General features: G+C 41.8%; 1 protein-coding gene and 1 non-coding gene across 4 annotated transcripts; both read left to right on the top strand.

Annotated features, from left to right (window-relative positions):
- Positions 1–43,670: 43,670 nt before the first annotated feature.
- On the top strand, positions 43,671–143,629 carry LOC110532232 (forkhead box protein J3). 3 transcript variants are annotated; one of them, XM_021615948.2, is made up of 13 exons: positions 43,672–44,002; positions 91,210–91,319; positions 91,687–92,133; positions 105,548–105,622; positions 115,898–115,981; positions 121,187–121,288; positions 124,538–124,660; positions 133,149–133,347; positions 137,061–137,393; positions 138,376–138,477; positions 140,195–140,398; positions 142,089–142,190; positions 142,451–143,629. In XM_021615948.2, exons 3-13 carry the CDS (start codon positions 91,783–91,785, stop codon positions 142,561–142,563), a joined length of 1,788 nt encoding a protein of 595 aa, XP_021471623.2. In that variant the 5' UTR covers positions 43,672–44,002; positions 91,210–91,319; positions 91,687–91,782; the 3' UTR covers positions 142,564–143,629. The 3 variants fall into 3 exon arrangements, with proteins under 3 accessions (XP_036844057.1, XP_021471623.2, XP_036844056.1); XM_036988161.1 differs by lacking the exon at positions 43,672–44,002 and adding an exon at positions 90,653–91,107; XM_036988162.1 differs by lacking the exon at positions 121,187–121,288 and having other exon boundaries at positions 43,671–44,002.
- On the top strand, positions 77,887–77,957 carry trnaa-ugc. The gene has a single exon. It is a non-coding gene; the product is annotated as a tRNA-Ala (tRNA).
- Positions 143,630–144,179: the final 550 nt, after the last annotated feature.

The raw sequence follows: 144,179 nt of genomic DNA, 5'->3' as shown, positions 1-144,179 counted from the left end.
AGGCGCAACAACGGCTGAGCCGTGAAGTGGTAGGTCACACAAGTTCACAGAACAGGACCACCGAGTGCTGAAGCGAGTAGCACGTAAAAAAATAAAAATAAATTGCAACACTCACTAGCGAGTTCCAAACTGCCTGTGGAAGCAACGTCTGCACGTTCAGGAGCTTAATGAAATGAGTTTCCATGGCCAGGCAGCAGCACACAAGCCTAAGGTCAACATGCGCAATGCCAAGCGTCGGCTGGAGTGGTGTAAAGCTCGCTGTCATTGAACTCTGGAGCAGTGGAAACGCATTCTCTGGAGTGATGAATTATGCTTCACCATCTGGCAGTCGACGGACAAATCTGGATTTGGCGGATGCCAGGTGAACGCTGCCCGAATGCATAGTGCCAACAGTAAAGTTTGGTGGAGGAGGAATAATGGTCTGGGGCTGTTTTTCATGGTTCGGGCTAAGCCCCTTAGTTCCAGTGAAGGGAAATATTAACGCTACAGCATGCAATGACATTCTAGACAATTCTGTGCTTCCAACTTTTTTGGCAACAGTTTGGGGAAGTCCCTTTCCTGTTTCAGCATGACAATGCCCCTGTGCCAAAGCGAGGTCCACACAGAAATGGTTTGTCGAGATTGTTGTGGAAGAACTTGACTGGTCTGCGCAGAGCTATGAACTCAACCCCATCAAACACCTTTGGGATGAATTGGAACGCCGACTGCGAGCAGGGCCTAATCGCCCGTCTCACTAATGCTCTTGTGGCTGAATGGGAGTAAGTCCCCGCAGCAATGTTCTAACATCTAGCGGAAAGCCTTCCCAGAAGAGTGGAGGCTGTTATAGCAGCAAAGGAGGGACCAACTCTAGGTTAATGCCCATGATTTTAGAATGAGATGTTTGACGAGCAGGTGTCCACATACTTTTGGTCATGTTGTGTATGTCTTCTGTTAGCGGTGGGTCAAGTTATGAAGCCGGGATTCAATCTGATCAGCGGTAGATATTGCGTTATTGCGCTCTTGACATTTAAAGGTATCTTCTGGTTGAGCCAACCTAAGCCACATGGACTGTTCGCCATATTCCAGTCCAACAGGTGGTACCGGTGCATCAAGGCTCAGACCAACAGACTCTTAAACAGCTTCTATCCCCTGGTCATAAGCCTGTTAAATGGCTAACAACTACTGCTCTCCCTCTCCCACAGACTATCCACACGGACTCTATGCCCATCCACGGGTCTCTACCCACTCACAATCACAGCATTTTTTGGGGAAAGAGCTCTCAATGTAAGAATTTCACTGTGCTGTTTTACACCTGTTGTATCTTGTGCATGTGGCGAATAAACGTTGAAACTTGAAATTACATGCAGCCTTTCCGTGAACGCGGTCTCTGCGAACGTGGGAGCATTGCCTTTAAAAAGTAGGCCTCAATAGTCGACAAAGCACGATCAGATTGAATCCCGGCCTAAATCAAAAGTGCCTTTTAACTAGTCTGAACCATAGATGACCGTGATGATGATATCTGATCTATAAAAGACTGTAGATATCATGCCTTGGTTCATAGCAATATTACAAAATGGTGTGGTAGGCTAATTTCTCCAGTGTCTCTAAATGTAGGCTACATCTAATCAAACAGGGTATTATAGTAACAGGCAGGAACAAAACCTTGCATAAGCAACGGACCTTCAAGGTAGAATGAACAACTGTTTCTAGGAAGGCGACTTAGTAGGTGAACGTTTTATTTGAATCCTCTCTTTTCGCCCCCGTCACCTCAGAAACACCTCTGTGGAAATGTGGGCTCCGGTGTCGATAAGGGTGCTGGGGCGGACCTTTAGGAGAGCCCTGGGGAACCCTGTCATCACTGTCATATCGGGGATACCCATGCCCCCTCACACCCACTCCCAGCCTGTGACTCATTGTCTCCATTGCATTACTGCACCCAGACACCCACCATGGAGGGGTTCCCCTAAACTCCAACTGACATGGCAACATCTCGGCCTCCAGCAGTTCTCTGAAGAGGGTTGGCTGTTATTGGGCGTATGATTTCGTTATTGTTCGACCACCACCACCACCCTCTTGTTCTTTCTCTTTCATCCTATATCCACATGTGGACATAATTAAAACGTCACCTTTGATAGCATGTGCTACTAGGACACCCTCTTTTTTTCACAGAAAAAAAATGGGATTCAATTATATTTTTGTTCAAATAGAAACTACAATCAAATTCTGTGTTTTCTCAATCAAATATTCAGCGAATGGCGTTTTGTTTATTCACTCCACGTCGGCCATACAGATCCCCCCTAATGACGCCCTTGCCTCTGCGTGGTTGTTGGCAGCGGCCCCAGAGCCGCTGAGCTGCCGGCGGGGGAGAGAGGCAATAAATAACCCGGGGAGAGGAGCGGAGACCCCCGGGCGGTGCACAGCCTGACCTGACAAATACTCACTGGAAAACCATCACAGAGTGAGAGCCCACCCCTAGTGCTTAGAGCCAGCCTTTCAGACATGAGCTGCAATATAGGCCTACCCCTATTGGAAAAAGCAGCGTCTCTCCCTCCATCTCTCTCCCCAATCGATAGCCAGACACTGTCTGAGACACGGCGTCAGTAATTAACTATTTAGAGAACTGTTTAGAATTTCTTGCTTGCACAATTTTATAAGCCTCTTATCTTATTGCCCCCACCAAATAAATGTGGCCCCAGACTTTAGCACCAATTTGAGCTTGATAGGTTCTTGTCCTGGTTCAAATAGGAAAGGTCATAAGTGTTCCCACAAGGTAAACTATTAGTACAAAAATAGGTAGAATGTTTTCTGTGTGTGTTTCCTGGTTGTCCTTATAAAACATACATTTTTACCGCCTTCGCCTGAAAGCTCACTGATTCGCTCTTCCAAAGACATCCAAAATGTGGTTTCAGATTAAACTGACAGTGGCACCAAGAGAGCTCTTTGACTTCCAATATTTCAGCACAGCGAGGGGACGCTGTAACAGGACCCGCAGAGGCTCATAGAGTTTTTGCTGTCGTGCCGGCGCCTTTCGTCTCTCTCGCAGGATCTAAAGGGTCAGGATGCTGTCTGTGTGATCCCACACGGCTGCTCTTCCAAATGGATTTATTTCCTTTCTGGACGGCCAGGCAGGCAAGCAGCCCAGGAGGATACTCATTTTAGACCAGCGACTGTAGCTGTCAACGCAAACAGAGGCAAGGACACCCAACCTTTTTCCCCGTGGAACCCCCCTTCCTCCTGCAAGAACACACACTCAAGCGTGCCTGTATGAACACACATACACATACACCAACCACAAACACAAATCAAATTCAATTTTAATTGTCACATGCTTCATACACGACAGGTGTAGACTAACAGTGAAATGCTTACTTACAGTCCTTCCCAACAATGCAGAGAGAAAGAAAATAGAGAAATAATAGAAAAGTAATAGCACATAACAATACAAATAAGAATAAATACACAATGAGGAAAAAAGGGGGTACCAGTACCAAGAAATGTACATATAACTAGGAATAAAGTGATGAGGCAACAGGATATATAATAAACAGTAGCAGCAGCGTATGTGATGAGTCAATAAAAGGTTAGTGCAAAAAGGGTCAATGTATATAGTCCAGGTATATATTTTGTAACTATTTAACAAACTGTTTAGTAGTCTTATGGCTTGGAGTTAGAAGCTGTTCAGGATCCTGTTGGTTCCAGACTTGGTGCATCAGTACCACTTCCTGTGCGGTAGCAGAGAAAACATTCTATGACTTGGGTGGCTGGCATCTTTGACCATTTTTAGGGCCTTCCTCTGACACGGACTGGTATAGAGGTTCTGGATGGCAAGGAGCTCAGCACCCAGTGATGGACTGGGCCGTACGCACTACCCTCTGTAGCGCCTTGCGGTTGGATGGCAAGCAGTTGCCATACCAAGCGGCGATGCAGCCAGTCAAGATGCTCTCAATGGTGCAACTGTATAACCTTTTGAGGAACTGATGGCCCATGCCAAATATTTTCAGCCTCCTGAGGGGGAAGACGCGTTGTCGTGCCCTCTTCAAGACTGTGTTGACGTGTGTGGAGTGGACCATAATAGATCCCCAGTGATGTGGACACCGAGGAACTCGAAGCTCCCCACCCGCTCCACTACAGCCCTGTCGATGTTAATGGGGGCGTCTGCCCTCCGTTGCGTGTAATCCACAATCAGCTCCTTTGTCCTGCCAACATTGAGAGGTTGTCCTCCTTGCACCATACTGTCTGACCTCCTCCCCATAGGCTCTCTCATTGTCGTCGGTGACCAGGCCTACTACACTCATGTCATCAGCAAACTTAATGATGGTGTTGGAGTCGTGAGCAGCCATGCAGTCGTGGGTGAATAGGGAGAACAGGAGGGGACGAATAAAGTACGACCGAGGGGCCCCCATGTTGAGGGTCAAGGTGGAGGATGTGTTGTTCCCTACCCTCACCACCTGGGGGTGACCTCTCAGTAAATCCAGGATCCAGTTGCAGGTGTTCAGTCCCAGGGTCCTTAGCTTGTGAGCCATGACCAGCCTTTCAAGGCATTTTATGTAAGTGCTATGGGGCGATAGTCACTTAGACAGGTTACTGTGGTGTTCTTGGGCACAGGGACTACGGAAAGGGCGATACCTAGTCAGTTGACCAACTGAAATGTATTTCCCGCATTTAACCCAACCCCTCTGAATCAGAGAGGTGGGGCTGCCTTAATCGACATCCACATCTTCGGCACCCGGGGAACAGTGGGTGAACTGTCTCGCTCAGGGGCAGAACGACAGATTTTGACCTTTATCAGCTCGAAGGATTCGATCCAGCAACCTTCCAGTTACTTGCCCAACGCTCTAACCACTAGGCTAACTGCCCCCCCATGGTCTGCTTGAAATATGTAGGTATTACAGACTGGGTCAGGGAGAGGTTGAAAATGTCAGATAGCATATGATAGCAAAATGTGTCCAATTGCAGGAAATTAGCTTTAAAACTGCAACATTCTCTCTCAGCCTCATGACAAAATGTTTAGAATTGCAGGAAATTCGCTCTAAAAGTGCACATTTTTCTCTTCGCCTTTGACAAAATGTGATGAAATATTATTATAAAACTACACGTTACTCTCTGCACCATGGCAAAATCAGTTTCCCTCCCCCCAAATTGTTTGTTGTTGTTGCAGTTTTATAGCTAATTTCCTGCAATTCTAAACAATTTGCCATGACGGGGCCCCCTGGAGTATGGTGCCGTGGGGCCCCAAATACGGTAGTCTGGCCCTGCGCACGCACACACACTCAAGCATGCCTGCAAGAACACACATTCTGTACACACTCACTCAAAAGCATGCAAGAACACACACACCAAATGTATCGTATGAAAACAACCATAGAATTAAACAAGGGAGCTTAGAGGAAAACAAACATGTAAGGAGGTTAAGTGAAATATTTGTAGATATTCTAATCAATGGTCAAAATGTCAATAGTTTGTCCTATGATTTGAAGATTTGACCTTTCCAGTCTTTATCATGCACAAATCACCATGGCCCCATGTGTCCTCCAACCAGCCCCTATTGGTATAAAACACAATGTGTTCCCTTTTCATCTCAATGGAAGCTCTGTTAATAATTTGTGCAATAAAATATAGCTTGCCTCTCTAAGTTTCTGGGAGTTATTGGCACAATATTCCCCACACAGGAGGTTGGTGGCACCTTAATTAGGGAGGACTGGCTCGTGGTAACGGCTGGAGCGGAATTAGTGGAATGGTATCAAATACAACTATGTGTTTGATGCCATTCCATTCGCTTCTTTCCGGTCATTTTTATGAGCCGTCCTCCCCTCAGCAGCCTCCTGTTATTCCCCTCCATATTTGTGCAAGGCAGTGATAGGAACATAAATTATTTCTTATCTCTTCCGCAATCCATTTTTCAAAGGGTTCACCATATTTGAAAGGTAGCAGCGCCATCAGCCAACCCCAGATAATACTAGGCTAGCATTCAAGAGATTCCATTTACAGATTTGAAATTAAATGACATTATAACCCTCATTAAAATGGTCAGTCCTTAGGTCTATTCAACAACCAATAAAACCAAAATAAGGTTATGACAAGCAAACATGCATTGTCTCACTTGTTTCAAATAGCATGTGAATGGTTGCCAAGATAGCCAATCAACAAGGAAATAGACATCCTTGGGCTTCTTCTAGCAAATACGTGTGGAAAGTATTAGTCTTTAAAGTCAGTGTTGGTTGGCCCCCAACCAAGAATCAACAGAATGTTAGGCATTTTCTTGCCTTACTAAAATGTTATAGGCTAGCCCTGGCTGTAAACAAACAACAGCTTCAAAATATGTTAGAATTTTTTTTAATGGACTGTCAGTCTTGTCCTCCATTTGGATATAAGATTGAAACAGGAATTAAAGATATAGTTCAGAAATACAGTACCAGTCAAGTTTGGACACACCTACTCATTCAAGTGTTTTTCTTTATTTGTACTATTTTCTACATTGTAGAATAATAGTGAAGACATCAAAACTATGAAATAACACATATGAAATCATGTAGTCACCAAAAAAGTGTTAAACAGATCAAAATATATATTACATTTGAGATTCTTCAAAGTAGCCACCCTTTGCCTTGATGACAGCCTTGCACAGTCTTGGCATTCTCTCAACCAGCTTCATGAGGTGGTCACCTGGAATGCATTTCAATTAACAGGTGTGCCTTGTTAAAAGTAAATTTGTGGAATTTTTTTCCTTCTTAATGCGTTTGAGCCAATCAGTTGTGTTGTGACAAGGTAAGGGTGGTATACAGAAGATAGCCCTATTTGGTAAAATACCAATTCCATATTATGGCAGGAACAGCTCAAATAAGCAAAGAGAAACGACAATCAATCATTGCTTTAAGAGATGAAGGTCAGTCAATCTGGAAAGTACTTTGAAAGTTTCTTCAAGTGCAGTCGCAAAAACCATCCAACGCTATGATGAAACTGGCTCTCATGAGGACCGCCACAGGAAAGGAAGACCCAGAGTTATCGCTGCTGCAGAGGATAAGTTCATTAGAGTTACCAGCCTCTGAAAGCGGCAATTAACTGCACCTCAGATTGCAGCCCAAATGCTTCACAGAGTTCAAGTAACAGACACATCTCAACATCAACTGTTCAGAGGAGACTGCATGAATCAGGCCTTCATGGTCGAATTGCTGCAAATAAACCACTACTAAAGGACACCAATAATAAGAAGAGACTTTGCTTGGGCCAAGAAACATGAGCAATGGACATTAGACTGGTGGAGTCCAAATTTGAGATTTTTGGTTCCAACCGCTGTGTCTAGGTGAACGGATTATCTCCGCATGTGTGGTTCCCACAATGAAGCATTGATGAGGAGTGATGGTGTGGGTGTGCGTTTGTCAATTTCCTGACCTCAACCCAAATTCAATCAATCAATCAATCAAATTTATTTTATATAGCCCTTCGTACATCAGCTGATATCTCAAAGTGCTGTACAGAAACCCAGCCTAAAACCCCAAACAGCAAGCAATGCAGGTGAAGAAGCACGGTGGCTAGGAAAAACTCCCTAGAAAGGCCAAAACCTAGGAAGAAACCTAGAGAGGAACCAGGCTATGTGGGGTGGCCAGTCCTCTTCTGGCTGTGCCGGGTGGAGATTATAACAAAACATGGTCAAGATGTTCAAATGTTCATAAATGACCAGCATGGTCGAATAATAATAAGGCAGAATAGTTGAAACTGGAGCAGCAGCACAGTCAGGTGGACTGGGGACAGCAAGGAGTCATCATGTCAGGTATTCCTGGGGCATGGTCCTAGGGCTCAGGTCCTCCGAGAGAGAGAAAGAAAGAGAGAATTAGAGAGAGCATATGTGGGATGGCCAGTCCTCTTCTGGCTGTGCCGGGTGGAGATCATAACAGAACATGGCCAAGATGTTCAAATGTTCATAAATGATCAGCATGGTCGAATAATAATAAGGCAGAACAGTTGAAACTGGAGCAGCAGCACAGCCAGGTGGACTGGGGACAGCAAGGAGTCATCATGTCAGGTAGTCCTGGGGCATGGTCCTAGGGCTCAGGTCCTCCGAGAGAGAGAAAGAGAGAAGGAGAGAATTAGAGAACGCACACTTAGATTCGAATAGGACAGGAGAAGTACTCCAGATATAACAAACTGACCCTAGCCCCCCGACACATAAACTACTGCAGCATAAATACTGGAGGCTGAGACAGGAGGGGTCAGGATTAGATGGTTTGGGACGAGTTGGACTGCAGAGTGAAGGAAAAGCAGCCAACAGCTCAGCATATGTGGGAACTCCTTCGAGACTGTTGGAAAATCATTCCAGGTGACTACCTCATGAAGCTCATGAAGCTCGACCCTACACCCGCTAAACATGTGTATGTGACCAATAATATATGATTTGATTTGAGAGAATGCCAAGAGCATGCAAAGCAGCCATTAAGACAAAGTGTGGCAACTTTGAAGAATCTCAAATTTAAAATACATTTGGATTTTTTTAACACTTATTTGGTTACTACATGATTCCATATGTATTATTTCATAGTTTTGATGTCTTCACTATTATTCTACAATGTAGAAAAGAGTAAAAAATAAAGAAAAACCCTTGAATGAGTAGGTGTGTCCAATCTTTTGACTGGTACTGTACATATCTAAATACGTAAAATAATTTAACTATCCCTTTAACAAGTGTGTCTTTAAATAAGACAACACCTTTAATGTTGTTCAATGCATATGCTGCTAGTGTCACAAAGTTGGTCTTGAAGTGTTGAAGAAAGACCAATGAAATGTACTGTTCACACCTGAGTCCCTCCAACCTACAACAAACATCAAATCGGCTTTGTAAAGAGGTAATATCTGCTTGCAAAGAATACATTTCCTGATCTCCCGGCCGATATAGAGTTTTGTTCCGTGCGATTTGAAACCAGCAATCAGCATTGCGGTTTGAAATAGCCCTGAAACCGGAGCCAAGACGTCGATGAGTCGCCGACACGTTTCAATTAGAGAGCCGCCCTGGCCGATCTATCCCCCGGGGCGTCACAGCTCAGTGGTCACGCCCCACACCGACTCCACACGAAAAGCAGTTTAGGGGCTCAAGGAGTTTGGAAAGCATTGGTAAAATAATACCTTCTGTTTTTGTAATAATGGTTTTAATTACACATCATAACTGTTGTTTTCATCACGATGCTAGATGATTAGAGATGGAGGCATAGTTGTTTGTTTTGTAATGCTTGGAATCGTTTTTATTCCACAGCAAGTAATAAAAGCCTTTGAATATTCCTGTAGGCATTAAAACGAAAACACGGTTGGTTTCAATGTGAAAACTACATATTTTTTATGACATGAGTAGTCTGCTGAATTTGTGCAAACAACATTCAATCCCTTGAGAGAGTTCTATGAAAAACACATTTTTCCATATTTTTGGGCTGAATTTGGCCTCCATAAACCATAACATTGCACAAATTACTTCTGATATGCCCAATGCTGTATGTAAAAGTACATTTAGCATGGTCACTGTCATAATGGTCAGTTTAAGGAGGAAGTTCAGTATTTTACAACTTAATATTCGATGATTACCCTGAAAGTAATTCTGTAGAGAAACCGTAGTCCATGGTTCGGTTTTCTTGAAACAGACACTACAAACTTTAGCTAACTTTAGTCACTGCTAGTTAATGCCATATTGGCGTTTTGAGCTGTATAATTTCCAGACCATTGAAGCAACATGTGTGGTATGAGAAATTCATCATTCTAAAACCTTTAATGTATGCTATCTAATGATAATTTCAGCTCTAGCCAGCTACTTAATTTGGTGCTGGGATCAAAGGTTTTTAAATTAGACTAACGAGTAGCAGACAAGTTCAAAGCCCAGCCCATCCCCTTCTGAAAAGTCTAGTATACAATCAGCCCAGTCATACCATACCACCACCTCATCCAAATCATGACTTGCCAAAATAATCAGTGACACCAATCCACCACATATATTTTTCTCCCATTTATGAAATGTGCATATGAGAATGGAATTTTATTCAAATTTGTATTTGTAGAATTGTCGCTGTAGTATAGATCTTAACGTTTTGGTGCATTAATTCAATGATTCAATCCATTTTTTATAGAGGAAAATTACTGCATAATTGTGTGTGCACTGTGTCGAGATGTGTGTGTGTGTGTGTATGTGTGTGTGTATCCTATGTGTGTGTGTATATGCGGTGTGCAATATGGATGCGAGGCAGCCTTGGGGTCAGCACTATCCCTGCCCCTGAGCCATGATGCACGGCTCTGACAGTCCTCATCAACAACAGTAGACTGCACATTGTGGAGTAGCAACGGGGGCTGGGGGGTTACGGGTGAGCCACGGGGGCTCAGCGACAGCTCACTACCCCCATACCCCCCACTGCCCGCATCCCCCCCTCCGCCTCCTTGGCTGGATTGCAGCCCTGCATCAGGCTCACTGCAGGCGCTGCTCGCCTTCCCCACAACCCCCATACCCTCCCCGTCCCCCGACTGCCCAATCGATATGGCTCTTCGCCTTTCATCTGACCAGAGCTTTGGAGGAGCCACACTTCCTGGAGAAAACCCAATACAGCACTCACTCTCGGGGTAGCTTACTGTTTATGTGTGTGTGTGTGTGTGTGTGAGTGTGTGTGCGCGTGTGTGCGCGTGTGTGCGTGCATGTGTGTGTGTTGTCTGCGCACGAGCGCGTGTGTGTACTGTGTCTGTGTTCGTGTGTGTGTGTGCACGCAAGCATGTGTGTGTGTGTGTGTTCGAGAGTTATAAATCAATTAACACACAAAATCAATTAATACAACACGTTCAGATTCATAACTTTTATTACTGTTAATACTATTTTCTCTTTAAACAAAGGAACGAATGATGGAGTGCCTGATTTAAAGGGATTTTAAGACATGAAGTTCTCAGGACCAATCTAGAATCAGAACTACCACCTGGCATTATATGGTTAACATTCATCAGGATGTGTGTTATGAAAACGCCTAATGGCTATTAGAGTGACATGCTAACATGTACAATATCCTCATGTTGACGATTGGTGTCCTGATTCTGATCACACAGTACGTCTACCAGTTGTTGAGGTTTGCTTGTTGACGAGAAGTGGCTTAAGATAGGTGAGGTGTAGTGTGGTAGCTTACTAAACTAAGCTCTCAAGATGAGTCACCTTGCCTTAAAGCTATAATTCACTCCTAATCTCAGCGCGCTAACGCAGTCTTTAGTCAGACCATCACACATGTATGGTATCACTGTTAATGGTCATCATTATTGTTTTTTATTATGCAATTTAATTTGATATTGTATTTTGTACTCTCTTACTGTTTCATGTTTATGTTCTGTACTCAGTTCTCATTCGAAAAAGAGATCACAGATCTCAATAGGATCTCCTGAATAAAAAATGATTTAAAATGATACTGGAACACCCAGAAATGTATTATGACTGGTTTCATAAAGGTGTTATGATTGTCTAATGTGTACCCTGTATAGTAAAGTGTTACCTAAAAACATACTGTTTACACACAGATGTTCCTCTGAGGTACCTTGGGTAGCTTCATACTATACTGTGTATAATAGTGTTACTTCCCGAGAGGGAAATTCACCGTCAAAGATCCTCCTCATAAATACTCCAAAAGCTGGAGAGACAGCATAATCCATCTCTCTTCCCTGCCTCTGCAGACAGTTTCCTGATTCTTGTTTGGGAATTCCTAGCTCTGCCTTCCTGTATTAAAAGACACAGGCAGTGTGTCCCAAGTGGCACCCTATTCCCTATTTAGTGAACTTCTTTTGACCAGGGACCACAGGGTTCTAGTCAAAGGTAGTGCACTATGAAGGGAAAAGTGTGCCATTTGGTACGCAGACACAGACTGATCCTCCTCACTCCACAGCAAAGTGCTAAACAGGGGGAACTGGATTGGTCAGGTCACACAGAAGCCAGATATAAACCAACCAAGGCACGTTCTTCTGGAGAAGACAGAAAAAGTACACTTCTGCAGGCCTGCAGAACAAAACACTTGGATCCCAAATGACACCTTATGGGTCCTGGTCAAAAGTAGTGCACTATATAGGGAATAGGGTGCCATTTAAGACTTACACTTAGAAAGTCTATTGCTCCGATGCAATAGATTCATTACAGTAATTAGCTAAGCTGCCTTCATCAGCGTTTAACATAAAACCAAGGAGCAACCACAGGGAACTAGGGTGAAGCACAATTGAAAGGGTTATATAAAATATAACTAAAATCCCATGGTGTTGAATTAACATGGTGGTCATGTATCCTGCTCTTTGTGTAGAATGAGTAGATATTCTGGGAGTCCAGGTATTATTTTATTATAAATTACCTCTATGTGGTTCATCCCTCTTCAGGTCCTGTGTGTCTCAATTGGTAGAGCATGGTGCTTGTAACTCGAAGGGTTGTGGGTTCAGTTCCTGCTGGGACCATTTATACAAAAATATATGCATGCACTTCTGTGAGTGGCGTTGGATAAAAGCCTCATCTAAATGACATATATCTTCACTTCCTGTTAAGCTGATTCTGGATGGGGTAGGATATAAACACACACGCAGCACCTCAAGGAGAAACTACAGTCAAGACGCTGTCCAAACAGATGTTTAGTCTGCCCAAAGTGGAGCGGCCCACTGCCTTTTTATTTGCCGCCCTGAATCATCGCCTTTCGTGTAACCATAGAGGCTCTGTCGCGGGGGTCAGCTCTTTCAACCCCACATGGCAGCACAGAGATGTGGCGGCAGCATCGAGACAGGGAGGAGGAGGAGGAGGAGGAAGGGGAGGAGGGCCACAGCTGCCAGACTCATGGGGACCGACCGAGCCCTGGCCGGCCCTATAAACATGACGCAGTGTGGCCATCAGGGACTTGTTTTTAAAAACGTCCCTCTGGAAAAAGTCTGCAGCAGAGTGACTCACCGTCCGAAGAGGAGGAGGAGAGAGAACATGAGGGGGAACTGTCCCAAACATTTCCAGACAATCGAAAACAGGCACAGTTTGTCCCTGACTGATGGTAACCAAATGTTGAATTAAGGGTAACGTTTTGCTGTTGTGTTGCCATGACAGAATAGAAAACCAAAGCTTCTTTATAAGCTCACGTGACCAGGGATAATGAATACGTGATGAACATTTTTATTCAGCATTTACGTACCATGGGAGTTGGTCAAGTGAAGGGATGGGATTTCATTGCAGTGTGTGTGTGTTCCCTGTGGTCAAGAAGTGGTTTGTGTGAACCACTTCTTGATCCAGATTGAATAGAACTCAAATCCTATTGAACACTATCCCCACTTTAAAAATATATATAAATCCCAACTCACTGTTATTAAAACACATGAGGTCCCAAATTTCACTGAAGAGTTTCTCCAAACAGTATTGACAACCGGCTTCCGTTCCTAACATCCAAATTAGTACCAATAGCCTACTAATGGGGATAGAAACACATGGCTGTACGCTGCTAAACTGTTACACACAACCAGACATTAGCCCTGCTAATTCCCAGTCGGTATACAATATGTCTGGTGTGAGTTAAGGAAGCTGGTGCTCCCTGTGGTCAAGGGGGAGAGGTCGGGGAAGCACTACAGAAACGCTCGGTGAGGCCGCTGCCTTGGCAGGTAGATGAAGTGTGGATCACACGGGGCGGCGTAGGGGTGATTCATGCTCAAGGGAATGCACTGTAAAGAAAACAACGCCATAAATCAGCCCGCCCAGCTGCCATGCTAATTGTAATTGAAATGAATTTGTCTCCCGCCCAGTGCCGGGAATTGCAATTGGTATTGACCAAAAAAAGTCCACAGATGGTTGTTGGGAAATGAAACAGTGATTTGTCTCAAATGGCACCCTATTTCCTATATAGTGCACTACCTTTGACCAGAGCCCTATGGACACTGGTTAAAAGTAGTGTACAACATTGGTTTTGTGCAAAATGGGAGGGCTATTCCTTAAGGAGCACGCTAAGAGCGATGTGGGGCCTAGCATTTGTGACGTCAATAAAAGGAGGGAAGGAGAAAAGAGGGGGGAACATGTAACAGGTGAGTTACGGTTGTGCCTTGTTTGTGATAATGTGTTCAGTCAAAGTGTGATGTCTTTCTTTTCGAGGGATATCAGAGGTTGTGCCATGGCATAAAACGTAACATGTCTTATTGAATCTCACTTAGGCCGAGGACAGGTTGCATACTGAACATACACTATGCCTCATAACAAAGAGGTCCACTGTTACTATGTGCTTTTGGTTTAGTTTGAGATTGACCTAATACCTTGATTTTCACATGGTAGAAGCCAAATGTGGTCTATGAATTATGATTTAACACGCATCTGTTTACAAATAATTACAAAAAATATTGATTATTAAATTATGAATATTCAAATTGCATTGGCTGTTTACCTGGCAATAATTTCACCTGATAGTATCTGATTAAGTCAAGTACAGGTCCTATGTGCATAATTTTTCTCCCCACTTCAAAAAACTAGTGCAAACAACCCCACCGTCCCCATGCCCCCTATTGGCCGGTTCAGCCCTATGGGCTCTTGTCAAAAGTGGTGCACTACCTAGGGCAAGGATGGCTGTTCAATTCCAGTCCGGGCCGAAACACTTCTGTTTTTTGCCTGGCACACGAAGTGTCCCAGGCATGAATTAGTCCCTGAATTCGGATGAACAGCCCTGACCCAAGGAATGGGGTGCTGTTTGGGATGTAAAAATTATGACTTTTTTATGCCAATATATTGAGATTTGTCTGGTTCTGGCTCACACCACACATAGCCAGGTACTTATTCATTAAATCAATCTCTCGATAGCTAATTGGAATGTGAACAGACCTGTGTGTGGACTGGAAATCAGCTAGAAGAGAAGAGTGAAAGGAAACATATCCTAAATAGGATAGACAAATATTTAATTGGATATTTTGGGACAAGGTTTACAAATTTGTGGAGGAAGACAAGCCACAGATATCCAGAGACATACATTTCACTACCAAATGCATAGGACCTAGAATCAACAATTCAACAGTGTACTGTTATAGTGTTGAGAAATTGACTATGTTTCCAGGCAGTATTTTCAGTTTTTACTTCTGTATTCAGCAGATGGGACCAACAGTATAATAAAATAGTGCATTGTTTATATGACAGATTTTTGGACAGTTCAGATTTTTGGACATTCTCTCTGTTGCAATGACTATGGATGTGATAGATAAACCAGTTGTGAAAGCTACCATGCCTCAAAATGACACAACGCTTCCAACGTGAAGCCCAGAGGACTCCACACAGTCGGAGGAGAAGACCACAGGCTTCTCTGCTCCACCGCACCCCCTCCCTCTCCGGCAGGCAATCTATATTTCATAAGCGGGCTGTGGAGCTCCAGTGCCCAATTATCAGCAGATAAGGCACAGGAAGCCCTGCAGCGGTGGCAGAGCTATTTAGACAGGGGGGAAAGGAGGGAAGGCAGGCAGGGACTCAAACCCCCAGGGGCACTTCACCCTCCCTCCCTCCCTCCCTCCCTCCCTCCCTCCCTCCCTCCCTCCCTCCCTCCCTCCCTCCCTCCCTCCCTCCCTCCCTCCCTCCCTCCCTCCCTCCCTCCCTCCCTCCCTCCCTTCCTTCCTTCTCTGACAGCCTCCTCCCTTACCTTACTGCAAGGGTTCAATTAGCTGCGGCGGCGGCTACACTAGCACCCCAAGCCCTCAGCCAGGGAGCAGGGAGGGAGCCATTATATCACCGCTATCACCACCACGCAACACTGAACTCAACCTCTACCCAGCAACCTCAGAGTAGGCTCTGGGTTGATCTCCCACACACACTCTTACAGGAAAGCTTTGGCTTCCTCAGCCTGGAAAACAATAAGGTCATTCGTACACACGTGAACTTAGCACTGAGGAGAATGTGTAAAAAATCAACAAAAGACGAGGATGGCTTATCTTTATGATTCCTAAATCTTTATTTTGCAGTCGACAGCAAAAACAACACTGTGACCTCATAGTGACTGACTCTGGAGTCAAATTGTATCCCATTTTCTGAGGCTTTGACCTGTATACCTCACATTGAGTAATTCCTGTCTCTGACAAAGTGCTTCCTGTGAACTCGTTTCCTAAATATTACAGCGTCATCGGCTAAGCAGCCTCGGCTATCAGAAGCACTTCAATGTCAGGGTTTTTCACCCAGAGTTGATTAGTTTGAGGTAAAGCTCTATGCCATGTTGGCGTCACACTTTATTTTGCCTCTGTCTGCTCAGAAGATGAGCTCCAGGAACTAGTGCTGCGCAAGGTCGGACAAAGATCAGGCACGACTCATGGATACGAGACAGATATCGATTTGGAGGGACAAGCGACACACACACTCCGCAGGGCAGGGCAGCCCATAGATCAGCCAGGGACAGGATGCAGGCTGGGTCAGAGAGGAGGGTGTGTGTGTGTGTGTGTGTGTGTGTGTGTGTGTGTGTGTGTGTGTGTGTGTGTGTGTGTGTGTGTGTATGAACACACTCACATGTATGTGTTTGCACGTGTGTCAGTGCGCACTCACATACAGTACCAGTCATAAGTTTGGACGCACCTACTCATTCAGGGGTTTTTCTTTATTTTTACTATTTTCTACATTGCAGAATAATAGTGAAGACATCAAAACTATGAAATAACACATTTAGAATCATGTAGTAACCAAAAAACTGTTAAACAAATCACAAATTTACAAGGCACACCTGTTAATTTAAATAAGTTGGTTGAGAGAATGCCACGAGTGTGCAAAAATGTAATCAAGGCAAAGGGTAGGACAAGGACAAATGCCATGCGCGTGATAACCCCAACCTTTAATAATTTCAAATATAAAATATATATATTTTGGTTACTACATAATTTCATATGTGTTATTTCACAGTTTTGATGTCTTCACTATTATTCTACAATGTAGAAAATAGTAAAAATTAAGAAAAACCCTTGAACGAGTTGGTGTGTCCAAACGTTTGACTGGTACTGTACATGTGTGCGCACTGACACACACGTGCATACACATGCATGTGAGTGCGTTCATACACATGTGAGTGCATTCATACACACACACATATGAACGTGTGTGTGTGTGTGTGTGTGTGTGTGTGTGTGTGTGTGTGTGTGTGTGTGTGTGTGTGTGTGTGTGTGTGTGTGTGTGTGTGTGTGTGTGTGTGTGTGTGTGTGTGTGTGCGTGTGTGTGCTTGTGTGTGTGTGAGAGAGAGAGAGAGAGGGAGAGAAAGCGAGAGGCCAAAGTGAAAGAGGCCAAGCAATGCTCACGGGCATGGAAAAGCAGGCCAACTCCACCCCCCACTACAGAGACACTCCAGACTCCCTGCTGAACGGTCATGTAGAGGTACCAGGGAGTAGAGGTATCTTTCGCTCTCTCTCTCTCTCTCTCTCTCTCTCTCTCTCTCTCCCTCTCTCTCTCTCTCTCTCTCTCTCTCTCTCTCTCTCTCTCTCTCACTTTCTCACTCTTTCTCTCTCTCTCTCGCTCTCTCTACCTACCTTACCTTCAAACTTTCTTCCCACATGAAAAAATACTATAGTATTCTATGGTATAAATACTACAGTATTCACAGTAGTGTTTTTGCGGATTGTAGTATACTGTACAATTTACTGTTGTGTTTTTGCAGACCATAGTATAGTGTAGTATTTACTGTAGTGTTTTTTGTTTTGTTATATTTGACATAGAAGTGGACACCTACTGGTAAAATACTAAAAGAACAGATTTTCCACAACCACTAGGTAGGTAGGACTGGGGTCTGAAAGGATATTTCAGGGTATATTCAAATCAAATACTGTAGTTTTTTCAGACATTACTGTTGTATTTACTACAGTGTTTTTTATATATACACTAACTGGACAGTTTCTTAGGTACACCACCCTGTTCATGAAAATTGACAGTGAGTCACATGGCCGTGGCAGACAGGCATCGAGGCATTCCGTTACTGTTCGATTGAACGTTAGAATGGGCAAAACAAGTGACCTAAGCAACTTTGAGCGTGGTATGATCCTCGGTGCCAGGCGCGCTGGAAACGAACGCCCTTTTGGGGTTTTAATGCATGACACTGTCTAGAGTTTACCGAGAATGCTCCGACAAATCAAAAACATCCAGTCATCGGCAGTCGTGTGGGTGAAAACAGTTTGTCGATGAGAGAGGTTGAAGGAGAATGGCAAGAATCAGGCAAGTAAACAGGTGGGTCACAAATAGACAAATAACGGCACAGTACAACAGTGATGTGCAGAACGGCGTCTCGGAACGCACAACTCCTCGATCCTTACCATGGATGGGCTATTGCAGCAAACCGGGTTCCACTCCTATCAGCTAAAAACAAGAGGAAACGTCTCCAGTGGGCACGCAGTCACCAACACTGGACAACTGAGGAGTGGAAAAACATCGCCTGGAACATGACAGTTAGTTCGGTTTACTTGAAAAGCCTGGTCAGTCCCCAGACCTCAACCCTATAGAGCATCTTCGGGATGAGATGAATGGGCTGTTGGCAGCGAGAACGTACCACTGTCCAATCTGCAGCAACTGCGTGATGCCAATGCGTCAGCATGGACCAATATCCCTGTGGAACGTTTCCGACAACTACTAGAATGCCTTGAAGTGGGGTCCGACCCGGTACTAGATGGTGGTAACTAATAAACTGGCCGGTGAATGTGTATAGTAAAATAAAACATTTTATAGCAAGTACTACACATGATCTTGGGATACTACGATGTGTAATATAATTCTGCAGTATACTACAGTTTACTGCAAAATTCTATAGTAAGGACTGTAGTATTCTATAGTAAATTGTAGTATTGTTTCATGTGGGTTTAGCTCTCTTTCTCAACAGATTGTCTGCAATCTCTTAACTGCCTAGTGCTCAAGCTGTAGCCTTTCACAGAGAGAGAGACTGCAAAAGAGCAAGACAGAAAGAAAGAGAGCAAGAGAGAGAAGTTTCCCTTTTTTGAAGTGCATGTTCCATTGCGAGAATACCCCGGCAGCGGCAGCCCCAGACATCTGGTTAGAGTTAACACCGTGACGTGTTTCCTGTGCCAAACCGGGCCCCGGTTCACAAATAGCTATTTATAAACCCTCCGACATAAGCTGAGGTCTTTGGCTTTGGAGACCACTTTAACACTTTCAAAACACTGTTCCAAAGTACGAGTAAAACCCGTGATAACGCCATCACAGGAAACGTATCTGGAAGTACAACTAGAGATAACAGGACATGCATCATACAGTGTCATTCTGCACTTTGAGTATGATCTTGATCAACCACTGAGAAACTGAACACATTATCAGTGTCATACAATTCCAGTCACTCTATTCCCGGTAACGATGATACTGATAAGTCATACTACATAGAACAGTACTAATGTCATGAAGCATGACTCTCCATAGGCTTTTTTTTAGTCCAGGACTAGGCTTAATCTGTGTCTGTGAAACCAGACCCAAATAATCAGTTTGCAGATCAGTGTTAAGCAGATAGGTCCTGCATCATAGTCTTTATGTGAGATGGAGGAGTGGAAAAGTGTGAACCCAGAGAGTAGTGGTGGAATGTGTAACGGAGGTGAGGGTTGAACCCACACACAGCCATGCTCTACAGGGAAACCCTGTGTACTGTGTGGGCCACGCCGGGGCTTGTGGGTAACGGAAGCGAGAAATGAGGGGGAGAGACCCAGGTCTGAGAACTGAAAAAGCAAAGAAGCGGAGGTGGAGAGAGGGTATAGGCCTTAGAAGGGATTTCCTGCGTTGGAGGGACACCATTTAGACAGATTTTCTTTTCTAAATAACACGAATTTCAGTAACCGCAAAAGTAAGGGCACTGTTGTAGGCTACTTCTCAAAAGAGAGGATGTTCTTGAATTCATTTAGAAAGTTCATACTCCATACACTGAAAAGACAAACGTAAACAGAAACGTATCAGTGTCATATTGCCTACCGAAATCCTTGTGTCATAAACTTGTGTCATAAATTCTCATTCTAATGTAGTGTAGCCTCTGAACTTGACTCCTGAAACATCGCTTGGTTGGTAAAGGGTCAGTGCAGTCAAAAATGTGATTTCTGTGTTTTATATCTATTTCCACACTATGAGGTTGGAATAATTACTGTGACATTTTGAAAATCATGATAGTGCTCTTTTCGTGTAAGAGCTGTTTGAAAAGGCCATCTGAAACTTCAGCTTGTTTTACAAGGAATTGAGTTTTGGTCTGTCTGGCAACATCACCAGGTGGAATAAGTTAGTAGACCAATAACGAAGAGCGTTTCAAACATTTCTGCCAATAACTAGTTTCCAGGTTACATATCACTCCCGTTACTCTCCAATTAGGCTCCTGCAATTGTGCCCCTCACTCAGACCATTACCAGACAGTCCTAGCCACATTCTTGCTTGAGAAAATGCTTTTTGCTAAGAAGCTATTTTTGTTTCTTTTTGACCATATTAATTGAAAACAATCAAAATAAGGGTACCCCAAAATAGTTTGATATTGAGATAAAAACGTCTGCGTTGGACCGGTCGTACCCATATACGGGTTGAAAATGGAAGATTGAGACATTGATACGTGCCTAAATTGGAACACAGTGGCTATACATGACGTCAGAGCTCAGGGTCTCCGCTTCACAGCTCTGTATGGGTTTTGACTGACAGCCGTTCTGAACTTCAGCACCGCGCACGACAAGGAGTTGCCCCCGGATCCCTCCTGCTAATTGGCCAACTTTTGCACATTTTCTGCTGTCTGAGTGAGAGGAAGGCTGTAAATGACGAGGACTCTATGTATTTTGAAAGATGAGACACTGGGGATCACAACAAATACCGCTTGATGTCAAACAAGCAAGCCAGACACCTGGGAGTCCAAACGTGCACTTCACATTGCCATACCATAAAACGCATGTAATATACATTGTCAACGTTTATGATCACTACGTTTGATGTACATTTACAAGATGACATGGCGTTGTACCCTGGGTTGTCCTGAACAGAATGAGCCTGTTTGTAGTATTGTGAAGAAAATGTTCTGCAGGCCGCACTTCTGAATGCACTCCTGCCTCCATTTTATGCGCACCAAAATGACCTTCTGCTTATCTGAATTGCCTTGTGACACTTCATACTGTAAGATCACATTCTATCATTTATCTAGTCATGGATCAAGCTTTCAAATTATGCCCACCTGACCCAAATTGCGATTTATAAATGGGCTATTTTTGGATTGCATGAACAACAACAGGGATTGTGTGATGGCTGGGATGCAGGGCTATGTTCAAAACAACTGCAGGTGTGCTTGCTCTAATTCCTCAACGGCACAAAAGAAAAACACCTTATAGTTGAAAACTCTTGTTTGACTCATAAAAGTGGATTGATATTACGTAGGAACTGTGCAAACTTTGGAGAGGTGTGTGGCCACTTGGAAACACCAGTTAGACCTCTCACTCAAACACTTGTCATATTTTTTGTCTCATGTTGCACCTATCCAAATGTTCCAATAATAGTATTGTCATGTTACTGAATGTATCCAAAGAATTTTCAGATTTCGTTATCAACAAATGCAGCGAAGGTACAGTAAATGTAAAATGCACATACAATCAACAGTTTAATGTTTGGATTCAGTCATGTGTCAGGTGAACTGTTGTGTCCTCACCTTTAGTCTAATAATTTTTCCCATAATCTCCAAACTGATCCCTTTTAATTGCTGCCATAGTTATGCATATGCTTTCCATATTTCTTCTGTAAGAAACATTTCAATTTAGCCCTATCCATATAGGCCAATTCCCACAAGCGTAAGAGGTTAAGGATTCAATCATCCCACTCAAATTCCAATATTCCAATAATTGCCTAGAGATTTAAAGGATATTGAGTGGGGTAAATGGTTCTAACCAATCCAATCTGAGCTGAAAATACATGTTTAGGTTTGCAATTGAATCAGAAGACGACAAACGAGGACAAACGAGGACAAATGAAGGTTTAAGGAGAGTGTATTGATCTGTGTGAGGGTCACGGTGAGGTCAGTGCTATCTTATGATAAATGAAAGGGTCCTCGGTGTGGACAATCACCTCCTGACCCACTCTCCCTTTACCAGGGGGAATGACTCACAGCTGCACCTGCCCGCCGCACAGGATGCATGTGGGTGACTAAGACATGTGACTAAGACGATGGAGCTAGCTGACGCTTTATCGCTGGAGCTAACTGATGGCACTTTTTAATCCTATATGCACTCTTGTTTGTCTCTCTCTCTCTCTCTCTCTCTCTCTCTCTCTCTCTTTCCATCCTGGTCTCTTCTTCCCACTTGAATTATCCCTCTCTCTGTCTAATTTTTTAAAACATTCCTACCATTTCTCCCTCTCCACTCTTTCCATGCCCCATCTACTCCCTTCCACCCTCTCTCCCTCCATCCCTCTCTCCCAGGCAGGCGGCAGTAACCGCCCTCCAGCATAATATCCTGCAGGTGCCCTCAGGTTCTAACCTGTCAATAACCCAGCGTTTTAGTATTTGTGGCACAAATCCATTTCAAGTCATGGTACCGATATTAGCATTTTTCGGGCCATTTGTGACAAAACAAGGGACCTCCCGTCCCTCAGCCAACCCGTAGCGCCGATTAAGGCCTGTTCTCAGTTTACTGCTGAGTTAGATACATGGTATGACGGTCAGGTCTTGTATGGAACAGTCATAGGAATTACAGAACTGGAAATGGACCTGCAGGAATAGAGTGAAAGCTTTTGGTTGAAGTTTGAGTGAAAGCCAATTGGATCTGCAACCACGAAATGTTTATCTATATACATGTCCAGTGAGATACACAATCTGTGTTGTTTATTTGATTTGGGAGTAAAAATAAACAGGAAGAATGACTGCCCCCTCTCATTGAAGCCACGGAGGTTCAAGACCGACCACCATACTGCAGGCATTGTTTGCAGAAAACAGGATCCCCATTATAATGACTGGGAAAATGGCAATCTTCATGGTCAGTCTTCATGTAAAAACAATTATAAGAAGACAGACAAGGTACCAATAATTGCTTCTCATATACCACAATATAATCTTGAACAGATTATTTTAAAATCGCACACAGAAGAAGTTCAAAGGATAGTTTAGTTGCTAATGGCAGCCTGCTGCACCCCGATCGGCCTTCAACTGGAGTTACTCAATGAGAGGGGGCAGCATTGAGATAGCCTGCAACGTCACTTCCTGGAGTAGCTCATACTGCGCATGTTACAGTATGTCTCCATGACATGCCATCTTACCCAACTTCATTTGTTTCAATGTGCTTTTGTTAATTTGTGGAATTTCTTTCCTTCCTGCATTTGAGCCAATCAGTTGTGTTGTGACAAGGTAGGGGTGGTATACAGAAGATATCCCTATTTGGTAAAAGAACAATTCCATATTATGGCAAGAACAGCTCCAATAAGCAAAGAGAAACGACAGTCCATCATTACTTTAAGACATGAAGGTCAATCAATGCAGAAAAGTTCAAGTACTTTGAACATTTCTTCAAGTGCAGTCGCAAAAACCATCAAGCGCTATAATGAAACCGGCTCTCATGAGGACCGCCACAGGAAAGGAAGACCCAGAGTTACCTCTGCTGCAGAGGATAAGTTCATTAGAGTTAACTGCACCTCAAATTGCAGCCCAAATAAATGGTTCACGGATTTCAAGTAACAGACACATCTCAACATCAACTGTTCAGAGGAGACTGCATGAATCAGGCCTTCATGGTCGAATTGCCGCAAAGAAACCACTACTAAAGGAACCACTAAATGTTAGTGGTTCTTACACCAATAAGAAGAAGAGACTTGCTTGGGCCAAGAAACACGAGCAATGGACATTAGACTGGTGGAAATCTGTCCTTTGGTCTGATGAGTCCAAATTTGAGATTTTTGGTTCCAACTGCCGTGTCTTTGTGAGACACAGAGTAGGTGAACAGATGATCTCTGCATATTTGGTTCCCACAATGAAGCATTGAGGAGGAGTGATGGTGTGTGGGTGCTTTGCTGGTGACCCTGTCGGTGAATTATTTCGAAAACTGCAAGGCCCACTTAACCAGCATGACTACCCCAGCATTCTGCAGCGATACGCCATACCATCTGGTTGGTGCTTAGTGGGACTATCATTTGTTTTTCAACAGGACAATGACCCAAAACACACATCCAGGCTGTTTAAGAGATATCTGACCAAGAAGGAGAGTGATGGAGTGCTGCATCAGGTGACCTGACCTCCACAATCACCAGACCTCAACCCAATTGAGATGGTTTGGGACAAGTTGGACCGCAGAGTGAAGGAAAAGTACCCATCAAGTGCTCAGCATATTTGGGAACTCCTTCAAGACTGTTGGAAAAGCATTTTAGCACCTCATGAAGCTGGTTGAGAGAATGCCAAGAGTGTGCAAAGCTGTTATCAAGGCAAAGGGTGGCTACTTTGAATAATCTAAAATCTAAAAGATATTTTGATTTGTTTAACCGTTTTTTGGTTACTAGACGATTATACTTTTGTTTCAAAGTAGATTTGTTTTGAACCCTTATCGTATATAGTATTTAGTATTTATTAGGATCCCCAATTAGTTGTTGCCGAGGCAGTGGTTACTCTTCCTGGGGTCCAAACAGGAATCAAAACACAACAAATAAAATACATAAAATGCATAATATACATAGCTCTACATTTACATCACAATTTAGCCATTCAGCAGGTGCTCCCATCCCAGAGTGACCCACAGCTAATACATTCATCCCAAGATAGCCACTTGAGACAAACCCATATCAAAGTTGTATCACAATTATACATATCACTACATATCGCTACATAATACAATACATAACACAATGCAAAATACAATACAAAATACATAAAAATGTACTGTGTCTATTCACAGTCCCTGTCGTGCCGTAATGTGTTCTTTCTGTCTGTTTCTTGAATCTGGTTTTATTGCTAGTTTGAGTTACCCTGGGTGGCAGAGAGTTCCATGCAGTCAATCTCTCCTCAACTAGCCAGGAGATATTGACATGCATGTTACTTACATTATCCCTCTGTGTACATCTACTTGAAATACGTGCTGCTCCCTTTTGGACCGACTGCAACTTACCTCTGTCCTTCTTTGCTGCACATGACCACACAACTGGGCATTAGTCCATGTGTGACAAAACTAGGGCCTGTAGGACCTGTCTGGTCGACTGAGATGTCAAGAAAGCAGACCAACAGCTTACCATGGGCAGACCTCTTCCAATTTTAGAGACCATTGAGTGCATACAGTTTTGACCATGACAGCTTGCTATCTAGGGTTTACACGCAGCAGTTTAGTCTCCTCAACTTGCTCAGTTGCCACATTATTCAATAATAGATCTAGATGAGGTTTAGGGTTGAGCGAGGGATTTGTCCCAAAAAACGCAACTTTTTATTTAGCACCAGCCTATTGCTAGTTACCTATTCTAAAACTGACTGTGTTAAGGGTGTTAGTTTGTTATTTTACTGCCGTAGCCGATGTGTGCACCGTTGTCGTCGGCGTACACCGCAGAATGGTGAACTTACTAAACGACTGAGAGTTTGACTGTGTGATATTAGATTGCTTCTTGTGTAAATATTTTCTGTCTGGATTTTAATGATTTATTCAAGACTATACTCAAGGTCAGTGGAAGGTCATTAGTAAAAAAAAAAGTAAACAGTAACGGCTCAGAGCATCTACAGAGGGACTATCTGGACAATCCAAATAATGTGTGACCCAAACTGTACACACAGAGGACACACAAATGACGCATGGCACTAACAGTCTTGTGAGGGCCTCTCTCCAGTATGGGATGAGGGTCCTCCCTAGGCCACACAGTACTGTAGGTGTGCGAGGAGTTCATGTCATCTTGATCCCAGCCGTAGCATGTGGCAGCATGAATACCATCCTCTCATAACTGGGGTGCAGCGCGTATTTCTCCTGTGATCTGTTACTGCGGTCAGCGGCACAGACCTCATGAAAATCGTCCCCTCTCTACTGTCGGGTTGCCATTTTGCGAGCGGTGGGGCAGCTTGGCAGCGGCTTGATCTACAGCGTCTGCCTGCGTCATCCCCCAGGCAGCAGCATTCAGAGTAGCACTACACCATGCCATCCACTCCAGGTACAGGTATGATTTAAGCACCCGAGCACCCTCCCTCTCAATCACTATACACTCAATGTAAAGGGTTTACTGTGAATTTGACAGTAGCTTATAAACAGCTCGGTGGCAAGTAAAATTCTGTATTTCATATTACAGTACACCTACTGTATCAAAGAAAGTACAGTGTAATGACACACAGTAAAACTGACTGTATTATACTGTAAAAATGTAAATGCTACCGTAATCGGAAACAAATGAATGAATGAAGGGGAGGGGTTTGTACTTCACAGTATTTTACTGTAATTACAAGAGATTGGTGCAAGCAGGTTGGCTGTTAGGTAAAGTGTTTACACATTACAGTATATTAATGAATATTTGGTGTTTTATGTCACTTGCACCTCCAGAGGCCTTAATAAAGGCTTGCAAACAGGAAGCCACTACAGAGCAAAACAGAGCAAAACAACACAGCAAAATGCTCAAGAGTTTAAGGTTTTAGACTTGCTGCCACTCCAATCTGTCACCTATGTAAATTGACGAGGCACTATGACCACATAAGAGTTAAATTAGTACAGCATTCTCACTCACAGGTGCAACAAATACAGCCTCTTACAAGGCACGCCTCAAAATATGTTAAATGAGCCAGAAACAGTAATACCATTCAACCACTGTGGTCGAAAGTTTTTTTGGCGCTCCAAAGATACGATAAGGTACTGTATTCTGTGGGGTGGAATTACAGTACCATTCAAAATACAGCAATTCTTACCCTACCCACAACATTTTCCCACAATGCACCATTGTTTACAGTATGCTGCAGTAAAACGTTTCAGAGTATTTTACTGTTGATAATACCCCATATTTCTGTATAATTTACAGTTTTCCATTACAGTGCTCTCACACTCTCTTAGGTTTTGCGATTTACTTGAGATCTGTATTGAGTGAACCTGCTTCTTGCTTTACTTGCCTGAAAATGAATTAGGGCAGTTGATGGCTGTAATTAGTGGTGTTTCCATGATTCTGTTTCAATTGCATTGTTATGTAATGTTTTATAAGCTGCTGCTCTCCTTATTTTTGCCACACTTACAGACTGGTCTGCCCAATATACCACACATCTGTGCCACAATGTGTTCCCCAAACCTGCTCAGTGGGTCATCACTCATTGTGTCATGGCCGCTTCTATGGAACAGATCATCCTGGAGAAGCATGGGGGGAGGTTGTTGTTGGGTCGTCCCATTGAGGTGAGGTGCACTCGAGGGTCAGCAAAGAGGGGACCCTCTAACCGCGGTGAGGGTGCGATGGCTCTCCCGCTCAGCGTGGAATGGAATGGCACTCATGAATGATGCATGGGGGACATCTGCCACCACTGAATTATAGATCTGTGGAGCCCAAGCATATGGGAACAGCCTAGCATGTGTTCATAGATGTGGCATGTGGCAGATATCATGTCAAACACATACAGTACATATCCACGGTGAATGGAAATAACCAAGACACCCCACATTGTAGTCTACTGTAGTATTTACTGTCGTGCTTTTGCGAATTGTAGTATTTACTGTATTGTTTTTGCGGACTGTACTGTACTGTATTATTTACTGTAGTGTTTTTGCAGACACTAGTATACTGTAGTATTTAATGCAGTGTTTTTGCAGACATTACTTGAGTGTTTACTGCAGTGTTTTTGTTTTACAATCTTTGACATAGAAGTGTAGGATTTCTCTTTCAGGAAACACACTGGAGAAATACTAAAAGAGCAACCAGTAGGTAAGTAGGAAGGTAGGACTGGGGTCTGAATGGATTCTTACATATGGTCTATACTGTTATGTGGGTTTCTCTCTGATGCGTGGCATAACTTGCGATTTGGGGGAGGGGAATGGGCAGGGTATATGCAAATTAAATACTGTATTATTCACTATTGTTTAAAAAGTGTAGTGTTTTTGGGGACTGTGGTGCTTTTGTGGACATTACTGTAGTATTTACTACAGTGTTTTTTTTGTGGATTCTACAGTATCCTACAACATAATATAGTAAGTAGTACAAATAATCTCGGGAATACTACAGTACAGTATGTAGCATAGTATTCTACTGTATACTGCAGTTTACTATAGAATTGTTTCATGTAGGAGTGAAGAAGATTCTACTGTATAAACCAGGTCCAATGGACAGAGCAGTGGTGCAGTGGAGGGTAAACACACTTCAACACACATAAACAAAGTAATTGCCGTGTGCGCACCTTATTTACGGGAAAATGGGACCATTATTTTCTTCACAGTGAAAGGCGGTCAGTGTAAACCCACATATATTTTTACCACTACGTCACTGGGCAGAAACATTTACAAAATATTGGATGTGCCAATGTAAAATGTGAAAGTGGTGATGATGCATTGCGTTTGGTTTGACATTTGCTCAAAATCATTGACCCAATCTAAGGGATATGACTCAGTGAATACCAGGGATGGACTCAATTCCATTTCAAATTAGGAACTAAACAGAAATTACAATTACTATTTCAAATTTTCTTTCACAGAGCGTTGAGAAAATTGGAAGTTGGAATTTCTCTTTGGTTCCTACAATCGGCTGAAGTCCAATGGAATTGACCCCAACTTCAAAAAACGACCTCCAATTTCCTCATGCTGGTAGTTTGTAAAGGTTAAAATGATGGAGCTAGTCTTCTAGGCATCCCTCTCACTCCTTAACTCAGGCCTGCTTGAATAGTCTATACTCTCTGCTTACAAATCCGCCGGTCTTTTAAAGAGGGAAGATTTTCTTTAAACATTTCAACTCTCTATCTGAGATGGTACAGGTGTCTTCTTTTCTTAAGCCCATAACTATTTGTGTGAGATGTATACTTTTGTTTCAAAGCAGATTTTTTTTTAAACTACCAAGAAATACCTTGTCTGACCCTGATTTAGCCCACTGTAGTAAAAGGTTAATTAACCAGCACCACCGCCCACATCTCACTCAGGCGTCTTTTAGCTCAGCTCTACCAGAGTAAAAGACGAGTGATCAGAAAAGGGCAAAGTTGACATCGGTGTAGTAGATGAACTGAAAATTGCATCATACGGAACCCCCTCGCCCTCACACATATATACACCACAGGTTTCAAAGGGAAACCCTCTCGCCCACCACTGTTCCATGGCGACTCACTCTGCGTGTGCGTGCGCGTGCCTGCGTGCTCGCGTGTGCGCATGCGCATGTGTGTGAAACTGTGCTGCCACTCACTCACTCACCAACTATTTTCATGGCCATTGATGCCTTCTGATACCTGACAGTGGAAACAGGCGTAGGGTGTAGGGCGTAGGGTGTAGATGGGAGATTGGTGATAGGAAACACAAAGAATTCCTCTGAAGTTCAGAGCACGCAGAACAGAAACATTTAATAAAACTAAATACTGATGAACTTGTCTTTCTTGCACTCACACTTGTCTTTTCTTAAAGGGAGAGTCCACTCAAACACTTTTGGGGTATTTTTTTCATTAGTCCACTGTTGATACAGTCCCAAAATGTTTTCCATGTCAGCAGTCAAGCTTTTTTGACAATACATTTGGCATTTTAGTAACCTAGTAGACACTCTCATCCAGTCAGTGCATTCAACTAAAACAACCACATATTACAGTCATTGCAATAAAAGGTCAAATTCACCCCAAAATACTGTCATTTAGATTTTCTTTCATTTCAGCAGTCAATTTTTCTATATATTGGACTTTCAAGAAGCAGTATCACTGGCCAAATCATCATGATGATACAAAAAAAAGGTGTTCTCAGAGTCAGAGATGGCCCAATAGTTTTGTACACACCTACAGCGGGCTAATTATCTGGCTAATAGAATCAGCGAGCATGGGGTCAGCTGAAGGCGAGTGTGAGCGCGCTGACTGCTGCAGATGAAAAAGATGGAGTGGAGAGAGGGAGGGAGGGAGGGAATGGGCGGTGCCCTGCCCTGGCGATTGCCAAATGGCGGGGCTGGGGGGTGTGGGGTAGGCCAGAGCATTTATACATTAGCAGGCCCCAGCACACTAATTGCTTCTCACTTAGACAAATCTCCCGCAAATCTCCCGCAAATCACAGCTGCACCAGCAGCGCTGCTGGGACCCCCTGGGACTGGAGACGGCAGGCAGGCAGAGGAGGAGAAGAGGAGGGAGGAGTGTAGGAGGAGGAGGGGATGGGGGGTGGTTGCCGAGTGGAGCGTGTGCACCAGAGGCGCCTCAGAGCAGGAGGAGAGGAGGAGGGAGGAGTGGAGGGAGGAGGGTTGCTCCCCTGAGAGAGTGGAGAGAGAAAAAAAGCTCCAACACTTCAAGAGCTCTCTCTTCTTCTCTCTCTCTTCTTCTCTCACTCTCTGCTCATGAACAGTCCAGGCTGCACGCGCCCCACACCCCTCAACCCCTAACCTCCCCTATCCTCAGAAACCCCACCACTTCTCCATTCCCCAACCACCCCTTCCACAAGCTCTCAGATCTCTGCCCTACCTCCATGCTCAGCCATCCTCTCTCTCTCTCTCTCTCTCTCTCTCTCTCTCTCTCTCTCCATCACTCCTCTGAAAAGAGCGGAGAGTGGAGGAAAGACGAAACTCTACAAAGAGGGAGAGAAAAAAAAAATCAATAACACAGATGGATAGCCGGATAACAGGGTCCGGCATGCTCCGGCAGTGAGGCAATCCAGAGGGTGCCCACACAACTTCCACACAGGCGGAGAGACGAGGAGACGAGAGGAAAACAACGTGCTGTGAAGAAGGTGGTGGTGATCTGCTGAGGCCTATATAACACACACACAAACCTAAACAGACACACACATACACACACAAGCACATAGACACACACACGCGTGCGAACACACACACACTGCTTTAGTACCCATTCAACCTAATCAGTGAAAATTATATACAGTACATTAGAGTTAACTGGTCAAATGAATGGCTACCTTATAAAATGCCAGTGAAAGAAAGAAACCATTTGGCCTGCCAACTGACTCTGGAGGTAATCTGAAATACTGAACGGCTGGTGGCAATAGCTTTCTTATCATCTGTAGTATACTGTACATTGTACACATACAGTGTACTCGCTGAGCAGTACCTATTATGACAGCGCCCACACTCATCAAACTCATTTCTGCTTTTCTGATATAATTTATATTTGTCACATTTGAAACATGCATGGCAAGCTAACTATACAAGGAAATGTATATACTGATGTGACGTCTTGTTATAATACAGTTCAAATCTTAGACCTATAACTGAAGGTAATATACTGGGAAGGGACATTTGTATGTGAACAAGTGGGAGATTAGTCTGAATGAAGCAGGGTTTCCCAAACTGGGTCCATAACTTTGAGGATGCTGCCCTCTTGTGGAAATACAAGATACCCAAAGAAAGCAGAATGTATTTATCATGTCAAGGAAGGAAAGTGCAGTCATCACCTTAAGAAAGAAGATTAAGAATGAATTTCATATGGCGCTAAGAATACGACTTTCTTTAGCCTCTTTCACAAAAACACTGCTAGGGCCTAAGAATATCTTAGCATATGAGGCTGTATGGACATGTACATTTGCCTACATGTACACACTAAGAAAAGATGGTTCCTCAAGGGTTATTTAGGAAGGGTGATGGTAGAATAGTAGAATATACAAAGTGCAATTTCGAAATTTGGTTGAGCATCACCAATTTTTCTCTTGTTATGTCAGCACCTCATAGACTAGACGTAACTTAGTACGTGTAAATCCACAACACTCAAATTAGTATGATATGTTTATATTTGGTGTGGTTAGTTGGGGTGGGGGGTGTATAACGTGAACGTCTAGGAACTGAAAGGTTGCAAGTTCAAATCTCATGAAGGATAACTTTAGCATTTTAGCTAATTAGCAAGTTTTCAACTACTTACAACAATTTAGCTACTTTGCAACTACTTAGCATGTTAGCTAACCCTAACCCAAACCTTAACCCTTTTAGTTAACCCTTCCCCTAACCTTAACCCTTTAACCTAACTTCTAAACTTAACCCTAACCCTAACCCCTAGCCTAGCTAACGTACCTAGCCACCTAGCTAGATTTCATAACATACCATATGTTGTGCAAATTCATAACATATGTAACATATTGTACTTTTTGCAAATTCATAACATAAAATACAATATGTACTTTGTATCATATCATACGAAATGGGTGATTAATTAATTCATGCCACAAATTAATTCATGCCTTTCGGATTTACACACATATATACAGTGCCTTGTGAAAGTATTCGGCCCCCTTGAACTTTGCGACCTTTTGCCACATTTCAGGCTTCAAACATAAAGATATAAAACTGTATTTTTTTGTGAAGAATCAACAACAAGTGGGACACAATCATGAAGTGGAACGACATTTATTGGATATTTCAAACTTTTTTAACAAATCAAAAACTGAAAAATTGGGCGTGCAAAATTATTCAGCCCACTTAAGTTAATACTTTGTAGCGCCACCTTTTGCTGCGATTACAGCTGTAAGTCGCTTGGGGTATGTCTCTATCAGTTTTGCACATCGAGAGACTGAATTTTTTTCCCATTCCTCCTTGCAAAACAGCTCGAGCTCAGTGAGGTTGGATGGAGAGCATTTGTGAACAGCAGTTTTCAGTTCTTTCCACAGATTCTCGATTGGATTCAGGTCTGGACTTTGACTTGGCCATTCTAACACCTGGATATGTTTATTTTTGAACCATTCCATTGTAGATTTTGCTTTATGTTTTGGATCATTGTCTTGTTGGAAGACAAATCTCCGTCCCAGTCTCAGGTCTTTTGCAGACTCCATCAGGTTTTCTTCCAGAATGGTCCTGTATTTGGCTCCATCCATCTTCCCATCAATTTTAACCATCTTCCCTGTCCCTGCTGAAGAAAAGCAGGCCCAAACCATGATGCTGCCACCACCATGTTTGACAGTGGGGATGGTGTGTTCAGCTGTGTTGCTTTTACGCCAAACATAACGTTTTGCATTGTTGCCAAAAAGTTATATTTTGGTTTAATCTGACCAGAGCACCTTCTTCCACATGTTTGGTGTGTCTCCCAGGTGGCTTGTGGCAAACTTTAAACAACACTTTTTATGGATATCTTTAAGAAATGGCTTTCTTCTTGCCACTCTTCCATAAAGGCCAGATTTGTGCAATATACGACTGATTGTTGACCTATGGACAGAGTCTCCCACCTCAGCTGTAGATCTCTGCAGTTCATCCATAGTGATCATGGGCCTCTTGGCTGCATCTCTGATCAGTCTTCTCCTTGTATGAGCTGAAAGTTTAGAGGGACGGCCAGGTCTTGGTAGATTTGCAGTGGTCTGATACACCTTCCATTTCAATATTATCGCTTGCACAGTGCTCCTTGGGATGTTTAAAGCTTGGGAAATCTTTTTGTATCCAAAACCGGCTTTAAACTTCTTCACAACAGTATCTCGGACCTGCCTGGTGTGTTCCTTGTTCTTCATGATGCTCTCTGCGCTTTTAACGGACCTCTGAGACTATCACAGTGCAGGTGCATTTATACGGAGACTTGATTACACAAAGGTGGATTGTATTTATCATCATTAGTCATTTAGGTCAACATTGGATCATTCAGAGATCCTCACTGAACTTCTGGAGAGAGTTTGCTGCACTGAAAGTAAAGGGGCTGAATAATTTTGCACGTCCAATTTTTCAGTTTTTGATTTGTTAAAAAAGTTTGAAATATCCAATAAATGTCGTTCCACTTCATGATTGTGTCCCACTTGTTGTTGATTCTTCACAAAAAAATACAGTTTTATATCTTTATGTTTGAAGCCTGAAATGTGGCAAAAGGTCGCAAAGTTCAAGGGGGCCAAATACTTTCGCAAGGCACTGTAGCATGTTAGCTAACCCTAACCCAAACCTTAACCCTTTTAGTTAACCCTTCCCCTAACCTTAACCCTTTAACCTAACTTCTAAACTTAACCCTAACCCTAACCCCTAGCCTAGCTAACGTACCTAGCCACCTAGCTAGATTTCATAACATACCATATGTTGTGCAAATTCATAACATATGTAACATATTGTACTTTTTGCAAATTCATAACATAAAATACAATATGTACTTTGTATCATATCATACGAAATGGGTGATTAATTAATTCATGCCACAAATTAATTCATGCCTTTCGGATTTACACACATATATACATTACTACATATACATATGCCTTAACTAGGTTAAATGTGTTAGATAGGGGAGAGGCGTGTTGTGAGGTGTTATTTTATTAGTTTTTTAAAGCTACAGTGAGCTCAAAGTATTGGGACAGTGACAAACATTTTGTTGTTCTAGCTCAGTACTCCAGCACTTTGGATTTTGAAATAATACAATGACTATGTATTTAAAGTGCAGACTGTTAGCTTTAATTTGAGGGTATTTTCATCCGTTTCGGGTGAACCGTGTAGAAATGACAGCACTTTTTGTACATGGTCCCCCATTTTAGGGGGCCAAAAGTATTCACTTATATGTGTATTAAAGTATTCAAACGTGTACTATTGTTCCCATATTTCTAGCACTACAAACAGCATTTGCTGTCACTTCTACTGTAAATAAGAATATTATGTTTGGATAATCCTGAATGAATCGTGAATAAGGATGAGTGAGAAAGTTACAGAAACACACGAGACGGGGGACAGGGGACAGGGGAAGGGGTATGATTTCTTTGCCTCTGTAACATTTTTTAACCCTTATCGTAGATATATATAATATGGAGAGAAAACAACTAAGCAGGAAAATAACATTGTTCGGCTAAGGCTTTCAGTGTAATTGCACAACAAGCCTCTGTACATTTGTAACAGGTAATACTCATCCCATTGCAACCATATACGTTTAAAATTGTTATTATAACAATATAACATATATGATTATTATTGAATGAGGGGTCCAGAGGCTTGGCAGCTTAATATTTCCCCCTAACAATGAGTGAATTATCAACCAGTATAACTCCTACACTGCATAATGAAAGTCTTCACATCCTGTGCACAGTTGTCACATATTGTTGCCTTATATTTAATTCTAAAAAGGGATTAAATGGGATTTATTTTCTATTTATCTACACAACCAACTGCATATTTACAAACTAAAAGAACAATTATTTACAAACTGAGAAGTGTTTGGGAACAGATCTGTTATTTTCAACTCTTGAGAACAATTTAGTAATGTTATTCTTTGCTGCAAAATAAACTATGATGTCTAGCATGTAATTCTGTAATTCAGTGAAGTTGTACACTGAACAAAAATAGAAATGCAACATGTGAAGTCTAGGTCCCATGTTTCATGATCTGAAATAAAAGATCCCAGAAATGTCCTATATAATTTCTCTTAAATGTTGTGTCAAATTTGTTTACATTCCTGTTAGTGAGCATTTCTCCTTTGCCAAGATAATCCATCCACCTGACAGGTGTGGCATATCAAGAAGCTGATTAAACAGCATGATCATTACACAGGTGCACCTTGTGCTGGGGGCAACATAAGGCCAATCTAAAATGTGCAGTTTTGTCCCACAACACAACTACACAGATGTCTCAAGTTTTGAGGGAGTGTTTTGAGGGAGCTGACTGCAGGAATGTCCACCAGAGAATGTAATGTTAATTTCTCTACCATAAGCCTCCTCCAATATCATTTTAGAGATTTTGGCAGTACGTCCAACCGGCCTCACAACTGCAGACCACATGTATGGCGTCATGTGGGCGAGCAGTTTGCTTATGTCAACGTTGTGAACAGTGTACCCCATGGTGGCGGTGGGGTTATGATATGGGCAAGCATAAGCTACGGACAACGAACACAATTGCATTTTATCGATGTCAATTTGAATGCACAGAGATACCGTGACTAGGTCCTAAGGCCCATTGTCGTATGATAATGCATGACCCCATGTAGCAAGGACCTTCGCACAATTCCTGTAAGCTGAAAATGGCCCAGTTCATCCATGGCCTGCAAACTCACCAGACGTCCCCCATTGAGTATGTTTGGGATGCTCTGGATCGACGTGTAAGACTGCGTCTTCCAGTTCCTACCAATATCCAGTAACTTCGCACAGCGATTGAAGAGGAACGGAACAACATTCCACAGGCCAGAATCAACTGCCTGATCAACTCTATGCAAAGGAAATGTGTCTCGCTGCATGAGGCAAAAGGTGGTCACACCAGATACTGACTGGTTTTCTGATCCAAGCCCCTAACTTGTTTTTAACAGATGCATATCTGTGCCCCCAGTTATTTGTCTTCCCAGTCATTTATGGCTCCCGAGTGGCACAGCGGTCTAAGGCACTGCATCTCAGTGCTGGTGGCGTCACTACAGACCCTGGTTGTATCACAACCGGCCATGATCGGGAGTCCCATAGGGCAGCGCACAATTGACTAAGCGTCGTCCAGGTTAGGGGAGGGTTTGGCCTTAACTGACTTGCCTAGTTCAATAAATACAAATGTAAATCCAGAGATTAGGGCCTAATTCATGTATTACATGTCTGATTTCCTTGAAATCACATGTGAAATGTCACATGTTGCGTTTATATTTAAATTCAGTATAGTAATAGCCTAAACACAATCGAGTTCACTGCTTCAAGCCAAGCCCCCTCCATATCCACCCCTTTCTCCTCTCTCCCCACCGGTGAAATCTCGTGCCTGTGCCAAATCAGACCAATCAAACATTTAAACAACTAGCGTACGTGTTCCATAGCAAGCTTATTTAGCTGTGCTAATGGGTCGAGTAAATTATCGCTTTTTTGTAAAAAAAACTATGTTGATTTCACAGATTAAAAAATAACTAAAAAGAACGAACCGTTACTTTGTTGGGGTTTTAACCAGTTCATTTTCTGGTTAGAACACTGGAACACAACAAAAAAATAAGGGTTCTGGAAAATAATTTCGATTTCAACCACAGGTGCCAACCATGGCTCAGCCTCCACTTTGAAATTCTGGGGAAAATTTGAAGTTTCTCTCTCCTCCAGAGGAGGCAATATTTTGAGAAAATTGTTACAGAGAGAGGCATTTTGGATCTAAACTGTTTTTGGCTGCAAATAGTTAGATTTGTTCATTTCCAAGCGCCTCAGTTGAGCACCTGACAAGCTTTCTTTTCAACTTACTGCATTTGTCATGGTTGTACACGGTATAATAGGCAAATATATCTACCTAAAGTATCTTAATATCAGCAGATATTATGTAGGCTACAGTAAATGTATTAACTTCCTTTGTCATTAGAGGGGATCGGTGGAGAGTATGGACAGTCTCATGATTGTGCTGCTGGGGAAGTTGGGAAGAGTGCAACAGGAAACACCATCCTGGGAAGAGAGGTGTTTACGGTGGATGTCGGTGATGGATGAGTCACCAGTGTGTGTCATAAGGGGATGTCTTAAGTCAATGGGAGACACATTACTGTGATTAACATTCCAGGGCTGTTTGACACAGACATTGACAATGTGGAGTTCAGGAAAGAGATCTCTATGGATGCCACAGGCCCCACATCTTACTCCTGGTCCTAACTGTGGGAGCATGCTTCACTCAAGAGGAGAGAACAGCTGTTAAGATAATCAAGAACATGTTGTAATACTGTTGTACTATTCACTAGAGGAGATGACCTGGAAGGAAAGAGCAACAGCATACAAACATTTGTTGAAAAAGCAGAACGCCACATAAGGTAAATAACTCAGAAATGTGGGAACAGATACCATTCATTTAACAACAATTACAAAATAAATCACTCTCAGATCAGGAAAGGGAGGAAGAGAGAATACTGAAGAAAAGGGAGGAAAAGAGAACAAGAGAAGGAAGAGTTGAAGGTCAAACAAGAGGAAGAAAATGCAAATATGAAGAGAATCAAAAAATATCCGATTTCAGTTATGACCCAGACAGTCTCGAAGAAACAAAAGTTTATTTCTAGAACAGAGGCAGACAAACGACAGGTCAAGGTAGGGTGCAAAAGTTCCAGAACGGCAGGCAGTCTCAGGGGCAGGGCAGGCAGGGGTCAATAATCCAGTGAGGTGGGGCAAGTTATTGAACAGCAGGCAGGCTCAGGTTCAGGCAGGCTCAGGTTCAGGCAGAACAGTCAAAACCGGGAAGGACTAGAAAACAGGCGCAAGAACAGACAGGAGCAGGGGAACAAACGCTGGTAGGTTTCACGAAACAAAAGGAACTGGCAACAGACAAACAGAGAACACAGGTATAAATACACAAGGGATAATGAGGAAGATGGGCGACACCTGGAGGGGGGTGGTGACATTCACAAAGACAGGTGAAACAGATCAGGGTGTGACAAAAAGAAATACGTGAAAAAGAGAAAGCTTCTCTTGAGAGGAAGACTAAGACAGAAGCAAGAAACCAAGCTGTAAATTGATGATCTGTGCCTTGATGTTAGAAAACCAAATTAGTGGCTGACTTTCTTCTGTCGCAATTGCACCTCCCCTGACATCACTCCTCGACTTTCGTCTACAGTCGGTTGCTTGAGCCTTACCACTTGAGCGCCCAATGCCTCTGAGGGTAAACATTATTTATACTCAGAGACAATCAAATCCAAATGAATGCCACCGTTCCCATTCAAACTCGAAATCCAAATCGGAAGTTCGCCAGACTTCCAATAGTCTGGCGTGTACGAGACGAGTGTACGAGACGAGAATTGGGGAGGCTGGCTACGCAAGATAGACAAATCAGTTTTAGAAATGTTGACTCAAAAAAGGGAAATAAGAAATACAAATATCAAGAGTCAAGCTGATAGGAGCCATGAAGATTCCTCTGAGGAAGAACTTTAAGCCAGTTGAGTAAAATTAAAGAAATCTGAACAAGACAAACAGCAGACTGTGAAAAGCAACACATCTCTAAATAAGATGTTGCAATTTGTCACATGTACTGACATATAATCATTGGTGGAAAAAGTACTCAATTGTCAAACTTTAGTAAAAGTAAAGAAACTGGGATTTTGGCAGAGGCCCTTTATCTAAATGGTATCCACGAGTTTGTCTGAGGAAGTAGATTAAGGGCCTTATTGCCAAAATCCTGAAGTATCCCTTTAATACAAAATGACTCAAGTAAAAGTGAGAGCCGCCCAGTAAAATACTACTTGAGTAAAAGTCTAAAAGTATCTTGTTTTAAATGTACTTAAGTACAGTGGTGGAAAAAGTACTCAATTGTCATACTTGAGTAAAAGTAAAATGTAAATGCTAGTCTTACTTCAAGCAAACCAGACAGCGTGATTCTCTTGTTTTCTATTATTTACGGACAGCCATTGGCACAGTCTAACACTCAGACATAATTTACAAACACAGTATTTGTGTTTAGTGAGTCTGCCAAACCTGCCAAATATTTGGTGTTCCTATTTCAAACGGTTTTCATAATTGTATAATTAATAAATAATTATCATTTATTTTAAACCCGTCGAAAATCTGGTGTTTCTATGTCAAACGGTTTTGTTATATTTCAGTCTATGAAGTGTAATATTGGGATGCACACTCAAACTTGAATATATCTGGCATGGTACAGGTGTCTTCTGTACTTTCAGCCCATAACCATGTGTGTGAGGTGTATACTATACTTTTGTTTCAAAGTAGATTTGTTGAAGACTACCATGATGCACTCTGTGTGACCCCGATTTAGCCCGCTGCACTAAAAGGTTAATAATGTTATTGGCAACAATATTTAACATTCAATATGATATCAATATGAGCCAGGCATATCGTGACTTCGGTATATCCTTCCTGCTAACACACACTATTATGTCAACAACAACAACAAAAAAACACCTGGCTGTTCCCGCATGCACAAAACCCTCTCAAGGGGCTCTCAGTTTAGAGAGCAGAGCAGGGAGAGACGGAAAGGAGAGGTGCTGCACTGCAACCATGCACACCACCAAGACACCCTCTATTTCCTCCCTCTTTGATCCCTCTCAGTACGTATTGAACAGAGCTCTGTTAAAAGTCTACAGAAAATATTTAAATTGTTATACACTCAGGCAGAGAGGACCTGACCTCTAAAAAATTAAGGTGGCAAAGATCCATGTTTAATACACTTATAATGCATTTTGTATGCGGGGTGTTAAAACAAAGAGAATTAAAAGACAACATATACTATTCATTTTCTATGGTCGCGTTTGCCTAATGTTATTCCAGTATGGTTCGCTGAAAATGTTCATGAATCAAGAAAATCTAAACTAACAAGTAAATTATTGAGCAATTTACTCTTTTAGAAAAAAAAGTTAGGGGTTGCCATAATACGTCTCTCTCCCAGTAATACTGAGAACTTTGACTCACAGTTGAAACGTTGATGTGCAGTAACAATTAACTATGTTTATAATCAGCCATGGGTAAGTCAGAGGTCAAGATTGCCCAATCCTGAATGAGTAGGATTGCTTGGCTGTCTCCTTGACTGAATATCCCTGTTTTCCTGATACTAACTGTTACCTGGTCTGGGTACCAGTTTATTTCACAACTACATGGAGTGGCATGTTAGCGAAACAGAACGGTACACAGGCTAGCTTTAAGCCTGTAGTCATAGTCCCAGGAATTAACCGCATTACTGTATACAGACATGTAAGCAGAAAGACATATGGGCTATACTCTTTGCAAATTATGTTATTAGAAGGGCACAAGGCGAGACCCAAATGCAGACACAGGAGGCAGATGGTAGAACTCCAATATTTATTATAACAAAGGGAGTAGGCAAAGGCAGGTTGGGGACAGGCGAGAGTTCACAAACCAGGTCCAAACAGTACCAGACGATAGGCAGTCTCGAGGTCAGGCCAGGCAGGGGTCAGAAACCAGATCCGAGTCCAAAAACAGTACAAGGGGATAGGCGGTCTGGTAGTCAGAACAGGCAGAGTGGTCAGGCAAGTGGGTTCGGAGTCAGGACAGGCAAGGGTCGAAACCAGGAGCACTAGAAACAAATAGAGACTGGGAAAAATAGGAGCAAGGAAAGACGCTGGTTGACTTGGGAAACTGGCACAGAGAGACTGGCACAGAGAGACAGGAAACACAGGGATATATACACTGGAGATAATAAGCAACACCTGGAGGGGGTGGAAAAAATCACAAGGACAGGTGAACCAGATCATGGTGTGACAGTTACAGTGCCCCTAAAACTCAACTCTTGACCTCAAAGCCAGTTCCACTGTGTTTTAAAAAAAATGGTTCCCCCTTTAATCAGCTGTGGATTTAAACCTGGGACACCAGGTGGGTGCAATTAATTATCAGGTAGAACAGAAAACCAGCAGACTCCGGACCTCATACGATGAGGGTTGAATACCCCTGTTATAATGGATGGCATGAAAATAAAGAAAATGAAGATGGATATTCTAGGGAGCTTAACTTCATTGCTTGGCATGAACATCCAGGAACACAGTTATTCTTCTACAGTATCCGTAGTTATACACCACACATGCAGGAACCGACTATTTGTGAATTATTTGCATTGACCCCCCCCCCCTTTTTCATGCTGTAGCTACTCACTGTTTATTATCTATTATCTATACATAGTCCCTTCACCCCTAACTACATGTACATATTACCTCAATTACCTCGACTAACCTGTACCCCTGCACATTGACTCGGTACCGGTACCCCCTGTATATAGCCTCATTATCATTATTTTATTGTTGCTCTTTTATTTTTTACTTTAGTTTATTTGAGTAAATCTTTGTATTTATTTTTCTTAAATCTGCATTGTTGGTTAAGGGCTTGTAAGTAAGCATTTCACAGTAAGGTAACCTGTTGTATTAGGCGCATGTGACAGATATAATTTGATTTGATTTTAAATGGTATTACGCTGTAATTACATAGGTCTGTTACTGACATCTACAGGCCCAAGATGGTAAGGCAGGACAAGCATGTATCTCTATGGCAGTTATTTCAGTTAATGTTGAAGTCTGCATATATCACAGACAATCTGAGTCAGTCGCCACATTTTAAATGTGCTCCCACAATCTCCAAAGACACACACACACACACACACACACACACACACACACACACACACACACACACACACACAGACTTGTATAACTAACCTTGTGGGGACACACAATTCAGTCCCATTCAAAACCACTAAACCTAACCCTATTTCTTACCCTAACCCTAACATTAACCCAAAAAACCTAACCTTAAACCTAACCCTGCTCCTAACCCTAAAACTAACCCTAGCTCCTAACCCTAACCCTAAACTACCTAGAAATAGCATTTGACCTTGTGGGGATGAACAAAATTGGTTTGTTTACTATTCTTGTAGGGATTTCTGGTCCCCACAAGTATAGTTAAACATGTCTACACACACACAGCCTGACTGACTGACTGACAGCCTTTACTGGCCTGACTGACAGCCTGAACTGGTGCTCAGAACCAACCATCTGTCAAGGTCGATATCAAACTGTCCACCATTTACATCTTCACATACCTGTCAGCTTCCAGAGGTAGGCCCATTGTGGTTTATGGAACTTGAGGTTTGGTCTCTAAGGGCCACAGAGAATGACACAGGAGCAGAGGAGGCATCAAAGCCAGGAGGATGGAGGAGGAGTGAAGCTGCACAGAGGACTTCTCTCTGTAACCGAAGGTGGAAGTGAGAAGGTGAAGGCAGGTGGTGAAATGGTGGAACCACAATGTCCCTCACATAGGGAAACCCCTGAACCCACTATGCCACGTTTTGACCTGAAGGTCTTCATCAGGCTGAATACCTGCTCTCAGTCCCGCCACCTGGGGGCCCCAGGCCGGGATTGGAGTCCCCCCATCATCCTGATCATACACAGGGTACTATTCTGTTATGATTGCCAGTGTAGTCATATATAAACTCAATGTATGGCAATGTATTAAAATGATATTAAAATGCTTCACAGATTTATAAACTATCTATAAATATGACTTAACATGACCTTGCCCAAAGAAATAAATATAGCATCATAAATCATAGAATCTCTATCGCCTTGCCCCTCCACCACTGAGCCAGCTCCTTTACCAAAGGGAGAGGGATAGCAGGATAACAAGAGCAGCCACCAGAGGGGACTCTTGTTGGATAAATCTGACACACAATTCATTCTCACCAACCAGCATCAGTTTCCTAATCACTGAAGGACTATAAACCATAACTCACCATCTACTGTATATATATATTTATATATATATATATATATATATATATATATATATATATATATATGTCTCCCTGTCTGATCTTATCTTGTGATATACTGTATGTCCTGTGATGTAGGCTATCGGAAGTGATGTGTATGCAAATTTCCCTATGGGACAAATATTTCTTATTTCCTTCCTTTTTCCCCTCCTTCCTTCCTTCCTTCCTTCCTTCCTTCCTTCCTTCCTTCCTTCCTTCCTTCCTTCCTTCCTTCCTTCCTTTCTCCCTTCCCTTCTTGCTTAATTTCTTGCTTCCTTCCTTCCTTCATTCATTGTACCACCAACTACTGAAACACTCTGCCTACATAAATAATAGGCTGTTCTAACTATGACAATTTTAAACACAAACTGAAGACATGCCTGAAAGCAAATCAACATTGTAATGATGACTAGTTTGATCCATGCATCATTTTTAGAATCTGTCTAATGTAAAATGTCCAGTGGCTATATATGTAAATTCGATTCCCAGAAGAAGAAAAAATAACAGTTTATTATTATTATTAGCAAGTCGTTGTTGGCGATAACTAATTACCCACGAAAAGTTAATTAAATATGTAACACGGGAACTAGTTATGTAGATTTTAAATATGTTGCCAGACTGTGGTGCATGGATTTGTCTTCAACGTGCTCCGGCTGGCATTGGAAGTAGTTCCGGTGGTTTAGCAAGAGAACGGAGTCAGGAGACGCGGCGGGATCCTGTTGTTGGAGAAGCAAACGCGAATAGCGGGATGAGGAAGTCTTCAATTCATGGCACACAATTGACCACAGAACCGGTCAATGTGACACGAGTATTGCATGGGGCACGCAACTTCAGTGACAGCCCTAGAAGGTGAAGAAGCTCAGTCCTCGGAGGAAATGTTCAAGTGCAGCGCTGGAACCGCTGAACCTCTGTAAAATTTTAACCGGTTCATAACCATCCACCCGGGTAAGTAAACTGAAGAATTGGGGAATGTCTGTAAGCAAGGCCGGTGAGAAAATATCTCACATAGGCAAATACATTTAATTGAGCTTTGGGGTTGCGTTGCGTACAGGCCTTGACAGGTTTTCTCTCCCTGTCATGCATATTGACAGCCCATGTTATTTGAGGATAGCTTTGAATTAAACTTCCACAAGTTTTTTTTCAGGGTGATCCTGGGTCGTTCTTATCTGATTGATTGTGTTGTTTAATTGCCTTGCAAGGAGCAGAATGACTTTGACATTGAATTTAGAAATTGATCGAAACTGTTGCGTAAACATTCTGACATGTATGCATCAATGCATGCACTATGGGCTACTTTTTATACATGCCTGAACTTCTGAAGTGGTGACATATGGTAGGGTCCAAAATAAAAAATAATCAGAAATTGACTGCATAAAATAAAGAATTATAATTCAAATACTGAGCTATTTTGTTTGCAAAAAAATGGGAAATTATATTATTTTATACTTTTTCTCTCAAAAAGGTAGGGGTAAAATGATTGACACCCCTGTTTTCAATAGATTTCAATACCTCATCTTGTTTTCAATACCATTCAATACCTCACCATGTTTTATGAGTTGGAAAACACATGAGGAGGGATTTTAGACAATTCCTAGATACAGAATCTTTCCAGATCCTTGACATCCTTCATCTGTGCTTATGGACTGCCCTCTTTGATTCAAACCACGGTATTTCAATGGGTTTCAAGCCCGTAGATTGTAGGAATAATCTGGCTGTAATTAATTGGTATATACAGGCAGACACATTGGGGTGTAAATGTTCCTTACAAGCCAGAATATTTAATGAAAATACATTTAAACTTACTCCAAAAAAAAGGTCTGTGGTTTGTCCATCAGACGCTCAAAATTTAAGACAAAATATCCACAGAAAAGTATTGTTTACCCGATTTTCTTTTTTTTTTAGAGAGCCGGTAGGTATACGGTTCTGTCGGCTTGTATTTCCGGTTTGAATTTTCAATCTACTGACGCCTGCTTTGTGGTGTAAACACTTGCACAATATGTAAATCATAAACAATAACTGAGCATAACCAAACCATAGACCAAACATTGCTCGCATTCAGCTGGCAGTGGCAAACCTACCGGCACTCTAAAAAGTCTGGTAAACAGTACTTTCCTGTGGACATTTTCTCTCAAATTTTGAGCGGCTGAAAGAAAAACTGCACAGACAACCAGCAGAGTAAATTTCAATGTAATTGTATTAAACATTCTTGCTTGTAAGGAAAATGTACAAAATGTTGCACTCTAATGTGTCAGGCTGTATATACCAATTAGTTGTGTATGACAGCGTGATTAATCAGACAAGTCCGGAGACTGAGATGGCCATGGCAAAATTAGGATTTTTTTTGGCCAATTAAACCATTTTCTATGTGGATTTTGATGTGTTATTGGAGTTATTGTCTTGCTGTTTCAGCCTTTTGGCAGATGCAACCATGTTTTTGACTAAAATATCCTGGTCACTGGCCTACACACAATATCCTATACTGTCAAAGTTGAATTGTGTTTTCAGAAAGTTTTGAAAAATGTATAAAAAAGGAAAATGAAAAGTATTAATCCCCTTTTTTATGGCACGCGTAAATAAGTTCAGGAGTAAAAATGTCCTTAAGTCACATACTTCATGGACTCACTCTGTGTGCAATAATAGTGTTAACATGATTTTTGAATGACTACCTCATCTCTGTACCCCAAACATACAATTATCTGTAAGGTCCCTCAGTTGAGCAGTACATTTCAAACACAGATTCAACCACAAAGACCAGTGAGGTTTCCCGATGCCTCGCAAAGAAGGGCACCTATAGTTAGATAGGTAAAAAAAGAAGCAGATATTGAATATCTCTTTGAACATGGTGAAGTTATTAATTACACTTTGGATGTTATGTCACTAAACCCAGTCACTACAACGATACAGGCGCCCTTCCTAACTGAGTTGCCGGAGAGGAAGGTAAACGCTGAAGGATTTCACCATGCCAGTGGTGACTTTAAAACAGTTAGAGTTTAATGGCTGTGATAGGAGAAAACTGAGGATTGATCAACAACATTATAGTTACTACACAATACTAACCTAAATGACAGAGTGAAAAGAAGGAAGCCTGTACAGAATAAAACATATTCCAAAACATGCATCCTGTTTGAAATAAGGCACTAAAGTAAAACTGCAAAGAATGTAGTAAAGAAATTAACTTTTTGTCCTGAATACAAAGCGTTATGTTTAGGGCAAATCCAACACAACACATCACTCTTCATATTTTCAAGCATGGTGGTGGCTGCATCATGTTATGTGTATGCTTGTCATCGGCAAGGACTAGGGAATTTTTTATTTGGATAAAAATAAACAGAATAGGGCTAAGCACAGGAAAACTCCAAGAGGAAAACCTGGTTCAGTCTGCTTTCCAACAGACACTGGGAGACAAATTCGCCTTTCAGCAGAACAATAACCTAAAACACAAGGCCAAATAAACACTGGAGTTGCTTACCAAGATGACATTGAATGTTCCTGTGTGACCTAGATACAGTTTGACTTAAATTGGCTTGAAAATCTATGGCTGTCTTGCAATGATTAACAACCAACTTGACAGAGCTTGAAGAATTTTTAAAATAATAATGTGCAAATATTGTGCAATCCAGGTGTGGAAAGCTCTTAGACTTAACCAGAAATAATCACAGCTGTAATCGCTGCCAAATGTGATTATAGCATGTATTGAATAGTTATGTAAATGAGATATTTCTGTATTTCATTTTCAATACATTTGAAAAACATTTCTAAAAACATACTTTCACTTTGTCATTATGGGACATTGTATGTAGATGGGTGAAAAAAATAGAATTCAGACTGTAACACTAAAGGTTGTATGAATACTTTCTGAAAGCACTGTATGTTGATTTTGTGCATAGAGCACACTTCTGACAAAACATAATTTTCTGCTATGTTGAAACTAGCATACAGAACAACTCTCTGCAAAATGTCTCCTTTCCAGTCTGAAAACATTGCCGAACATATCACGTATATCACGTATCAACAAAGGACATGTGGGGGGAGGGTTCTTCAAAAAACTATTTTTGCAATATCAAATTATCCAAACCTCCAAGGAAGGCATGACAGCGATGTGATTTTGGAGGTATGGCAACGGGAGACTACTTATTGTGAAGTGGAAATGTCTAGGATAAACAACGGCTCAGCAGCAAAGTGGTAGGCCACACAAGCTCACAGAACTGGACCGCCAAGTGCTGAAGTGTGTAGCACGTAAAAATCGTCTGTCCTCGGGTGCAACACTTAGTATCGAGTTCCAAACTGCCTCTAGAAGTAACGTCAGCACAAGAACTGTTCGTCGGGAGCTTCATGAAATGGGTTTCTATGGCCGAGCAGCCGCACACAAGCCTGAGATCATCATGCGCAATGCCAAGAGTTGGCCGGAGTGGTGTATGGACTCTGCAGCATTAATTGCCAGTGGACTCTGCAGCAGTGGAAACGCGTTCTTTGGAGTGATGAATCATGCTTCACCATCTAGCAGTCCTATGGACGAATCAAACAATGAAATTCTAGATGATTCTGTGCTAAAGGTCGACCGATTAATCGGAATGGCCGATTTAATTAGGGCCGATTTCAAGTTTTTATAACAATCGGAAATCGGTATTTTTGGCCACTGATTTGGCCGATTTAAAAATAAATATAGATATATATTTTTTACACCTTTTTAACTAGGAAAGTCAGTTAAGAACACATTCTTATTTTCAATGATGGCCTAGGAACGGTGGGTTAACTGCCTTGTTCAGGGGCAGAATGACAGATTTTTACCTTGTCAGCTCGGGGATTCAATCTTGAAACCTTACAGTTAACTAGTTCAACGCTCTAACCACCTGCTTTACATTGCACTCCACGAGGAGCCTGCCTGTTACGCGAATGCAGTAAGAAGCTAAGGTAAGTTGCTAGCTAGCATTAAACTTATCTTATAAAAAAGTCAATCAATCTTAATCACTAGTTAACTACACATGGTTGATGATATTTCTAGTTTATCTAGCGTGTCCTGCGTTGCATAAAATCGATGTGGTGCGGAAAAAGGACTGTCGTTGCTCCGACGTGTACCTAACCATAAACACCAATGCCTTTCTTAAAATCAATACACAGAAGTATATATTTTTAAACCTGCATATTTAGCTAAAAGAAATCCAGAGTAGCAGGCAATATTAACCAGGCGAAATTGTGTCACTTCTCTTGCGTTCATTGCACGCATAGTCAGGGTATATGCGATAATAATAAACGTTTTGTTTTCGAAATGATAGTTTCCGGATTCGACCATATTAATGACCAAAGGCTCGTATTTCTGTGTGTTATTATGTTATAATTAAGTCTATGATTTGATATTTGATAGAGCAGTCTGACTGAGCGATGGTAGGCAGCAGCAGGCTCGTAAGCATTCATTCAAACAGCACTTTCGTGCGTTTTGCCAGCAGCTCTTAGTAATGCTTCAAGCATTGCGCTGTTTATGACTTCAAGCCTATGATGACTCCCAAGATTAGGCCGGTGTAACCGATGTGAAATGGCTAGCTAGTTAGCGGGGTGCGCGCTAATAGCGTTTCAAACGTAACTCGCTCTGAGACTTGGAGTAGTTGTTGGTGGGTGGGACACAATGCAGATAGCCTGGTTAGCCAATGTGCGGGAGCACTGGTTGGTCGGTCCAATGGAGGTAGTATGTACATGAATGTATAGTTAAAGTGACCATGCATATATTATAAACAGAGAATAGTAGCAGCGTAAAAAGAGGGATGGGGGGGACACACAATGCAAATAGTCCATGTAGCCATTTGATTACCTGTTCAGGAGTCTTATGGCTTGGGGTAAAAACTGTTGAGAAGCCTTTTTGTACTAGATTTGGCACTCCGGTACCGCTTGCCATGCGGACGTAGAGAGAACAGTCTATGACTGGGGTGGCTGGGGTCTTTAACAATTTTTAGGGCCTTCCTCTGACACCGCCTGGTATAGAGGTCCTGGATGGCAAGCAGCTTAGCCCCAGTGATGTACTGGGTCATACGCACTACCCTCTGTAGTGCCTTGCGGTCAGAGGCCGAGCAATTGCGGTGCCAGGCAGTGATGCAACCAGTCAGGATGCTCTCGATGTTGTAGAACCTTTTGAGGATCTCAGGACCCATGCCAAATCTTTTTCTTTTCCTGAGGGGGAATAGGCTTTGTCGTGCCCTCTTCACGACTGTCTTGGTGCGTTTGGACCATTTTAGTTTGTTGTTGATGTGGACACCAAGGAACTTGAAGCTCTCAACCTGCTCCACTACAGCCCCGCCGATGAGAATGGGGGCATGATTGGTCTTCCTTTTCCTGTAGTCCACGATCATCTCCTTAGTCTTGGTTACGCTGAGGGATAGGTTGTTATTCTGGCACCACCCGGCCTGGTCTCTGACCTCCCTATAGGCTGTCTCGTCGTTGTCGGTGAACAGATCTACCACTGTGGTGTCGTCTACAACCTTTAAATTATTTTTTTTACCCCTTTTTTCTCCCCAATTTCGTGATATCCAATTGGTAGTCGTTAGTCTTGTCTCATCGCTGCAACTCCCATACGGACTCGGGAGAGGCGAAGGTCGAGAGCCATGCGTCCTCCGAAACACAACCCAACCTAGCCGCACTGCTTCTTGACACAACGCACATCCAAACCAGAAGCCAGCCGCACCAATATGTGGGAGGAAACACCGTACACCTGGCGACATTGTCAGCATGCACTGCGCTCAGTGCGAATGTTGCCTGTAATCCATGGCTTCTGGTTGGGATATGTATGTACAGTCACTGTGGGGGGGACGTCCTCGATGCACTTATTGATAAAGTCAGTGACTGATGTGGTGTACTCCTCAATGCCATCGGAAAAATCCCGGAACATGTTCCAGTCTGTGATAGCAAAACAGTCCTGTAGTTTAGCACCTGCCTCATCTGACCACTTTTTTATAGACTGAGTCACTGGTGCTTCCTGCTTTAATTTTAGCTTGTAAGCAGGAATCAGGAGGATAGCGTTGTGGTCGGATTTACCTAATGGACGGCGAGGGAGAGCTTTGTACGCGTCTCTGTGTGTGGAGTACAGGTGATCTAGATTTTTTTTCCCTTGGGTTGCACATTTAACATGTTGATGGAAATTTGGTAGAACTGATTTAAGTTTCCCTGCATTAGTCTCCGGCCACTAGGAGCGCCACTTCTGGGTGAGTGGTTTCCTGTTTGCTTATTTCCTCTGTGCAAACAATAGCACGCAAGTATAAACACCATGGGACCACGCTGCCGTCATACCGCTCAGGAAGAAGACGCGCTCTGTCTCCTAGAGATGAACGTACTTTGGTGCAAAAAGTGCAAATCAATCCCAGAACAACAAGAAAGGACGTTGTGAAGATGCTGGAGGAAATCGGTAGAAAAGTATCTATATCCATAGTAAAATGAGTCCTATATCGACATAACCTGAAAGGCCTGAAGAAGCCACTGCTCCAAAACTGCCATAAAAAAGCTAGACTACGGTTTGCAACTGCACATGGGTACATAGATTGTACTTTTTGTAGAAATGTCCTCTGGTCTGACGAAACAGAAATATAACTATTTGGCCATAATGACTCGTTATGTTTGGAGGAAAAAGGGGAATGCTTGCAAGCCGAAGAACACCATCCCAACCGTGAAGCACGGGTTGGCAGCATCGTGTTGTGGGGGTGCTTTGCTGCAGGAGGGACTGGTGCACTTCACAAAATAGATGGCATCATGAGGTAGGAAAATGATGTGGATATATTGAAGCAACATCTCAAGACATCACTCAGGAAGTTAAAGCTTGGTCGCAAATCGGTCTTCCAAATGGACAATGACCCCAAGCATACTTCCAAAGTTGTGGCAAAATGGCTTAAGGACAACAAAGTCAAGGTATTGGAGTGGCTATCACAAAGCCCTGACCTCAATCCCATAGAAAATGTGTGGGCAGAACTGAAAAAGCGTGTGTGAGCAAGGAGGCCACTAAATCTGACTCAGTTACACCAGCTCTGTCAGGAGGAATGGACCAAAATTCACCCAACTTATTGTGGTAAGCTTGTGGTAGGCTATCTGAAATGTTTGATCAAAGTTAATCAATTTAAAAGCAATGCTACCAAATACTAATTGAGTGTATGTAAACTTCTGACCCATTGGGTATGTGATGAAAGAAATAAAAGCTTAAATAAATGATTCTCTACTATTATTCTGACATGTCACAATCTGAAAATAAAGTGGTGATCCTAACTGACCTAAGACAGGGAATTTTTACTAGGATTAAATGTCAGGAATTGTGAAAAACTGAGTTTAAATGTATTTGGCTAAGGTGTATGTAAACTTCCAACTTCTATATATATATATATATATATATATATATATATATATATATATATATATATATATATATATATATATATATATATATATATATATATATATATATATATATATATATATATATATATATATGAGATTAAATATTGAATTTTGCCTTTCTGCTATTAGCCCATAGAAACACTTTGAATAACATGTTAATTCATGGAAAATGGATTTAAGTGAAATTAAGGATGTTCTGAAGTGTCTGTCCTGTATCTGAGATGTAAGAAATTGCAGGATTTTAAAATTATTTTATTACTGTGGAATTACTTGTATACCATTGACATGGAAATGGCTTCTTCCGGGTGTCCTTCAGACGAGTCCCATGACACTTGTGGGGTTCGTAGAGCAAAATGGAGAACACAGTCTTTCCATAGAGGAGTCATATTAATTTTTAGGCCAAACCGTACAGACGTTTTCGTGAGTAGACCGATTTTCGAGATATCTCCTGGTCTGACATATCGATGTAGCTCAGACACCTTTGATTGCAGACGCGGAAGGTCGGCATCGGCGGATGCGCTGGATTGAGACACAGCCCATACAAAACAATATCTCTAGCTTAAACAGACAGATTTTGATTTTATTTATTTTTTTAATATTTTTTTAATGCGTCGAGCGGAGCATGGGAGGCCTCAAGCGGAAAATGATTTTTATGTTATTATTTTTATTTTTTTATGCTCAGTTTATGAGGACCCTTGCTGATGTGATTGATGCCTGAGGCAATTGACTCTTCTGCCTAATGGTATTTCCGCCAGTGGATTTATCTCGGAAGACAGCAGGAGTGGGGCTGGTCGTTTTTTTTGTTACAATTTATCCACGTACGAACTCCATGGTTGAATGTGACATAGGCCTAGGTCCACATTATGATTTAGTCATTTTGAAAGCATCTTAAACTAAGCACAAGGAAGGAACGTGAAATACAAGAATGATGATGCAATTGTGAAGTGTAGGCTATTCACTGGTAGCCTACTCAAGTCCACGACAAGCTAACATCTGTAGCCGACAATAGCCTATATTGGCAAGTTTTTGTTTGAACAATGACCAATAGCATATTCAGTCCATGGCGTGTATGTCTGCCTTTGAATACAGACCCTACTACTGAAAATCCTATTGCATTAGGCTATTTCTTTAGAAGTGCGTTTGGTCTATGGGTCGTAAAACAAGCCTTGTTGGGGTTTTGTATGTTTAAAAAAAAACTCTATGGCAAACTGGATTTTCTCAGATTTAAATACATGCATCAACACCAAATGCATGTATTTAAATCTGAGAAAATCCAGTTTGCCATAGAGGAGTTGGGAATGACTCCTATCACAACACACTGCAGCTTCCAGCTACAGTACTGTGGAGACCCACATGATATATCATTGAACATAGGTCGTCTGAAAGAATGTCATGCTTAATCTTAACAGAACTTTAAGTGAGAGGTTGAAAGATGCCTGGTTCCTGATTTGGATGCGTCCCAAATTCCTATCAAGATGAGAGCTGTCTGAACAGATTTTTCTCATCATTATTTGTGCTGAGATTTACATTCGGTCTTAAATAGTGTTGATTGAGGGTAATTTGGCGTTTTAATTGCAGAACAGCTGCCACTCTCTTTCTGCTGATTGCCATTGTAGACATTCTCAATAGATCACTCATAGACCCTTAAATGCCTCATTAAAATATGTTATGCAGATTCCCATTAAACTTTCTAAAAAGGAACCTTCATAATGTTTTCTGATTTCTATTTTATTCTCAGAGGTCATTATAATCACTGTCAATGTCAGCAAATGCATCACCAAGAAATTAGGGATGCAGAATCAACCTACTTTTATTAAATGAAATTGGAAATTATGTTTTGTCTTTGGGCAAATCCACAGTAACGGAATTGTGCTGAGACTTATATTTTTCAGTTTAAAATGTATGCTAAACAAAAAACATTGATTTTGAAGTTTAACAAACCATACAACTTTAACAATTTCCACTGAACATTTTACAAAAAAACATATTTACAGGAAGAACTGTGCAGATACAATGTTTGCATCTGCACTGTTTTTCCAGTAAATTAATGTATATATTTTTTACTCTGTAAAGTGTTCAAAGTAGTCAATGTTCATAGTGTTGTATGGTTTGTTAAACTTTTAAAATCAATGTTTTTTGTACGGTTTACATTTTAAAGTGAAAAATCAGTCTGTAATTCCGTTACCATGGAATTTCCCCCTTTGCAGGTCTATGAATTGAAATGGAAAGTTCCTTTTTGTTTTGCTAGGCGTTGGGAAAATTATTAATTAACTATAATGTATTATTTACTTTCTATAATCCCATTGATAGTATAGAGCTTTGAGCCCCTGACTGGGGCTCAAACACAGGTTCAAAGGCAGCGCCTGTAACCATTGCTTCAATTATCAGTCTTATGAACAGCAGATTTGTTACACTATCCCCACCAAACCGGAGATCGTATCCAACACTTCTCTATGCTAAGTTCCTCATGTCTACATGCATCGCTGATGGCTATACCAGAGTGGTATACTACAAAGCAAGCTAGATCTACTCAGGCTTTTATAAAGCTAGCCAGCTTCAGTTAGCTAGTTTCAGTTAGCTTCACATTCCAGGTCAGGCTTCATCCGGATATTGCTCATCCGCTAACTCTAGCAGGCTTGTAACTCCGCGTCCATGTCGCACATGGCTAATCGTGCACCGAACTCTTCATTGAGATAATGCTGAAACATTAACCCATGGGCGAGTTAGTGCCACATTTTCATTTGCGCTGAAATCAAAATGAAAGAAAAGTTATCTTGAAAATTCAGCAGGCTATGGTATGAGATAGGCTTTTAGAAGTGGCGTCTTTATTTTCCGACTTTATTGTTAACGGTGTGCTTATCAATGCACAAGCACCTTTTCCCTCGCCTATTGCTCCTTTTCTGTGGAACAACTTGTTGTGACATTTACAGTGCATTCGGAAAATATTCCGACCCCTTCACCTTTTCCACATTTTGTTATGTCACAGCCTTATTATATTTGCCTCATCAATCTACACACGATATCCCATAATGACAAAGCGAAAACAGGTTTTTAGAAATGTTTGCAAATGTATTAAACAGAAATAGAAAATACCTTATTTACATAAGTATTCAGACTCTTTGCTATGAGAATCGAAATTGAGCTCAGGTGTATTCTGTTTCCATTGATCATCCTTGAGATGTTTCTACAACTTGATTGGAGTCCACCTGTGGTAAATTCAATTGATTGGACATGATTTGGAAAGGCGCACACCTGTCTCAATAAGGTCCCACAGATGATAGTGCATGTCAGAGCAAAAACCAAGCCATGAGGTCGTAGGAATTGTCCTTAGAGCTCTGAGACAGGATTGTGTCAAGGCACAGATCTGGGGAAGGGTACCAAAACATTTCTGCAGCGTTCAAGGTCCCGAAGAACACAGTGGCCTCCATCATTCTTAAATGGAAGAAGTTTGGAACCACCAAGACTTCATAGAGCTGGCCGCCCGGCCAAACTGAGCAATCGGGGGAGAAGGGCCTGGTACCAGTGCTGGTATATGCCTACATCAGCATGTTTCTGCAACACTATCTATTAAATCCGAGAGGAATAGGAAAAGCATGAAATGTTAGCTAGCATTGGCTAGCTATGTGAAGTCAGAGAGGAAGAAGCGAAGCAAGAGGAATACCTGGGCCCCATATCTTTTCTTTTTTTCTCCAGCAGGTGCCATGTTTACTTTTTTTTTTTTTGCTCACCAAGCGAGGAGTTTATGTATGGTCAATGAGTGTCAAATTTTAACAAAAAATGTAATGTCTTATTTGCTATGTGTGGCTTATTTGATGGAACAGAGGTTTCCTAGTGCTTAGGTTGTTATGGGTGTACTGATAAATGTAGAACACGTGACATCCTGGCAACTTTGGAGAAAAAAACACTATCAGTATTGTGCTTGTTGTTCACACTCATATCTGCTTTCTCATTGGCTAGAATGGTCCCAGCTGATCTTGCCTCCTCCCGACTGTCTTCCATTTTTTAAGACATTTATTTTCATTGTTAGAGCGATCACTTGAGTATCTGTTCAATATAATGGATAATCTGTGATAAAGTAAGAGAAAACATGTAATGTAACATCTAATTAAGGTCCTCTGGAAAACACTGACCAGCAACACTTTGGTTCCTACATTGTCCCATTAATTCCTCCCTGGCTTTTTTAATTTGTTGACATATCAAACTACAGTGTGTTCAATGTGCTGCCCACTATATTCCAACTATAGAATTAGAATAATCATTCTATTTCCATGATTCCAACAGTTCACAATTATTAGGCCTCGCTGTTTTGCCCATATCATGCAGCCCTATGCCATTTTTACTTTTTTATTTTTGCTCACCAAGCGAGGAGTTTATGTATGGTCAATGAGTGTCCACTAGTGTGGAGATTATAAAAAAAATGAATGCAGGAAATTAAGAAATTGATTAAAGTACTTTTTTGGTTGAAGTTGGACTGAACAGTATAAAACGATCCAAATGGAGAACACCCTATTTAAATCACTTATCATTTATGTGTTACCACCCTAGGCTCATTAAGTACTCATAAAACATGTTTAGAACTTTTATTATTAAAAAAACTAAACACTGTGAAAAACATCATATGATATTTTGGCCATATCGCCCAGCTCTAGTGTGTGTGTGTGTGTGTCTCTGTCACCAGATCTCAACCCAATTGAACACTAATGGGAGATTCTGGAGCAGCGCCTGAGACAGCGTCTTCCATCACCTTCAACAAAACGCCAAATGAATGAATTTCTATTGGAAGAATGGTGTTGCATCCCTCCAATAGAGTTCCATACACTAGTAGAATCTACGCCAAGGCACAATTAAGCTGTTTTGGTGGCTCGTTGTGGTCCAACGCCCTATCATGACACCTAATGTTGGCGTTTCCTTTATATTGGCAGTTACCTTGTGTATATGCTTAGTTCGAGTTTAGTTCTTTGATTACAGTGCCATGCATTGAAACAAGTAAGATATCCTGATAAGCTGCAGCTCTTGGTCGAACTGTAATGCTGTAATACTGACTATATTATTTGCATAGGATAATAGATGTCTGCAAATTATACATTTTAAATTACAGCTCCGTATCAGACGACACGACTATGAAATTGTGCAATCGTTTCTCCAACCACATTAATACGAGGGAATGTTCTCACCTTTGCATACCAATTTGATCATTTGGAATTCCAGTCCTTTATCCCTGAAAGCATTACTAAATGCTCCCCCTTGTTAAAACGATTATTCAAATGACCTGCCATTAGTTGAAGTAACAGACCCCTGTAGGTAAATTGACTCCAGAACAAGCTCAATGTGCTTTCAAGTCTCCATTCTGCTTGGGCTATTCCCAACATGTACTCTTATCATGGACCTTTTCACAATCCATCCATGCCTAAAGTGCTGTACCTATCAAAACTATGAAGTAACACATATGGAATCATGTAGTAACCAAAAAAGTGATCAAAATATATTTTGAGATTCTTCAAAGCAGCCACCCTTTGCCTTGATGACAGCTTTGCACATTCTTGGCATTTAACCCTAATTGCTCCTGTAAGTCGCTCTGCATGAGAGCGTCTACTAAATGATTAAAATGATGAAGAGGAAATTATATTACTAGCAGTGTGTACATTGATATTATTGTTCTGTGGGTGCTGCAGTTGAGACCAAGGACTTCTAGATGGATCTGAAAATCCATGCTGTGATTGTGGTCAGGGCCCTAACAAACTGTTGCACCAGAATCCAAATTGATGAAGCGCTTTTCAACCGTGGGGTCTCTGACCTTTTCTAGCATGAGAGCTACTCTTTCAAATAGGCACATTCTTCTCTTCTCCTCTCCCTTAAACTCCTCCCCAGGTCCTTAGTATACAAGAGAAAGTAGTGCACTATGTTTTCTGTCAATATACCTGGTAAAATAATGGTTAATAAACAACTCTTAGGGGGTCCTATAAAATCATTTCTTTCTCAAATTCTGTTTTTTATTTTCCCAAATTATTATGTTTTCTCCGTTTAAAATGTTCCTGGTTTTAGATTTGTTTTGTTTTTCACTCTCAAAATGACAATTGTTCATAGATAAATTAATTACAATGAAGTAGGATGTTCTGAGTCCATGTACAGTAAATGCTTTAATTACATCAGAAGACCTTTTTAGTGTAATTCCCCTTTAATTGCGCATCTGGCCTTTAATTGTGCATCTAGCAAGTGAGGAATGGGCCAGTCTAACAATGGTTATGCAGGCCTACTGCTGTGCTCATTTCATGGCAAAGTTTACAAATAATATATACAAATGATATACTTATAATATACTTCTGCCAGGTAAGCCTACTTTGCAGTTCACATTTAATTAAGAGGGTTTTGGAGAAAGGATGTCTGTCAACCCACAAGGCTGGTATCACATCAGCTGGCTACACACAGAGTGATATACAAACTTGTGCACCACATAGACAGACAGATGGGCAATTTTGCTGGAAATTAATTGGCAGATATTGTGTTAAGTTTGGCTTTTTAAGCCAATAGTGGCTAAACCGGGGTGGGATAATGTTAATGTTGCGTTGATTAGTAGCTTGCAGTGTCTAATACTTTGTTTATGAGATTTGTTTCTGACAGTTTGCGGTGGAAAACATTAACTGCGTGTACTTTCAGAATTGTTTGGCGAGATACATATTTGTAGGCCAGTAGCTCGCGATCGGCCTGTTGGAGACGGCTGTGTTAGAAAGACCTTTTAATGATTTATTTTGAAAAATGTGTTCTGTCATTTCAAATTTAGAGAAAGACTTCAGATAAGTGGGACTCATTAGTTTTAAATGTCTAGTGTAGAACTGGTTAAGGAGAACTGAACTGGCATTTGCAAACTTTGTGCTGCCAACACCCTATGCAACTAGTGAGAAGAACACAGAAGCTCCACTTCTGAACTCTGTGTAAAATCTTGGGTTGACAGTAGTGTACTATTGCATTGTACTGGTTGTTTTTTAATGAGGAACAATTGTCAGCCTATTTGCATGTAAAACAATGTAATTATAAACAACCATCAAAAAGATGTAATACTTCTAAAACATGTAAATGACTCCCCATTATAAAGTGCAACAAAACCAAAGCCGTTCCTTCAAGCGAATGCCTCTAGGTTTTGGGGGCTGTTCCATTATTAATGCTATCCAGAAGCCAAACTTTTAGGTTGGCGCAGTTGGGCGTTTTGAATCTATTTTTGCTGTAAATCAATGAATTTTTAAAGAGGATTTCTGAATATTGGTGGATGTGGGAATGCAGTTGATTTCCTTGGTGACGCAGTGCTGTAGCCTTTACTGTGCTGAGCCTAAGTTCATAAAGAGCGTCCTTCCCTCTCCTGGGACCTCTCATAGGGGGAGTATGCCGAAATGCTGCACTCCCATATTTTATTTATGGTAAAAGATGCCTTTTTAACTTTTCCGTTCTCAGGATTTCAAGTTGCGATAGTTTTTTCCTTGTTATAGGTGGTAAGTTGATGGGTTGCAACCTCTTCTATCGTGGTATGTTTTTAGGCGTTACTGTTTATCTGCGGGGCTAGATACTTGATTCTAAGTTCTCAAAGGGCCCAGTGTGTCTTAAACTACTGGTTGAGACAATAGCACTGCCTGGATTTAGCTAAACAGCGTTGGCACTTGTATTGGAACCTGTGGTATGGTCAGATGACATGAAAATAGAGCTCTTTTGCCACACATACGAGTGGTGGGCTTGGTGTCGAAAAACTGAAGCATATGCAGAAATGTACCTCATATTTACTGTAAAATATGGTGGTGAATCTTTGATGTTATGGGGCTATTTTGCTACCACTGGTCTTGAGGCCCTTGTTAAGGTCAACGGCATCATGAACTTTACCAAGTACCAGGACATTTTAGCCAAAAACCTGGTTGCCTTTGCCAGGAGGTTGAAACTTGACCGCATATGGATCTTCCAGTGAGACAATAACACAGAGCACACATAAAAATACCCAAATAAATGGTTAATTTACCACAAAATCTACATTTTGCAATGGCCATCTCGTTCTCCGGACTTGAACCCCATTAAAAACCTGTGGTTTTAATTGGAGAGGGCAGTCCATAAGCGTAGACGAAGGAAATCAAGGATCTGGAAAGATTCTGTATGTAGGAATGGTCTTAGATCCTTCCCAATGTGTTTTTGCAATCTCATAAAACATTTTAGAAAAAGGCTCATTATCCTCGCAAGAGGAAGAGGAGGGTGCTAATCTTTTGTAGTTTTTTTACACTAATTAATTAATTAAACAATCTCTTTCTGAGCAATTGTATTTATTGTGCATACAATATAGCTCAACATTTGTAGTATTTGTTTTAGTATTTTTTGCTGATCTTTATTAAGTGCCAATCATTTTGGACATCAGTGTACAGTACCAGTCAACAGTTTGGAAACACCTACTCATTCCAGGCTTTTTCTTTATTTTCACTATTTTCTACATTGTAGAATAATAGTGAATACATACAAATCTTGAAATAACACATTTGGAATCATGCAGTAACCAAAAAAGTGTTAAACAAATCAAAATATATTTAGAAATTCTTTGAAATCTCCACCCTTAGCCTTGATGACAGTTTTGCACACTCTTGGCATTCTCTCAACCACATATGTTTTGATTTCTAAGACATTCTAAGGTTTGTATCATCCACAACTAGTGATGCATTGATATTACATTTTTGGCAAATACCGATATCCAATATTTGCCTTGCCAAGAAAACCGATACCGATAACCAATATTACATTTTAAGCATTCTAGTACAGTTCAATGGTTAACACACAGGCACTGCATCTCAGTGCAAGAGGGGTCACTACAGTCCCTGGTTCGAATCCAGGCTGTATCACATCCTCCCGTGATTGGGAGTCCCATAGTGCAGCGCACAATTGGCCCAGTGTCGTCCGGGTTTGGCCAGGGAAGGCCGTTATTGTAAATAAACATTTCTTCTTAACAGACTTGCTTAGTTAAAGGTTACACACACACACACACACACACACACTCCACATTGACCCAAAAGTTATTTTGTTGGCATTTACGTATGTCCCCATTTCCAGTAAAACACCATCAAAACCTATTTATTTCACTTACTTGCTGTGCTGTTTTGTTGTTCATTTGTTCAGTCGTTTCATTCTCCACCAGGATTTCAATGAAATGCTGTTTGTGTCTTTGTGTGTCAAAAAGGATACACTTCAAATAACACTATTTGATATGTCAATAAGCTTGTGACCAATCAGGACCTTAATATGACTGCATGTCACATAATAATTGAATGCGTTCATAAATGTTTTACGTAGTTATTACACATTGATTACACTCACTCATATTTCATATGTCACAACGATTCATTGATACGTATGCTATGATGCTGGTAAAGTTGTCTCGCGCACCTACAGTGTTGGTCTTAAAAGAAAGCTAGCTTGCTCATGGATGCAAACAATGTTCTTCCCCCAAAAACATAGCAAAACAACAATCTGTTTCAGTAGCTATAGTTAGCTAGCTAACTTTATAGATAGGTGTCATAATCAAAAATAACCCTAATTTATAAGACAGTTCTTATTTGATTAATGGTGGTCGGACCCATCTATGTGAAGCTAGCCACAATAAGGATTAGCCATAATAGTGGACTTAAGTGGTTAGCCTTTGAAATAAAAGTATGTCAATGACAGTGATGCAAATTAATACAAATAGTAGAATTATGTCATAATTGAATACATCATGCTAAACGAGGTTGGAATGTTATTTAAAATCAACAAAAGACAATAATTTGTTCATTTGACAATCTTTTAATCACACTGGGTGTACTATAAACTCAGCAAAAAAAGAAATGGCCCTTTTTCAGGACCCTGTCTTTCAAAGATAATTCGTAAAAATCAAAATAACTTCACAGATCTTCATTGTAAAGGGTTTAAACACGGTTTCCCATGCTTTTAATGAACATGCACCTGTGGAACAATGAAGGAACATGCACCTGTGGAACGGTCGTTAAGACACTAACAGCTTGCAGACGGTATGCAATTAGGTCACAGTTATGAAAACTTGGGACACTAAAGAGGCCTTTCTACTGACTGAAAAACACAGAAAGAAAGATGCCCAGGGTCCCTGCTCATCTGCGTGAACATGCCTTAGGCATGCTGCAAGGAGGTATTAGGACTGCAGATGTGGCCAGGGCAATATATTGCAATGTCTGTACTGTGAGACACCTAAGACAGGGCTACAGGGAGACAGGACAGACAGCTGATCGTCCTCGCAGTGGCAGACCACGTGTAACAACACCTGCACAGGATCGGGACATCCGAACATCACACCTGCGGGACAGGAACAGGATGGCAACAACAATTGATGGTTGGAGTTGCGTTTATCGTCGATGGAATGAGCATTACACCGAGGCCTGTACTCTGGAGCGGGATTTGGAGGTGGAGGGTCTGTCATGGTTTGGGGCGGTGTGTCACAGCATTATCTGACTAAGCTTGTTGTCATTGCAGGCAATCTCAATGCTGTGTGTTACAGGGAAGACATCCCTCCCTCATGTGGTACCCTTCCTGCAGGCTCATCCTGACATGACCCTCCAGAATGACAATGCCACCAGCCATACTGCTCGTTCTGTGAGTGATTTCCTGCAAGACAGGAATGTCAGTATTCTGCCATGGCCAGCGAAGAGCCCGGATCTCAATCCCAATGAGCAGTGCTGGGACCAGTTAGATCGGAGGGTGAGAGCTAGGGCCATTCCACCCAGAAATGTCCAGGAACTTGCAGGTGCCTTGGTGGAAGAGTGGGGTAACATCTCACAGCAAGAACTGGCAAATCTGGTGCAGTCCATGAGGAGGAGATGTACTGCCGTACTTAATGCAGCTGGTGGCCACACCAGATACTGACTGTTACTTTTGATTTTGATCCCCCCTTTGTTCAGGGACACATGATTCCTTTTCTGTTAGTCACATGTCTTTGGAACTTGTTCAGTTCATGTCTCAGTTGTTGAATCTTATGTTCGTACAAATATTTACACGTTAAGTTTGCTGAAAATAAACACAGTTGACAGTGAGAGGATGTTTCTTTTTGCTTTAGAATTGCATTGGGGGCATACTTATTTCACTGTACAGCCTTACCTATGGAATGTGGATCAATGACATGGGGTATCAGTCTACTCAGTGACACCCAGAAAACATTAGCGTCACAGCTCTTATTGCGAGACTCTGAAACAACTGTGAATTGAGCCACATGTATTGTCAACCTATGTATATTGATCACTATTCCAGAGGAAAAACAATACTGCGTGGATGATTTGGAGTCTGATAACTCTGAGCAGGACGTTGGGGAAAAAATATATTGGGTATTGAGTAGACTGATACCCCATTTCATTGATCCCCAATCCTTAGGTAAAGCTGTACAGTGAAATATGAATGTCAATACACACAATAGCCTGACTAGGGAAGTGTTTTCACACAGTCATTCCCGCAATAAGAGCTACAACGCTAATATTCTGTGGGTGTCACCGAGTAGACTGATACCCCATTTTATTGCTTCACATTCCAACCTTGTTTAACATTATCTAGTCTAAATATGGCATGATTCCACCAATTGTAACCTTCTGTATCACTTTCAAAGAGTTACTTTGAAAGTGATACAGGCAAACCGTAAATTCCACTATTGTGCCTAATCCTTATTGTGGCTAGCTTCACAACACATAACCCAGGACGGTCGAGCCTCACTAGCCAGATGAAGCTAGCTGGCTGCTTATAATGTTATCTTTGGGCAACAGGGTTAATCTTACGGCTGAAATCCCGCTAACGGGATCGATTTGACAACAGCCAGTGAAAGTGCAGGGCACCAAATTCAAACAACAATCTCATAATTAAAATTCCTCAAACATACAAGTATTATACACCATTTTAAAGATACACTTGTTGTTAATCCCACCACGGTGTCCTATTTCAAAAAGGCTTTACGACGAAAGCATACCATGAGATTATGTTAGGTCAGCGCCTAGTCATAAAAAAACTGCCATTTTTCCAGCCAAAGAGAGGAGTCACAATAACCAGAAATAGAGAGAAAATGAATCACTAACCTTTGATCTTCATCAGATTGAACTCATAGTACTTCATGTTACACAATACATGTATGTTTTGTTCGATAAAGGTCATATTTATATCCAAAAATCTCAGTTTACATTGGTGCGTTATGTTCAGTAATGTTTTGCTTCCAAAACTTCCGGTGATTTTGTAGAGCGCCACATCAACTAACAGAAAATACTCATCATAAATGTCGTTGAAAATAAAAGTGTTATGCATAGAATTAAAGATATACCCAAATCTAACTGCCTGTAGCTCAGGCCCAGGACCAAGGATATGCATATTATTGGTTTCATTTGGAAGAAAACACTCTGAAGTTTGTGTAAATGTGAATTGAATGTAGGAGAATATAACACAATAGATCTGATTTAGATAATACAATGAAAAAACCATATGTTTTTTCATTTTTATTGTTGTATCATCTTTAAAATGAACAAGACAAAACAAAAATTCAGATGGGATGATGGGGACAATTTCAGTGAAAAACATAAGAGGGCAACAGTACTTGTGCAAAGTTTCAGAATGATAACTTCCAAAATTAGTGTGCTATATGACATTTATCATGAAGTCACACAGGTGTCCCACACAAGTAGCCCAAATGTACCCAAGTGGCCAAATTGGTGAAGTTATTCATTTTGAATGGAATAACTATATACAAAATACCTAAATAGTATTCTAACACACACTCCCCCCAAAAAATGTTTTGGAGAAAAAACATGATCAAAAATAGGTACATTTACAAAATAACACTTTCAAAATTTGGAAGACCCTCAGTCCTCTACACAATATTGTGCTGCTGATGCCAGGTGCCATAGCAGTCTCTTTCTGCTGTAAGGGTCACCAAGCATGTGGTGCAGGTGATGAGGGACTTCATTTTGCAAAGAACACAGCGACGCCTCCATGCTGTGCCCTTTTGGCCCTGAGGCACATCCATGCCTGCAGAAATACATTTGGGCAGATGAACACCACTTGTGGCAGGAGCTGGATGAACCAGCTTCAGTGGGGGATGGACACCTTGGCACTGGGGGCTCCCATTCGGAGTCAGTGTCACTGTGAAAGACAATATTCAGTTAGAATAGTTTCACATATAAGCCCTGTATCAACAGGTATAAAATATATATATATATATATATATGAGAGAGTACAGGGAACATAAGGTTGAATATATTATTATAGACCTGCTAGATCTACTGTCTCATTTATATTATGACAGACCAGCTAGATCTACTGTCTGTATTATATTACAACAGACCAGCTGTATCTACTGTCTCCATTTCACTTTGACCATTGACCATTGTTGTGGGCCTGCCCTCCCCTCAACAGCCTCAAATAGGCTATTTCATGTGGGGGTTGAGACACACGCATCTCGGCCATGCTCCCTCTAATCCACAATATATATATATATATATATATATATATATATATACACAGTGCCTTGCAAAAGTATTCGGCCCCCTTGAACTTTGCGACCTTTTGCCACATTTCAGGCTTCAAACATAAAGATATAAAACTGTATTTTTTTGTGAAGAATCAACAACAAGTGGGACACAATCATGAAGTGGAACGACATTTATTGGATATTTCAAACTTTTTTAACAAATCAAAAACTGAAAAATTGGGCGTGCAAAATTATTCAGCCCCCTTAAGTTAATACTTTGTAGTGCCACCTTTTGCTGCGATTACAGCTGTAAGTCGCTTGGGGTATGTCTCTATCAGTTTTGCACATCGAGAGACTGACATTTTTTCCCATTCCTCCTTGCAAAACAGCTCGAGCTCAGTGAGGTTGGATGGAGAGCATTTGTGAACAGCAGTTTTCAGTTCTTTCCACAGATTCTCGATTGGATTCAGGTCTGGACTTTGACTTGGCCATTCTAACACCTGGATATGTTTATTTTTGAACCATTCCATTGTAGATTTTGCTTTATGTTTTGGATCATTGTCTTGTTGGAAGACAAATCTCCGTCCAAGTCTCAGGTCTTTTGCAGACTCCATCAGGTTTTCTTCCAGAATGGTCCTGTATTTGGCTCCATCCACCTTCCCATCAATTTTAACCATCTTCCCTGTCCCTGCTGAAGAAAAGCAGGCCCAAACCATGATGCTGCCACCACCATGTTTGACAGTGGGGATGGTGTGTTCAGTGTGATGAGCTGTGTTGCTTTTACGCCAAACATAACGTTTTGCATTGTTGCCAAAAAGTTCAATTTTGGTTTCATCTGACCAGAGCACCTTCTTCCACATGTTTGGTGTGTCTCCCAGGTGGCTTGTGGCAAACTTTAAACGACACTTTTTATGGATATCTTTAAGAAATGGCTTTCTTCTTGCCACTCTTCCATAAAGGCCAGATTTGTGCAATATACGACTGATTGTTGTCCTATGGACAGAGTCTCCCACCTCAGCTGTAGATCTCTGCAGTTCATCCAGAGTGATCATGGGCCTCTTGGCTGCATCTCTGATCAGTCTTCTCCTTGTATGAGCTGAAAGTTTAGAGGGACGGCCAGGTCTTGGTAGATTTGCAGTGGTCTGATACTCCTTCCATTTCAATATTATCGCTTGCACAGTGCTCCTTGGGATGTTTAAAGCTTGGGAAATCTTTTTGTATCCAAATCCGGCTTTAAACTTCTTCACAACAGTATCTCGGACCTGCCTGGTGTGTTCCTTGTTCTTCATGATGCTCTCTGCGCTTTTAACGGACCTCTGAGACTATCACAGTGCAGGTGCATTTATACGGAGACTTGATTACACACAGGTGGATTGTATTTATCATCATTAGTCATTTAGGTCAACATTGGATCATTCAGAGATCCTCACTGAACTTCTGGAGAGAGTTTGCTGCACTGAAAGTAAAGGGGCTGAATAATTTTGCACGCCCAATTTTTCAGTTTTTGATTTGTTAAAAAAGTTTGAAATATCCAATAAATGTCGTTCCACTTCATGATTGTGTCCCACTTGTTGTTGATTCTTCACAAAAAAATACAGTTTTATATCTTTATGTTTGAAGCCTGAAATGTGGCAAAAGGTCGCAAAGTTCAAGGGGGCCAAATACTTTCGCAAGGCACTGTGTATATATATATATATATATATATATATATATATATATATATATATATATATATATATATATATATATATATATATATATATATACACACACACACACACACACACACACACACACACACACACACACACACACACAAACATAGGCTATATGTCATAAACATACATACAAACATAGGAATCGCTAAATGAATCGTCCTCCAACAATCTGTCTCACTTTCCCGATCAATTTCTTCTAAAATTGTGTGTACATCTGTATATCTAGACTTAGATTTAGCTTTCCCTGACTTATTCACCATACTGATTGATATATAAACAGCTGAAGATGCGCTTTACCAAAACAATGCTGTGTGTAACATGCGTGGCTCCTTCCGGTATGAATCTTCAATGGCGAATGACCCCTCTTTACGCCGGAGTTTACTACATGGGTTGGTCTTCCAACTCATAAACATTACATATTGTCGTTTACCTCAGCTCATTGGCTATCTACCAGCTAGATTTCAAGACTATCAGTGGTCATTGGGTTAAAATATAGTCAATCAACGAAACAGCGGTCATATCATTGGTGCACAATGATGTCATTACTTGTCTTCAAATCGGTTTCTTTCAGTCAATACGTCCCACGAAATGACCCATCAGGTTTGTTTGTGTTACAAACAAACCAGTTGATTGCAATGAAACCAAACATGACTGGAAAAGTCACGATTAGTGTGTGTATGTACATCGAATGTGTCTTCGAAAATGGAATGAGACGGAATTCACGACACAAGCAGTTCACAAAATGTTTCGTGTTAGGCTATAAAAATGAATTTTATCAAACAAAAAAACATTAATTGTGTAACAATGAGCATTGGGATTGCAAACAGAGGATGCTCGTCAAAGGTAAACAATTAATTTTATTGCAATTTGTGATGTTACGCCTGTGCTGGTTGAAATCGTTTTTTTATAGTGCTTTGTTCTCAGATAATCGCATCGTATTCTTTCGCAGTAAATCCTTTTTCAAATCTGACAACGCAGTTGGATTAGCAAGATTCTAGGCTTATGACCCATGTGAGACACTTGTATTTTCATGAATGTTTAATATGACTATTTATGTAGCGATCACCGTATGTTGTCGAATTTAATCCCGCTAACGGGATTGGTGCGCAGAGAGGTTAATTTAACCGCTGTGTCAGATTTCAAAAAAGCTATACAGCGAAAGCACACCATGGAATAATCTGAGTACAGCGCTAAGCCACCAAAACAAGCCATACAGATACCCGCCATGTTGTGGAGTCAACAGAAGTCAGAAATAGCATTATAAATACTTACCTTTGATGATCTTCATCGGAATTCACTCCCAGGAATCCCAGTTCCACAATAAATATTTGTTTTGTTCGATAAATACCTCCTTTTTGTTTGCGCGTTTAGTTCACAAATCCAAATTCACAAGGCGCCAGCACTAGGTCCAGACGAAAAGTCAAAGTTATATTACAGTTTGTAGAAACATGTCAAGTGATGCATAGAATCAATCTTTGGGATGTTTTTATCATAAATCTATAATAATATTCCAACCGGACAATTCCTTTGTCTTTAGAAATGAAAGGGAACGGAGCTCGCTTTCACGGCCTCGCCCCGTGACTAAACTAATGGCTTTCTGCCAGACCCCTGAGTCAAACAGCTCTTATTCGCTCCACCTTCATAGTAGAAGCCCGAAACAATGTTCTAAAGACTGTTAACATCTAGTGGAAGCGTTAGGAAGTGCAATATGACCCCATAGACACTGTATATTGGATAGGCAATCACTTGGAAAAACTACAAACCTCAGATTTCTCACTTCCTGGTTGGATTTTTCTCAGGTTTTCGCCTGCCATATGAGTTCTGTTATACTCAGACATCATTCAAACAGTTTTAGAAACGTCAGTGTGTTTTCTATCCAAATCTACTAATATTATGTGTATCTTAGCTTCTGGGCCTGAGTAGCAGGCAGTTTACTCTGGGCACCTTATTCATCCAAGCTACTCAATACTGCCCCCCAGCCCAAAGAAGTTAAGTAGCTGGCTAAAATTTCAATAGGCGAACAAGAAGTGGCTACCTAGCTAATACTTACTCACAAGGAATCCTAAATCATTGCAAAGAATGACAATTACTGCATTTTCTACTGGTCATTGTTTTCAGGCTGGTTGTATTGGTGCTAGCTAGGAACCAAGCTAAAGCTAGCTAGCTACCCCAGAAGTTGTAGTCAAACAAATAGTGCTTTATTACCAATGCGGTATTGTAAACACATCGTTCGTGGCCAGGGTTTGCTTGTTTGCAGACATTTTTGTACAGCTTTGACAGTGCTACTGATAGTAGTGATGGCACTTGGCTTGCACATGCAAATTCAGAACTGTGTTATTTGACGTGTCAAATTAAAAGCTTATTTAACGAGTCAAATAGTGTTCTTGTCAAATAGTGTTATTCAACATGTAACTTTTTTCACACGCAAAGACCAAAACGGCGTTCCATAGTATGTTGTGAAGCTATTAGCAGTGACACTATTACTGTGTAACTCTGGTAGGGCAACATCTGAAAAATAGTGCATTTGGTAACATGTGCTCGACCAGTCGGTAACCGGTGCTCGACCAGTCATGAAAGCCAACATCACCCACGACAGAGAACGATTGATTGTCAAGGGCAATGAATTCCATTTTCTTGGCGTTAATGGATTTCGCCTTTGTCTCGCCGAAATGTTCTTACTCTTTCAAATGACTGCTGGACTTGTTGACTGCTCGATCCACACAGCAGACATTGTGGGCTAGGTTAGGAATGCTGTGTAGCACAACATTTTATGTGGGGTCATTATGTCATATAGGTATGCATGTCAGCTTTGACATCGGTTTTGCACATCGTCGTTAAACTAGACATCGGGCCGATACCGATTACATCGTGCATCCCTATTCACAAGTTGCCAAATAACTCTAAATCTAGCATATGGGACCTGTTTCAAATGATCACTTTTACGATCAACATAGCCACTTCTTATGCCCATATCCCCATACAAATCTGTCAGTTAAGCTAGAGATATGTTTTTTTTTGCATTGAATGTGTCTCACTTCCGCATCTGCGGTGAATGGTGACAGAGCTAGAGAGCTAGATGTCTCGGTTTGTTTGTCGGACCGAAACATCATGATAATCAGTCTTCTTACATAATCGTCTGGAGCGTCCGAACGCTACAAACTATTATTACCCTTCTATGAAAAGATGAGGCTCTCACGAACATGTACATGTTGGTTGTTTTGCTCTAGGACTTTCACAGGCCTCACAAGACTGAAGGTCCCTCGGTACCAGGACTAGTTGTAAAAATTTCCACTGACAATTTTACAAAAATAAAATTGCTTGAAGAGCAGTGCAGATGCTAAGTTTGGTAACAGAATGACATTTGTGTTGTAATTCTGTTTCCAAACTTTGCATCTGCACTATTCTTCAAGCAATTTTATTTTTGTAAAATTGTTAATGTAGTGTTGTAAAATTGTCAGTGGAAATTGTTCAAACTAATCCTTGCACAAATAGTTGTATGGTTTGTTTAACTTTGCAATCATTGTTTTTTGTTTGGCATACAGTTGAAGTCGGAAGTTTACATACACTTAGGTTGGAGTCATTAAAACTTGTTTTTCAACCACTCCACAAATGTCTTGTTAACAAACTATAGTTTTAGCAAGTCGGTTAGGACATCAACTTTGTGCATGACACAAGAAGTCTTTCCAACAATTGTTTACAGACAGATTATTTCACTTATTTACTGTATCACAATTCCAGTAGGTCAGAAGTTTACATACACTGACGTTAAACAGCTTGGAAAATTCCAGAAAATTATGTGATGGCTTTAGAAGCTTCTGATAGGCTAATTGACATCATTTGAGTCAATTGGAGGTGTACCTGATGATGTATTTCAAGGCCTACCTTCAAACTCGGTGCCTCTTTGCTTGACATCATGGGAACATCTAATGAAATCAGCCAAGACCTCAGAAAAAAATTGTAGACCTCCACAAGGCTGGTTCATCCTTGGGAGCAATTTCCAAAAGTCTGTAGGTAGCACGTTCATCTGTACAAACAATAGTACCTAAGTATAAACACCATGGGACCATGCAGCCATCATACCGCTCAGGAAGGAAACGCATTCTGTCTCCTAGAAATGAACATACTTTGGTGCAAAATGTGCAAATCAATCCCAGAACAACAGCAAAGGAGCTTGTGAAGATGCTGGAGGAAACAGGTACAAAAGTATGTATATCCACAGTAAAATGAGTCCTATATCGACATAACCTGAAATACCACTTAGCAATGAAGAAGCCACTGCTCCAAAACCGCCATAAAAAAGCCAGACTACGGTTTGCAACTGCACATTGGGACAAAGATCGTACTTTTTTGGAGAAATGTCCTCTGACATCAGTCAGGAAATTAAAGCTTGGTCGCAAATGGGTCTTCCAAATGGACAATGACCCCAAGCATACTTCCAAAGATGTGGCAAAATGGCTTAAGGACAACAAGGTCAAGGTATTGGAGTGGCCATCACAAAGCTCTGACCTCAATCACGTAGAAGATTTGTGGGCAGAACTGAAAAAGCGTGTGCGAGCAAGAGGCCTACAAACCTGACTCAGTTACACCAGGTCTGTCAGGAGGAATGGGCCAAAATTCACCCAACTTATTGTGGGAAGCTTGTGGAAGGCTACCCAAAACGTTTGACCCAAGTTAAACAATTTAAAGGCAATGCTACCAAATACTAATTGAGTGTATGTGAACTTCTGGCCCACTGGGAATGTGATGAAAGAAATAAAAGCTGAAATAAATCATTCTCACTACTATTATTCTGACATGTCACAATCTTAAAATAAAGTGGTGATCCTAACTGACCTAAGACAGGGAATTGTTACTAGGATTAAATGTCAGGAATTGTTAAACTGACTTTTAATGTGTTTGGATATGGTGTATGCAAACTTCTGACTTCAGCTGTACATTTTAAAGTGAAAAATCTGAGTCTCAGCATCGCTCTGTTCCCTTGGAATTGCCCATGTGCAATCAGCAGTGAGCTGTGTCCACTCCGGTAGAGTGCACAGCTCCGCCAAAAAAACACAAAACATTTTTGTCTATGTGGCATGTATCAAACAGTTTATTTCAGGTATATTAAAACCAGGAAAATCTGGAGTCCCCTGTAGATTGCAGACCCATACATTTAATAAATTGCGACCAATAAAATAATAACAAAACTCATAATCAACAGAATGGCAAAAATATTACCAGACTTGATACATATTATTTTTATAGACACTTATTAAAAATAGACACTTACAAACAAATACAAGACCATGTTTTAGTATAGTACAATATGCTGTTAAACAAGATGTAGACTTATCATTAATGGCTGTTGATGCTGAAAAGGCTTTCGACCGTAGAGTTTTCTATTCAAAACTTTCCAGCTGAAATAATAAATGTCACAAAAATATATACAAACAGAGAATGGCGCCGGAGAGGATGGCTGACATTTTATATGTTCCTAACCAACTGTGCTATTTTGTTAGTTTTTTTGCGTTGTTTGTAACTTATTTCTAAACTTATTTTGTACGTAAAGTTTTTCCTACCGTCTCTTGTGACTGAAAATAACTTATGGACCTCAGAACAGTGATTACTCACCTCGAACTGGAAGAAGCTTTTTCCTTTAACGAGTCCGACGCAAATTATTTACTTCTTTCTTGGGAACAGTCCCAAATCCCCATCATTTGCTTCAAGAAAAGATGGAGAAAAAGGGGACAGAGGTCGGGCTGTATTCTGAGAATTTGTAGGCGAGCAAATCCCCACTGCCATCCATTCTGTTGGCCAACGTGTAATCATTGGAAAATGATTGCCAATGGGACATAAAAAAAACAACGGGACATTAACTGTAATATCTTATGTTTCACCGAGTCGACGACACGGATAATATAAAGCAGGCATGATTTTCCATTTACCGACAAAACAGAGGGTGTGTGTGTCTATTTGTCAATAACAGCTGGAGTGCGATGTCTAATATTAAAGAAGTCTTGAGGTATTGCTTGCCGAGGTAGTGTGTCTACAGCTTATCATAAGATACTCTATCTACCAAGAAAGTTGTCATCTATATTATTCATGGCCGTCCATTTACCAGCACAAACCGATGCTGGCACTAAGACTACACTCAACCAACTGAATAAGGCCTTAATTAAACTAGAAAATGCTCATCCAGAAGCTGCGCTCCTAGTGGCCGGGGACTTTAATTTAGGCAAACTTAAATCAGTTTGACCTAAATTCTACCAGCATGTCACATGTGCAACCAGAGGGGAAAAAAAACTCTAGACCACATTTACTACACACACAGAGATGCATACAAAGCTCTCACCCATCCTCCATTTGGCAAATCTGACCATAATTCTCCTCCTGATTCCTGCTTACAAGCAAAAACTAAAGCAGGATGTGATCCAATGAACCGTATTACTGTTCAAAATGTTGTATCAAGTCTGCCCAAATGTGACGAATTGGTCAATTGATACATTTTTCAAGTACATAACGAGCTACTGTAAATGCAGTTAGATTAACAAGAATTTTAGCTTTCTGCGCATATAAGACATGTCTATGTCCTGAGAAATGTTTTTGTTGTTTACGTCATGCTAATTACATTAGCGCACGTTAGCTCAACCGTCCTGGGGGGGACACCGATCCCATAGAGGTAATAGTTTTGATGTCTTCACTATTATTCTACAATGTAGAAAATAGTAAAAATAAAGAAAAACCCTGGAATGAGTAGGTGTGTCCAAACTTTTGACTGGTACTGTACATCTGGATGGCTTTTCCATGCATCGTCAAGACCGGTTGGCAGTCTCGAGTAAGATGAAGGGGGAGGGTGTGTCTCTTTGTTAACAACAGCTGGTGTGCAATCTCTAATATAAGAAAGTGTGGAGTTTTTGCTTGGCTGAGTTAGGAATACTTCCTGATAAGCTGCAGACCATACTATTTACCGAGAGAGTTTATATCAACACTGAACAAAAATATAAACACAACATGCAACTATTTCTACGATTTTACTGAGCACTCTCCTTAGTCAACTGAAATAAATAAATTAAGCCCTAATCTATGGATTTCACATGACTGGGAATACAGATATGCCTCTGTTGGTCACAGATACTTTAAAAAGGTAAGGGTGTGGATCAGAAAACCAGTCCGTATTTGGTGTGAACACCATTTACCTCATGCAGTGCGACCACATCTCCTTCACAAAGAGTTGATCAGGCTGTTGATTGGCCTGTGGAATGTTGCCCCACTCCTCTTCAATGGCTGTTCGAAGTTGCTGGATATTGGCGGTATCTGGAACACACTGTCATACACGTCAATCCAGAGCATCCCAAACATGCTCAATGGGTGACATGTCTGGTCTAAAGAAACATGAAGAAAATGTAGTCTTTTTCAGGTCATGGAAGAGCTGGGACATTTTCCAGGAATTGTGTACAGATCCTTGCGACATGGGGCCGTGCATTATCATGCTGAAACATGATGTGATTGTGGCGGATGAATGGGACGACAATGGGCCTCAGGATTTCGTCACGGTGTCTCTGTGCATTCAATTGTGTTCGTTTTCCGTAGCTTATGCCTGCCCACACCATGACCCCACGGCCACCATGGGGCACTCTGTTCACGATATTGACATCAGCAAACCGCTCGCCAACATGATGCCATGTCTGCCGTCTGCCCAGTACAATTGAAACCAGGATTCAACCATGAACTGCACACTTCTCCAGTGTGCCAGTGGCCATCGAAGATGAATTCGGTTACAACGCTGAACTGCAGTCAGGACAAGACCCTGGTAAGGACGACGAGCACATAGATGAACTTCCCTGAGATGGTTTCTGACAGTTTGTGCAGAAATTATTTGGTTGTGCAAACCCACAATTTCATCTGCTGTCTGGGTGGCTGGTATCAAACAATCCTGCAGGTGAAGAAGCAGCATGTGGAGGTCCTGGGCTGGCATGGTTACATGTGGTTGTGAGGTCAGTTGGATGCACTGCAAAATTCTCAAAAATTACGTTGGGGAGGCTTATGGTAGAGAAATTAACATTTAAATGATCTGGCAACAGCTCTGATGCCAATTGTATGCTCCCTCAAAATATGATACATCTGTGCATTGACTTGATGATGATGATATGATAATTCTGTTTAATCAGCTTCTATATATGCTACACCTGCCAGGTGGATGGATTATCTTGGCAAAGGAGAAATGCTCACTAACAGGGATGTAAACAAATTTCTGCTCAACATTTTAGAGAAATACGTTTTTTGTGCTTATGGAATATTTATGGTATCTTTCATTTCAGCTCATGAAACCAACACTTTACATGTTGCGTTTACATTTTTGTCAGCATTTCATTTTTTGGAGCTGTCTATTTACCACCAAAGAAAGACAGATGGTTGCGCTAAGACTGCACTCAACGAGCTGTATAGGGCCATAAGTAAACAAGAAAATTCACACCCAGATGTGGCACTTCTCGTGGCCGGTGATTTCAATGTGGTGAAGTCTGTTTTACCGCATTTTTACTACCACGTCACCTGTGCCACTAGAGGCAACAAAATTCTAGATCATCTTTAGTCCACACACAGAAACGCATACAAAGCTCTCCCTCAACCTGCATTTGGAAAATCTGACAATAACTCTATGCTCCCGATTCCTGCTTACAAGCAAAAACTCAAACAGGAAGTACCAGTGATGCGCACAATACGGAAGTGGTCCGATGAAGCGAATGCTAAGCTACAGGACTGTTTCGCTAACACAGACTGGAATATGTTCCGGGATTCATCCGATAACATTGAGGAATTCAACAAATCAGTCACTGGCTTCATTAATAAGTGCATCAACAAAGCCACCTTACGTACATATCCCAACCAGAAGCCATGGATTACAGGCAACATCTACATAGTGTTGTACTGATACCAGAATTTTAACATCGATACCAGGTTTACTGGATACCATTACAATACTCAATACCAAAATGATACCACGGCAAAAAAAGAAAGCCTATTAGCCAAAGTCATAGAATTGCACTTGATCCAAACAGAAACTCAGCTATTGCTCTGTTCAATATGGGCATGTTTTGAGTTCAATATCATTACATTAGAAGTTTCTACATCAACATTTTTCCAAAGACAGCCATGTATGCATTAATGAATGAATTATACAATCATACAAGCAATTTGACTTTGTTTTTGACAGTCTAACTACATAAGTGAGTGACCATGTTAATAATTCATTTGAATGTTAAATCTCTATTGAATCTCTCTCTCCTTGTCATGATGTGTGTTTTGTCCTATATTTATATTGTATTTATTTTTTATCGCAGGCCCCCATCCCCGCAGGAGGCCTTTTCGTAGGCCGTCATTGTAAATAAGAATTTGTTCTTAACTGACTTGCCTAGTTAAATAAATAAATATTGATAAACTGGCTAAATCATGATGCAGCCTAGGCCTGTTCACAATACAGGGGAATGCATATTCAATAGGAGTGTGTGCATGCATTGAGTTATTGATCTTGTTTTCACCGATTTCAAGGGAATACAGATAGCTTCTTTTATCTTTTAACCAGTAATGACGTCATTCACGAGGCGAGTCAGTTCGCTGAGGCAATAGAATGGATCATCTTTGGTAGAGACATGAGAGAATGGCTGATAATTAAGTGAATTAATAAAGTTTTGGTGGCAATCAGCTTTAAAATAAGCATATTTAGCATTATGGTTTACATATTATCACAAACATTAGTACTGGGGTAGTGAATTGATGTTGTCTTTAGCAGAAAGAAGGCAAGCAAAGTTAGCCTGCAAAGCTGGAAGCTACCTGTATCTTCTTGCATTGTAAAGTGTTCTAGCCTGCATGGACATTGTTTTGAAAACAGTAATTAACAGTTTCAACAATTCTACATGCCGTGTCACAACATTCAAGTGTATTAACTTCTGTGCAGCATGAGTGTGGAGCTAACATGAAGCAGCCCAGACTCCCAATGCAGGCTAAGTGGAGCAGGTATGTGCTATATGGGCGGCATTGGCTGTGCTGATGCAGATTTGATTCATGAGACATATTTAACAAAAGTACTGAAAGTAAAAACAATGGTAATAACAAACGGTTGTTGATGTTCTAGTATCGAAAAAGTTCTGATATTTTGGTATACCATTCAACACTACATCCACACTGAGCTAAAGACTAGAGCTGCCGCTTTCAAGGAGAGGGCCACTAATCCGACACTTCTAAGAATTACTGCCACGACTTTCGTCGATTCATCAAACAGGCAAAGCGTCAATACAGGACTAAAATTGAATCCTACTCCGCCGGCTCTGACACTTGTTGGATGTGGCAGGACAAACTATCACGGATTACAAAGGGAAACCCAGCCGCGAACTTCCCAGTGACTCGAACCTACCAGAAGAGCTAAATGCCTTCTATGCTCGCTTCGAGGCACGCAACACTGAACCATGCATGAGAACGCCAGCTGTTCCGGACGACTGTGTGATCTCCCTCTCCGTAGCCGTTCACTGATGTCTTCATCAGCCGTTCACTGATGTCTTCACTGACATTTTCAACCTCTCATTGACCCAGTCTGTAATACTTACATGTTTCAAGCATACCACCATAGTCTCTGTGCCCAAGAACACCAAGGTAACCTGTCTAAATGATTGTCGCCCCGTAGCACTCACATCTGTAGCAATGAAATGCTTTGAAAGGCTAGTCATCGCTCACATCAACACCATCATCCTAGACACCTTGGACCCACCTTAATTCGCATACCACCTGAACAGATCAGGGTTTCCGATAGCCGGTATATGACGACTTATGGCCGATTTAAAAATAAATAAATAATAATAGTAAAAAATATATAATATAATTGTTGCCGGCCAAATTGTCTGGGAGAAAAATAAAAACCATTGCAAAATAATCATTTTTATTAATTGATGAAAATACCAGTTGATGTGCTCCAACTTCAAAGGCAAATATACTTAATATGCTTATAAATCCCCACGCTGCTTGAAAATTAGTTTTGGGTGTGTGTGTTTCCATTTTTACTCACGCAAAGGACTTGAGGTCATCATAAGGGACGTCAGCTAAGTGTGCCCCTACTGGGCAAAATTGGTGAGGATTGTGTTGATTATCCCCGTTTACAGTGTGCCCGCCGAGAGAGGATTCTTTCTCCAAAACAGCATAAAGACTGCCTCAAGATTGCTCTTTCTTGAGGACAATGTAATGAGACTGATGACCATTGCAAGCTGCTCCAAGAAGTTGGACAGTTTTGACTTCCCAACAACAGCGGCTCACTTTGATCATCGTAGTCCTGTATGGCTCAGTTGGTAGAGCATGGCGCTTGCAACACCAGGGTTGTGGGTTCGATTCCCACAGGGAACCAGTATGAAAATGTATGCCCTCGCTACTCTAAGTTGCTCTGGACAAGAGAGTCTGCTAAATGACTAAAATATAAATAGTTAGTCTGGGTAGCTACTCGGTTATCTACAATGACCCTTTTCGCACTAACTATTTTCAGTCCTCACATGCTGTCAATGATCTACACAAAATACTCTGGTAGAAGGAAGATTAATGAAAAATAAAACACTAATATACCTTGATTAGATAAGTATTCACCCCCTGAGTTAGTACCTATTAGAAACACCTGAAAAACTCCCAAGTCTTTGCTGATGTTATTTGTGTAGACAAACAGTGAAATGCTTACTTACGGGCTCTTCCCAAACAATTTAGAGAGAAAAATGGTAACTTACCAGAATCGAGTAGTGTTGTCACGATACCAGATTTTTGACTTTGATACCGTTACCAGGTTTATTATCACAATACGCAATACCAAAACAATACTTAATACCGCGGCAAAAAAAACTAAACGGGTAAGTTGACTGATCACATTCTCATTTACAGCAACAGCCTGTATAATAATTGGGGTGGCAGGGTAGCCTAGTGGTTGGACTAGTAACCGGAAGGTTGCAAGTTCAAACCCCCGAGCTGACAAGGTACAAATCTGTCATTCTGCCCCTGAACAGGCAGTTAACCCACTGTTCCTAGGCCGTCATTGAAAATAAGAATTTGTTCTTAACTGACTTGCCTAGTTAAATAAAGGTTAAAAAGGGGAGAGGAGGGGGATGAATAAGACAATTTGAAGCATGGGATGATTAGGTGACCATGATGGTATGAGGGCCTGATTGGGAATTTAGAAACACCGGGGTTACCACCCCTAACTCTTACAATAAGTGCTAAGGGATCTTTAGTGACCCGTTTTAACATCCCATCTGAAATACGGCATCCTACACATGGCATTGTCCCCAATCACTGCCCTGCATATTGGGATACATCTTTTTTTTTTTTACCAGAGGAAAGAGTGCATCCTAGTGCCTTCTGAAACCACTTCCAGCAGCATCTCGTCTCCCATCCAGGGACTGACCAGGACCAACGCTTCAGAGTTAATCCAGCAGTGGGATACAGTGTGGTATGCTCCTGGCAACAGCAAAAAAAAATCATATTAGTTAAAGTCAAAGAATAAACACTGGCCTTTTTTATTTATTTATTTATTTATTTATTTACATTGAACAATATGTTGATTACTGGTAGAACACATACAATAGAAAATAGAATATATTCGATTCTATATTCAATTTCTAGCAAAAATTAAACACCATATTAAATAACAGAAAAATACCTTCAATTTTCCTTATGCAAAACCATATCGGAGAAAAGAATTGTACAATTACATGTAAAATGTTTTTAAATGTAATTTGATACATATCAGGGTTACTTTGCTCATCTATGGCCATAATATTGTGTCAATTGATATTCATTAGACCTATTATTCATTATAGCGAAATAATTGTATGTATTGAATGAATAGTTTAGTTCCAAAACGACAGGGACTCTACAAGGTGTCGAAAGTGCTCCACAGGGATGTTGACTCCAATGCTTCCCACAGTTGTCAAGTTGGCAGAATTTTTTTGGGGTGTTGTACCATTCTTAATACCCACAGGAAACTGTTGAATGTGAAAAACCCATCAGAAAAACCCAAACTGGTGTGCCTGGCACCTACTATCATACCCCGTTCAAAGACACTGAAATCTTTTGTCTTGACCATTCTCCCTCTGAATGGCACACATACACAATCCATGTCTCAAGGCTTAAAAATGATTCTTTAACCTGTCTCCTCCCCTTCGGTTACACTGACTGAAGTGTATTTAACAAGTGACATCAATAAGGGACTGACCAGGTGAATCCAGGTGAAAGCTGTCATTGAACGAGCCTGTTCTTAATGTTGTGTACACTCAGTGTAGCTGTGAACAGCACAACAGCAATCAGCCTGTAGAGCAGTGGATGGGAGTTCTCACGGCCGGCAGGGCACAACCATGAAAGACGTGCCGGTGTTCTATGCCGTTCCATACATTCTACTAGAATTAGTAGAGAGGAGAGAGCGATAGCGAGTGGAGAAGAAACGGCACAACATGTTAAGGGGAAATAGTAGGCCTGTGGGTTACTCACCTGAAACCAAACATAAAGCCTAGACTGCAAACATGCGCTAGAGCCGTGCTAGATCAACATAAAAATGTCATAGCCCCATGATGAGTGAATATGATTGCCTAACCTGTACAAATGACAATACAATTTGATACAACAAAGGCTATATTATAAAGACTATGCCTATGCATTGCATGCAGAACTTAAGAATGAAGTGGCAATGAGTAATATATATGGATCATTAATTATACTGTATGCACCCGTGTCCCTGCAGAAGATAGCTACTATATATTTTGAAAGAAATGTTTGCTCCCTGCAAAATAAAGTTTGACACAAGACAAAATGATGTTTAGCAAAGAGCCATAGTGAAAATGTATGATACTGAAAATGAATCCCGGATGTAAGGAAAACCCATAGCTTAAGTGTTCCCCATGAATAGCCTTGAGACTGAGTAAAATGAGCGTTAACAATAAATCCAACCAGATCAGATAGCTGAAGTGAATGATATTATATATCAATGTGGAATGACAGCCAACCACGCCCACAGATCTTAGAGAAGTAATTATCAAGCTCTCTTCTCCAGGAGTTAAACATGGGGCTTAACTCAATTTTATTGAAAGATGAGCAAGAACCCGCAAAAAAAGGCATCGGCTTTGCCTCAGTATCTTTGAACTTTTTTCAGATGGAATGTCGTCTGGCATCGAGGCGGAAAGTAATTATGAACATGGATTTGCCTTTTTGGACCCTTTTTTTCTCCCTCTTTCCAATGCCCAGTACTCCCAGACGTGACAGTTCTTGGCGTGCCGACAGGCTCCTTTTGAAACATTAGCATAGCCACACAACACAGTCCTCCTCGGAAACCCCGTCAGCTCATCACACTCGGGGGTTGTCATTACTTCGCCTTCTTCCGATAGAAAATATTTGGATTCCTGCTTCTCTCTCACTCCATTCAGAATCCCTATTAAAATGCGTAAAGCCACTCTCGGTGTAAAGTGTAAAGCCACTCTCGGTCTAAAAGCCTGGCGAGCAGCGGGGGGCTGTTAGCGATGCAATCATCTGAGTGAGTGCATCCCAGCCACAAAAGTCTAATGGGCGAATACAATAACAATAACACACAGGCCCAAACTCTTCTAAAAATGGACAATATGCCCAGTTGTGAGTCTCATAACCAGTTCACAGGGTTGTGCTAATTTCAGGGCTTTTTGAAATATGTTCAAATCATGTTTAAAGTCACTGAAAAAAAAACCCAAAATGTTTTTTCATCATTCTGTTACTGCTCATGTTTTTTAGGAAGAGGCTAAAAGTTGCAAATAACATTTAAAGGGCCCTATTGCTCACTATTCCCTCTTGAAGGCACCAGACCTGTGTGGCAGACAGGCTTTTGTCACTTAATTTGAACGGGGGAAGGAACATATTACGGGCCCTAATCTCGTTCATGCATATCTGTTTTAGTTTCAGGCAAATTATATAATATTGAAAGTCAGGATAATAAGGAATAATAGGAATCAATGCATTTACCAAAGTCCTGCTAATCTAATCCTCTTTGGGATCACCCCTCTTTCTCTCTGCCCAGAGTGTTTCAGTTTTGTTATTTTGGGGTATTTTATTAGGATCCCCATTAGCTGTTGCAAAAGCAGCAGCTACTAATCCTGGGGTTCACACAAAACATGAAACATAATACAGAATGACATAATACATCACTTCAATTGACAAGAACAGCTCAAGGACAGAAATACATTAAAACAATTAAAGGCACACGTATGGAACCCTGACCTGTTCACCGGACGTGCTACCTGTCCCAGGCCTGCTGTTTTCAAGTCTCTAGAGACAGCAGGAGCGGTAGAGATACAATGAATGATCAGCTATGAAAAGCCAACTGACATTTACTCTTGAGGTGCTGACCTGTTGCACCCTCGACAACCACTGTGATTATACAGTGCATTGCGAAAGTATTCGGCCCCCTTGAACTTTGCGACCTTTTGCCACATTTCAGGCTTCAAACATAAAGATATATAACTGTATTTTTTTTGTGAAGAATCAACAACAAGTGGGACACAATCATGAAGTGGAACGACATTTATTGGATATTTCAAACTTTTTTAACAAATCAAAAACTGAAAAATTGGGCGTACAAAATTATTCAGCCCCCTTAAGTTAATACTTTGTAGCGCCACCTTTTGCTGTGATTACAGCTGTAAGTCGCTTGGGGTATGTCTCTATAATTTTTCACATCAAGAGACTGACATTTTTTCCCATTCCTCCTTGCAAAACAGCTCGAGCTCAGTGAGGTTGGATGGAGAGCATTTGTGAACAGCAGTTTTCAGTTCTTTCCACAGATTCTCGATTGGATTCAGGTCTGGACTTTGACTTGGCCATTCTAACACCTGGATATGTTTATTTTTGAACCATTCCATTGTAGATTTTGCTTTATGTTTTGGATCATTGTCTTGTTGGAAGACAAATCTATGAACATTTGAACATCTTGGCCATGTTCTGTTATAATCTCCACCCGGCACAGCCAGAAGAGGACTGGCCACCCCTCAGCCTGGTTCCTCTCTAGGTTTCTTCCTAGTTTCTGGCCTTTCTAGGGAGTTTTTCCTAGCCACCATGCTTCTACACCTGCATTGCTTGCTGTTTGAGGTTTTAGGCTGGGTTACTGTACAGCACTTTGTGACATCAGCTGATGTAAGAAGAGCTTTAAAATACATTTGATTTTGATTGACGTAGCCTACATATCAATTCATACACACAAACTATCTCGGTCAAATAGGGGAGAGGTGTTGCTTTAACTGAAACCAGGTTTGCTGTTTATTTGAGCAATATGAGATGGAAGGAGGTTCCATGCAATTAGAGCTCTATATAATACTGTGAAAAGACCCCTGGTGGCATGTCTGGTAGGATAAGTGTGTGTGTCAGAACTGTGTGTATGTTAACTATGCAAACAATTTGGGATTTTCAACACATTAATGTTTCTGATAAAAAGAAGAAGTGATGCAGTCAGTCTCCTCAACTCTTAGCCAAGAGAGACTGGCATGCATAGTATTTATATCAGCCCTCTGATTACAATTAAGAGCAAAACATACCACTCTGTCCTGGGCCAGCTGCAGCTTAACTAGGTATTTCCTTGCAGCACTGGACCACATGACTGGACAATAATCAAGATTAGACAAAACTAGAGCCTACATAACTTTCTTTTTTGGAGTGTGGTGTCAAAAAAGAAGAACATCTCTTTATTATAGCCAGACCTTTCCCCATCTTTACAACCATTTAATCTATATGTTTTGACCATGGAAGTTTACAATCTAAAGTAACGGCAAGTAATTTAGTATCCTCAACTTGTTCAACAACCACACCATTCATTACCAGATTCAGCTGATGTCTAGAACTTAAGGAATGATTTATACCAAATACAATCCTCTTAGGTTTAGAGATGTTCAGGACCAGTTTATTACTGGCCACCCATTCCAAAACAGACTGCAACTCTTTGTTAAAGGGTTTCAGTGACTTCATTAGCTGTGGTTGCTGATGCGTATCTGGTTAAATCATCAGCATACATGGACACACATGCTTTGTTTAATGCCATTGGCAGGTCATTGGTAAAAAATAGAAAACAGTAGAGGGCATAGAGAGCTGCCATGCGGTACACCACACTTTACATGTTTGACATTAGAGAAGCTTCCATTAAAGAAACCCCTTTGAGTTCTATTAGATAGCTCTGAATCCACGATATGGCAAAGGTTTAAAAGCCATAACACAAGTTTATGTGGTTTACTGGTTATGGTCAATAATATCAAAGGCTGCACTGAAATATAACAGTACAGCTCCCACAATCTTTTTATTATCAATTTATTTCAACCAATCATCAGTCATTTGTGTCAGTGCAGTACATGTTGAGTGTCCTCTATAAGCATGCTTAAAGTTTGCTGTTAATTTGTTTACCAAGAAATATCATTGTATTTTGTCAAACACAATTTTTTCCAACAGTTTACTTAGAGCTGGCAGCAAGCTTATAGGTCTGCTGTTAGAATCAGTAAAGGCCGCTTTACCACTCTTGGGTCGCGGAATTACTTTGGCTTCCCTCCAGTCCTGAGGACAAAGACTTTCCTCTAGGCTCAGATTAAACATATGACAGATAGGAGTGGCTATAGAGTCAGCTACCATCCTCAGTAGTTTGTCATCTAAGTTGTCAATACCAGGAGGGTTGTCATTATTGATCAGATGTGCAGCCAGACTTATTAACCACTCCTTCCATCTCTTTCAACCATACAGTTTGTAAATTATTGGAGCCTAAACAGTTCTAACAGTCAGTTTCTTAACAGGTGCATGTTTATCAAAGATTGGAAGAAGCAATTTCATAAATTCATCAAGTGCAGCGTCTGGATGCTCCTCATTAATCACATCAGAACAACAAATATGTTTTAAATCATCAACATAAGAGTCACAGCAAAATCTTTTGTATGATCTCTTTATACACTATTTTAGGCCCAGCTGTTGGAACTTTGGCTTTCCTGGATATAGCCACTATTGTGGTCACTGCGTCCAATGGGTACGGATACAGCTTTAGAACAAAGTTCTACAGTATTAGTAAAAATGTGATAGATACATGTGGATGATCTTATTCCTTTAGTGTTTGTAAACACCCTGGTAGGTTGATTAATAATCTAAACCAGATTAAAGGTTATTACATCTCTTGCGCCTCCAGAGATGCAACATCTCTCATCATCACTCAATGCGTAGGTTTACCTCCACTGTACACACACCCTACCATACCCTTGTCTGTACATTATGCCCTGAATCTATCCTACCACTCCCAAAATCTGCTCCTTTTATTCTCTGTTCACAACGCACTAGACGACCAGTTCTTATAGCCTTTAGCCGTACCCTCAGCCTACTCCTCCTCTGTTCCTCTGGTGATGTAGAGGTTAGCCCAGGCCATGTGTGTCCCCAGGCACTCTCATTTGTTGACTTCTGTTGCCGCTTGTTATAGACCCCCCCCCCCCCCCCAGCTCTCAGCTGTGCCTTGGACACCATATGTGAATTTATTGCCCCCCGTCTATCGTCAGAGTTCGTACTGTTAGGTGACCTAAACTGGGATATGCTTAACATCCCGGCCGTCCTACAATCTAAGATAGATGCCCTCAATCTCACACAAATTATCAAGGAACCTACCAGGAACAACCCCAAATCCGTAAACATGGCCACCCTCATAGATCTCATCCTGACCAACTTGCCCTCTACATACACTGCCTTATTGCCGGCGTCCGTTATGGGTCCGCGGTCAAACGACCACCCCTCATCACTGTCAAACGCTCCCTAAAACACTTCTGCGAGCAGGCCTTTCTAATCGACCTGGCCTGGGTATCCTGGAAGGATATTGATGCCTGGTTGTTCTTTAAAAGTGCTTTCCTCAACATCTTAAATATGCATGCCCCTTTCAAAAAATGTAGAACTAAGAACAGATATAGCCAGCCCTTGGTTCACTCCAGACTTGACTGCCCTTGACCAGCACAAAAACATCCTGTGGCATACTGCACTAGCTTCGAATAGTCCCTGCGAAATGCAACTTTTCAGGGAAGTCAGGAACCAATATACAGTCAGTTAGGAAAGCTAAGGCTAGCTTTTTTCAAACAGAAATTTGCATCCTGCAGCGTTAATTCCAAAAAGTTTTGGGACACTGTAAAGTCCATGGAGAACAAGAGCACCTCCTCCCAGCTGCCCACTGCGCTGAGGCTAGGAAACACTGTCACCACTGATAAATCCACGATAATCGAGAATTTCAATAAGCATTTCTCTACGGCTGGCCATGCTTTCCACCTGGCTACCCCAACCCCGGCCAACAGCTCTGCACCTCCCGCAGCAACTAGCCCAAGCCCCCCCTGCTTCTCCTTCACCCAAATCCAGACAGCTGATGTTCTGATAGAGCTGCAAAATCTGGATCCCCACAAATCAGCTTGTCTAGACAATCTGGACCCTCTCTTCCTAAAATTATCCGCCGCCATTACTAGTCTGTTTAACCTCTCTTTCATATCGTGTGAGATTCCTAAAGATTGGAAAGCGGCGGGGTCACCCCCCTCTTCAAAGGAGGAGACACTCTAGACCCAAACTGTTACAGACCTATATCCATCCTGCCCTGCCTTTCTAAAGTCTTCGAAAGCCAAGTTAACAAACAGATCACCGACCATTTCGAATCCCACCGTACCTTCTCCGCTATGTAATCCGGTTTCCGAGCTGGTCACGGGTGCACCTCAGTCACACTCAAGGTCCTAAACGATATCATAACCTCCATCAATAAAAGACCGTACTGTGCAGCCGTCTTCATCGACCTGGCCAAGGCTTTCGACTCTGTCAATCACCGTATTCTTATCGGCAGACTCAACAGCCTTGGTTTCTCCAATGACTGCCTCGCCTGGTTCACTAACTACTTCTCAGATAGAGTTCAGTGTGTCAAATCGGAGGGCCTGTTGTCCGGACCTCTGGCAGTCTCTATGGGGCTGACACAGGGTTCAATTCTCGGGCCGACTCTTTTCTCTGTATATATCAATGACGTTGCTCTTGCTGCGGGTGATTCTTTGATCCCCCTCTACGCAGACGACACCATTCTATGTACATCTTGCCCTTCTTTGGACACTGTGTTAACAAACCTCTAGACGAGCTTCAATGGCATACAACTCTCCAACTGCTCTTAAATGCAAGTAAAACTAAATGCATGCTCTTCAACCGATCGCTACCCGTCTGCCCGTCTAGCATCACTACTCTGGATGGTTCTGACTTAGAATATGTGGACAACTACAAATTCCTAGGTGTCTGGTTAGATTGTAAACTCTCCTTCCAGACTCACATTAAGCATCTCCAATCCAAAATGGAATCAAGAATCGGCTTCCTATTTCGCGACAAAGCCTCCTTCACTCATGCTGCCAAACATACCCTCGTAAAACTGACTATTCTACCGATCCTTGACTTCGGCGATGTAATTTACAAAATAGACTGCCTCCAATTTGCTGAGGCTATCACAGTGCATCTGTTTTGTCACCAAAGCCCCATATACTACCCACCACTGCAACCGAAATACTCTCTTTTTGGCTGGTACTCGCTACATATCGCCAAACCCACTGGCTCCAGTTCATCTATAAGTCTTTGCTAGGTAAAGCTCCGCCTTATCTCAGCTCACTGGTCACCATAGCAACACCCACCCGTAGCACGCGCTCCAGCAGGTATATTTCACTGGTCACCCCCAAAGCCAACACCTCCTTTGGCCACCTTTCCTTCCAGTTCTCTGCTGCCAATGACTGGAACGAATTGCAAAAATCACTGAAGTTGGAGTCTTATATCTCCCTCACTAACTTTAAGCATGAGCTGTCAGAGCAGCTTACCAATCGCTGCAGCTGTACACAGCCCATCTGTCATTAGCCCATCCAACCAACTACCTACCTCATCCCCATATTTGTTTTTGTTTTTCTGCTTTTTTACACACCCGTATTTCTACTTGCACATCCTCATCTGCACATCTATCACTCCAGTGTTAATTGCTAAATTGTAATTACTTTGCCACTATGGCGTATTTATTGTCTTACCTCCTTACTTAATTTGCACACTCTGTACACAGATTTTTCTATTGCGTTATTGACTGTGTTTGTTTATCCCATGTGTTACTCTGTGTTGTTTTTGTCGCATTGCTTTGCATTATCTTGGCCAGGTCGCATCTGTAAATGAGAACTTGTTCTCAACTCGCCTACCTGGTTAAATAAAGGTGAAATAAAACAACATTGTTTACAGTAAGAAGCTTCCTCTTGAGCGGACAGCTTGATGAAAACCAGTCAATATGAAATGTCCTCTGGTCTGATGAAACAAAAAATAACTGTTTGGCCATAATGACTATCGTTATGTTTGGAGGAAAAAGGGGGAGGCTTGCAAGCTGAAGAACACAATCTCAACTGTGAAGCACGGGGGTGGCCGCATCATGTTGTGGGGGTGCTTCGCTGCAGGAGGAACTGGTGAACTTCACAAAATAGATGTCATCATGAGGAGGGGAACATTTTGTAGATATATTGAAGCAACATCTCAAGACATCAGTCAGGAAGTTAAAGCTTGGTCACAATTGTGTGTTCCAAATGGACAATGACCCCAAGCATACTTCCAATGTTGTGGCAGAATGGCTTAAGGACAACAAAGTCAAGGTATTGGAGAGGCCATCACAAAGCCCTGACCTCAATCCTATAGAAAATTTGTGGGCAGAACTGAAAAAGCGTGTGCGAGCAAGGAGGCCGACAAACCTGACTCAGTTACACCAGCTCTGTCAGGACGAATGAGCCAAAATTCACCCAACTTATTGTGGGAAGCTTGTGGAAGGCTACCTGAAACGTTTGACCCAAGTTAAACAATTTAAAGGCAATGCTACCAAATTCTAATTGAGTGTACGTAAACTTCGGACCCACTGGGATTGTGATGAAGGAAATAAAACCTAAAATAAATCATTCTCTCTACTATTATTCAGACATTTCAGATTCTTAAAATAAAGTGACCTAATACAAAAAATTATTTCCAGGATTAAATGTCAGGAATTGTGAAAAACTTAATTTACATGTATTTGGCTAAGGTGTATGTAAACTTCCAACTTCAACTGTATAGTCTTCTAGACTGGCAATCATTTGTGTATCTTTTCAAAGGGGGTCTTTAGATGTGAGTCCTGTGATCATAGCCGAGTGAATTTATTAAATTTTTGCTGAGAATTTGTTGTCGAAGGCGGGCGGCAAAATTTTTTTTGCCCGCGCCACAGTCGGCTATAACATTCAGCTAATACAAGGCTGGTAAATACCCAGGGCACTACTTTTGTGAGAACATGTTTCTTTCAAAAGCAATACAATTTTTACAATTTTTCAGATTTTGTTCAGACTTTTCAGGGGGTGCTTCAGCACCCTCAGCACCCCTGCTTTCTGTGGCTATGCTTGTGATTGTATTGGTGTCGTTACTGTCACCACACTATGCATTTGAAAGGTTCCTTACTTACAGCCCAGCTGCAAGGAGAACGAGAGAATCCCTCTGATGTGAAATTCATTGGAGGCTGTTATTCGATATTTTACATTAAATATTAATGTGTTTTATTAGATGTTTGTTTACATTTTAGTCATTTTAGCAGACGTTCATATCCAGAGCGACTTACAGGCTCAATTAGGGTAAAGTGCCTTGCTCATGGACAGATTTTTCATGTTGTCGGCTCAGGGATTCAAACCAGCGCCCTTTCGGTTACTGGCACAGTGCTCTTAACCGCTTGTCTACCCACCTGATTGCCCCTTTAATGAATCCATTTACAGACTTGGCACAAGCCCTTTCTATCCAAGGTATCAGGGTTCCCAAAAGTCTTCCTGTTTTTGCCTATAATTACTATGTGTCAAGTAACTCTCATGACAGGCAATTATTCTATGGATGGCTGTGGTACAAGTTGAGGTTACATTCAGATATTTGATTTAGGAGCTTGCTTCATCATGGCTGAGCCGTGGTTACAGAAGCTAAATACCTCAGTGATGGTATTAACACACAACCACAAATCAGAGACTAGCTCTGAACCCTGTGTACCAATTGAGCCTGTGCTACGGAACTCAATGCTTCAAAATAGCTAGCCTTTTTAACTGTTTTACTCTGGAAAGCTCAGTAAGGCGTGCCTCTGCAGACTTGAAGGAAAACAAATGAACTGTAACGGCACACTTGCTTCAGATACAATAGGCAGAGCGCTTCCAGGTATATGGGTTAGGGCAGTCACTGTGGGACTCGTTGACTGGGTAATCACTGTCTTTGGGTGTTCGGTCCCCTTTTTCCCAGAAGCAGTGTCATGCCCCCTCTCTGTTCTAGCGTATTACTCATCCTAGCGCCTCGCTATGCTAACGCTATGCCATCACAACAGTCAAGCCCACGCTCTAAACTGCAACAACAACAGCAGCAGCAGCAGCACAGCAGGTCGGGGCTTGTGGCAGCCTGATTTGCAGCTAAAGCCTACTCTTAATGAGGGAAAAATAATAACTTGTGTTGTTTTTTTTCCCTTCCCCATCCCCCTGCAGCAGAAAGGTGGACTAATTAAGATGGCTTCCTGGGATTGGGGGTCTGGCTCTGCTTTCTCTCACAGTGCCACTGTCAAGGGCCTTCAGGAAGAGATGGGGGTGGCGGTACAAAAGCTCACCCAGCATTTTCTCAGCATGTTTGGCTAGATGAATATGCGTTAAACATTTTTGTTTTTTCAACTTGTAATTAAACTGGTTTGCGGGCAGAGTATTGTCTTAGTTTTCCTCTCTTGTATGTTGCTCTCGAGGGTGATCTGCAGAAACTGAGAGTTTTGTATTCCTGGTAGACCGCCTTAGAAGTTTCAGGAGATGATACTGTGTGTGTGTGTGTGTGTGTGTGTGTGTGTGTGTGTGTGTGTGTGTGTGATTGCGTGGGCTGGTGTGTTTGTCTCTGTTTAAGGACACTTGAAGGTTGTATGGGCTCAGAGATGTACAGGTATCCTTTGGAGGCTTAGCTCTACTACTGACCAGGTTTTAGCCTGGAAATGGTATTTTCAGGGTTTGAGCAGGTCCACACTGAAATGATCCTATACTCTGAAATAGATATTTTAGATTTTATTAATATATGAAGTGTTATTTGTGTACAGCAACATTTAGCCCTGTTTGTGTTCTTCTACATACCTTTGCGGATTATGGTACTGTGTGGATCTGAGTCTTATAGAAATAGCTGAAAACAAATTAAAAGTAGAGCCTTCTCTTCTGAAGCACTGTGGTTGTCTGTGGCAGAAGCTCTACTACCTTCAGGTCTGAAACTGAGAGGTGGGCCTGGACTTGACAGCAGAGTGGGGCACGTCGACAGAGAAGAGTGGAGATTCTGGGTTTTCGGGTTCCTCTGGGGAGTTGGAATTCCTCCCGTGCTGTTCCCCCATTTGGCAGCCAGTTGTGAAAAAAATTCCCAAGCTTTTAGTCACTACGCAGATCGAGTTGCCGTTTCTACTTTGTTGGAGGGAGAATGACAGAAGCCAGCCAGATAGACAGAACTCCGACAGTGTTGCTGTTGTGGTGGGTGGCTTTGCGATGAAGTAATTTTTTTTTTGTCACTAATGAGTGTTGTCAGCCAGGACTTGACAAACTCCCCTTTTGTGTGTGCTTTCTGTGTTACAGCCTCAATGAGGAGCGTATGAACATGCACCATAGAAGGACTACTCTACCTTTCGGTTCAGTACATTCCACAGATGCTTGGGCCAGAGAAGAGATGTAAAGAAACTAAAACAGTAAGAATTTGGTCAAATTAACTCAAATGACTTTGTTTGCGGATGCCTTTGTATCTTTATGGTTAAATGTACAGCTTTGAGTGAAGTTGAAACTTAGAGGAAACACTTTCTATGTTAAATATATGTTTGATATTGAGGAGGCTATGATAGACACAGTATTTGCTGGGCTGAAATCTGGACCATTTCATGAAAAGAATCAAGAGCACCAAATCCCTCTCCTGACCATATCTGATCACACACCTACACTATCATCTCCTGACACTTCTATTCATCCGTAGTCCAGTCAGCTGCAGTGCATACCATTTCATATCTGTTAATTTCTTCCTAGTTTTTCTGTTGTTGAGCAAACACTCTACTTTTCTTCTAGAATTCAGCCGGTGCCGCTGTGCAACAGCAATCCAGTGAGCGAAAAGAGAGCATCTCCCCACCCTGCCCCTGAGTCCCCCAACCCCTCACCACCATCATGACCTCTGAACTAGGGAGCAGCCTGACCTCCATGGACTGGCTTCCCCAGCTTACCATGCGGGCGGCCATCCAGAAGTCCAATGCCGGGCACCAACACCACACTCACGGGTACCCCCACGGACATCATGGCCACGGGCTGGGAAAGAAGAATGCCCCACTGGACCAGGGAAACATGCTGGACCAGGAGGAGGTGGCCCAGCATAGGGATGGCAAACCACCCTACAGCTACGCCAGCCTTATCACCTTCGCTATTAACGGCTCGCCGCACAAGAGGATGACCCTCAGCGAGATCTACCAGTGGATATGTGACAACTTCCCCTACTACCGGGAGGCAGGCAGTGGCTGGAAGGTAGGAGGTGGATATGGAAGAATGGCATTTGGTGTGTATTAACGGGATGGTTCACTTCAGATTCAGTTTGTTATTCTAATGGAATTAGGTGGTGCTCATCTTTCCTATTAGTTTGGGATTGAGGTCTGCATATTTTTCTGACTGCATGATGTGGGATCTATGTAACCCACTTTTGAGGGATACGAATGTCTGATTAACTTAGATTTTTGGTAAACTATCTCATCGGGTACGTTTATACCTGTTGCAGTAACAGGTCTTGTTGTGAGGACAGGATCTTACAAGTTCAGTTAGCAGACTTGGTCTGACATAGTCCACTGTTTATCACCTTCTAAATTCAGTATAATGTATATTATAATCTGGGTAGTTTGGGTCCTAGATGCTGATTGGCTGAAAGGTGTGGAATATCAGACAATATTACACGAGTATGACAAAAAACAAATGTTATACTGTTCTAATTCCTTTGTTAACCAGTTTATAATAGCGCCTCTGGGGTTTCTGGTATATGGCCAATATACAGTACCACGGGTAAGGGCTGTATCCAGGCACTCTGCATTTTGTCGTGCATAAGAACAGCCCTAGGCCATATACCATAAATCCTCAGGCCTTACTGCTTAAATAGAGATTTCAATGTGATAAAAAAATACATGAATTAAGTCTGAACCAGTTTTGACATTTTGTTTGATTCACATTTAATTGCTGCGCTGGTCTTGACTTTACAACTTGTCTCGGATGTATGAGGAAATATTACTGGTGATGGTCAGTCATTGCGACAGTTGTCAGATCCAACAGCAGAATGTGGAAAAGCTTTGTGGAGGATTACAGCAGTGAGTGACCGAGTGCATGTTCCATTCAGGTGTCATTAACAAATCTTTAATGGTGCAATCTGCGATTTGTACATTAATTAAAAATGTTTTTACTTTAAATGTATTATATATGGATTGCAGCTTTCATTTAAATGGCATTGTATGAATCTAGGCAATATGACATGCTTCTTTTACTTGAGTGGTGAGTGGAATCATCTGGAATCTTTTGGTTTAGTCTAGGGAATACCTCCCATTATTAATCACATGACAGAGGCTGTGCTTTTTCTGAGGAGGCTGCCTGGCTACAATGTCCCAAGTAGATGTGTCCCAAATGGCACCCTATTCCCTACCGGCCCTGGTCAGAAGTAGCACACCATATAGGGCATAGGATGGCATTTGGAACGAATCCACAACAATCTCCATTTAATCTATTTTTTTTCTCAGTGAGTGAAAATATCTTCCCTCTCCGTGCTCCGTTCACAAACCTATGTTTATTCTCAGGATTTAATCTTCCTGAGCTAAATTGCATGCCAGCAGCTCAAAATGGTTTGCGATAAAAGTCTGTTTGTTTTGGTAGGGTTCCAAGCTTGTTGGCATGGTCATGAGATATGTTCTGTAGATTTCTTCTTTCATTTGCTCACAGAAAACCAAGAAAAACAGATTTTCTAGACCTTTCAGGCATTGTGATTTAGTTTTTTTCTTGAATTGTCAATGTGGTTTCTCTCTGTTCCGGCGGTTACCCCGTCATATGGGCAATATAACTCCGTCTTAAATAGGACAGGCATAATGCCCTCATTAATACGTGTAGTACTGCAGATGTTTAAGATCTGTAAGCTTTCTCTGATGTGCTTATAAGTATTTATTTAAGTACCAAGAGTGGTATGTCTTCCACACAACAGTAATAAGTAGGGTTGACCCCAAATATTCTATTCTATTCCTATTCTATGAGAAATAACTGAGTTTTGGAGCATATACAGTGACGAATGCTAGCTAACGTTAGCAACCATAGCTACTTAGCTGACATTTGTAAATTGTGGATTTGAATGATACCGTATTTGTTTTTAAATGGCAAATCTGATTCAAACCTCAAAATTGGGATTCAGGGACAGCCCTAGTATTAGGGATGTTAATACAGACATCAGTACTAAACTGAATCTATTGATCAAAGATTTGTATTTATATTATTATTGTTTTTTAACTCTGCATTGTTGGGAAGTGCTCGTAAGCAAGCATTTCACAGTTGTCTCCACCCGTATTTTGTGCATGTGACAAATACAATTCGATTTTTTAAATGTAATTTTAGTTAGAAAAACACTTTCAGTACATTGGCCCTCTTGGGTATTATAATTGTCCTTGCATTGACAAGCTAGATGAATCACAGGTGTACTTACATGTGTAAAAAGGCTACCCATATATCCACCATAAACGTAAGAACCATCCTGAGGATTTAGCCTTTAATTTCCTCAAGACCAAACCAGACATCCTAGGAATACTCCAGATGAGGAGATGCACAGAATAATCTGGCACGAGGACTGTTGAGGACTAATAGGCCCACTGCATACATGGCTCAGCCTCAAGCTGTAAACATTTAATCCCGGATGTACCTGGCCCAGTGCAGAGATGTTGTGGTTGAAACGGTGATCTGCATCAAAGGGAACATGAACGAATTCATTACAGTCAAGGTGATTACTGTCAGCTGCAAACAGTGGGAGACAGACATGGAGCCCAAGCAGTGTCTGGATTCCTTGATTTGGGGAATATACTGTTGATGCTCAAGTAAAATAGCTTGTACAACACGCACGCACACTCACACAGACACTTACGCGCACACACACAGTCCACACACACACACACACACACACACACACACACACACACAGAGTGAGTGTGTGTGTGAGTAAGAGAGACTCCCACTCAGGTAGGCATACGTGTGCAGTCTACAGATTACAGTAGGGCTGCTCAGCCAGAGGAGATGGGTAGTGGTGAGTTTACTACCCAGCACACGCACGCGTCTGCTCTGTATGATAATGTGGATGCACAGGCAGCAGAGAGGCCAGGTTGAAACCAGGCCAACGCTAACTCCTCTCCCATTTTGAACACAAGCGCATTAGCCACAGATGATACACTGAGTGTAATCAGATAACTCGTCAAGGTCATAACACGTCCACATGGTATGAGGGAGCAGGACATGGGATGCATCCCAAATGGCACCCTATTCTCTTTATAGTGCACTACGTTTGACGGGGGCCGACGTAAACCTCTCACTCTCATTGGTTGATAACAGCATTTCTCATATACATAGGGCTCTGGTTAAAAGTGGTGTTCTACAAAAGGAAAAGGGCTCCATTTGGGACATGGCCTCTGGTCAAAGATAGTGCACTATTAAGGGAATAGGGTTCTAATTTGGCACAAGGGCTCTGTTCAACATTTGTGTGCTATATAAAGGCAATATGGTGTTGTTTGGACTAGAGGTTGGCAGAGGTTGATTCCGGCAGGAATGGTAGAGAATTTCTAGTCAGTTCGGAACAGGACAGGATTCCTTATTGATGTCACTTGTTAAATCCACTTCAATCAGTGTCAATGAAGGGGAGGAGACAGGTTAAATAAGTAATTTTAAGTCTTGAGACAATTGAGACATGGATTGTGTGCGTGTGCCATTCAGAGGGTGAATGGGCAAGACAAAAGGTTTTAAGTGCCTATAAACAGGGTATGGTAGTAGGTGTCAGGTGCACCGCTTTGAGTGTGTCAAGAACTGCAACGCTGCTGGGTTTTTCACGCTCAACAGTTTCCCATGTGTATGAAGAATGGTCCGCCACTCAAAGGACATCCAGCCAACGGCAGGCCAGTGGTCGAAAACGGGTCATTGATGAAAGAGGACAAAGGAGGCTGACACATTGTGCAGAGCAAGTTAGTCAACTGACAGTTCAGTAGAATATTGCTGCCCAAAGACCCATAAAAGAATGCACAACTCGTTGTACCTTGACTCAAATGGGTTATGGCAACCAACTGAAGTTCCACTTCTTTCAGCAAAAAACAAGGAACTGCAGTTGCAGTGGGCTAAGGAATGAAAACACTGGACACTGGAGAATTGGAAAAACATTGCCTGGTCTGACGAATTGAGGCAGTTCTGAGGGCAAAAGGGGTGTAGCTCAGTATTAGGAAGGTGTTCCGCATGTTTTGTAAACTCAGTGTAGTTTATTATTAAAAATAATAATAAGAAAATAAATGCTAATTTCCCCCCTTCCGTCAACTCACTCTCATGCCTCGCTCCAGTTGTAGCCAGTCACTACTTTAACTTATATGCACGCGGAGACCCACCATTACACATGCCCATATGCATGAGTTCATCCAACTCTGGGTAAGAGGAAGGGCTGCCTTCATTGCCCAAATCTTGTAATGTGGTTGATATTAGCTGTGTGTGCAGGCAATGGTCTCGTGAGTGCTGAGCAGCAGCCAAACGAAGCAGTTGCTATGGCTACTCACAACCCAAGCGGGAGACAGACGATTTCCACTAGATGGCACAGCCACAAAGTCTAAATTGCCTGTATTGTAAAAATGCATGAACACTAAAAATGACATTTTAGGTTAGAGTTAGGCAGTGTGATTAAGGTTAGGTGGGGTTTATGACTTTGTGACTGTGGTGACTAGTGATGACCGGGACAAACAAACAGCAGTTAATGGAGGAAGTTATTTCTGATTTCCGCTTGTAAAAATGGGCACCGAGGGATTTTTATCGGGGTGGGACAGGAACATTTCCGGGGTTATAGAACTGTTGCGGGATCAGGACTGTACGGGGATTTTTTAAATTTTTTTTACAAGACAAGATGGGACAGGAGTACATTTTCACTCCCGTGTCAACCTCTAATTTGACATCCCAACTGCTATTCTGATACCAGCTGTTATGGAAAGGGGTGCTCTGCTTTATAAGCAGTAGGCCTAATATAAATGTGTGTTTTATGTCACATTGAGCTATGATATAATGTGTTTTACATGCATACCTACATATGTACTGTGTTTTTATAGAGCTTTTATAGACTTCTGGAACTGTGGCTTTGATTCATAAACTGTTGTCTGGTCTTTTCTGTTTGAAACCTTTTGTGATGTGCACATATACTCATCAGTTGAAAAGTATATGATCGGTGTTGCATCCCGGTAGAAAACGGAGAAATCGGATTTGACTATGCAATGTTTCAATCCGTGTTCTTTTATTATTCTTATTTTTTCTATTCAGTTGTCATTAGGTGGCATCATATGAACTGGACTTGTAGCTCCCGTGCAGAATGCCTCATATTCCTTCTAGATAACATATTGGGGCGCAAGTCTTCGCCACCCGATTTCTCTCGTGTTTTTTCTCTCAACCCCGTCCTCCTTTGGATTCTATAGTGCCTGGCTCTACTTTCTCATGCCCTGTACTCTGCCCTTGCAGCCCTTTCACATCGCCGTGTCCTTCCACCCCACACAGCCTAGGCCCTCTTCACGAGAACACGTAATCAGTGCCAGTGGAATTCACCACAGGCATTTCCTCTCTTCTCACTAGTCAATATTAGTGTTTCTCTTACCATTATTATCAGCGGGCATGAAACCCTGCTGAAGGGACAAGGCTGAAAACGAAAATGCATCAAATACTAACCTTAAGTTGGAATTGAAACTGTAACAACACAAGTTTGCCTATCCTTATGTAAATCTAGATGTAATGCTGCTGTGCCTGCCCTTGTGGTCCTGCTACCAGTCCTGCTGCCTGCCCTTACAGCCAGATAATTGGCTCTGAATTAGCGGCCCTAATGTGACAGTGCAAAAGGCTGCTCTGTGATGGCCTTTGGCCTTTCAATGGACACCCAATGATATAAAATGAGCAAGGGTCATGGATTTTTTTCTGGATTTTATTTTTCAACTGTTGGTCTTAGAATAATAGGGATGAATGCATCAGTGATATTTGCGCCATGGGACTACTTTTTGTGTCTGGGGCAAAGGACAGTACAGTAAAAACGTCTTCTTTGATTGATCCTGTGTGTGTGTGTGTGTGTGTGACGGAGTGTCTAAAATGCATATTTTATATATATATATATATATATATATATATATATATATATATAGCCTATATGGATATTTTATTGTGTTTTTCTCTTTTGTCTTGTTTACTCTCTGTTGCCTGGCAACGCAGACATAGCTGTAGCCTCTTGCATGCATCCCAGCATCCCCTGTTAACATGTTACGCATGTCCTGTCTGCCAGCCAGATGTGTGTGTGTCTCCACGCACCTGTTCCTTAGGCTCCACTGTCAACCTTTCTTGGCTATTACAGACTACTACACATGGTCTCGTGTTTGGTAGAAACATTTGCACACATTATTAGAACTTAGATAAGATTTTTATTTGAAAGATTTTTGTTTTATTGTGGATGAGGATGAATTTGTGTTGGTTCCTGATTTACATATGTTACGTTTATGTGCTTGACAGACATGCGGCACAACGTATTATCATTGCGGCTGTTATGACCACCGTAACTCTTGTTGAACAGCGGCCTTAAAAGCACTGTTTGTTTAGTCTGCCCCTCTATGTGCCCAGATTTCATTCCCAAATATTTCATACTAATCAGTATTATCAGTCTGTATTTATGTTGTAATTAAATGTGTGAGGTATTTCCCTGGTCCTATTCACAGGAGGATAGGCATACGTCGAATGTCATATTTCCTTCATTATTCACCTAGGGTTGTTATTCTCTGATCTGTCTAATAATAGGGGTGGTGTTGATTTCAAAAGGGGCTGGAATGCAACAATTACAAGGCTGCATCTGGGATTTGGCATAGTTGATAGAGTATGCAGTATGTCATACCTGTGCAATGTTAACGACCCTCTGCATTGCAAGGTGAATAAGGGTTTTTCATGTAATTCTATTGCATTAAATGTAATATTATTCCGATGACAGTGGCATCAGAAAGTTGGGTCCTCAGTTTGTTAGGAGGTAGGGAGGATATGTTTGTCTGGATGTGACGTTAGGGTGTTGAAATACTTGATGCAGCACAGAGGAGTTTAGGCAGTAGGATCTGATTCATTAAAACATGTATGTACAACCACTGGTAGGTGAGACGACTGGAAAGACAAATTCACTTGGGAAAAGAGACAAGGAGTTAATGAAAATATACTATTTAGGCATTCCATATTTAGGGCCCAATAAAATCTGTTGTATTTTTTTGATCAATTCTGTATTTTCTTTCTTTAAAAATTCAGTTTACTCCATTTTGCTTTTCCAGGTTTCAGATACTTCCCAGTAGTACAGGATTTCACTCTCAAAATTACACTTTAAAAAAAATAGAAGAACAACTACATTTGATGTTCTAAGTCCACAACCATTGCCTAAACCACATCAGGAGACCACTTTTGAGGTCTAGGAATTTTTGGGGAAATGTTTGGGTGTAGATAACCTTTAATTCAAGTGTGTACCAGCAAGAGACTAAGTAGAACACAGGTGATGGCAGAGTTTGCTTAACAAATCACCACTGGATTGATGCAAATAATAATATCATTCTGACAGGTAGAGAGACTACTTTTGTAGTTAACATTTAATTGAGGAGTTTTTGGGAAAGCCTTTCCATCTACCAGAAAATGGTTTTCATTCGCATCATTGCTAACGACTACACAAAGTGGTAGACAAACGCTGCGTCATTGCCTCTTGAGAAAGTTGAAGGAAAATACGAATCACTTAAGCATTTTGTCTTATCATATCTTAAGAAAATGTTATACATCTTCTAATAAGTTTACTGTCCTTAACGTCTTTGTATTTTCTTTAAAGAACACCTGGAAAACAGAACAAAAAAAAAGTTATGTTTTTGGGTTGGCTAAAACTATGATTTGGTCAAACAGTAAATTCCTGCAATCAAACTAGTGTTTGCTCTGCCCCTGTTTCGCTGCCCCTGCCCCTGTTTTGCTGCCCCTGCCCCTGTTTCGCTGCCCCTGTACCTGTTTCGCTGCCCCTGTACCTGTTTCGCTGCCCCTGCCCCTGTTTCGTTGCCCCTGTTCCTGTTTCACTGCCCCTGTTTCACTGCCCTTGTACCTGTTTCGCTGCCCCTGTACCTGTTTCGCTGCCCCTGTACCTGTTTCGAGCTTTGATGAGGGAGCCTTGATGGGGGAACACAAAAAATGTGTTCTGATTGGCAGCATTTAAAAATACAATAGCAGGAAAACTGTTGTTACAGTTAAAGAGCGGCAGGCCTCAGCTCTCTGTACATACTCAGTAAATCAAGTATAGTTGAAACCAGTGTTAAAAATAATTGGGTTAAATTGACTCTACTGGGAGTTATCTTAATGCTCGAGAGTGATATGCTCCCTCAAGTTAGTGTTGATAACTGGAGTTCATTGGGATGGAGGACTTTTAACTCCATTAAAAGTAACCAGAGATGGAGTTAAATCTATGGAGTTATCCACAATGTGGGAGGAGCTCTATTATTATATTTCCCTGCATGCTCCGTTGCAGGCAGATTTTTTTGGTTTGTTTCAATGTCTGTGTTTTTGCATTAACATTGATTGATTGGTTTTGATCTTATGCTACACAAAAATAAGAAACAGATTTTTCTATACTAATCTAGTCTGTAAATAGTTGGATTTATAGCAACCATTAGTGAGATAGTTGTTCCAATTTACATGATGTTGGTAGTCTTCATGTATTGTAGTTTTTCTCTACTCTTTCACACATTCTAAATGCACATTGTAAGCAATAATTTAAAAGTGCTAGGTATTTCCCTGCAAGTTGGCATATCACATTGAAAACCACCAAAAGTAAAACACCACATCACACCCTGACCTAACCAAATAGAGAAATAAAACGTCTCTCTAAGGTCAGGGCGTGACATTTACACCCTTATAACTCAAAATAAGTCAACTGAAAGAGAAATGTACTCTGCTGTAGTTGATTCTTAATTCAAAACAACACAGAAAATAGTCAAATTGCACGGGAGTGGATTAAAAACGACATTGAAAAGTGTAGAAAGGCAATTTGAGTTAAATTTAAGCAACTCTCTGAGAGTTGAATATTTACTCCATTTAGTGTCATTTTAACTCCAAAAATATCAACACCATGACCAGAATAGTTTTAACACAAAATGAAGGTGGGACCATATAAAACCTAAAATAGTGTGACATTTGACTTCATAGGAGTTGATTTAACTCTTGCGATTCTACTGCACATTTAAAAAAAAATCTCAACTCTCAATTTTGAGCGTTCTACCACAGTTTTACAACCAGTCATTTGTATGGCTTTGAGATACGGAGCACAGGAAGCATGAGACTGCCATTGGCAATGATTTCATAGGCCTATATAGTCATCATCGGGTAGTGGCAAAGTTTTTTTAGGACATTCAATTTAGTGTTAAATAAATCAATTACACTGCTAACTAGCAGTATATTATATTTAGGGATTTAGCTGAAGAGTTTTGCGTTTGCACTTCGTCAGATGGTGAATTAGCCTGTTTGTGTTATTAGTATACACAAAAATATGTAAACAAATGAATCTGTATTGAACTAAAGGATTTTGGAGCCCTATTTTGATATAGCAACAACAGCCTGATTGTCAATCCAAAATGTATGACAATCACTGGTTTAGGTTACAAATATCTTGAATAATCCATTCCTGCTGCATATTAAATGAAACAACTTATTTATTGAACCATACTATCTCAGTAGCACTGTGAATGAAGATGATAGCACATTTTTTCTATTGCGTGACGCCATGGCAAAATGTTGGTGTGTCCAAATCATGGGCTGGTGCCACCAAATTAAAATGTTAGTGGCACTAATGCCACCAGGGGAAAATGTTAGTCTGGAGCCCTACCCTTACCTTAAGTTTCCGTTCTGCCAGTTGAATATACACCTCCTACTATTTTAGACTGTTGGGACACAGCCATGTGCTTTGGCAACACTTCGTGCTCCTGTCCCCATTCTCCACAGAGAAACCCGATACTGACAAGACCAGTCACTTTGCTACAGCACGGGGTCTGATATGCACTGGAAGGAGCCAGTCGCCATGGCCTACCACTGGCCCCTTTCCCTATTCAATTTCTAGTTTCTACTATCTTGGAAAAACCAAAGTTGGGATTAATTTCCTACAAATCCAAGTCAGGTTAATCCAGCAGATACGTTCAAATTAAACCAACAAACAAAGATTTCCACTGAAAAACGGCACATGCTTTGCTGCACTATAGTGTCTGTTTTGTCTGTATATAGATGTATGCAGCGTGCGCACGGATCCTCGCCAGGTCCCCAGGGACACTGGCAGCTCAGTCTCCTGAAATCTCTTTGTGCCCATCACTCACACAGTGGGCTCCAGTTACAGCAGACTTCCCATTCTGCACTAAGAGGGTGGGGTGGTGCTCCATCAAATGGAATGATAATGTATTTGGTTGCATTTGAAGCAGTGAGTCGTATTCAACCCCCTCCTCATACAGGATGTGTCGATCACTGTCTCTGCTTAGACCTGTAGTTAAGGTGTCCCGGTGTTGTCTCTAGATCCCGTGAGATATTTAGATGTGACAATGCATCTCCCCGTCCCCAGACTCCCTACCCTTCTCTCTTCCAACACTATCCTTATCTCTCTGCCTGTGTCCTCATCCTCTCTCGTAACCATTTGTTTACCATCTCTCTCGCTCTCTCTTTGTTTCTCTCGCTCTGTTTCTCTCAATCTCATTCTGTTTCATCCTCTCGCTCTCTCTCTCGCCCTGTGACAGTGTTGCAGCGACCCCTAGGAGCCCCAGGACAAACATTCTGAAACTCCAGGAGAGTTAGTGGAACAACAAACACTCCTCAGTATTGCTTCTGACTAGGGCCGTCTGTGTGGGAGCCCAGCAGTTCCCTATACTGTACACACCCTATCACACCACCCCCCAGTCCCCTCTTTTTCAGCAGACCTCACCTTCTGACCTCAAGTCATTTCTGTTGCACCCATAGCTTTAACATTATCCACACATGTTACTCTGGCATATATCTACTTCAACATTAACCATTACTCTGTCCCATATCTTCCTCAACATCCTTATGTCTTACCCTGTCCTAGATCTTCCTCAACATTAACCATATGTCTTACTCTGTCCTATATCTTCCTCAACATTATCCATGTGTCTTACCCTGTCCTAGATCTTCCTCAACATTATCCATGTGTCTTACTCTGTCCTATATCTTCCTCAACATTATCCATATGTCTTACTCTGTCCTATATCTTCCTCAACATTATCCATATGTCTTACTCTCTCCTAGATCTTCCTCAACATTATCCATATGTCTTACTCTGTCCTATATCCTCCTCAACATTATCCATATGTCTTACCCTGTCCTATATCTTCCTCAACATTATCCATGTGTCTTACTCTGTCCTATATTTTCCTCAGCATTATCTATATTTCTTACCCTGTCCCATATCTTCTTCAACATTATCCATATGTCTTACCCTGTCCTATATCTTCCTCAACATTATCCATGTGTCTTACTCTGTCCTATATCTTCCTCAGCATTATCTATATTTCTTACCCTGTCCCATATCTCCCTCAACATTATCCATATGTCTTACCCTGTCCTATATCTTCCTCAACATTAACCACCATCTCACTGACTATTTCAGTCTGACCTTTATCCCCTGTATTTGCTAGGCTACATCTCCCTGTAATCTCACTATCTCATCTAGACCCTTTATCTTCACCATAGCCAACACATCACACTCTCTGACCTATATATCCAGTGCTCATACTCACGTTAAACGCTCTCCATCCCCAACAGCGCTCTCACAGATTGCACTCTGAGCTAATATCTCCAGCACGGTTATGTCACCTTCCGGCCTATATCCTCTAGTGATCTGCACACATGTGATCTGCACACATAACCTCTATCTCTCACATTCTCTTTTTCTATGCATTTCTGAAACCCCAGATTTTGGCTCATGTCATGCTTATTCAGCGTAAGCCTGTGCGATATTACTAAAGCAGAGCGCTTACTAATAATAGCCACAATGATTATATAAAAAATGCCTGCCTCCTTAAGGCAAAGTAAACCGTCTAATTTCAAATCCCCCAAATCGTCTAAGAACAAGGAAGTAGGAAGTCAAATTTGACAACCTCCTTTCCACCGTATGCCGCCTTCCAATGAGATTAATTTAGCGCTGGGCAGCAGCAAAGCCCCAGCTGTGCCCAATAAGCTTGTTAATCATCCAACGCCATCAAACGAGTGGGCGGACGCGGGAGCGAATCGCATTAGCTCCGTTCACGTCGCAACCACTCAGTGCATTATTGTCAATGCCATCGCATCGAGCTATGACAAATTCAGCCCATTCAGTGAGAAAGGCACTATCTCTCGCCGTGGTAACGGCTCTCCGTTGGTTTATGGCCATATACAGCTGGCAGGGCTTACTATATAGTAACTGGTAAAGAGTCATCATTGTGGAGCGATGTTCTCAGTCTTCAGCCGTCTACATCTCTCTTCTGGGGGACCCATGGTAGCACCACTGGGAGTACTAGACAAAGACGTGGTCTTGTGAGTGAGAGGCCTGGTGGTTTTTATACAGGGATATGTGTGTGTGTGTGTGTGTGTGTGTGTGTGTGTGTGTGTGTGTGTGTGTGTGTGTGTGTGTGTGTGTGTGTGTGTGTGTGTGTGTGTGACATCTGCCTGCAACTGTTCTGTGTTTTGGTTTATGGTTTGACCTCTTTGAAAAAACAGTGCAGCAGGATGCCATGGGCATAAATGAATTATTCATGTATTTGTCAGGTAATGACTCTTTGCATTAGCTTGCTGTATTCTCCTCCGCCATATTCTGACCATGGGCTATGAGCTTACAAGATAGATTGAAAAGTAGGAGAGAGGGTGAGGAGCAAATGAAGAGATCCTTTTGAAGAAAGGGATATTGAGAGAAGGGTATGGATAGAGAGAAAAGGGGATATAGAGGGGGGAAAGGGATAGAGAGTAAGGGATAGAGAGGAATAGAGAAAGGGAGAGAGAGGAGGACTCTCTTCTCCGCTCCCCAGTGGTATTAAATAGGAGCTCCAGATGAGTGGAGGAGCCCTGAGGGGGAACACAGTTCATGTCAGGCCAGGTGTACTGGAGCTTTACTGTATGGTATAGGTAGAGGAGCTACAGTCAGACAGACTGATAGAGGCTCTTATCTCCATGGATTTCCACTATACAATAGGGCTGCTAGCCATGGAATTACTTTTGTTTAAGACTGCTAAATCACAAATGTCTCCATTGCATAATTAACCACCTAATACAGTTCTGGATAGTTTTTTCCAGACCCAGATTAAGCCGAGTCTTAGACTTGAATGCAGTTTTAAATGGAGGCATACTCTGCATCCGGAAAACCGGCCATTCAACTTTTCTTGAACTGTAAAACAATGGAGCATGGTGAATGAATAGATAATGCAGGTACTGACTGTATCTTCTTCTTACTAACAGGTGCCTGGGAGGGTGTGGTTGTCTGGTAGTTTGCGCAAAAGTATAATATTTATTCTTACTCATGCAGACCAAGTGAAAAGCTACTGGTCCTCTACTTTTTATGTATTGAAAAATGTATTATTTTCTATGCTGTTATGATTGTGTTAATGAAAACATGTCTATCTCCCCTCTTCTCTCTCTTTTCTCCCAGAACTCAATACGGCATAATCTGTCCCTGAACAAGTGTTTTCTCAAAGTGCCTCGCTCTAAAGACGACCCTGGGAAAGTAAGTATGTCCTGACCATTATAGTCTGAATACATATTTAACACGAGAACCGCTTGGCCTTGAGGGACCCCCCTTCAAGCTAAAGAGCAGTCATTCTGACAGTGTAATTAATACATTCCATATATATATATATGCTACACAAAAATGATTGTTTGGTTGGGTTGATGAAGGTAACATTTAGAATATGACAAATATATTTCAAATAACAATAGAATTTTCATTAGTTTATGTAAAAAAAAGAATAATTCAAGTGTTGAATTTTATTTGTGGAGTGCCTTTGTTACAACTATAAAACAGAAAGCATATTTGTAGGAATGCGGGAACAGCATATTTTTATAAAGACAAAATAAATAAAAACTAGCCACCTAGACACGCGGTCAAATGATGAAAACCCCAGTAGCCTAAAAATCAAGCACCAAGAGTGCTTGTTAAACAGTGAAAATCAGCACACAATCAATAATGGTGGCATAATGAACATCCAATAAGTGTGAATACATACAATAAGTGTGAATAGTACTCAAAAATAGTCCATTACTGTCAGCTCGTGCGTACATGGTGTGCATCTTCACGTAATGGCATCAGATGGAGCATGTCCATGTCACATAATGAAAGCTGGTGAGTATGTCGCTGATGTTGTTGTTTGCTTTGGGTCTGCTCTCTCAGTGATAGGATTTTGTGCTGATAATTGCCCGCAGCATTGTCACCGGCTTGTTCTATCTAAACAGTGCCATGCCTTCCTCGCCCCCATCTCACCGTTTTATTTGTTGGTGACGCTGGCACCTGCACAGTGCGCACCATTCTGACTTTGTTGCGCTAAGGTCTCGGGGCTGTACAGTGCCTTCAGAAAGTATTTTTACCTCATTTGCACACACTGTATATGGATGTTTCTATTGTGTTATTGACTGTGCGTTTGTTTATTCCATACTATGTGTTGTTTGTGTCATACTGCTTTTTCTTTATCTTGGCCAGGTTGCAGCTGTAAATGAGAACTTGTTCTCAACTGGCCTACCTGGTTAAATAAAGGTGAAATAAATTTAAAAAACATTCATACCCCTTGACTTATTCCACATTTTGTTTCTTTACAGTCCGAATTCAAAATTGATTAAAATAATTTAAAAAATGCTCACCCTCAATCTACACATAATACCACATAATGACAAAGTGAAAACAGGTTTTTAGAATTTTGGCATATTTATTGAAAATGACATAAATAAATATCAAATTTACATAAGTATTCACACCCCTTTCCTATGACACTACAAATTGAGCTCAGGTGCATCCAATTTCCTTTGATTATCCTTGAGATGTCACGACAACTTCATTGGAGTCCACTTGTGTCCAATTGTTTGGACATGATTTAGAAAGATACACCTTTCCATATAAGGTCCCACAGTGCATGTCAGAGCAGAAACTATACCATGAAGTCCAAGGAACTGTTCATAGGTCATATATCTGGGGAAGAGTTTAAAACAATTTCTACTATGTAGAAAGTTTCCAAGAGCACAGTGGTCTCCATCATTAGGAAATTGAAAAAATATGTAACTACCCAGACTCTGCCTAGAGCTGGCTGTCCGACTAAACTGAGCAAATGGGCAAGAAAGACCTTGGTCAGGGAGGTGACCTAGACCCCAATGACCACTGATAGAACTACAGAGTTCCTTGGCTGAGATGGGAGAACCTGCCAGAAGGACAACAGTCTCTACAGCACTTCATCAATCTGGGCTTCATGGGAGAGTGGCCAGACGGAAGGCACTCCTGAGAAAAAAATCACATGACAGCAGGCCTGGAGTTTACAAAAAGTCACGTGAAAAACTCAGAGCATAAGGCAAAAGATTTTGTGGTCTGATGAGAAAAATATAACTCCTTGGTCTGAATGCAAAGTGTTATGTCTGTAGAAAACCAGGCACAGCTCATCACCCGCCTAACACATCCCTATTGTGAAGCATGTGGCAGCATCATGCTATGGGGATGCTTTACAGCGGCAGGGACTGGGAGACTGGTAAGTATAGAGGGAACAGTGAATGGAGACAAATTCAGAAAAATCTTGATGAGAACCTATTTCAGAGTGCAAACGAGCTTAGACTGGTGCAAAGATTTACTTTCCAACAGAACAATGACTCCAAGCATACAGCCAAAGTAATGCTGGAAAGCTTTAAAACAAGAATGTGAAAGTCCATGAGTGGCCTAGACAAAGCCCAGACTTGAAACCCATTGAAAATCTGTGGAAAGACTTGAATATTGCTGTTCACTGCCTCTCCCCATCTAACTTTACAGAGCTTGAGAAAATATGCAAGAAAGAATGGGAGAACATTTTCAAATCCAGATGTGCAAAGCTGACACAGTACAGACATGCCCAAGAAGACTCAAAGCTGTAATCGCTGTCAAAGGTGCTTCTACAAAGTATTGACTCAGGGGTGTGAATACATTTGCAAACATTTCTAAAAACGTGGTTTCACTTTGTCATTATGGGGTATTTAACAGTGGTGTAAAGTACTTAAGTAAAACAACTTTAAAGTACTACTTAAGTAGTTATTTGGGTTATCTGTACTTTACTATTCATGTTTTTGACAGCTTTTACTTCACTACATTCCTAAAGAAAATAATGTACTTTTTACTCCATACATTTTCCAATTCAAGCACTGATCAAGAAGATATCCCTGGTCATCCCTACTGCCTCTGATCTGGCGGACTCACGAAACACAAATGCTTCGTTTGTAAATTATGTCTGAGTTTTGTAGTGTGCCCCTGGCTATCTGTAAATTTAAAAAATAAAACGTGTCTGCTTAATATTAGTAATTAGAAATTATTCATACTTTTACTTTTGATACTTAAGTATATTTAACCAAATACTTTTAGACTTTTACTCAAGTAGTATTTTACTGGGTTCTATTAAGGTATCTTTACTTTTACTCAAGTATGGGTACTTTTTCCACCACTGGTATTTAATCCATTTTGAATTCAGGCTGTAACAACAAAATGTGGAATAAGTCAAGGGGTATGAATACTTTCTGAAGGCACTGTAGATTCAGGCTGAGGCTCAGAATCAGAAGAATAATCATCATAGATGTCATGATTAATTTCTTTCCGACCATTTGAATTGTTTTCATTCAGATTTTGTAGCATCGCTAACACAGTATGTGCATCCAATCATCTTGATCTTCTTGCCATTGTAAATTACGCACGTTCTCACTGTTGTACTCCGAGATGGGCAGAGTAGACAGATAGGACTGCTTGGATTCGGTCGACTGATATAGGGTTTACCATTTTGAGATTATAATTAGAAATAGATCAATACAATATAATGGGTCATCCTGTTCTTCATTCACAATTGGTGATTACCCAATTATGCATCGTTCACCTCCCCTCGCTCATCAACTCACCCACTTTCCCCCTTTTTCCCCCTCTTTCTCCCCCATCATACTTTCCTTAATTTATTTCATCTGTTATATGTGTGAAATTAGTTTTGGTATAGTTTAGGTTCAGTTGAGGCAATTATCGGGGTGATTATCAAATGTGCACGGCACCTTTGGGGTGATTATCAACTGGGCATGGCACCGGGGCAACCGTGGAAAACCATTCAAAAAATGACATGCCCTCCTAAAACTCATTAAAATACTGTCAAGGACAGAGTGGGGCATGACTTAAAAATGTGCAGAGTAATATTATTTATTTTTTAAATCCATGAGCTGTCCAAATGACAGTTTTTCATGGTTCCAATTTTAACTTTGAATAGCCACCTGTTTTGGTATGAGAAAGCAGAGTCTGTGTTTCAGTGTGTTTCATATCAAATTGCCTACCAATGAGATTGACAATTGTTGATTAGACTTAATGTAAAAACAAACAATTGATGAAACCCTTTTTTACGTGAACATATATTTTTGTAATATTATTAAGTGTACTGTATCTGTGTCGAGTGAATGTAATAATATTGCAACAAAAAAAATCTACCTCCGACTTAGCCCCAAATCCCACGTGGTCAATTGCTGATTTATTAATTATGCCTAAAGTCTTGGTCATCTGGTTGGTTGAAGGTGGTGCAATTGCTGACACATTTTGCATAATGCCCCTCATTAAACATATAGGGAAAAATTGTTTCAATGAATGCATGGCCAGACTGAATCAGTGAAGTGTAACAATGGTGAAACAAAAATGATATGTTCAATCTGGATTCCAGGCTACCCTTCTTTTTCGGTTTTACCAATATTGTTTTGACCAAGGAGTGTTGAGCTCCGCCATAGGGATATGAACTGTTTGAAAAATGAATCAACTTAATAATTCAACTGGAATCCTCGGCCGAGGCCTGTAGTTTGACACATAGAGGTTTTCACCTGATTTAGCTCTACTTGGACCTGGCCAGAGCCTAAACTCGGGGGGTACCCACTGTGTAAAACAAGGGTAGCAATACATCTCTCTTGTTACTGTGATTGGTCACCTTAGAGACATAAATATAGCTAAATCATGTATGTATTCACATTATCAACTTGTTTTGGGTTATGAAACTGAGAGCGGATAATCCATGTGTGTGTTCCTATTAGGGCTGTCAGAGTTAATCAGTTAACTCAACTTTGTCATTTTAGTGCACCATTTTTTTTCTCAAAGTGTTCAAAACACACCGAAAACATCAAAAATACACTGCTCAAAAAAATAAAGGGAACACTAAAATAACACATCCTAGATCTGAATGAATGAAATATTCTTATTAAATACTTTTTTCTTTACATAGTTGAATGTGCTGACAACAAAATCACAAAAAAATTATCAATGGAAATCAAATTTATCAACCCATGGAGGTCTGGATTTGGAGTCACACTCAAAATTGAAGTGGAAAACCACACTACAGGCTGATCCAACTTTCATGTAATGTCCTTAAAACAAGTCAAAATGAGGCTCAGTAGTGTGTGTGGCCTCCACATGCCTGTATGACCTCCCTACAATGCCTGGGCATGCTCCTGATGGTCTCCTGAGGGATCTCCTCCCAGACCTGGACTAAAGCATCTGCCAACTCCTGGACAGTCTGTGGTGCAACATGGCGTTGGTGGATGGAGCGAGACATGATGTCCCAGATGTGCTCAATTGGATTCAGGTCTGGGGAACGGGCGGGCCAGTCCATAGCATCAATGCCTTCCTCTTGCAGGAACTGCTGACACACTCCAGCCACATGCGGTCTAGCATTGTCTTGCATTAGGAGGAACCCAGGGCCAACCGCACCAGCATATGGTCTCACAAGGGGTCTGAGGATCTCATCTCGGTACCTAATGGCAGTCAGGCTACCTCTGGCGAGCACATGGAAGGCTGTGCGGCCCCCAAAGAAATGCCACCCCACACCATGACTGACCCACCGCCAAACCGGTCATGCTGGAGGATGTTGCAGGCAGCAGAACGTTCTCCACGGCGTCTCCAGACTCTGTCAGATCTGTCACATGTGCTTAGTGTGAACCTGCTTTCATCTGTGAAGAGCACTGGGCGCCAGTGGCGAATTTGCCAATCTTGGTGTTCTCTGGCAAATGCCAAACGTCCTGCACGGTGTTGGGCTGTAAGCACAACCCCCACCTGTGGACGTCAGGCCCTCATACCACCCTCATGGAGTCTGTTTCTGACCGTTTGAGCAGACACATGCACATTTGTGGCCTCCTGGAGGTCATTTTGCGGGGCTCTGGCAGTGCTCCTCCTTGCACAAAGGCGGAGGTAGCGGTCCTGCTGCTGGGTTGTTGCCCTCCTACGGCCTCCTCCACGTCTCCTAATGTACTGGCCTGTCTCCTGGTGGCGCCTCCATGCTCTGGACACTACGCTGACAGACACAGCAAACCTTCTTGCCACAGCTAGCATTGATGTGCCATCCTGGATGAGCTGCACTACCTGAGCCACTTGTGTGGGTTGTAGACTCCGTCTCATGCTACCACTAGAGTGAAAGCACCGCCATTGTGTTGTTTAAGTGTACCCTTTATTTTTTTGAGCAGTGTACATTATCTATACAGCTAAAAACAATGCAAGCAATGTCAAAATAAGATGTCATTGAAGTTAGAGTGCTTTATCAAGTTACCAGATTTTGCATAAGTGATAACTTATAAATGCCACATGAGCTCAGTTCAACCCCATCAAAACCCAAAATAGAGGTTTGTTTTACTCCAAACTTTGTAAACCATGTAAATGTAAACAAACACTCTATAGCCTCAAAACATGGTTAAAACCATAATTTAGATGTTTTTAAATGTACAGCATGGTCAGTCCCTGCATCCGTAGCTCTGTGTATGAATTTGAGAATGATTACATTTCTCCAGGCCCTTCTCAGCTTTTTACCAAAACAGAGGCGGGTTGCCTGCTTTGTTATTGTTTCAATTAAGGACTCTAGCTTTAATTGTAAATCATGCCATTGTTGATGAAATGCTTTTTTTTCAATAAAGCTTTAATTGAAAATAATGCCATTGTTGATGAGATGCTTTTGTAATTAATTAGGCTATTTTCTCTTGAACCATATGGTTTATCCACTAGACTAGAAACTATTGTAGTGTAATATAGAACATCACCATCAACTGGATGTCACAATTTTGTTTGGTGGAAATTATCTAACCATTATGTAGGTTGGTGGAAATCCCCATCAACTTGAGGATGAGGGGGTCTCCATTATGTAGATGTGTAAAAATGATGTTGAATATTTTAATAATAAACTACATTTATCAATCTGACTCCATTACTATGTGAATGCTATAGGCCCATAATCGTATCCAGTGCGCATAGCCAAGGTTGCGAGCCTTGCATCACCCCTCGGAATACTATGAGATGCACGTCTAGGTTTACCGTTATGCAAGTATTAAGAGGCTAAGGAACAAGGAGATAATATCTTGCAATCATTGTCTTAGCATTCAATTATTGCGTTAACCTTCGCTCCGATATGCACAGAGAGACTGAGTATACAGTGCATTCTGAAACTATTCAGACCCCTTTCCACATTTTGTTACGTTACAGCCTTATTCTAAAATGGATAAGAAAATGTTTTATCAATCTAGACACAAATCTACATGACAAAGCAAAAACAGGTGTTGTATACATTTGTAAAAATGGATTAAAAAAAATGGATTTAAGTATTCAGACCTTTTACTCAGTACATTGTTGGAGCACCTGGCAGCGATTCTTCTTGGGTATGACACTACAAGCTTGGCAAACCTGTATTTGGGGAGTTTTTCCCATTCTTCTCTGCAGATCCTCTCAAGATCTGTCAGGTTGGATGGGGAGTGTTGCCGCACAGCTATTTTCAGGTCTCTCCAGAGATGTTCGATTTGATTCAAGTCCGGGCTCTGGCTGGGCCACTCAAGGACATTGAGACTTGTCCCAAAGCCACTCCTGCGTTGTCTTGGCTGTGTGCTTAGGGTTATTGACCTGTTGGAAGGTGAACTTTTGCCGCAGTCTGAAGTCATGTGTGCTCTGGAGCAGATTTTCATCAAGGATCTCTGTACTTTCCTCCGGTCATCTCTCCCCTGATCCTGACTAGTCTCCCAGTCCCTGCTGCTGAAAAACATCTCCACAGCATGAAGCTGCCACCACCATGCTTCACCGTAGGGATGGTATGGCCAGGTGATGAGCGGTGCCTGGTTTCATCTAGACATGACTCTTGACATTCACTTCAAAGAGTTCAATCTTGGTTTCATCAGACCAGAGAATCTTGTTTCTCATGGTCTGAGAGTCCTTTAGGTGCCTTTTGGCAAACTCCAAGTGGGCTGTCATGTACCTTTCACTGAGGAGTGGCTTTCGTCTGGCCACTCTACCATAAAGGCCTGATTGATGGAGATGGTTGTCCTTCTGGAAGGTTCTCCCATCTCCCCAGAGGAACTCTGGAGCTCTGTCTCCCCCGATTACACAGTTTGGCCGGGGCGGCCAGCTCTAGGAAGGGTCTTGGCGGTTCCAAACTTCTTCAATTTAAGAATTATGGAGGCCACTGTTCTTGGGGACCTTCAATGCTGCAGACATTTTTTGGATACTCTTCCCCAGATCTGTGCCTCAGCACAATCCTGTCTCGGGAGCTCTACTGACAATTCCTTCGACCTTATGGCTTGGTTTTTGCTCTGACATGCACTGTCAACTGTGGGACCTTATATAGACAGGTGTGTGCCTTTCAATGGAAACAGGATGCACTTGAGCTCAATTTCAAGTCACATAGCATAGGGTTCGAATATTTATGTAAATAAGGTATTTCTGTTTTTAACATTTTTATACATTTGCTAAAATGTTTTTTAAAAACTGTTCACTTTATCATTATGGGGTATGTGTAGATTGAGGGATTTTTTCAAATCCATTTTAGAATAAGGCTTTAACGTAACAAAATGTGTGAAAAGTGAAGGTGTTGTGTTACAGCCTGAATTCAAAATGGATTCAATATTTTTTTTAAATCTCACCCATCTACACACAATACCCCATATTGACAAAGTCAAAACATGTTTGTAGAATTTTCAGGTCTTGCCTACATTTCCAAGCAGATTTAAGACAAACTGTAACTCAGCCACTCAGGAACATTCACTCTTCTTGGTAAGCAATTCCAGTGTCGATTTGGCCTTGTGTTTTATTATTTTATTATTGTGCTGCTGAAAGGTGAATTCATCTCCCAGTGTTTGGTGGAAAGCAGACTGAACCAGGTTTTCCTCTATGATTTTGTCTGTGCTTAGCTTCATTCCATTTCCTTTTTATTCTGAAAAACTCCCCAGTCCATAATGATTACAAGTATACCCATAACTTGATGAAGCCACCACTATGGAGAGTGGTACTCAGGATTCCTTCTATTCACTCTGTCAATTAGGTTCGTATTGTGGAGTAACTACAATGTTGTTGATCCATTCTAAGTTTTCTCTTATCACAGCCATTAAACTCTGAAACTGTTTTAAAATCACCATTGGCCTCATGGTGAAATCCCTGAGCAATTTCCTTCCAAACCTATCCTTTGGCGTGACTTTGATAGTGAATCTATTTAGTTTTCTAAGTGGAGATCTCTCAACAGTAATTTTCACGAATAGTCGGTAACAAATATCAAAGCTAAGCAGGGCTGGGCTTGGTAAAAACCCTGGATAAGATAACAACGAGTAGTTGTACATAGATCACTGCTCCAGTAGGAGGTGCTGCCCAGCCTATTGTTTTTTTTCTGTGCTGGATATAACATTGAAGATCTGACGTTTTATAGGTACAAATTCAACATATCGAGTGCTTGGACTATAAGGTTCTATCAGCAAAAAGATGATTCTGAGATAATTGGCTTTAATGTTCTGAACCCTAATTGGTTTTAATGGTGTCATCTATTTTTATATTGTTTTGTTTTTTTACTTAAGAACATGAATTGGGGTAGTTGGAGTAATATAAAGGTAGGAAACATTGAAATGTGGTTACTGTAAACAGGTCCAACCTTTTTATGTGAGTAAAGTACATAGAAAATGTAACTAGAGGCCTGATGGAAACTTTGTCTGTAAATTGACCAAATATCGACTAACAAAATACACTAGACAAGGAGGGATCGTTTTGTGTTGATTAAATTCATTATGTGAGAGATGGCGGTGGAAACGCATTTATGCAAATATTGATATAATAACCATCATATAAAAGTAAACTTGGAGTCACACGATGATATATGTTGTGTGGTCCCGCGATAATGTGATGACTTGGAAAGCATGCAGATATTTACTCTACAGATGAAATAAATGATGAACTTCACAGGGTGGTGAAAGTGCACAGTGATGAGCTTGATGCTCCTTTCAATAAATATTGATGGTCTTATTCTGATGACATGATGATCGATTCTTGGTTGCCGTTTGACAAGAATAACCATAATAATGTCATCATGTAGGCTAGCCTACCCGCATTGTATACAGTATCTGCCAGCTGTTGGCTAGAGTGCACATGCCAAGACCAGAGTGGGCACATTCGCTATGTAACGCACACATTTTTTTTGTGACAAAACCATCAGTAGAGTTGAAAATGGCTGCAAACCTATTTAACTTGTATTTCATTATTCGATACATGAATTGAACCACAAAAGTTATATTTAGGTGCACTACATCATCACACAAAGCCTATTATCCACAACCAATCAATTTGATGGAAACACATCTCTGTTGGGAAAATATTATTTTTATGCAGATTTTATCATATTCACATGAAACCCTATCGCCGATTTCACCCTCAAAACAACATTTGATGACTTTTTTCAAATCCAATGTATTTTCCTTGTAAATACAACATTGATTCAACCAGTTTCTACCCAGTGGGTAGTGTTAATATATTGTTTGTTTTGGTTCCCAGGGGTCCTACTGGGCTATAGACACCAACCCTAAAGAGGACACACTGCCCACCAGACCAAAGAAGAGGCCGCGCTCTGGAGAAATGGTGAGTACTGGATTTCAAATTAGAGTGGACCAGGTGATCCCAAAAGACCGGTCATCAGGAGTCAGGACGAAAGCAACAGCTTCCGACACCGCTGAATTTTCCTCACATGGGCTGACATACAATTTACACTGGTCCTGTTAACGGTCATCTGCGGCTTGCACAAATGTAGCATATATACACTACCAGTCAAAAGTTTGGACACACCAACTCATTCAAGTTTTTTTTATTTTTTTATTTTTTACTATTTTCTACATCGTAGAATAATAGTGAAGACATCAAAACTATGAATAACACATGGAATCATGTAGTAACCAAAAAAGTGTTAAAACAAATTCTTCAAAGTATTCACCCTTTGCCTTGATGACCGCTTTGCACATTCTTGGCATTCACTCAACCAGATTCACCTGGAATGCTCTTCCAACAGTCTTGAAGGAGTTCCCACATATGCTGAGCGCTTGTTGGCTGCTTTTCCTTCACTCTGCGGTCCAACTCATCCCAAACCATCTATATTTGGTTGAGATCAGTTGATTGTGGAGGCCAGGTCATCTGATGCAGCAATCCATCACTCTCCTTCTTGGTCAAATAGCCCTTACACAGCCTAGAGGGGTGTTGGGTCATTGTCCTGTTGAAAAACAAATGAGCGCAAACCAGATGCGCAAACCAGATGCGCAAACCAGATGGGATGGCGTATCACTGCAGAATGCTGTGGTAGGCATGCTGGTTAAGTGTGCATTGAATTCTAAATAAATATCCAACAGTGTCATCAGAAAAGCACCCCACACCATCATACAGATTTCCACCAGTCTAATGTCCATTGCTCGTGTTTCTTGGTCCAAGCAACTCTCTTCTTATTATTGGCATCCTTTAGTAGTGGTTTCTTTGCAGCAATTCGACCATGAAGACCTTATTCATGAAGTCTCCTCTGAACAGTTGATGTTGAGATGTGTCTGTTACTTGAACTCTGAAGCATTTATTTGGGCTGCAATCTGAGGCGCAGTTAATTCTAATGAACTTATCCTCTGTAGCAGAGGTAACTCTGGGTCTTCCATTCCTGTGGCAGTCCTCATGAGAGCCAGTTTCATCATAGCGTTTGATGGTTTTCGCGACAGCACTTGAAGAAACTTTAAAAGTTCTTGAAATGTTCCGAATTAACTGACTTCCATGTCTTAAAGTAATGATGGACTGTTGTTTCTCTTTGCTTATTTCAGCTCTTCTTGCCATAATGTGTTTTTTTTTACCAAATAGGGCTATCTTCTGTATACCACCCCTACCTTGTCACAACACAACTGATTGGCTCAAACGCATTAAGAAGGAAAGAAATTCCACAAATTACCTTTTAACAAGGCACACCTGTTAATTGAAATGTATTCCAGGTGACTACCTCAAAGCTGGTTGAGAATGCCAAGAGTGTGCAAAGCGGTCATCAAGGCAAAAGGTGGCTACTTTGAACAATCTCAAATATAAAATATATTTTGATTTATTTAACACTTTTTTTTTTGTTGGTTGCTATATGATTCCATATGTGTTATTCCATAGTTTTGACATTTTCACTATTATTCTAGAATGTAGAAAATAGTAAAAATAAAGAAACACTCTAGAATGAGTAGTTGTGTCCAAACTTTTGACTGGTACTGTATACTGAACAAAACTATAAACGCAACATGTAAAGTGTTGGTCCCATGTTTCATGAGCTGAAATAAAATATCCCAGAAATGTTCCATACGCACAAAAAGCTTATTTCTCTCAAATGTTGTGCGCACATTTGTTTACATCGCTGTTAGTGAGTATTTCTCATTTGCCAAGATAATCCATCCACCTGACAGGTGTCAAGAAGCTATTTTATTTCAGCTCATGAAACATGGGACCAATACTTTACATTTTGCATTTATATTTTTGTTCAGTGTATATAAGAGACGATAATCAATTGTTCCTCGTCAGATCAATATAAATGTAACAAATTCCTAAACAAATTCTAGGCTACCGTGTATGGACATTGAGTTTTGCATTTTATGCTTAATGTAAAACGTCTCATGATCCTGTCTCATTTCGGCCAACAGTTATCACCTATCTACTTTGAGATGGTGATATCATGCTGTGAAAAATCACGTCTCTTCTGCCCCTATAGAATTAGCACTATACCACTGGCATTCAGTGACCTGAGTGCCTGAATGAACACGGCGCTGCAGCTCACTGAGCCCTGAGCAGTAGCAAGCCTACTCTCCCCCTTCGCATCTACCACTGCCCTACCCATCACCACGGAAACAAAGCAGGGATAGAGTGCCAAAGTGCACAATCATCACAGCCCAATGAGAAGAGGAAGGGGGGGGGGCAAGCAGAAGAGAGAGGGAGGGGAAGAACGGAAGGGAGAGGGTGAGAGCGACAGGAAGGGGGAAAGAAAGCAAAAGAGTGAACGAGAGGGAGAGAGAGTGGAAAGGGGAAAGAGCAGGAAGGAAGAGAACAAGAGAGAGAGGAAGAGCGAGAGGGAGTGGAGAGAAAAGAGGTAGAGTATTCTAGGCTTCTTTTCCAGTTAATTAACACACAAGGCCCTAGGCTTCCGTTAAACATATTTTCTTCTGTTTTTTTTTTTGTCACAAACATTAATTCAGAACCTAGTCATTTTTTATTACGCGTAAGCCCTATGACCCTTTTAGTACGCTTCGGTTGCATTGCTGGCAGATTTGCAAGAGTTGTCAGATTGGCTCACAGAAATATAGCTGTCTCTCACTGTCAAAAGAGTGTGTGTTCCATATTAGTTCTCTAGATCTATTGGCAACAGACAAAGCATTTTAGAATGTGGTTTTCAATGCAGTATAGTGCATTTGGAAAGTATTCAGACCCCATGTCTTTTTCCACATTTTGTTACATTACATCCTTATTCTGAAATGGATTAAAAAGTATTTTTTCCCCTCAATCTACACACAATACCCCATAATGACAAAACAAAAAACAGATTTGTAGACATTTTTGCAAACAAAAAATGTAATGTTACATTTACATAAGTATTCAGACCCTTTACTCAGTACTTTGTTGGAGCACCTTTGGCCGCGATTACAGCCTTGAGTCTTCTTGGGTATGATGCTTGGCACATCTGTGTTTGGGGATTTTATCCCAATCTTCTCTGCAAATCCTCTCAATCTCTGTCAGGTTGGGTGGGGAGCGTCGCTGCACAGCTATTTATAGGTCTCTCCAGAAATGTTCGATCCAGTTCAGGTCCGGGCCCTGGATGGACGACTCAAGGACATTCAGACTTGTCCCGAGCCAATCCTGCGTTGTCTTGGCTGTGTGCTTAGGGTTGTTGACCTGTTGGAAGGTGAACCGTCGCCCCAGTCTGAAGTCCTGAGTGCTCTGAAGCAGGTTTTCATCAAAGATCTCTCTGTATTTTGCTCTGTTATTTTTTCCCTCAACCTGACTGGTCTCCCAGGTCTCACATGCTTCACCGTAGGGATGGTGCCAGTGGCATTCAGGCCAAAGAGTTCACTCTTGGTTTCATCAGACCAGATAATCTTCATTCTCATGGTCTGAGAGTCTTAAGGTGGCTTTTGGTAAACTCCAAACAGAGGAGTGGCTTCCATCTGGCCACTACCAAAGGCCTGATTGGTAGAGTGCTGCAGAGATGGTAGTCCTGCTGGAATGTTTTCCAATCTCCACAGAGGAACTCTGGAGCTCTCAGAGTGACCATCAGCTTCTTGGTCTCTCCCTGACCAAGGACCTTCTCCCCCAATTGCTCAATTTGGCAAGGTGGCCAGCTCTAGGAAGAGTCTTGGTGGTTCCAAAGTTCTTCCATTTTAGAATGATGGAGGCCACTGTGTTCTTGGGGACCTTCAATGCAGCAGACATTTTTAGGCTACTCTTCCCCAGATCTGTGCCTTGACACTATCCTGTCATGGAGCTCTTCGAACAATTCCTTCGACCTCATGGCTTTTTTTTTGCTCTGACATGCACTGTCAACTGTGGGACCTTGTATAGACAGGTGTGTGCCTTCCCAAATCATGTCCAATCAATTGAATGTACCACAGGTGGACTCCAATCAAGTTGTAGAAACATCTCAAGGATGATCAATGGAAACAGGATGCAGCTGAGCTCAATTTCGAGTCTCATAGCAAAGTGTCTGAATACTTGTGTAATAAGGTATTTCTGTTTGTGATGCACATATCATAGCCATTGTTTGTCTGTAAGGTGAGTAGTCCATCTAACTGTTCTTCTGTGGTATATAAAGTGGTCAAATAGCAAATAAAATGTTGTTAGGGCCGAGGCACCAACTATTCTTTCTTGTAGGCATACAGGAGGACTAATTCATCTCTCCTCATACACTCTTGAATCAAGCCATTCTTCCCAAATACACAGACCTCTGTCATGGATCTTGCAACTCTCTCCCCTCTTTTGGAGCTTATCATAAATTAAAGTTGCATTGTTGCAAACCAATCCTCTTTCAGTAAGCAGTTTTGGGAGCCAGGCAAGTGAGGGTAGACAAAATGGTGAAAGATACATTTTGTGTCTGTAATAATTATTAATATTATGTTATGGTTTACTGTAGACTATACCAGCTCAATATTATATGCTATCTATCCCATCAATGTTCTGTGGAGCAGTGTTGTAAAGTACTTAAGTAAAAATACTTAAGTACTTTACATTTTTTGGGGTTATCTGTACTTTACTATTTATATTTTTGACAAGTTTTACTTCGATACATTCCTTATGAAAATAATGTACTTTTTATTCCATATATTTCCCTGACAAAAAAAAGTACTTGTTATATTTTGAATGCTTAGCAGGACAGGAAAATTGTCAAATTCACACTTATCAAGAGAACATCCCTGGTCATCCTTACTGCCGCTGATCTGGCGGACTCACTAAACACACATGCTTTGTTTGTAAATTATGTCTGAGTGTTGGAGTGTTCCCCTGGCTAAAAAACAAGAAAATAGTGCAGTCTCGTTTACTTTATGTAAGGAATTTTAAATGATTTATACTTTTACTTTTGATATTTAAGTATATTTTAGCAATTACATTTGATATTTAAAACCAAATATTTTTACTCAAATGGTATTTTACTGGTTGACTTTCACTTGAGTAATTTTCTATTAAGTTATCTTTACTTTTACTCAAGTATGACAATTGGGTACTTTTTCCACCACTGCTGTAGAGCGAGACCAAGAGACAGCCCTCTCCCATCCCTCCCTTATATTACTCTGTCCTATTCTCCAGGCCTCCACCCCCTACAGCCTGGAATCGGAGTCCCTGCGAATGGACTGTATCATGTACGGAGATGCCTCTCCCACTCTGGCAATCAACACTGTGACTAACAAGGTCTGTCGTAATGACATGCAAACCCATACACCTCTGGGGCAGTATTGTAACACTGGTCATCTTTGTTCAAGGTAGTGATATTAATGGCGCCCATCTTTATTACCGAAGTCAACGTATGCTGGTACGAAGAACTACCTTAAAATAGGCAAAAAATAGGTTTCCAGTTGGCACATTGTGGGCGAGGAGAGAATCTCTATAGTCGTAATAGCCTACTATTTTCCTCCTTCTGGTAGCGCTCCACTTTTTCCTTTGATACCAACGGTGAGGAAAAGGGGTAGGGAAAATGGAGAATGAGCTGTTTGCCAAATACATTTTCCCAAATTGTATGTGTAAGTCAAGCACATAACTACGTGTTATTTTGTAGTTAGCTCCTTAGCTACGTCGTCATTACGACGAAGGTAGTTAGCTACAGCGTTTAGTCAACTAAGCAAGAACACTTTGTTGCCCGCACATGCTTTGATCTCCACAGCGGTAGTAGGCGCGAGTGCATTGACGAGCAAGGAAACGTGCGGTGTTGCGTAAATGGAAACAGACAAGGCATACAGAGATGTTACGCTAATACCGTCCTTCACAGAAAGTTATGATAAACTATTACAGTAGTAGGCCTATGTTAATTAACCCCCTAGGGTCGATTGACGATCTAATTAACATTTAAAAAAATCCCCATTAAAAGTTGTCTGTTTGTGCTAGAGATATATATGTTTTTTTTTTATATATATACAGGATTTGAGTCCCTGGCGGCGTAGTGTGTTACTGATGGTAGGCTTTGTTACTTTGGTCCCAGCTCTCTGCAGGTCATTCACTAGGTCCCCCCGTGTGGTTCTAGGATTGTTGCTCACCATTCTTGTGATAATTTTGACCCCACGGGGTGAGATCTTGCGTGGAGCCCCAGATCGAGGGAGATTATCAGTGGTCTTGTATGTCTTCCATTTCCTAATAATTGCTCCCACAGTTGATTTCTTCAAACCAAGCTGCTTACCTATTGCAGATTCAGTCTTCCCAGCCTGGTGCAGGTCTACAATTTTGTTTCTGGTGTCCTTTGACAGCTCTTTGGTCTTGGCCATAGTGGAGTTTGGAGTGTGACTGTTTGAGGTTGTGGACAGGTGTATTTTATACTGATAACAAGTTCAAACAGGTGCTATTAATACAGGTAACGAGTGGAGGACAGAGGTCTGTGAGAGCCAGAAATGTTGCTTGTTTGTAGGTGACCAAACACTTATTTATTATCCTACAATGTGATTTTCTGGATTTTTTTTCTCATTTTGTCTGTCATAGTTGAAGTGTACCTATGATGAAAATTACAGGCCTCTCTCATCTTTTTAAGTGGGAGAACTTGCACAATTGGTGGCTGACTAAATACTTTTTGCCCCACTGTATATGGGCTGCGTCGCAATCTATGTCGTTAGTGTCGGCCTTCCGCACCTGCGTTGTCAGTCCAAGAGACATCCCTAAAATTGCTCTTCTCAGGAAAACATTTGTAGCGGGTGAACTGTTAGGCCTACACGTTGTTTTTCTCTGTTTGTTCCACGAACCCTACAAGCCCCACGGGACTCGTTTGAAGTTGTTTCCACTGATGTGCCAACTTCTGTCTGGTGCATCAAACCGTTTGGGCAACAAACTAATATGACCCCACTATGGAAAGGGGAGACTCACGAACACGATGGTGTTCTACGACAGATACAAGCGTCACGGAACTCGTCTTAAGGTAACCCGGTACCGGTTTAAAAAGTGAAGGGAAGTATGGAAGTAGTTTTGTGCCAGCAAAAAAATGGGATTAAATTTGTCAATTTTTGTGGGGATAATTTATTAGCCTTCTTATCTTCTAGATATAGGAACGACACTTCAAAACCTTATTCCTTATTGTTTCATTTTTGAATGTCTGTTTTGCCATTTATGATTGTGTTATTCAATGCATTTCTATGGGCTATAGCAGTAAAGGCCAAATTCAATATTTGATCAATGAATTATACCTACAGGGGTCCTAAAATTCAAAATCAAATACCTAAATGATCCATGGTATGACCATCTTAAAATAATCCCATATGTTCGCTTCGTAGAACCCCCCCCCAAAGGCTTTTTAAGGGTTAATCAGTTCACGATCTGTAGCTAAATGTCAACAGTAGGCTGCTAATGATGTGATAATAGTTAGTTTACCACTGACAACAAGGCATGTTGAATAAATGGTAGCCTAGTAGTCAGACCTAACTTGATGCATTATGTCAGAGATGGAGATCTGAAACAAGCTTATATAGGCCTAGTTCAGTTGTTTCATATTCCAAATAGCCTACTGTAAACTAGACTACTACATCCAGTGCATCCAGTAATTGAATTAGTCAGAATTTTCTCCCCAAACAAAATTAAGACAGTTTACTTTTTCACTAGACTATCCACATTAAGACACCTATTAATTAGAATAATCATTACCCCTAAGTTTAACTTAGAAACATTTGAAAGTTTCATAGAGACCACCTCAATTTAATGTAGAATCAAACAGAATACTTCTGTGTTGGCTACATTGTTTGCTATAATTTCAATGGATACTTAGGGACTTCCCCAGAGTCAGATGATGTCTCTGCATGTAGTGTGAAAGAAGTTGCTAACTAGCGCTAGAGAAATTGCTAACTAGCTTTAGTGCAATGACTGGAAATAGCATGCTAGCAAATACCCATAGACTTCGCAGATACCCATAGACTTCCAGTCATTGTGCTAACGCTAGTTAGAATTGGCTCGCAAAACTACCTCTATCTTCCTTCATACTGTACACAGAGACATACAAATGGTATCCATGTGTTCATCTGACTCTGGTAAGTAGATAAATCCCTAAGTATCCCTTTTAGACTCTAGGTTTTTAGAAATGGCATTTACAGGTTTTTCAAATGCAAATGCTCCAACCTCCTGAGGGGGGAGTTGACTAACCCCCTCCGTACCTCCCCCTACCCAACCTTAGACCAGCACCACTTTGTCAGAAAATCCTAGGGAGAACCCTGATTTGTACATTTAAATGTATTTCTAGTTTGCTACTGAAGAGCAGAAAATGACCATGTACCCATAAGTCTTCTGCCAACATCAATATTAGGCCAAAAAAGTGCATTTGCCTTTGATTTGAGCAGTGTGGGTGCCCCCGCCGCGCTGAAGTGGTACTCATAACAATTCTTCAAACTTGGCAGGTCTGTTATTCCAGCAAGTGATATAAACATTGGCCATCTTTGTTCCAGTTGGGGATATTAACAACCACCATCTTTGTTCCAGGTAGTGTTGTACAAGACTGAGCAGGAGGACAGCGACAGCCCCAGGAGCAGCCTCAATAACAGCCTCTCTGACCAGAGCCTGGCCTCAGTCAACCTCAACAGCATCGTGCACAGCTACACGCCGGTACGTCACGCACCTCACTTAATAACACCGCTAACGCTGCCGCAACAGGACGTTTCATGTCCAACGGCTTGAGGAGAACGAAAGCTATACTAAGACTGTGACCCATGGGGCTCTTTATTCCCTTTTATATTGCTACTTTTAACCAGGACCCATATGACTCTGGTCAAGAGTAATGCACTATATGTAATAGGGTGCCATTTGGGGCAGAGAATAAGTGTTGTGTCAAATGGTAGAGATAGGGAACATCTAAACCTGACTGCCTATATAGATTTGAGTGACCTTTGCTTGAAAAATTATATTTATTTTATTTGTCATTTGAAGTCTTAGTGGGAATCTGCCATTGTTGCTATTGGTCGACCTTTACTGCTGTACACGACTTCAGTCTTGGATCAGAGTGGACTTTTCCCAGCCAGTGTTTGCTTCAGTGGTTATTGGGGCAATGCTGCTCATGTGTGTAGTAGGATGTCCCTTGGGGGTTATTTTAGATCATCATACTACATGGTGTCAGAAGTGGTTTTAAAATTCACGTAAACGTGAAGGACGTACCAAGTAAATCATACATTCAGGCTGTTTCAAAGGGAGGGAACAGTGCTGGAGATAAAACAGTGCATATCATTATTGTGCTAGCTAACGAGCAAGGACTAAGTTACTGCTAAGCAACATGTTGCAAGAGGAAGAAGCTGGCGGGATTTCAGGGTTTGCGACTCCAAGTTCAACGGGCTCTGGCGCAAACACGGACAGGCCAGTGGCTAGGTGCTGACGGATTTCGCATTAGTCCCCCGGATAATTTTGTTTGTATGGACATTCAAAACTGGCCGAAATGGATCAGGCGCGTTGAAAGGTACAGGGTAGCATCAGGCTTAAACGTGAAAAATGAGGCATTTCAAGTTAATACACTCATCTACTCTATGGGTGATGAAGCCGAGGATATATTAAATGCTTCAACGTTGACCGAGGAAGAGAAACTTAACTACAGGGCCGTTAAAGACTGTTTTGAAAGAGCTAGGTTTAAAATGCGCAAACAGGAGCAGGGTGAAACCACTGACAGTTTTATCACAGCTGTTCACAAACTAGCAGACCATTGTCAGTTTGGCGCGCTCAGGGAAGAGCTGATCCGAGATCGGATTGTAGTATGAATAAGAAATATATCACTTTCTGAAAAGTTACAGTTGGATTCCCAGCTTACCTTGTCCAAAGCTGTAAACCAGGTTAGGCAGAGTGAGACAGTAAAAAGACAGCAGACGATACTGCGCGACAGCAGCTCCTTGCAGAACGAAGAGAGTGGGGAAATACATGCATTTTCATACAGAGCTAAAACAACGGAGGGGAACACAGAACAGAGACAGACGTGGAGAAAACAATCACAGACAGCACCAGTAGCTAGTTCAAGTGTTTTTTGCAAATGTGGGAAATCCCCTTTCCACAGATGGAAAGATTGCCCAGCAAAGGATGCGGAATGCAGGACATGTCACAGGAGAGGAGACTTTTCAGCTGTCTGTCGATTAAAGCAAATGCATGGGGTTTCAGAGTAGGTACAGCAGGACAGCATCTTTCTGGGAGAAGTAAAGGGAAACAATACTGGCTGGCATTCAGACATTAAACTCAATGGGGAGGTTGTGTCATTTAAACTAGGCACTGGGGCAGCAGTGACAACTATCCCAACTTGGCTGTATAGCTATAGCAGAGATGGCCCTTTGCTCTCTACAAACAAAAAACTGAAAAGGCCCAGTAATAACATTTTACCAGTGGTAGGGCACTTGGTGATTAAACTGGAGAGTAAAGACAAAAGTGCCATCCAGCCTGTCTTCGTCATTGACTCTCTAGCCAGACCGTTGCTGGGGCTGCCAGCAATTGAAGCATTGCAACTCATTGAGAGAGTGAGCGAACTGGAGGACCCAGGTGAGGTTTTCAAAAATAAATTCCCAAAAGTGTTTTTTGGTCTAGGAAGGATAGAAGGTGACTACAACATCCACCTGAAAGAGGATGCTGTCCCCTATGCCCTTACCACCCCCTGCCGGGTGCCTATCCCTTTATTGGCCAGAGTAAAGGAAGAGTTGGGGAGGATGGAAGAAACTGGGGTGGTGTCTAAAATAGAGAGTCCCACAGACTGGTGTGCAGGGATGGTAGTGGTGCCAAAAGCCAATGGGGAAATAAGGATCTGTGTGGACATGACTAAATTGAATGAGGCACTCTGCAGAGAGAGACACATCTTACCTTCTGTTGAGTAGTCACTGGCTAAGTTGGATGGCTCACAAGTCTTCACAAAGCTGGATACCCGCTCAGGTTTCTGGCAGATACCGCTGTCATCAGAGAATAGGACACTCACAACATTTATAACACCGTTTGGCCGTTACTGTTTTGCCATTTGGAATCTCTTCCGGTCCTGAGCATTTCCAAAGACTCATGTCCCAGCTGTTGGATGGGCTGAGTGGCGTCATAGTCCACGCGGACGATGTGCTCGTGTGCGGAAGGGATAGGGCAGAACATGATGTAAGGCTCACAGCAGTTCTGACCCGACTCCAGAAGACTGGCCTGACACTCAATGAAAAATGCACTTTTGCACAATCAGAGGTCTTGTTCTTGGGACACAAAATCAGTGCAGCTGGAATAGAGCCGGACCCAGAGAAGATCAGCGCCATCACATATATGCCCAGACCCCAGAATGTTGCTGAAGTCAGGACCTTCTTAGGCATGGCCACACATGTGGGTAAGGTCCTCCCACAGTTCTCAGATACAACCAAACTTCTGAGAGTCTTACTAGCCAAAGAGAATGACTGGTCATGGGGTCACATGCAACAGGTAGCGTTTGACAAAATCAAAGGAGATCTGGCCTCACAGAGAGTGCTGGCCCAGTACCGTCCCCACGCTAAGACAAAAGTATCAGCAGATGCATCATCCTTTGGGCTAGGGGCGGTCCTCACACAGATGCAGGACAACATGGAGTGGCGTCCAATAGCATACATCTCCCGAAGCTTATCCGACACAGAGCAAAGATATGCTCAATTGGAGAAGGAGGCGTTGGCTATCACATGGGCATGTGAAAGGCTCAGCCAATACCTTATTGGCCTGCAGTTTACAGCAGAGACTGATCACAAGCCACTGTTGGCTTTGTTAGGGACAAAAGCACTGGATGACTTGCCTCCCAGAGTTCTGCGCTTCTGCCTCAGATTACTGAGGTTCACCTACAAGATGGTGTATGTGCCAGGGAAGGCACTGACCACAGCAGATGCACTCTCCAGGGCCCCAATTAAACGTCCATTATCAGAGGAGGAGCAATGTCTAGAGGGTGAGGTACAGGTGTCCATTAATGCAATAAGGGACAGTCTACCTGCATCTCAGACCAAACTGCAGCAGATTGCAGAGGAGCAACAACGAGACCACATCTGCCAACAGATAGTACAGCAGTGCAAAAAGGGATGGCCCAGGCAGGAGGAACTGCCTCAACTGCTGAAGCCCTATTGGGTGCACCAACGTGACTTCCACTGTAATGGAGACCTTCTCATGAAAGGACAACAGATAGTTATTTGCAAATAAATACCGATGATGAAAATTACAGGCCTCTCTCATCTTTTTAAGTGGGAGAACTTGCACAATTGGTGGATGATTAAATACTTTTTTGCCCCACTGTATGTAGGACATGCGAGGGTTAGGTTAATAAACAGGCTGGAGCTAGAAACTCGTTGTCGCGTGTCCTTATTTTAGATCATACTACAATGTGAGGCTGTGTTATTGTTTGTGTCTGAGGCCACAGCTGTGTAACACAGTCACTACTCACACACAGCCCCTTAACTATTCCAGGTCTACCACAAACACAGTGGAAATACCTGGAGTAGGGTGGTGTGCATGAACACACTACTGAGGCGAGGGTTAAATTCGTACCTAAAGGGTTGTTTCTTTGGGGAATTAAGGGGTAGAGTAGAAACAAAACTGAACATTTGCTTTGTAAGAGCCTGTGTCTTACTGTTCATCACAGGGCATTTGGTTTGTTCTCCAGTGGAAACTAGAAACCACCTGTTTTCTCAACCTAATCCTTACCGGGCACCTAGGATTGCCACAAACGGTTTATTTAAACCAAGGCACTCCTGTGGTGTTGTAGCGTCTACTTTTTCATGGTCTGTAGTGTCGGCCAAAGCAAAGAACCCCAAAGACTTAGTCCACTATGTGCTATAGGTCAAATGTGGGTGCAGTGTGGGAACCAATATGGGCCTCTGTGACTGTGAGTAGACAATGTGGTCCTAACTGAATTCTATGCTTTAGTATCATTGGAAGAAAGTGCTAAAATGGACATAGAAAGGTATCTGCTAAAATAAAGGAAACACCAACATAAGTCTTAATTGGGTGTTTGGCAACGACAAGCCAGAACAGCTTCAATGCACTTTGGCATAGATTCTACAAGTGTCTGGAACTCTGTTGGAAGGATGTGACACCATTCTTCCATGACAAATTCCATAATTTGGTGTTTTGTTATGATGGTAGAAAATGCTTTTTCCGGCGTCGCTCCAGAATCTCAAATAAGTGTTCAATTTGGTTGAGATCTGGTGACTGAGACAGCCGTGACATATGGTTTACATTGTTTTCATGCTCATCAAACCACTCAGTGACCACTCGTGTCCATTGTCATCCTATGGGGGCATAGCCATGGTAGTCAAAATAATGGCCTGCCCAGCATTTTTATAAATGACCCTAAGCACGATGGGATGTTAATTGCTTAATTAACTCCGGAACCAAACCTGCATGGAAGGACCTAAACTCAACAAAAAAAGAAACGTCCTCTCACTGTCAACTGCGTTTATCTTCAGCAAACTTAACATGTGTAAATATTTGTATGAACATAACAAGATTCAACAACTGAGACATAAACTAAACAAGTTCCACAGACATGTGACTAACATAATTGGAATAATGTGTCCCTGAACAAAGGGGGGATCAAAATCAAACAGTCAGTATCTGGTGTGGCCACCAGCTGCATTAAGTACTGCAGTGCATCTCCTCCTCATGGACTGCACCATATTTGCCAGTTCTTGCTGTGAGATGTTACCCCACTCTTCCACCAAGGCACCTGCAAGTTCCCGGACATTTCTGGGGTGAATGGCCCTAGCCCTCACCCTCCGATCCAACAGGTCCCAGGCGTGCTCAATGGAATTGAGATCCGGGCTCTTCACTGGCCATGGAAGAACACTGACATTCCTGTCTTGCAGGAAATCACGCACAGAATGAGCAGTATGGCTGGTGGCATTGTCATGCTGGTGGGTCATGTCAGGATGAGCGTGCAGGAAGGGTACCATATGAGGGAGGAGGATGCCTTCCCTGTAACGCACAGCATTGAGATTTCCTGCAATGACAAGAAGCTCCTGTCTGGTCCAGCGACGGTGGGTTTGTGCCCATAGGTGGCGTTGTTGCCGGTGATGTCTGGTGAGGACCTGCCTTACAACATGCCTACAAGCCCTTAGTCCAGCATCTCTCAGCCTATTGCGGACAGTCTGAGCGCTGATGGAGGGATTGTGCGTTCCTGGTGTAACCCGGGCAGTTGCTGTTGCCATCCTGTACTTGTCCCGCAGGTGTGATGTTCGGATGTACTGATCCTGTGCAGGTGTTGTTACACGTGGTCTGCCACTACGAGGACGATCAGCTGTCTTTCCTGTCTCCCTGTAGCTCTGTCTTAGGCGTCTCACAGTACGGACATTGCAATTTATTGCCCTGGTCACATCTGCAGTCCTCATGCCTCCTTGCAGCATGCCTAAGGCACGTTCATGCAGAGGAGCAGACACCATTTGTTTTTGTTTTCAGAGTCATTAGAAAGGCCTCTTCAGTGTCCTAAGTTTTCATAACTGTGACCTTAATTGCCTACCGTCTGTAAGCTGTTAGTGTCTTAACGACCATTCCAGAGGTGAATGTTCATTAATTGTTTATGGTTCATGGTTCATGGGAAACAGTGTTTAAACCCTTTACAATGAAGATCTGTGAAGTTATTTGGATTTTTACCAATTATCTTTGAAAGACAAGGTCCTTTTTGCTGAGTTTATATACTTTATATCCTTCATTTACTCAAGTGTTTCCATTTTTTTGTCAGTTACCTATAGTTGGACATATTTTTGGGGTAGATGAGGCAACTTTTTGTCATTTGTTTGTCAATCACCCCCCCCCCCCCCCCCCCCCCCCCCGCACCTGCATTATACAAAAGGTCAACACAATTTCATCAAATTAATCTATCTTTTCTCGAAGCCATCCTCTGTTTTCCTCCCATCCCCTCATCCCTCGTTCCAGGGGTAATCCCCAGACCTAATTTACGGCCAGTCATGTGGGATCAGGGTTAGTTCTGCTTCGTTAGTCCACCCAGGTGACGCCTCCTCATTGAAGGTGATTACTCCTGGCGTCTCCTGCTGAAGTCTCAAGTGCCAGCACTGCCAAGATCGCTGGATAGAAAGGCCACGTCGGCAGGGATGAATGTGTCGCTTTCAGTTGGATCAACTTCAGGGAGGTGCCACGCCGATTGGACTTCTAATTGTATATTTGAGGCCATTGCACATGGCAGAGCCACAATTAGGATGGTGAAAGGGTGAAAATATTATACAGGCAGGGCCTTCAGAAAGTATTTACACCTCTTGACTTTGTCCACATTTTGTTAAGTTATAGCCTGAATTTAAAATGGATTACATCTAGATCTCCTACTGGCCTACACATACTACCCCAGAATGTCAGTGGAATTATGTTAATAAAAAATGAAAAGCTGAAATGTCTTGAGTCAATAAGTAATCAACCCCTTTGTTATGGCAAGCATAAATACGTTCAGGAGTAAAAATGTGCTTAACAAGTCACATAATAAGTTGCATGTGCTCATTCTGTGTGCAATAATAGTGTTTGACATGATTTTTTAAATGACTACCTCATATCTGTACACCACACATACAAGTATCTACAAGGTTCCTCTATCGAGCAGGGAATTTCAAACACAGATTCAACCACCTAGACCAGGGAGGTTTTCCAATGCCTCGCAAAGAAGGGCACCTATTGGTAGATAAAAAATTTTTTAAAGCTGACATTGAATATCCCTTTAATCATGGTGAAGTTATACACTTTGTATGGTGTATCACTACACCCAATCAATACCAAGATACAAGTGTCGCTCCTAACTCAGTTGCCAGATAGGAAGGAAACCACTCAGGTATTTCACCATGAGGCCAATGGTGACTTTAAAACAGTTACAGAGTTTACTGGCTGTGATAGAAAATTGAGGATGAATCAACAACGTTGTAGATACTCCACAGTACTGACTTAATTGACAGAGTGAAAAGAATGAAGCCTGTATAGAATAAAATATTCCAAAACATGCATCCTGTTTGCAACAAGGCACTAAAGTAAGTCTGCAAAGAACATGGCAATGCAATTAAAACTTTGTATTTAGGACATAAAGTTCTGTTTGGGGCAAATCCAATGCAACACATTACTGAGTGCCACTCTGCATATTTTCAAGCATAGTGGGGGCAGCATCATGTTATGGGTATGCTTGTAATCGTTAAGGACTGGGGAGTTTTTCAGGATAAAAAATATGGAATCAAGCTAAGCACAAGTAAAATCTGACAGGAAAACCTGGTTCAGTCTGTTTCCACCAGACACTGTGAGATGAATGAACCTTTCTGCAGGACAATAACCTGAGAAACAAGGCCAAATCTACACTGGAGTTGCTTACCAAGAAGACAGTGAATGTTCCTGAATGGCCTAGTTACAGTTTTGACTTAAATCAAAAATCTATGGCAAGACCTGAAAATGGTTGTCTAGCCAATGATCCACAACCAATTTGACAGAGCTTGAACAATGTTGCCAAGAATAATGTCCAAATGTTGCACAATCCAGGTGTGGAATGCTCTTAGAGACTCACCTCAAGACTCACAGCTGTAATCACTGCTAAAGGTGCTTCTACAAAGTATTGACTCAAGGGTGTGAATAATGTAAATGAGTTATTTCTGTATTTCATTTTCAATACATTTACAAAAAACATGTTTTCACCTTGTCATTATGGGTTGTTGTTTGTATATGGGTGATTTAAAAAATAACAGGAAAAAAAACAATTTAATCGAGACTATAATTCAACAAAATGTGGAAAAAGTCAAGGGGTATGAATACTTTCTGAAGGCACTGTAAATGGACTTTATAGAAGTAGAATGACTGTATTGTATAAACCACTGTAGTGTTATGTGTTATTCCCTCAGTAAATTGCCTTGAAGGTAATTAGGGCAGAATCCTAACATGAGAATTTTCGTAACGCAAAAAATGTTGTTGGTTGTCATGGTCTCCGAAAGAGGTGCTGGCTTAGTATAGATACAATCGGCCTGGGCTCTCGGGTTAGAAGGGGGAATGACCAGCAGAAGACAGGGATATAGAAAACATGTTTACTACCGTGCCTTAAACAGGCACAGTGTGGATACCTCAAGTTAGCATCCAGACGTTTTAACCAAAGTAATGAAAATACCCTTTGCCTCTCTCTCTGTAGGTCAGTAGTCACTCAGAACCCTCCTCCCAGTCTCTGAGTTTAAAGCTGCATCCTCCCCCTCCACTTCCTCCTCCTCCCCAGCCCCAGTACAACGTGGCCGAGGGGGACAAGCAGCTCCTCTTCTCCGACTTCGAGGACCTCAGTGCCTCCTTCCGCAGCCTCTACAAGTCTGTCTTTGAGCAGTCCTTCAGCCAGCATGGTGAGTCATGGGCAGAAGCACTCTGATGCAGACCTGGGTTCATATAATGTTTTGTTTTCTATCAAAATACTTTGGGGCATTTGATTGAGCCTGCCTGTAGTCACGCTGCCGTTTGCAGCAGGCTAGCTAAATCGAACACAGCTGAAGTATTTGAAAGAAAACAAGCTACCGTCATACCCGGTTGATGAGAGAACAGAGGAAGAGCTGCATGGGGAACACAAGTGGGAATGTAACATGCTTTTTCTACTGATTATTTTACTGGTTAGCTAAAAGCACACACCACAACATCATGGCGATCTCCTACACCAAAGTTTGGATGGTTAATTACGTTAACCAGTAATACAATTATTTCTTTGTATTCCTCTATTGAACTCGCATAAACAAATAATCAATTGTGCTAAAGATCTAAAATCTTTGCGTCACTTAGTCAAACGAGCCAGGCAATCAAGGGGAATTCTCAGAAAAAAATAAACATTGTATTCACACATGATTGGAGCAAAGTGCAGCGGCTGTGTGACTAGCTTTGATACTTGCTAATTAGATTGTGAAGCTTCTCGCTAATTGCTTCCTGTAGCTTCCTATTGGGTCAACAGGGCCTCTTCCTGCTTGTTATACCATCCACCTTCTCTAACCCCAGACATGGATGCGCTCTGTCGGTCTGCTGCTTGAAATCAATTCTTTAATGACAGTTTCTTTTTATTGTTCAACAAATATTGTACAAGGAGGAGCAAACGAGCTGAATTGTGTACAATGAAATATAAAAACGTAACAAATATACATCACTATGAGAATAAATGACAAAGCCTAGGGCATTGAAAGTCAATGGCTATGATTGCTGCTTTTTAGCAGGTGTACATGGCTAGAGTGGCACTGTAACCATAGCACTTAATCCCACAGTGTATGAGGTCCCAACACCTCTTTTATGAGTTGGCACTTTTTTGTACTCCCAACATACAGTATGGGCAAAGTTTTCGTCATGCAAAACCCCCACATCTGTGCATAAAATACTGTACAATTTTTTTTTTCTCCAATGTGCGTTCATTTTAGAAGGCGACTATTTATGCCTTGCTCAGTTTAGGGAACTCTAGACTAGTTACAGTGCCTTGCGAAAGTATTCGGCCCCCTAGGACTTTGCGACATTTTGCCACATTTCAGGCTTCAAACATAAAGATATAAAACTGTATTTTTTTGTGAAGAATCAACAACAAGTGGGACACAATCATGAAGTGGAACGACATTTATTGGATATTTCAAACTTTTTTAACAAATCAAAAACTGAAAAATTGGGCGTGCAAAATTATTCAGCCCCTTTACTTTCAGTGCAGCAAACTCTCTCCAGAAGTTCAGTGAGGATCTCTGAATGATCCAATGTTGACCTAAATGACTAATGATGATAAATACAATCCACCTGTGTGTAATCAAGTCTCCGTATAAATGCACCTGCACTGTGATAGTCTCAGAGGTCCGTTAAAAGCGCAGAGAGCATCATGAAGAACAAGGAACACACCAGGCAGGTCCGAGATACTGTTGTGAAGAAGTTTAAAGCCGGATTTGGATACAAAAAGATTTCCCAAGCTTTAAACATCCCAAGGAGCACTGTGCAAGCGATAATATTGAAATGGAAGGAGTATCAGACCACTGCAAATCTACCAAGACCTGGCCGTCCCTCTAAACTTTCAGCTCATACAAGGAGAAGACTGATCAGAGATGCAGCCAAGAGGCCCATGATCACTCTGGATGAACTGCAGAGATCTACAGCTGAGGTGGGAGACTCTGTCCATAGGACAACAATCAGTCGTATATTGCACAAATCTGGCCTTTATGGAAGAGTGGCAAGAAGAAAGCCATTTCTTAAAGATATCCATAAAAAGTGTCGTTTAAAGTTTGCCACAAGCCACCTGGGAGACACACCAAACATGTGGAAGAAGGTGCTCTGGTCAGATGAAACCAAAATTGAACTTTTTGGCAACAATGCAAAACGTTATGTTTGGCGTAAAAGCAACACAGCTGAACACACCATCCCCACTGTCAAACATGGTGGTGGCAGCATCATGGTTTGGGCCTGCTTTTCTTCAGCAGGGACAGGGAAGATGGTTAAATTGATGGGAAGATGGATGGAGCCAAATACAGGACCATTCTGGAAGAAAACCTGATGGAGTCTGCAAAAGACCTGAGACTGGGACGGAGATTTGTCTTCCAACAAGACAATGATCCAAAACATAAAGCAAAATCTACAATGGAATGGTTCAAAAATAAACATATCCAGGTGTTAGAATGGCCAAGTCAAAGTCCAGACCTGAATCCAATCGAGAATCTGTGGAAAGAAATGAAAACTGCTGTTCACAAATGCTCTCCATCCAACCTCACTGAGCTCGAGCTGTTTTGCAAGGAGGAATGGGAAAAAATGTCAGTCTCTCGATGTGCAAAACTGATAGAGACATACCCCAAGCGACTTACAGCTGTAATCGCAGCAAAAGGTGGTGCTACAAAGTATTAACTTAAGGGGGCTGAATAATTTTGCACGCCCAATTTTTCAGTTTTTGATTTGTTAAAAAAGTTTGAAATATCCAATAAATATCGTTCCACTTCATGATTGTGTCCCACTTGTTGTTGATTCTTCACAAAAAAATACAGTTTTATATCTTTATGTTTGAAGCCTGAAATGTGGCAAAAGGTCGCAAAGTTCAAGGGGGACGAATACTTTCGCAAGGCACTGTAAATAATTGCCTCCATATAACGTACATTGTTATATGTATATTTAAAAGTTAGAAATTAAATCACGCTGCCATATTATAGTGATGTTTACGGGTATTTTTTGCACCAATCTCTGCTCTCCTGCATTGTGAAAATGCCATCCTACAATATGTGTTCCATTCTATTTCTATGGCCCCCATAGCCTAGGCAAAGTGAAGCTCAATGCCTTGCATGCTTGGGGCTCCCGAGTAGCATAGCGGTCTAAGGCACTGCATCTCAGTGCAAGAGGCGTCACTACAGTCCCTGGTTCGAATCCAGGCTGTATCACATCTGGCCGTGATTGGGTGGCGCACAATTGGCCCAGCGTCGTCTGGGTTTGGCCGGGGTAGCCATCATTGTAAATAAGAATTTGTTCTTAACTGACTTGCCTAGTTAAATAAAGGTTAAAGAAAAAAATATGTATATATTTTTTTTAAATGCTTCTACCAAAGGAATGGCGTCAGTAGTCATTGCCTTTGAGGGGCTGAAATGCTGTGAGTCACCCAAGCAGCCAAGCTCCTCACCCTCCCTAGAAAACCAAAGCGTGTCTAAACCACATGGACTGACTCAGTCAGGGTGCATCTCAATAGACTAAAGTGGCTTCTCCTCTCCCGTCTCCTTTCCTTCATCTGTGTTGTGAAAGACTGATGAAAGCCTGCCAGTGCAAATGAAGGTGAATGACACAAGGAGAGTAGAGGAAGCCACTTTAGACTATTGAAATGCACCCTCGGAGCTTCAGTGAGGATTCCTGATGTGGTAAGGCAGATATCAGTTTAAATAACACACATGCATCAAGAGAGTCAAATTCATCAAAACCATCAGAATGAAATCCCTCCAGGTTTGCGTGAGTATTTTTTTAATGAGAAAACATCTCTGTATCAATAGCAGTCGCATGTTGCACTGTAGTGGCATAGGTGTAGTGCTTCTAACCTTTCCTGTCCTGTCTGTCTGTCTGTCTGTGATTGTGGTTGGCCCTGCAGGTCTCATGGGTATGCCCAGCGAATCGAGCCAGCAGCCACGGACGTTGTGCTCCTACCAGCACTCCCCTGGCCGGGGCAGCAGCAGGGGCATCAACGCCCACAACCACCAACACGCACACAACCACGGTCACCGCCATAATCACCACCCGCCCCACTCGCAGCACCTCTCTCCCCACGCCACACACAACCAACACCAACCTCATCAACACACTCAGCACAGGCAGCACTCACAGCACCCTCAACACCGCCAGCACCCCAACAGTGGGCAGCAGCAGTCACAGCACCTCCAGAGCCATACTGGCCAGCCAGCACAGATGCCCTGCACCAACACTGGTAAGACCCACTAGTGTACTGTCTGAGACAAAACGCACCTAAACAATGGATGGCCGAGTGCCTCTGACTAGAATATCGTCTGTCATTTTCTGTTAATTTCCCGACGATTCCACATGCTGAATCCGCACAAACAGCAACCGCTCGGCGACACCCAGCAGGCGGTCACTTTAACACACTGCGGCGACAACAAACGATAGGACGGCCACCCGCTGCTTTTAGCCATTCGTTGTGGTGGTGTGTCTGAAGCTTAAGGCAGGACTCGGGTTCAGCTGCTATCCATAAATACTACTCCCTACATGCTCAGCAAGGACACATGGATTGCATTGTATTAGCTATGTAGTTTGTTTTCCCACTACTCCTCAAAGCGTGTTACACCGTGTGAAGCAGACTTAAACTCATAGAGACAGGCATTTCTGAACCTCGCCGAGGTCTCTCATTTGCCTGGGCTACTCTTTGTTTCTCCTGTGTCTCTGCACTGGGCTCTAGGCTCAGAGAAAAGCCCTGTACAAATAGACGCTGCATTATCTAGGTTATTTCCCTCTCCACAGCGCCTGGGATGAATGAAAGCAATCCCCTGTCTTTGATCCACAGCTTCAAATGTGTTGCCGTTTGTGGTTTAAGGCAGAAAATCATTCCTCTTCACTAACGTCTGTGACTTGAATTTACTCTGTGAAAAAAATGACATCTTGTGGTCAAAAGCGTCACTGCATCCTACTCTGTTGATTGCAGCACTGTGCTCTTGTGTCAATGTTTCCCTAATCGTGTTCCCGGGCTAACAAGACTAACATTTCTCCTACCGTTACTTAGTTGTGCCTTCCTCCCTAGCACTGACCCTGCCTCGCTCTATTGCCCACTCCCCCTACCTAAAATAATTGTTTTTTAGGTTTGTTTCAATAGAATTATTAGATGCCTAATTGGTTTTGGGGCCCTGGTGCTACACCAGGAAGAAGTCTAGGGGGAAAACTTCTGTGTGTCTGTGCAGGTCTGTCAGCCGACTGGTACCCCAACTTGGACTGGCTGAAGGAGAGCTGTCGCATCGCCGGCAGCTACAACTGGGCTGACGTGGACCTCTCTCCATTCCAAGGTAAGAAGAAGGAATACGGACCAAACCACTGACGGACCAAACCACTGATTACACACACACATACACATTAGGTTGGAGAGGCTGGAGCAGTGGGAGCCACAACAGTGTTGTTCCTGGCACAACAGCAGGTGAGGTTATCTTTCTTGGATTTGTCACTAACAACACTCTAGTAGTCGGCTCAAATCCCATCCGATTTTCTTCCAGGATTTGAACCGGAAACTTTCTGGTGGCAAGCCCACCCCTCTAACCTCTAGGCCGCCAAAACCACCGACCAGCATATCCTAAATGTAAAAAATGTTGGTAACGTCACGTGTATAATGCTATTATAAAACCTTCTGTCACAATCATCTCCTAGCTCCTTATTGTAGCCTTATTACTGAATTTAAATACATTTTATGCGTTCATCATTATGCACAGGTTATTCATTTGGAAATTATACTGAAATGTACAAAAATGTCACTTACCGTCAAAGAAAATTCTCGCGAGTCTCCCTTTGACACAAAACTCTGTCATGACATAGAATGACCAGGTGAATCCAGGTGACAGCTATGACCCCTTAATGTCACCTGTTAAGTCCACTTCAATCAGTGTAGATGAAGGGGAGGAGACAGGTTAAAGAAGGATTTTTAAGCCTTGAGATAATTGAGACATGGATTGTGTATGTGTGCCATTCAGAGGGTGAATGGGCAAGACAAAAGATGTACGTGCTTTTGAACAGGGTATGGTAGTAGGTGCCAGGCTCACCGGTTTGTGTCAAGAGCTGCAACGTTTCTTGGTTTTTCAACTCTCAACAGTTTCCTGTGTCTATCAAGAATGGGCCAACACCCAAAGGACATCCAGCCAAATTGACAACAACTGTGGGAAGCATTGGAGTCAACATAGGCCAGCATTCCTGTGGAGGATGCAATTCAATATTAGGAAGGTGTTCTTAATGTTTTGTATGCAAAAGTGACATCACAATATGCTAGACCCTATTTGTAGGTTGTAAGTCACTTTGGATACAGAGCATCTGTTAAATGGATGTAGCCCAATGTCAATGATAGTTTCCGAGGTAGAAAAGGCCTATCCTAGGATGCATATGAAATGGCACCTTATTACCAATGAAGTGCACTATATGCATCTGAAATGGCACCCTATTCCCAATGTAGTGCACTACTTTTTGACCAGAGGCCCCTAGTCAAAAGTAGTGGACAACGTAGGGAACAGGGTTGCAGCGGTAACTGCAGCCCTAGTCTCTAGTCTGCTTGGCCACTGCCTCAGTGTGAATAATCTAATTATCCCTGGCTGTGGAGCACTCTTATCAGGGTCATTGCACAAAGCTGCACATCTATTTATGATTGATGACAGTGCTGAATGTTTAGATGCAACTCGCCCCCACAGCACTTGACCTCCTTCACAGTCGAGCAGCAATGGTGGAACCCAATCCTCCTTCTACCCTAATTAGCATACTGCTTTCATCCATCTTGTGTTTTCAGTAGGGTTGCAAAAATACGTTAACTTTCCCAAAATTCCCAGGTTTTCCAGAAATTCCAGCTGGAGTATGTTTGAATTTCCTGCTTTTTCCCTCCTGTTTCTTGAAATCTTCTGGGAAAGTTACCATAATTTTTGCAACACCAGTTTTCAGACCAGTACAGGTGAGGGAAAAGAAGACTAGAACAAGAGGAAGGCACCTAGGACTAGTGAAACTAAAATGACCCCATCTGTGTGTGTCTGACAGGACTAAAGGAAAGTATGAGGCAGGCGGAGCTGAACAACTGGTCCCTGGACCCGGCCCAGATAGCCGACCTGTGCTCCTCCATCAACCAGTTCTTCACCCGCACTGGGGTCATCCCACCACAAGGCCGATTGCAACCTCAGCCACCCCCGTCTGCCTGTCACGGCCCCATGCACACCAGCAAGCCCAGTCAGCACATCAACACAGGTCAGTGGCCAGTAGGATGGAGTTGCCCATCTAGAGACTGGTCTAAAGTCAGTTGTTAACAATGGTTATGCTTAGGCTTTGAGGACGGATGGAATCCTGATCCTAGGTCTGTGCCTAAGCGCAGTCTCTACCGTGCCTCCCATATAGATCTGAAAGGGTTTGATTGATTTAAGCCAAACTTCCTTTACTGATCTAATCAGGTAGGCTATAGATCAGTGGAGTTCAATTAAAATGTTATTTGTCACATGCTTTGTAAACAACAGGTGTCAACTAACAGTGAAATGCTTGCTTCCAACAATGAAGAGAGAAAAAAAGAGAAATAAAATAAGAATATAATAACACAAGGAATAAATACACCATGAGTAACGATAACTTGGCTATATACATGGGGTACCAGTACCGAGTCGATCAGCAGGGGTACGAGGTAATTAAGATAGATACAGTGCCTTCGGAAAGTATTCAGACCCATGGCTTTTTCAACATTTTGTTACATTACAGCCTTAATCTAAAATGTATTAAATAGTTCATTCCCCATCAATAATCTACACACAATACACCATAATGACAAAGCAAAAACAATTTTTTTGACATTTTTGCAAATTTATAAAAAAAATGTAAAACTGATATTACATTTACATAAGTATTCAGACCCTTTACTCAGTACTTTATTAAACCACCTTTGGCAGCGATTACAGCATAGATTCTTCTTGGGTATGACGTTACAAGCTTGGCACACCTGTATTTGGGGAGTTTCTCCCATTCTTCTCTGCAGATCCTCTCAAGCTCTTTCAGGTTGGATGTGGATGGGCTGTAATGTGCCTTTTATTAAGGAGAGGGATTTTGACTTTTGTCTGGCCACTCTACCATAAAGGCCTGATTGGTGGAGTGCTGCAGAGATGGTTGTCCTTCTGGATGGTTTTCCCATCTCCACAGAGGAACTCTGAAGCTCTGTCAGAGTGACCATCAGGTTCTTGGTCACCTCCCTAACCAAGGCCCTTCTCGCCCGATTTCTCAGTTTGGTCGGGCAGCCTGCTCTAGGAAGAGTCTTGGTGGTTCCAAACCTCTTCCATTTAAGAATGATGGAGGCCACTGTGTTCTTGGACCTTCATTGCTGCAGAATTATTTTTTGGTACCCTTCCCCAGATCTGTGCCTCAACACAATCCCGTCTCGGAGCTCTAAGCACAATTCCTTCGACCACATGGCTTGGTTTTTGCTCTGACATGCACTGTCAACTGTGGGACCTTAGATACTGTAGACAGGTGTGTGCCTTTCCAAATCATGTCCAATCAATTGAAGTTACCACAGGTGGACTCCAATCAAGTTGTAGAAACATCTCAAGGATGATCAATGGAAACAGGATGCACCTGAGCTCTATTTCGAGTCTCAAAGCAAGGGTCTGAATACTTATGTAAATATTTCTAAAATCCTGTTTTCACTGATGGGGTATGATGGGGTGTCATGATGGGGTATTGTGTGTAGATTGCTGAGGATTTTTTATTTATTGAATCAATTTTAGAATAAGGCTGTAACGTAACAAAATGTAAAGGTGTCTGAATACTTTCCTAAGCACTATACTGTATGTAACAGGACAGATGATAAATGGGAGCATCAGTGTGTGATGAGTCAAAAGAGTTAGTGTAGGTAACTGAATGACTGTTGCTTCCTGTTGGTTGTCTTCATCTCCTATAGGTAATCCGTATATGGACTCCAGACAGAACATGTCTTCAATGATGGGACCCCCAGGTTACCCCCACATGACCCCCATGAGCACCGCAGGCTCCACGATGACAGGTACTAATGCTAACTACTCGCCCCCTCGTGTGTGTGTGTGTGTGTGTGTGTGTGTGTGTGTGTGTACACATTATTCTTAGTAATGTCATGTAGTATTGTAATGTAATAATGGTGCATTTGTATAATGCACAATGTTTTGTTTGATGTCATTTTGGACCCCAGGAAGAGTCTTGGCAATAGCTAATGGGGATCCTGCTAAAATAATAGTACTGTTTATATGTCTGCGTACAGCTGCCTTACACTTTTACCTCCATCTTCAGGGCACCATGGCCAGATGAACCAGCAGCACATGATGCCGCCTGGGCACTACCAGATGAGCAGGCTGCCTACTGAAGACATCCAGGACGACTTTGACTGGGACTCCATCGTTTAGAACTGCCCCAAGGAGAGGAAGAGAGAGGGATAGGGAAAGAGGATCAGAAGAGTGGAAGAGGATTGGGACCGGCCACATGCCCTTTGGAGAAAGAGAGACATTACAGAAGAGGAGTGTCAATCACCTGATTTTGGTCTTTTTATACAAGAGTGTCGAGTGACTTTGAAGACAATCAAATGTAGAGGGAGACTAGTCAACGTTTACCACTGGACAAGTTATGGTAATTTTGTCGAAAAAAAAATTACATTTGGAACGGTCTCGTCTCAATGTTCCAAGTGCCAACAGGTTTAGAAGTCGCCATAAATTGTGACAAGCAATGGTGAAGTATTTTGTTTAATACATGCTTCGATTCTCGTTTCTTTCCACTGAAGACTCAAAGTGGAAAGTAGCGTTTTGTGTTTTCCGACAGCTTTTTTTCAAGACACGTCCACCTGCCACTGAACTGAAAGGACTGGGCGTGGATGAAAAAAGATAGTGCCATTATACGTCGGAACAAACAACCGGCATCATGCCAATTAGTCCACACAGTATTGTGACTTTTCCTCCCCGTAGCACCACTCCCCTATCTGGCAGAAGTGATAAGAAATCCACAGAATTATATTTGCGCCACTTCCAAGAAATACAGGTAGTTAGGAATGTGACAATAGGGGTAGACTAGATAAGAATGCTCATGCTAATAAGGGAATGACATTAGGGTGCGGTGGCTTTCGAAGACAACAAGTGTCCTATCTCTTTGACTGACTCAGATGCCATCTTGTTGGTGTAGGCTTATATTGCAGAGAGAAGTGACCGTATGTTGACAGAGGAGAAATCACATTATACCACACCTGGGTTCAAATGCTATTTGAAATCTTTCCCGCCTTGAGTGCGAGATTAATGGGGTTTGCACTTTTGAGATGTTTCTATTGGTTAAAAAAGTCTTAATCAAGCACAGCTGAATTTTTTTGCAATTCAAAATTTAAAAAAAATATTTTGTACTTTTTACCCTTTTTTCTCCCCAATTTCGTGATATCCAATTGGTAGTTAGTCTTGTCCCATCGCTGCAACTCCCGTACGGACTCGGGAGAGGCGAAGTTTGAGAGCCATGCGTCCTCCGAAACATGACCATGCCAAGCCGCACTGCTTCTTGACACTGCCCGCTTAACCCGGAAGCCAGCCACACCAATGTGTCGGAGGAAACCTCATACAACTGACAACCGGAGTCAGCGTGCATGTGCTCGGCCCGCCACAAGGAGTCGCTAGAGTGCGATGGGACAAGAACATCCCGGGGCAGCCAAGCCCTCCCCTAACCCGGACAACGCTGGGCCAGTTGTGCGCCGCCTCACGGGTCTCCCGGTCGCGGACGGCTGCGACACAGCCTGGGATCGAACCTGGGTCTTTAGTGTAGCCACTCGGGAGACCTTTGAAATTATTTCTCATAGTATTTGCATTGCACACTTAAATTTCTATTTGAAATCTATGTAACTTGCTTTAACATTCAATGGTTTGATGAGAACAAAAATCTTCCAGTGTAACAACTTTCGTGTTTAGTACTTCGCCACTTTCTTAACTCTGTGATCATGAAAAAATGGTGGTGCTGGGCCAATGTTATGTATGTATCTCCTGTTAATCCCTAT

The sequence above is a fragment of the Oncorhynchus mykiss genome, chromosome 9 (genome assembly GCF_013265735.2).
Source record: "Oncorhynchus mykiss isolate Arlee chromosome 9, USDA_OmykA_1.1, whole genome shotgun sequence".
Taxonomy (NCBI): domain Eukaryota; kingdom Metazoa; phylum Chordata; class Actinopteri; order Salmoniformes; family Salmonidae; genus Oncorhynchus; species Oncorhynchus mykiss.
Note: the sequence above shows the minus strand (reverse complement) of the source record. Positions and strands in the feature narration are given on the sequence as shown.

Coding starts and splice junctions, on each gene's coding strand:
- LOC110532232 (XM_021615948.2), top strand. CDS start 91,783: ATGACCTCTGAACTAGGGAGCAGCCTGACCTCCATGGACTGGCTTCCC. Junction 92,134..105,547: donor AGGCAGGCAGTGGCTGGAAG/GTAGGAGGTGGA, acceptor CTTTTCTCCCAG/AACTCAATACGGCATAATCT. Junction 133,348..137,060: donor GCAGTCCTTCAGCCAGCATG/GTGAGTCATGGG, acceptor TTGGCCCTGCAG/GTCTCATGGGTATGCCCAGC.